The following is a 114292-nucleotide window of genomic DNA, read 5'->3' as shown; positions in this document are numbered from 1 at the left end:
ACACGAAGTTCATTGAATAAATGAATGCATTCGTGAACAAACGAGTAACATTTCTTGCACACTCACAACTTCAAATATCGCAGCGTCGTCCCACCATGAGTATTGGTGTTGGTCCTTCAGCACGGATTCCCTTGGCTCCTCCCATTCTCCCCTGCTGAGTTAGACCGCGGGGCCTCATGCAGGAGGAGGATTTGTACACAGCACAGCAGGAGGCTGATGAGGGAGTCCGGAGACCCTAGCAGTCGTGGGCGTGAGCTGCTGGCCCATCCGTGTGTACAACATTCCAGACTGGAGTAAGGGAAGCCGCAGGCGCAGCCCCGCGAGTGCCCCTGCTGAGGCTGGCCCTGGGTGGCCCAGATGCACCGGGTGGGCCCACTGGGGGCCGACCTGGCAGGCCCTGTGGGGGTTGGAGGCGGGAGTGGGGGTACTTCCTGCAGTGGTGTTTGGTCTTGATAACAGCAGAGAGCACCACTGGCATGAGGGACAGTTGACTCCGATGATGACGCTGCTAGGCCAGGAGCCAGGGGTGTGCCTAGCCCCTGGCTCCACCACAGCTGCACATCCCGAACTCGGAGCTTCAGCAACTCCGAAGCCTGAAGCCGACTCACGTGTTGTTGGATGGATGAATGGATAAACGAAACGCCGTCCATCCATACAATGGAATAGTACTCAGCCTTAGAAAGGAAATGCCGTCCATCTATACAGTGGAATCATACTCAGCCTTAGAAAGGAAGGGAATCTTGACACACGTCACAACACGGATGACCTTGAAGACGTTATGCTGAGTGAGATAAGCCAGTCACAAAAAGACAAATACAGTACTGTGTGATTCCAATTATTTGAGGTCCCTGGAGCAGTGAAATCGTGGAGTGGAATGGGGGTTGCCAAGGGCTGGGGGGGTGGGGAATGAGGAGTTAGTTTTTAATGGGGACAGAGCTTCAGTTGAGGAAGATGAAAAAGTTTTGGAGACTGGTCGCATAACAATGAATTGTGCATTAACAGTACTGAACTGTGCATTTAAAGAAGATTAAGTTTTATGTTCTATATATTTTACCACAATTGTTTTAAAGAATTTTTTTAAAGAGGTTCCGGTGCAGTCAGTCAGGGGTGCAGGTTGAGTGTTGGGTGGTTCAGAGCACCCAGGTGATTCTGAAGTGCAGCCTGGTGAGAGCCAGGTCTCTGTGGGCCTCCGCTGCTCTGCCTGCCTGGTCCTAGTGGGCCCACAGTGAGCGTTCTGCGTGTCAGCAGCCTTTGCATCAAGGTATTGAGTCCCTGAGCAGAGTGGCCCTCCTGCGCCTGCACCTCCACCTTCCCTGCCACGTGTTGCCCTTGGGATCCTGCCTCTTTGAAGAACCTGAGGCCGCACGTGGTCCGTAGTGGGGAGGTAGCCTCACATCCCCACCTCCGTGCCTCCTAAATGCCCATATGGTACAGGGCAGTGTCCACAGAGCCAGCAGTGCTGGAGGCGGAAGGATACTCAATTGCTGGCCATTCTGCCAATACCATCACCCCCATTTCTCAGGACCCTGAGATCTGGGGGCCTGGTGCTATGCCCAAAACCACACAGCCCACAGGTGGCTGAGTTGGGATCACATCCAGACTGTCCAGCCCCACAGCCTGTCTCCCCCTCAGACCTCACCTCTCCAGAGTCTCTCTCTTCTTCCAGGTCCTCTGAGCCCAAAAGACCCACCAACACAGGGACACTCAGTGACCACTGGAGATGAATCAACTTGAGTCCCATCACCTACAAGCAACAGGGATTTACCAGTGCCATCCCAGCCCAGCACAGCAGCAAAAGGACCAGTGCAGTGGGCTGTCTTGCCCCTCCAGGTCCCAGTGGCTCCCTCCCGTTTTCCCACCCCTAAAATAACCCGTCGCTTCCTGTTGCCCCCTGGAGGCTCAGGCTTCCCCCAAAGTGTCCCCAGTGACCCCTCTGTGGAACCTAGCCCAGTCTTTCTGGTGGGAAATTTGGCAGTCTAGCTAAAGCATAAGAATGAATAATCCTCGATCAGAAATGCCTCTTCCAGGCATTCATTCTAGGGAAATAATCAGATGTGGGGGAGATTCAGCTATAGTAGTGCTCATTACCATCATTTTATAACAAAAATGTCCAACAATGGGCTTTCTGGTTCAGGAGGTCTGAGAAGGGGCCCCCATCCCTCATCCTTCCTGTTGCAGGGAAATGGGGGCCCCTCTGGAAGCACGGCAGGTATATGGGGGGCTGGAAACATGAGCTCCACAGCTGCAGGCTGGTGAGGATCCTGCTGGGCCTGGATGTGCTGGTGCTGCTGTCGCTCAACCCCCACAGCTGTCTCCGGGAATTGGGCAGCAGGTGTCACCCAGGCAGGGACCAGAAATGGGAATCTCTCCTGATCCTAGGCCCTGTGGGCCTGTGTTTGGGGCGTCTCCTCCCAGGAGGCCCAGCCCTCTCTTCCCCTTTGAAGGATCTCCTGCTTTGAAGGAAGCAGGGCATCTGAAGGTTTACCAGGTGAGGCCACGAGATGAGGGCAGCTCGCTGACCCTCCAGGCTTTGCCCTGGAAACATCTTTACCAGCCCCTGCCCCACAGACCCTGTCTCAGGCCTTGGAGCCCACCTGCAGAGAGTCAGGGTGTCTGACCCAAGCTAGGGAGGCAGATCCACTTCCTTCCAGCTGAGTCACTGGGACAGGGTGACTCCTCTGAGCACCAGCTGCCTCCCTGTAAAATGGGGCTGATAATACCCACCTTGCAGGCTTTGTAAAGACACAAAATCCCATAGAATGTGCCACAGGCTTCCTGGGGCAGAGAGAGCCTCAGGACACAGTGGACATCGGTGCCATGGCTGCTAACGCTATGGCATGGCTTTGCTGAGTGGAGCCAGGCCCGCCTCCAGCCTCCCACCCCACCCCACCCCACCCTGTCCTAAATTGAGCCCACCTTCTCTGCCCAGCTAGGAACACAGCAGGGCTCAGGGATAGAGGCAGTGTCCCAGCAGGCCCTCAGCTTGGGGCTGGTGGGGCTGGGCAGGGCCCAGGCGGTGATGTTCCTTGCAGCCCTCAAAGCCTCCCTCTTCCAGCCAGGTCGGCCTCTGCCTGGATGTGGTTTAGCCTGGCAGTGGAGGTCCCAGGGAGGACCGGGAAGCCCAGCTGTGGGGACTGCAGAGGACAGTGTGGGCCCTGGGAGTCCTGCCAAGGGGGTGCCCTCTTTCAGCCCCCCTCACAGGTGCTGTGCTGCCTCCCTTGGTGTGACCGAGAACTCCACTAGTGTCAGGAGGCCACGGCATTCAGTGAGCCCCTGCATCCTCTACCAGGGCCTGCGTCTCTCCAGGCAGCACCCGTGGAAGGCACCTACCATGTGCTGGTCACTGCCGCAGGAGGAGGAATCAGAGGTGAGGAAATCTCAGTCCCAGAGCAGGGACTGGCAGCAGAGACAGGAGGTTCTTAGAGACTCTTCGGCCACACGGGGACCAACAGCCCAGCTTGCCCAGCACTGAGTGGGCCCCAGAACACAGGGCTGCCAGTTTTCAAAGCAGGGTGAGTGGAGACCCTATCCCAGCCCTCAGCTCCGCTCCCTGCCTGTCCTGCTGCAGTGCTGGAGTCTTTGAGCCCCACCATGCCCTCATTACCGCCAGGTGAACTTTTCCTGCCATACCAGTTGGTCTCTGTCACTCGGGCTCACAGACTCCTTCACGGTCCCCTGAATGCCCATCTATAGGCTCTTGGAGGAGCCTGGGCCTCTGAGGCCCTTCCCGAGAAGAGCCCCAACCTCCCTCCCCTCCTCCAGCTCCCAAGCTCCCTGCCTAGAACCTGACCCTCCAGGGCCAGCACTTTCTCCCTGGGGTCTGCGCACGAGGCTCCCTCCCTCCCATACCCCTGTCCTGGGGACCTCTCCCTCTCACCAGATGCCTCCCCCACCCCACCCCTGCTTTCCGCCCCACAGCTGGGGCCTTGGCTCCAGGTCCTCCCAGCAGCATTTATCTCTCCTCACCTGACTGCAGCTGCAGGAGGAGCTGGCCTATCTCTCCTGGCAGACACTTAGGTTCCGCGAAAGTGGCTTCTGGTGGGACGGGTATTTTGATTCTGTCACAGGAGCTGGCCCAGGCCTTGTTCCTGAACCAATGGATAAAGTCATTCATGCTCTGAAATTGACAAACTGCCACACCAGGGCAGCGGGGTTCTAGGGTTCAGGGGCGAGCAAAGCTGGACACCATCCCAAGGAACCTATAGACCAGCATGGGGGGATTGAATGGCAGCCCCCAAAACAGAGATGTCCATGGTCTAAGCTCTGGAAACTGTGAATGGGACCTTATTTGGAAAAAGGGTCTTTGCAGATGCGATTAAGGATCTCAAGATGAGATCGTCCTGGACTTAGGGCAGGCCCTGATCCAATGGCGGCTGCCTTTACAAGAGAAAGGCAAAGGCGGATTGGAGAGAAAGAAGACGGTGTGAAGACGGGGGTGGAGAGTGCAGCGATGTAACCACAAGCCAAGGAACACCTGGGGCCCCCAGAAGCTGGCAGAGGCAAGAAGGACCCTCCCCTAGAACGTGGGGGTGGGGGGAGCGCAGCCCTGCCCACACCTGGGCTTCAGATGGGTCTGTGGTGAACTGTTTCCGAAGCTTCAGGGCTCATACATCCAGTAAGGAAACTAGAATTACAGTCGTTCCCTGAGGCGAGGACCCAGCAGGAGAGCCCGGGGCTGAGAGCGGGGAGGCCTCTCCAGGAGCTACACCGAGGATGAGAAGACCTAACCCCCCTTAGCCCTGTTACTCAAAAGCATTGCTTTGCTAACAGTTTCTTTTTCAGGAACTTTTCCATGTTTAGAATGTATTTTCCCCTAGGTTATCAGCAGAAAACCCACGCCCGAATGGGCGCGTCGGTGGAGCTGAGCCTGTCGCCTCATCCAGTGCAACCGAGGAGCCCTCGCGGTGTCTCCCTGCAGAGGTCACACGAGGGTCAGAACCGAGGCTGCCTTGGGCAAGGGCCAACCGCAAGGCTGTTTCTGAAACCATAAAGTACCAAGAGAATGCCCTGTGTTACAATTAATAAATAGCATTGTTAATTGACGTGAACAAAGCAAGCCTTCATTGCTTTATTTGGTGGCCCATTTGGTGAAGCACTTAAGAAGAGTCCTGGCCAACATACACACATCATGGTTTTAATTACATCCTGTGAATTTATTTTTCCAGAGAGAAATATTTCTCAGGGAAATGTCCATAAAAGCAACTTTAGCAGAGTGTGATGGTGTGTGTGTGTTTCCTCTAGGAAATCTGTTTAGTTTAAGTCCCAGCTTTGAGCAGCACTTTTTACAAAGACAGGGGACCTGAAGAAGGCTGCCGACAGCCGGAGCAGGCAGTGTCCCGGCGGAGAGGAAGTCTCCGGGCTGCTCTGCCCTTCGTCTCTCTGGGAACTTGCCCCTCTCCCCTTTGCCACATAGGAATTCTGAATTGCTCTTGGAAGCCCAAAGGGGGCTGGGCTTTTCTCTAAACCCTACACACTTCTGCCCCCTCCCCCAGCTGAGATCCCCTCTGTGGCTGGCATTTCTTAGGGGTGTGAAAATGACATTTTTGAAAATGGAATCCTGTTTTCACCGCTCTAAGGAAAGTCACAACTTCAAACTCTTTTCCAGTGGTTCCTGTTGTCCCTCGAAAACGTGTTTGAGAACTAGGCGTTCTCTCCCAAACTGCTGGGATTTTTTCTTAGGTTGCCCTTCCAATGTTAAAGTGTTTAACCCAAATACCATTACTGCATCACCTAACTTCGTTTGCAGGCCACCGCTCACTGTGTACATAACCAGCATCACAAGCACAGGGACTCAGGACCGGGTGCTTTCTAATCTCTTCAGTCTCTTGGTCTCCTGCTTCCAGGACAGGGCTGGAGCCAAGGACTCACTCTCGACTGACTGACTGCGTGGCTGATGAAGGGAGGAGTGCATTTTTAAAAGGAGAGTAAGTTGTCCCCATTACACCAATCTAAGAAATGACCTCTTTTCCTTTCTCTACGTAAATTTCATGTCCTTATTCACAGGCATATAAAATTACAAAATCATGGTGTAGACACACATTTACTCCCCGCTTTCCTTTCTGTCATGAACCTAATGATGCATTTACCTATACAGAATTCCTCAGGCTCTCTCAGACACAGCAAATACTTCTGATGGCAAAGAGAAAAGTCAAGACGTGGTAAGAAAATCAGTGTCCAGGAGCTACGGTTTCTATCGTGTGGGCGATTAGATGCCTGACGGCCCTCCTGATGCAAACAGCTAAAATGCTGAAGAAAATGTAAAACGCATCTTGTCAGAGGCATCCTCAGGCTGCCATAGCGGCCAGAAGCAAAGAGAAGGCAGAAACCTTGACAGCTTAGTGGGGCCTGAGCCAGCACTCATCTCAAACTCTGTGCTGAGAGCTTGAACTTCTACCTGGATGACTGCATAGGGTGCAGAAACCAATTTAGAGCAGGAGTCTCATACGAAATGCTTGCATAGAACTGGAACCCATAGAGTCCCGCCCTCAGTGTAAAAAGTAATGAGAATAAGAACAACAACAACAAAACCACAAATAACCTCATTTAAAAAACAGGCAAAATGGCTGGACACAGTGGCTCCTGCCTGTAATCCCAGTGTTTTGGGAGGCAAAGGGGAGAGAACTGCTTGAGCTCAGGAGTTTGCAACCATCCTGGGCATCCCAGCAAGACCCTGACCCTACCAAAAGAGAAAAAAATAGGCAAAAGGCTCGAAAAAGACGTTTGTCCAAAGAAGATATACCAATACCAATAAGCATTTGGAAAGATACTCAACATCTTTAATGTTTATGGACATATAAATCAAAACCATAATGCAATAGCATTTTGCATCCATTAGGATGGCTACTATTTAAGAAAAAAATAGAAAATAACAAGTGTTGGCAAAGATATGGAGAAATTGGAACCCTTGTGCACTATTGGTGGGAACTTAAAATGGTACAGGCACTATGGAAAATGGTATGGTGGTTCCTCAAAAAATTAAACAGAGTTACCACGTGATCTAGCAATTCCACTTCTGAGTATATCCAAAAGAACTGAAGGCAGGGACTTAGACATTTGTATACCCATATCTATTTATAGCAGCATTATTCACAACAGCCAAAAGGTGGAAGCAACCCAAGCATCCGTGAGTGGATGAATGGATCAACAAAATGTGGTATGTCCATATAATAGAATATTCTTCAGCCTTCCAAAGGAAGGAAATCCTGTTACATGCTACAGTGTGAATGAATCCTGAAGACATCTATGCCATGCAAAATAATCCAGACACAAAAGGGCAGACACTATATGATTTCACTCATGAGGTATCTATAGTAGTCAAATTCATAAAGAGAAAGAATGGCAATTCAGCCAGGGGTTGGGGGAGGGGAAATGGGGAGCTAGTGTTTAATGAGTATAGAGTTTCCATTTTTAAGATGAAAACATTCTAGAGATCAGTTGCCCAACAATGTGAACATACTTGACACAACTGAAATATACACTTCAACATGGTTAAGATGGTAAATTATATATTACATGTATTTTATCACAATTTAAAAAAATTTTTAAAGATAACATTGAGGAGGAGGTGGAGGTAGAAGTAACCAGAACTAAAATACTGGCTCAGCAAAAAAGCCTGCTCATCTCAACCTTAGCCCAGGCTGGGCCTCACATGAAGCTTAGGTCAAAAATCCCACCGAAATTCACACTTTGGTATTCTGAAAACTCTCAAGCAAAGAAGCTAAGTGACAGCAGTTCTAGGTTGATAGTGCCCCAAGCAACTGGCAGAAGCAAATATAGTTCCTTTCTAGAGACCACTTCAACCTGGGCCTCAAAGAATTCCCACAGTTCAAGTTCCAAGAAAAATAACCTCTCATTGGGGCAAAAATAGCAAAGTGCACACGGAGGGAGAGTCAGCAAAAGGGTCCTTCACAGGCTTCAGACCCTGACGAGACACCGAATATGAAGCTACTGTCTATCCAACCAGTGCTGGCTTACTGAGCCCTGTTCAAGGAAGTGGACACAAAAGTGAGATAAACAGACAAAAGTCCCGGCTGCCATGGAGTTGAGACACCTGTGCCCTGGAGACACACACAGGAGAAAGGCACAGGGAGTGCCAGGTTGGGGAGATGGCACAGGGAGTGCCAGGTTGGGGAGATGGCACAGGGAGTGCCATGTTGGGGAGATGGCACAGGGAGTGCCAGGCTGGGGAGACAACACAGGAGAAGGGTGCAGGGAGTGCCAGGCTGGGGAGACAACACAGGAGAAGGGTGCAGGGAGTGCCAGGTTGGGGAAGGTGTCAATTTCAACTTTAATGTTTAAGTAGTAAAGAGAAGCCTGAAAATGTGAACAAAGTTGTTATGCAACAAGATCATAAAAAAAAAAAAAAAAAGAAAATGTGAACAAGGGCCAAGAGACTTCATAGAAAGAACCAGTATATTTGAAAAAAAAAATTAAACAGAACTTATAAAATGAAATTAAAAACACAGTGGTCGAAAAAAACATACTAAATGGTTGCAGTGAAAAGTATATTAGATATGTCTAAAGAGGCAATTGGTTGTGAACTTAAAGACGGTGCTCAAGAAATCATCCTAGCCAGGCAAGGTGGCTCACACCTGTAATCCCAGAGACTCAAGAGGCTGAGGTGGGAGGACTGCTTGAGGCCAGGAGTTCAAGACCAGCCTGGGAAGCAGAATGAGACCCCCCCATCTCTACAAAAAGAGAAAAAAAAACAACTAGCCAGGCATAGTGGCATGTGCCTGTAGTCCTAGCTACTCAGGAGATTGAGGAGGGAGGATCACTTGAGCCCAGGAGGTTGAGGCTGCAGTGAGCTATGGTACCACTATTGTACTCTGTCTGGCCTGGGTGACAGAGTGAGACCCCATCTCTAAAAAATAAATGAAATCTAAAAAATTTAAAAAATCATCCCAACTATAGGACTCAGAGATAGAAAAATATAGACAAGAAGTGAAGGACGTGGTGGCTGGGGTAGGAGGGTCTAAGGAGCATCTACTCTGGAGTTCAAGAAGGGTGTCAACAGAGAAGAGAGGAAGCAATATTAAAGGAGATAGGAATGAAATTTTTCCAGAGTTAGAAATCCAGGTATCTCAGTAAATCCCTAGCAAGATTTAAATAGAAGCACACTTCAATGCATGTTGAAGTCCTGAGGCTGCAGGACACCAAGGAAAAAGATTTAAAAAGCAGCCAGAGAAAGAACAGAGATCACACAGAAAACAAATGTAACTGAAAGCCGACTTCTCAACAGCAGCAGTGGATGCCAGAATGCACTAGAATGACATCTTCGATGTGCTTTAAGAGATCAATTGTCATCCTAGAATTCTACACCCAGTGAAACTACCTTTCAGGTATGATGACAAAATAGACAAAGTTTATCACTAAAATGCGCTGTCAAAAAGGTGGGTCTCTTGATGGTCACCACCTGCCAGGAAGCAGATCTTAGATGATTTCCCAACAAAACACAGGATAGATTAAGGAATAAGCTTTATCAGGGAAGTGATAGCAGAAGGAGGAAGACAAATTCTTAAGTAGACTGGGGGCAGGTCCCTAGTGAAACCCCACCTTCAAACCAAAGACAGTTTAAAGCCCGAAAGCCAAGCTACAAGTCTTGGATAAGTCCACGGACCGGATTGAGAACCTCTCTTCCCATTTGGCACACTTTCCTCTGATTGATCCCCACCCTTCACCTATTTTACATATACCTACCCTTCCCTAATTGGTTTTTTACACCGTCATGCCCACCTTTGAATTGTGCCTTTGTTTTAGCCTTTTTTGGATACTCACAAACCAATCAATAACACACCCCGATTCTGAGCCCATAAAAGCCCCAAACCCAGCCACACTGACAGAGAGACCACATGACTTCTGGTGGGAGACCATCCTTGAATCCCATCTCTGCTGAGAGCTGTTTCATCACTGAGTAAAACTGTTCTCCGCCCTTCTCACCCTTCACTTGTCAGTGTAATCTCATTCTTCTTGGATGTGGGACAAGCACTCGGGACCTCGCTGAACTCGGGTACAAAGATGGTAGTAACACTGTAGCCCTCTACCCTCTCCACCCCATGATCAATGCCTAGCAGCCATACCACACCAACAAGAAGCAGCAGCAGGGCTGGGTGAGCCCCAGAACCATGGGCCAGAGCAGGGCAACAGGACTGACAGAGATGTTAATACACCCCTGTTTGTCGGGCTGTGGCAGGCCTAAAAGACCTGTTAGCCCATGTAGCATGGCCTCTGGGGCTTCAAAGTTGCAGCCCTCCCTGTTTCGATGCCACCGCATTCTCCTCATCTGGACACTAGAGTTCACTGCAGGAGCTTGCAACATGCCTGGTCCAGCCACAAGCCCCACACAGAGCCCACTCCTGTGCCAGTGCTGGACCCCACACTCACTCGCCCACACACACCCTCCAGCCGGGGGCTGAGCACTCAGTGATGGTGGCCACGGAGTCTGCACTGGTGTGCAAGCCAGATGCGGCCCAGTGGACTGAGTGGGTAGGGTGCCTCCTGTGGCAAACCTGGGGCCGAGCAAGGCCCGGGCAGAGGTGTGGCTGACCAGAGGTCTCCAGCTGGCAAAGCAGCCAAGAAAAATCCTGCATCAGAAGCTTACATGGGCAAGTGGCAGCAAGAGACACAAAAGCAGGGAGCCTGCAACCCCAACCTCACCTCGTTCTGCTCACACAGAGACAGCTCACCTTTCAGGGAGAAGCACCAGCCCCTGTTGCTACCCTTCTGAGGCAAACAGGAAGTGATCTATTAGGAGGTGGATGACTTGCTGAGGCAGCAGCAGTTGGGACTTGGGTGCCAGCTGTTTTCATTGCTGTCTGAGAAAGCCAGCTGCCCTACACCTGAGCCCCACGGGATGTCGAGCTTGCATCATTCCCCCACCCACTGAAAGAAGTAAGGCTGAGTGGGGGCCGTGGTGGTTTTAACTGACTCTTTAACCAGGCCACCCTGAGTGAGCTTCTAGGGCTAGTTACAGACAATTCTGCTTGTTGTATCCTGTATCCCTTAAAGGAAATTCTAAGGGATCAACTTTAGAAAGATGGAAAAGGATCCCAGATGGAGAGTATTTGATGCAAGAAGGAATGATGAATGTACCCTATAAATATATGCACCTATTATATACCCATAAAAATTAAAAGAAATGATGAGCAGATGTTGGTAAGTAGGTAGATAAATTCTGACAAACCTTGGCTGCCTAAACAATAGAATGTTTAATTTGTGAATTTAAAAACAGGATAAAATGGAAACACTGGACAATATAGCATATAAATTGGGATTGTCCTTGTATTATTTGAAGAAAGCTAAAGAAATTAAGCTTAGACTTTGTAAACTACCAGTGTTAAAGTAGCTACTGTAACTATTAAAATAACAGTCATATAATGTACAAACTCCAAACTAGACAGATCTAGGAAAAATAAGAGGATTTTGTCTCCCAAAGAAGTCCAGAAAAAATGAGGTTGTGGAAAAACAAAAAGTGGGAAAAATAGCACTTCATAAGATAGTATAATAAATCCAAATGTGATAAACTCTCCAGGTAAAAACAAAGACTACTGAATCAATGTTTTTTGTTTTGTTTTGTTTTGTTTTTTTGAGACAAGGTCTCTCTCTGTCACCCATGCTGGAGTGCAGTGGCACGATCTCAGCTCATTGCAACCTCTGCACCCCTGGCCCCCTCCCATACCCACTCCCCCCTTGGGCTCAAGCAATCCTCCCACCTCAGCCTCCAGAGTAGCTGGGACAGCACAGGCATGTACCACCACCCCAGCTATTGTGGTGTGTGTGTGTGTGTGTGTGTGTGTGTGTGTGTGTTGTGTGTGTATATTTTTAGTAGCAATGGGGTGTTGCCATGTTGCCCAAGCTCGTCTCAAACTCCTGAGATCAAGCAATCTGCCTGCCTCAGCCTCCCAAAGTGCTGAGATTACAGGCGTGAGTCACCATACCTGGCCCTGACTCAATGTTTATAAAAGACACAGTTAAAATATAAGAATTCTGAAAGATTTAAAGTAAAGGATGGAAAAATATATGAGCCAGAAAAAACTACGAGGAGAAATAAATTGTTCATCATAGTACTCGGGAAACTTTAAAACACCTCTCTCATTAAATGGTGAATCCAATAGAAAAAACATCTATTAGCATATCGATTTGAACGAAACAGTTACAAGCTTGACAGAATGGGCATATATAGATATAACACTGTGCCCAACCATGTGAAGGTACAGGTCCTTTTCAGAATTATAGGGACCATGAAAATAGCACACGTTAGTGAGGATATGGAGAAACTGCAACTTTTGTACATTGCTAGTGGGAATGCAAAGTACTGGAGCCGCTATGGAAAACAGTATACCAGTTCCTGAAAAGATTAAATCTAAAATTACCACGCAATCCAGCAATTCTACTTCTGAGCATACACCCAGAAGAATTGAAAACAGGATCTCAAAGGATATTTGCATATCCATATTCATAGCAGCATTATTCAAATAGCTGAAAGGTAGAAACAACCCAAGCATTTACTGATGAATGAATGGATACATAAAATGTGGTATATACATACAATGGAATATTATTCTCTTCCTTAAAACGGAAGGAAATGCTGACCCGTGCTATAACATGATGAACCTTGAGGACATTATGCTTAGTGGAACAAGCCGGTCACAAAAAAGATAAATACTGTATGATTCTATTCATAAAAGGTTCCTAGAGCAGTTAGATTCATAAACACAGAAAGTAGAATGGTGGATGCCAGCGGCTGCAGGTACGGGAAATGGGAAGTTACTGTTTAGTGGATACAGAGCTTTAGTTCTGGAAGGTGAAAAAGTTCTGGGGATCAGCTGCACAACAGTATGAATGTACTTAATGCCATTGACCTATACACTTAAAAAATGGTTAAGATGGTAGTCCAGGCAGGGTGGCTCACACCTGTAATCTCAGCACTTTGGGAGGCCGAGGTGGGTGGATCACCTGAGGTCAGGAGTTCGAGACCAACCTGGCCAACATGACAAAACCCTGTCTCTACTAAAAATACAAAAAAATTAACAAGGTGTGGTGGTGCATGCCTGTAGTCCCAGCTACTTGGGAGGCTGAGGCATGAGAATTGCTTGAACCTGGGAGGTGGAGGTTACAGTGAGCCAAGATCATGCCACTGCACTCCAGCCTGGGCAACAGAGTGAGACTCTGTCTCAAAAAAAAGGTTATTTTTGTTATATGTATTTTATAGTAAAAAATATAATGATATGTCAAAATGTTGTTTTTTTAATTATATGGAATGCTTCAAAAATTTTGTGTTATCCTTGCCCAGGGGCCATGCTAACCTTCTCCGTATCATTCCAATTTTAGTACAGCGAGCAGGAAATGCTATTTGTTAAGCCCAATAAAGTAATTAAGTTGTGAAAAAAATATATGAAGCTTTTATGAAAGTGACCACGTGCTGGGCCATCAGGGCAGCCTCCACACCGTTCAAAGCATCGGTATTGGACAGGCCACACTCTCTCACCAAGATGCAATCACATCAGAAATCAATAATAAAAAGATAACCCAGGAGAAAAAAACAGAAGCAAGTATTTCATAATGCACTAAAGAAGAAATCATTATGGAAATGAGAAAATACACGCAACTGAACTAAAATAAGGTGCCTATCCAATGAAACTTAAAATCATGGTTAAGAGAACATCAGTTAGTGACAGGGAAGAAATGTAGTAAAATTGTTTACAGAAAATAAAAAGAAGTCAACATTATGTAACACCGTAAGCAGCATGGTCCCAATGGTATAAACGGATGCTTCTGTGTATGTTATACGGACAACAGATTGTAACAGACAAGATTGTAAAACACACAGACACACACACACACGATGAGAAAATGAATACATACCAGCAACTAGCATTATAAATTGTGGTCAATTTTGGAAGGTAGGATTTACAAGTGATGTCTATTTACTTCTTCGTGTGGTTTTCTAGATGAATTAATATGAGTTCGGTTATCAGAAAGGAAAACAATAAAGGTAACTAAGATAACAGCAGCAGAGGCTTGGGAAACACAAGCCCCCAGGGCCCACCTCTTGTCCTCCCAGTGCTGCTGCAGGACTGACGTCCATCACACGAACACAATAAACCACAGGACACTGGGTGCCCAGGGAAAGACAACAGAGACCCTCCAATCCTGCCTTCCCGGGTGAGGGATGCCACCCGGCAGGACCCTGGGTAGGAGCAGCCTGGGTTCTTTCCCTAGATTCGCCAAGACCAGTTCTGATCTGTCTGCAACGCCTCTCACTCTCGTTCCCCTATCCCCCGCCCCCGTTCTCAGGCTCTTCGCTGGTTCTGGAGCCCCCAGCTGAAGGTGTTGGACCCCTGAGAACACCTCAATACCCAGTTTCCTGGAACCCGCTGAACCGAGGGGAGGAAGGCCACATCCAAAGCACCTAAATGTGCCTGTTCACAAAAACAAAGCCTGAAGGAGCTATAAACTCAGAGCCTGTTTGATGGGGAAGCAGGACAGGTATAGTCATTTGGAAAGCAACCAACATACCTTCCATCCACACCCCCAGCCCAGCCTTCCCAGATCCAGGGAACCGGCTCTTTACACGGGCTTGGGGGCTCAGGGAGAAATGTAACTTGAAGAACCTGTTGTTAGGAGATGATCTTGGAAAGGAGGGCAAATCCCCAGTGACCCAGCGGATTTTTCAGGGGCTGCTCTGGAGCAGAAGGTTTCACTTTTCCAGGGACCTGAATTCCTTGACACCCCCACCCGCCCCACAGGGGTGAGAGCTAGAGCTTTCAATGGCACCTGTCCCAGCTCTCCAGTAGGAGAGGACCGAAACCAGAGACAGTGTCTTCCCCTCCTAGGAGGAGGAGAATTATAATTTTTTTTTTTTAGACAGAGTCTTGCTCTGTCGCCCAGGCTGGAGTGCAGAGACGCGATTTCGGCTCACTGCAACCTCCACCTCCCAGCTTCCAGCGATTCTCCTGCCTCAGCATCCCAAGTAGCTGGGACTACAGGCATGCACCACCATGCCCGGCTAATTTTTGTATTTTTTTAGTAGAGATGGGGTTTCATCATACTGGCCAGGCTGGTCTTGAACTCCTGACCTCATGATCTGCCCACCTTGGCCTCCCAAAGTGCTGAGATTACAGGTGTGAGCCACCACGCCCAGCCTAGAAATATTAATAAATATGAAATTTCACCAGCGCATACTTACAGAAACCTAGATGGTACATATATTCTTATTTGTGTATATATTTTTTCATATGGAAAACCAAATGTCCCAGCACCATTACTGAATATCAACCATTTCCCCTACTTGAACTGCAATGCCCATGTCAACTGCAATATATCAGGTTTCTATATTTGCTCCTTTATGGCCTTAAGGGGACCACTGTCCTATATGCTGTCCCTTGTTCACTGAATTGTGTGCCACATGATTGTGACAAAATATACAATACTCTTTATTACAAATTCCATATAGCTAATTGATTCTCACAGAATGCTTTTGATTTTTGCTGAACTCTTGTATTCATAGCCAACCTATGGTTCCAATTGACAAGTTTAGTTCGGACACGAATGCTGGTTATTTTCATTTCTTTTAACAAGTAAGAGTAAAGTGAAACAATAAAGACTTTCATAGGAACTGCACTTGTTTGGCAATGACCCGAGGGACTTCTTTGTTGAATTGGATAAGTTTCTGAATATTGGAAGAATTTTCCTCCATTTGCTTTGTGCTCATCACAATGGAATGGCTGTGAACACGGCTGTGACATTTGGTTTTTTTTTTTTTGAGATGGAGTCTTGCTCTGTCACCAGGCTGGAGTGCAGTGGCGTGATTTTGGCTTACTGCACCCTCTGCCTCCCGGGTTCAAGCGATTCTCCTGCCTCAGCCTCCTGAATAGCTGGGATTGCCCACCACTACGCCCAGCTAATTTTTTGGTATTTTTAGTAGAGACAGGGTTTCACCATGTTAGCCAGGCTGGTCTTGAACTCCTGACCTCAGGTGATCTGCCCGCCTTGGCCTCCCAAAGTGCTGGGATTATAGGTGTGAGCCACCGCGCCCGGCTGGCTGTGACATTTACTTCATGTTTACCGGGCATTCCTCCCACTCACTTTCATGCTCACTTTCTTAAAATTAGATAAACAACAAAACAAGTCCTGACCTGTAGCATCTGTCAATTTCCGTGGTGTAAATACTCTCGCCTTCAGCGAATGTGATTTCACCCAACTTGGAGTTAGAAGAGATGCACAATCGCACATACACCCCAGGATTTCCCCCAAGGTCCAAGATATAAATCACCTCAGGGCACGGACACAAGGAAAATGTAAAAAAATTAGTTTTCCGTATTCCTTACCTTTGTATTTTAATGTAATGGCTCGTAACATTCCTGAATGTCTAATTCTCACTGTACTGCCAGCCCCAGCCCACGAGTGCCCTTTGTGCCCTGTTCCTGGTGCCCAGGCCCTCACCATGCCAGCCAGTAGCAGAAGGCTTTGGGGGTTGGAGAGGAGAGTGGGTAAGCATGGCCTGGAGGCCACCATGCAGCCGTGGATGTGCCCCACTAGCTGTGTCCTGCCAGGCTCATCTTGGAGGTTATGGGCACCTTTACTCAGCCCAACTCACCCCAGAGTCCACTCTGCTCTTTATATAAATCGCAATATTTTTCATTTCACTGCTAGGGAGTCCAAGTATTTTACCACCACAAATGGATGTTTTGGCAGGTGTAAAAATAGGGAAAATATAGAAATAAATGGGTGTGCAGTTTTACAGGCAATGGGAGAGAGCCCTCGTGGAGGAATAAAGGCCTGGCTCACAAGCTCACAAGCCTCACCCACGTGACTATGCTCTGAACTGGGGCTGAGAAGCAACCGCAGCTCAAGAGGCGTCTGAGAGGAGAGCTTCCCTGCACAGCACCACGGGCCGCAAGATCCAGGTCGACGTGCTGATGGAAGGTTTTGATTTTGCAACTATCGAACGAGATTAATGCTTAAAATCCATGGTTTAAGAGATTTTATTTGAAAGTTCTATTTTTAAAAGCATCCTGGTGTTTGTATTGAAACTGTCCCAAAGATGCTTTTCTTTAGCGCCATAATCCCTGGAAATGGAAAACCCACCAGAAGAATGACAGCTTGCTCCTCTCCCTGGGCGCATGCTGGGCTGGAGAGTAGAATGAGGTCAGCTTCGCGGTGGGTCCAAGCCACACAGGGGACGGCTGCGAGTCCAAGCGACCGGCCAAGGCTCGGGGCTGCATTAGGACTTTCAGGAGCCCTTCCTCCATAAAAAATATGAAAAGTTCTATTTTACGATGGCATTGATGTAAAGATGAATATATTAATATTGTATATTAAAACATTTACTTTGACCTAAAAGTTCATTTTTTTCTTCTGATTATGAAAGAAATGAAAACACTTTCGAGGGCTGTGGAAAGCGCCGTGGGTGCTGGCGCCACACCTGCTGGGCTTAATGGGTCTGGCCGCCCTGCGGACACTCCCACACTGAGCGGCTGCAGCCTCGGGGCAGGATGGGCCAAGTAGCAAGGTCTTGGTTCAGGTGCACGGTTTGGGGCGGGCGGTGGCCATGCAGCCCAGTGGAATTGTTTAAAGCAGGAACGCCTGTCTGATTCTGCCCTCTCAAGAGTCCTCACTCACTCACACATCAGCCAAAAAAGTGGTCACGCTAATCTCAACTCAGCAACCTGCCCTTTCTCAGCTGTGTGCTCATGCAGATGACAGAACACTCAAGCAGAAAAATCCCAGGGACGGGCAGGGCATGCTCTCCTGAACTGCTCCCTGGGGCCCTGGGCCAGCCACACACTCAGCCAATACAGCCAGGCCCCTAAATCCCAAAGGACATCGTGCCAGGGACCGAGAGCTGGCAGGATCTGTACCTTGCTCTCTGAGCTTCGGTTTCCTCATCTGTGGGTTGGCTATGGCCCGACTCCCAGCCCCGGGGAGGCTCACTTGAGAAAGCAGGTGCCAAAGGTCTTCCTCAACAACCGCACGCCAGGAGCCTTTGCTTTCTTCCCTGTGGCTCCAACAAAACAGCAGAGGGACTTCCCCGATAGAGGGAATTTCAAGTCCTGAGGTGCCAAGCCCTGGAACACTGCAGGGCAGCTGCGGCCAACACAGGCGGCCAGTGTCAGGCACACAGTCACAGAGGGTAACTCTGCCCAGGGTTTGAATAAAATTTTTAGAAGACCCCCAATTCTGAAGGGGTCTTACATAGGCTCCTTGAAAGTGAAGTGAGAAAACTGGCAAATGCAGTCTGTTCTCAAAGAGGGGCAGGCCACTGAAGGCTGCCTGCAAAGTGGTCTCGTGTCCTTGCACCATGGGGAACCTTCCCAAAGGGTGGTTTCTATTCAAAAGGGAATGATGATATTCATTCCCCAGCTTGAAGAAGGACAAGTTGGGGGCCGGACAGGACTCCCTGGGCAAACGTTGAGCAGTGAATTGGGGCTGGAGACTTCAGAGGCCTTCCACGGGTTAGGGGACAGGGGCAGGCAGGAACTGCAGCCCAGGCTCCATCTGCCTGGGGGCTCCTGAAGGTCATGTCTGCCAAGGCCTGAAGCCTACGTGGGTGCTGACGTGTTGATGCAGTTGGTAGAAAGTGCAATTGGGGTGTGGAGATCTGGCCTGCTTGCACACCTCCTGTGACGAGGAGCTCACCATCTACCTGATGAGGGGCTATCCCGTCATCTTTGAAACCTGTTGGAACGGAGGCTCCCTCCTTACACAGAGCCAAAATCAGTCTCCCTTTGTCTCCCACCCATAGGTTCCAGCGCCACAGAGAACAGGCCCAACCCTCCCTCCACCCCAGACCTGTTATTGCAAGATAGGGGGCCATGTCCCTACTCCAGCCTTTTCCTTGTGCCAGCAAAATATTTCTAAATTTGAGAAGTACTTCCAAAATGTCCTCCAGAAGTCTCACACAATTTACACCCCCACATCTTCAACCACTCCAAATACTATCAATTTTTAAATTTTTGGCAATCAAAAGATGTGTGCAACTGTGATATTAACCTACATTACACAGATCACAAACCAGAGCCAGGGTCCTCCTGGAACGCACCGTGTGCCGTGTGCTGAGGGCTGCCCTTCGCACTTTCCACCTGGTGCTGCACGTGTGCTCTGACAACAAGGTGAGGCCAGCACTCTTGAATCCAACCAAGCAGGTGGGAGAGGGAGGCTGGAGTCAGGCCACCTGCCTAAGCCAACAGCCAAGGCCAAGGGTGTGGCAGTGCCTGTCCGGCTGGGAAGCCCAGGTAACTCCTCTTCCAGTCTAGATTCCCAAATCTCTGCCACCTTCTCTAGCAACAGCAAAGTTAAACACTGGTTTCTCACGCTTTGTGATCATTTGATTGCCTATTTATTCCTTTCTTCTATCGTTCAATTGGGCTGTTTTTCTTCTTAAAAAGTCTGTCTTTAAACAGAGTTTAAAAAACATTGCAAGTTTATCCCAATGTGTTGTTTTTTACTTTTGCTTGGAATACAGAAGTTTCACTTTTTAATGGAGCAAAGTGTCCATTTTTTTTTTATCTGTGGCTTCTGGAAATTGTGTCTTTTTAAGGAAGTTCTTCAGCCCAAAAGTATTTAGCACTAGCATCCTAGGCTGGGCTGCAGGAGGGCAGGGTCCCTCTCACCCCAGGTCCCCTGGACAGGGAGACAGAAGGGCCTGGGAGATTTCACTACTGCGCGTCCCCACATCAGACTGGACACAGACCCCACCCAGTCCTCTTGGGAGTCGTCCTGTTGAGGGTCCCTCACTGCCTCACCTGAAGCCTCTTCCTCCTCCTCCTCCTCCTCGGGCTGACCCTCGGCCCAAGGTGCAGGGGAAGCTGGCCCTAGGCACCCTCTCCCCACAGCCATCGGCCTCGCCTGTCCTCACCGGTTGGTCTGGCAGACGGTGGGCGGCCTGGGGAAGCATGTGCAGCAGCACCGCCAGTTTCTTGCTGCTCAAGTCAGAAGGATTTTATGCACTTTATGAAAACAAAACAAATGCTTCCCAGAACTGTCAGGGCCCATTAGCTCTAAAGGGTCACATGCCCGGCTTGGAAACCACAAATTTCTAGCAGGCGCTTCTCTCATCCCAAGGCCACTACCTAGGAGGCCCAACCCCCTCCCAAGAGGCCAAGCCCCCGACCCACAGGCCTGAGCCCCCCGCCCCACCAGAGGCCGAGGCCGAGGCAAACTTGCCCATCCCTGAGGTTTGTCCATCCTCAGGGGTGGGGCCTGGGCTCTCCTTTCCTCGTGAGTCCTCAGCTTAGGCTGCTGTTTCCATCCCTCACAGGAACATGCTAACAGCAAGCTATCCAAACGTGGTGAGGGCATTTCTCAATGTCACTGTGTCTTTATGGCACATTTCAGCCATCAGCTTCTCTGCCTAGGAGATGTGAGACCATCCACTGAGACGGGGCCACAGGCAGCTGGTCCTGAAGGGTCGTAGCTGAGCAGGAGCCCCCAGGCCCCGCCAGCCAACTGCTGAGGTGAGGGACAGCACAGCACACACTGCCAGCGCACCGCACACCTACAATCACCAGGCACCCATGAGCCACGTGTGCTCCCCGTGGCTAAGATGACCTGTCAGTAGACAACTGAGACTCAAAGGAGAGACAGAAAGGCGCAGGCCAAATCACACATCCATACCTGACAGGAAGGTGTCCTGACCCCACACTCCGTGTTCTTCCACACCACCTCAAGGGGCAAAATTTACCCTGCAGGGGTGCGGTTTGGCAGGGGAGAGGAATGAAAGAAGGCCTGAAGCTACGCCCACCACCCACAAAACTGGGCAGGGGAGGAGGGGTCTAGCCACAACCCCCAGAAGGCCGGTGGTGGGAGGGAGGCCTGGCGGTCAGGGCCTAAGCTGTGGGCTCCACGGGGCACACACACTGTGGTTCTTGCCTCAGCTACTTCCTGTTCAAGCTTGAACCCCACGCAGATCTGCCACATACTGTTAATAATAAACCTTGTTTGTGCTTCAGAACAATGCGGCACGATCCATGAACAAGATACAGAGGCCAGGGGTGAAAAGCGAGGCACTGCTTTGGGCCAGACTTTCGAAGTCAATCTGTGTCAAGGCCCTCTCAAACCAGTTTGGGTGAAGACCTAGGAAACACCTTCAGAAGTAGTAAGCAGCAACTTCAGAATTTAAAGTCTAGATTTTTTTTTTTTTGAGACAGAGTCTCACTCTCTCACCCAGGCTGGAGTGCAGTGTCGTGATCTCGGCTCACTGCAACCTCCGCCTCCTGGGTTCAAGCGATTCTCCTTCCTCAGCCTCCCAAGCAGCTGGGATTACAGGTGCGTGCCACCATACCTGGCTAATTTTTGTATTTTTAGCAGAGACGGGGTTATACCATGTTGGCCAGGCTGGTCTCCAACTCCTGATCTCAGGTGATCCGCCCACCTCAGCCTCCCAAAGTGCTGGGATTACAGGTGTGAGCCACTGTGCCTGGCTAGAATTTCTTCAGATGAAAAACAGCTGGACAAACCTAAGGACAGACAGCCAGCTGCCGGCGTGGGGAGGGGAGTGCAGGCCAACCTGGGGAGCAAAGCTCACTGGGGTGGCTGCAGGACAAGTGTGCTCCAGAAGAGAGAACGCAAAGCCCCCGGGGCCTCAACAGGGATCAGCTGCCTCCCCAAGGCTGTTTCCACAAAACCTCTCAGGAAAAACTGGAGAAAGTTTGAAGTGTCCCTTGCTGTGCACATCTGAGAAAGACCCTTCTTCCCTATGGGCCCTGTCTCCTACTCCCTTCCCAGCTCCAGCGCGTTTCCCCATTCCCTAAGACTGTCAGGCTTCTCACCTGCCCCTGAACGGTGTCTTCTGTCCCATAGGGGAGAAGGTTCCAACAGCAGTCATTGCTGGAGGGCACAGAACTCCTGCTGGAATCTTCTCCCCTTTGGGACAGAAAATACGGTGCAGGGGCAGGTAAGAAACCTGTCAGCCTTGGGGCACTGGGGGAACCCCTGTAGCAGGGAAGGAATAGGAGACCCTGACTCCTGGGGGAGGGGCAGGAATGCAAGCTGGTTCCAGAACTACAGCCAAGACCCAGGGACACGGTGTCCACCTAAGATGGGTTTATCGAGCAACAGAGTACGAGCAACAGAGTATGCCCCCAACCCAGCTAGAGCCAAGACCCAGGGACACGGTGTCTACCTAAGACTGGGGTTAATCAAACAACAGAGTAATGCCCTCAACCCCCCTGCCGGCTGACAAGCACCGGGCAGCAAGAAACAGTGGACTCACGCATGTGCAGCAGAACTACTCAGCACGACGGAGGAACAGCCCGCCTGAGCACGCAGGACTTCATCTATGAACGCAGGATATTTTTATGTTGGGTAATCAAGGATAGTGCATTACTAAGCCAAAGGAGAGAAAATGCGATCACCTTAACAGACAAGAACAATTCAATATCCATTCCTGCTAGAGGTTCTCTGTAACCAGGATCAGAAGAGTCTGTTTTTAACACAAGAAAACAGCCGTCGCCATCGTTGCTGGAAGCATCGGACCAATTATAAATCACAAGGACTGTCCTTCGTATTTATCCAGCATCGCACTAGGGGAAGGAAGCTATAGCACAGTCAAAAGGCAATCTGGGAATAATATGAACTCAAAACACGAAGTGCTTCTAGAAATCCAGGAGGGAAAATCAAGAGTCCAACAGAATAAAGGGCAAATGAGCTAACAGTCAGCTCACAGAACAGAAAAGCAAACAAGCAAATGACCCTTAAACACATCAAGAGAGGCTACAACTCAGTCAAAATGCAAAAGTGCAAATGAAAACACGCTGAGATCCTCTTTCTTGCCTGAGTAGTGGAAATCTCTACGTGTGGCCATCTGCTGCTGGAAGGCTGCAGGGAAAAGGCACTTCTGTATATTTTCTGGTGCAGGAACATGGAACCATCCCACAAACAGCACCTGGCAACACCCACCAATATGGCGACACACTGTGCTTTCACCCTGCAGTCTCACTTCTGGGTATCTCTCCACACATAAGAAATGATGGGAGAACAAAGCTATTCGCGGCGGCATTGCTTTTAATGGCGGAAGACTAGAAACCACGCGACTCAGCACCAGGGAGCCGGCAGGAGAAGCCAGGCAGCCGCAGAGGGAGATCCATGCAGCCTGGAGAGAAGTGAGGATGGTGTCTAGGGTGGACACTCTGAGGTCCCCAGACTGCATAAACCCAAAAAGCCAAGGTTCAGAACAGGGTATAGACTATGACCTTTCGTGAAACTGTCTGTTGCGGGGGTATAAAAGTAAATATTCTTATTTGCTTGTACAAGAGTCTAATGCAAATGGCTGCCTACAGGGGCAAGGAGAAGCAAGGCAGACAGGGACCACGGGAGGGAACCTCTCACTGAGGACCCTTTCAGCTAACCGTGATTGTGGATCCATGCTAATATATTACCTCTTCCATTAAAAGTCCTTTAAATAAGAAGAAATGAATACTTTAGGAATATGAACTAGTTATGCCAACATGAATACCTGGCACGACAAAGGGTGATATTGATACATGATTGACAGTAAGGATAATTTTCTTTAAAAACTTACACATAGCACTATTCACAGAGTGTCATGCCTGGCTGCTGGAGAACATAAATCAGACCTTACCATCCATGTGCCCAGTGGGGCAGGGCCAGCCCAGCTTCGTTCCACAAGAGCCCTGGGTGCCCGGCTTCATCAAAAGACACCCAGAGGTTTCTATGGTGCTTTCGCCAACACCACACGCCCGCTGATCTGGACACACACATTTGACTGCATTCATTTACAAGGATGTGGTTCTGCCCTGGCTGACCAGAGCACAACCTTCTTGTAATATGTGTACTTTAACTTTCTTTTGAACTCCATTTTCTTACCAGAAAGACCAATTTGCTTGGTTTAAGAAACTGATAACCAATTTGGAATTCAGCTCTATATATGGATTTAAAAACAAGTTTTATGTATTATTATTATTATTATTATTATTATTATTATTTTAGAGTGGGTCTTCCTCTGTCACCCAGCCTGGCATGCAGTGGCATGACTATGACTCACTGCAGCCTCAACCTCCTAGGCTCAAGTGATCCTCCCATCTCAGCCTCCTGAGTAGCCAGGACTATAGGCACACACCACTATGCCTGGCTTTTTTGTTTGTTTTGATGGGGTCTCACTCACTATGTTGCCAGGGCTGGTCGCGAACTCCTGGGCTCAAGTGAGTCTCACATCTTGGCCTCCCAAAATACTGGGATTACAGGCATGAGCCACCACAGCTGGCCAAAACAAGTTTTATACTTTTTTTTTGTTGTTGTTGTTTTTTTTTTTTTTGAGACAGAGTCTCACTCTTTCACACAGGCTGGAGTACAGTGGCACAATCTCGGCTCACTGCAACCTCTGCCTCCCTGGTTCAAGCAATTCTTCTGCCTCAGCCTCCCAAGTAGCTGGGATTACAGGCACCCGCCACCATGCCCGGCTAATTTTTTTTTATTTTTAGTAGAGACAGGGTTTCACCATGTTGGCCCGGCTGGTCTCGAACTCCTGACCTCAGGTGATCTGCCCGCCTTGGCCTCCCAAAGTGCTGGGATTACAGGCGTGAGCCACCACACCCGGTCAAGTTCTATAGCTTTAAAAGACATTTAAATTTCTCTTGCTGAATTTAAAAGAAACCAAAGTCCCTCCCAATCTCCCTTTATGAAAACACACATAATCAAAAAGGGGTTCTGACTAGGGGGCTTCACTAATGCCCCAATGTAAAGCTTGCATAAACCATACTTATTGAAACACCTTTTAGAAAAATATAAAACATTTTTATTAATAAAGTGTATCCTAGGATAGAGTTAAACTCAGAGCCGAAATGTAGCAAGTAGTTACATTTGAGAATCGCTGAAAACAGCTATTCCTTCCCCTCCAACTTAGGCTGGCTCATGCTTGACTTAGAATTTTTCTTACTTCTGCTTTGCTACGTTAGTCTTTGCTGGAGAGCCCCTCAGAGGAACACACAGTGGTCTACGTAGAGGTGCCATGAACAAGGTTATTTACTCTCTGCACTTTTGGGTGTGGAAAGAAGACTCCAGAGTGGGGAGCCAAGTCCAGGTCTGGGTGTTTAGTGTCTTCCCTGATGGTGACATGCTGAGCCTTGATCCTGCTTGGGCATGGCCTCTTTCTGAAGCAGGTTCCTGCGGAAGCTCAAACAGGCTCTCATCCTGCTTGCTGCTGGCTCACACTGGCTACTGATCCCAAAGCTACTCAAAGGCCCTGGCCATCTTTTCTCTTATTCGCGTGCCATTACACTGTGCACATCGACCAACAGAAGATAAACCCGTCAGTCCAGGGCAGCTCAGAAGAGTAGCACCGGAATAGTTCAGGGGCACTCGTTAATACACTGACTAGAATTCCATATCACCCAAATCCTAAGTAGCACTTCATGTCACCAAGTGACATCATTTTTCTTCACAGATTTCAGTTTTTAAAAGTTGATTATTAAAAAGAAAAATAAGGATGAATATCAAAGTAGAAAGCTGCATTTTAGTCTTGAACTATTTCTTCCAAAGCTTTATTATGCATTTCCTTTGAATATAAATTATCATCAGCTCAACTTTTAAATTCAAATTCCTGAAGTATGACTCCAGTACTCCCTGAAAACTTATAAACCAAAGTATAGAAAAATACTTAATAATCCCATTTGTGTCTTGTCTCAAAATAAGAGAAAAATTAAATTTCTCAAATTAAATAAGATCAGGATCTAGTGTGTAGGATAAGATACAGTAACAATCACGTGTAGAGACCTTCTAAAACTTCACAAATGATCTTACAATTTTTGATAAATGCTTACCTAGCTTATAAAACTTCAATTCATACTGAAAAGAGGGAAGTGTCACAATATGAATGAAAAGATGTATTTCCCTGAACTTTCCTCACGAGAAAAACAAAACACACACATTTGAAAATAAAAAATCCAAATGCTTATGATTTTTCCATGTGTGAATTGAACTGCACAATCCATACACTGATGGAAAAAATATGTGATTATTTTTAATGATTTACGTATAAAAGAAAAATAAACTTTATGATACAATTTGACAGACTACTTCATAAAAAATTTTACTTACATACAATGTATGCAATTTTTTGCAACCCCCAAATTCTATTCACATATACAAATTCATAAAAGGCAGACATCTTAACTTGAAGTAAAACAAGGTCCATTCAGGGTCATGGCTAAGTCATTTGATTCAGTAGAAAAGAGATTATAAGTACATGAAGGGCTACTTAACTCATGTCCCTGCACTCCCCCAAAATGTATTTAATATAATCGATTAAACAGAATTTTATGGTGCACTATAGGAAGGAGAAAAAGACCAACATTTCAGAATGGCAGATCTTAATAATCTGCTCCTGAACTTATTCAACTCAGAAAATCATATAACAACCTTAGTACAGAATTTATTTTGGAAATCGTATGAAGAAAAACCCAACGGTGCCATTTGTGCTAATCCTTAAAGAAACAAAACCCGGCCAGGTGCGGTGGCTCATGCCTGTAATCCCAGCACTTTGGGAGGCCGAGGCAGGTGGATCACGAGGTCAGGAGGTGGAGACCATCCTGGTCAACATGGTGAAACCCCATCTCTACTAAAAATACAAAAATTAGCCGGGCGTGGTGGCATGCGCCTCTAGTCCCAGTTACTCAGGAGGCTGAGGCAGGAGAATCACTTGAACTTGGGAGGGGGTGGTTGCAGTGAGCCAAGATTGCGCCACTGCACTCCAGCCTGGGCGACAGAGTAAGACTCCATCTCAAAAAAAAAAAAAGAAACAAAACCTTTTCAGGCAATCCTCACACTTTAAATGGCACTCCTTAGTTTACATAATAAATACACTATTTAAAAGTATTAGGACCCAGACCTTAAGACCCATAAGTATGTCTTCAAACACAATGAAATGTTTTATACAGTAACTTAAGACTGCTAAGTATTTACAATAGTATATGTAAGTGAAAAACTATAAACCATGTTTTTAAAAAAACTTTTGCTTTAAAAAACAATTTCCAAAAAAATGGCTAACATCAAAAAACGTCGTAAATCAGTGCATCCTTTTAAGTCTTCCTTATGTTGTTTTTCCTAAGCTACCTGTCTCTCAGGTGTGCACGCCCACGCAAAGGAAAAGGCATGACGCCAACGCCTTGCAGAGCGAGACCCTCTTAAGGAGAACAAGGACTCCGGGCGGCTGCGCTAGCCTCTGTCTCAGGAAAACCGGGGTAAAATGCTGAAGAAAGTGAGGATGTATGTCCAGACAATGTCCATAAAGGCCATCCTGAAATCCCCTTTTTAAATTTATGAACTTTAAGGACTAGAAACATAAGCAAAAGATAGTAGAGACCAAGAAGAAAATTACATAGAGAAGTACATGCAATTACAAAAAGGTCAAAAAACAAAAATGAAACAATCCAGTTGATAGGTACCTTATATGGAGACAGGCTGAGATTAGCCCTTTCAAATGGAAATTAACTAAAAATATAATGTATTCATTTTCAGGCCTCATTCTACTTATCAAGTGCGTATCAAAAAGTACACAGTCATTCTTCATCCGGCACTGACCTCTGAAAGTCTTTCCACTAAACCAAAATAAAGGACTACTATTCCCTTGGTATGCCCACACCACTTACCTGCTAGAGAGTTCTAGTACAGAACTAAACAGGTTACAGCAGAAACACAAAGAACAGGCTTTCAAAAAAACTTTTCACAGAGGTGTTTGGAAGCGCTATTTATAACTAGCCAGTATTCCATCTGGAAGGAGGTAAGAAAACATGTTTTTTTTAATACACTTAACATGCTTACAGTTTTAAAGCTCTGAAAATTAGCTGGATAATAACATTGTAAACTGTTCATTTTCTTAGCAAACTGGAACTTAAAAGAGTAATGATTTTCTATCTTCCTTTTTGCTTTTAAACTGAGGTGACTTTTCATCTCTGAAACTTTTGAGTGTTCACCTTCTCGAAGTCAAATTGATACTATATACCATTTTCTGGATTTTTTCTTCATTCTTGAGGATGTTGGCCTTTACAGCGCAGATCTTGTCTTGCTGGTCTTTGATCAGCTGCTCCAGCTCCGCGAGCTCAGCCTTTAAGGGCTCCACGGCACAGTCTGTGATACTGAGGGAGAACAAAACCAGCGGCTCATCACTCTCTCATCTCATTGTGTGTTGGCCTCTTAATTAAGACATTGAAAGACAACAGAAGTAAATTATTCATTTCATCCAAAGAAAAGGATAATATTTATTTCTTATTTTCACAACCCCTGCCACAACCAAAAGTGAAGTCAAACATGAGATTTATAAAAGCAGCAGTTAACATTTCTTCAATGATAATCCTGAAGTCCTTAAATTATACACACAACAGCCTCTGGGACAAGGAGGTATGCAGCAAAGTCCCCATTGACTTTGGGGACCCCCCTCCACTACCCCCCACCTGTGTTCCTGCTGCAGGGCCTCCTCCCCATTACTCCCCCACTCCGCTACCCCCCACCTCTGCTCCTGCTGCAGGGCCCCCTCCCCATTATCCTCCTGCTACCCGCCAACCTGTTCCTGCTGCAGGGCCTCCTCCCTCATTACTCCCCGCACTCTGCTATCCCCTACCTGTGCTCCTGCTGCAGGGCCCCCTCCCCATTACTCCCTGCCTCTGCTACCCCCAACCTCTGCTCCTGCTGCAGGGCCCCCCTCCCCATTACCCTCCTGCTACCCCCTACCTCTGTTCCTGCTGCAGGGCACCCCCCCATTACTACCCCCCACCTCTCCTCCTGCTGCAGGGCCCCCTCCCCATTACTATGCCCCCTGCTACCCCCCACCTCTGCTCCTGCTGCAGGGCCTCGGCGTGCTGCCTGTTCTCGCTGTGCCACAGCTGCAGCTCATTCTGCATGGCATCCACGTCTTCCTGGATGTAGTCCATGATCTTCCCCAGAGGAAGTGCACTCTTGCACAGGGTCTGGATGGACGTGCGGAGCTTCTCTATCTCCTTGGAAACGATGTCCTTCTCCTTCTTCCATGCCGACTCAAAGAGAGATCGCTCCTACAGTCAGGGAGACATAGGAAGAGGAACACGCCTCCTCAGTCCAAAGGCAGAACAGGGCTGGTGCACTCAGCACATGGCCATGGGGCTGGGAGGAAAGGCGCAGGCAGGGACAGTGCTGGCTGTGGGACACTCACTCCCATGCAAAGGGAGAGCCATGCTGCCTAACAGAGTAACTCTGAAGTGCTGCACGCCATCAGAGGACATAGCACTGCCAGGAAGGGGCCGCTCCTTCCCTGCTCAATGGGGACAGGGGTCTGTCTTTACCTGGAAATCCATCTGAGAGCAAATCTCTATACAGGCAGATTTCAGTTCCCAACTAACAAGCAACTTTTGTAGCTATTGTTACAAGAGCTTAGTGACATGGAAGATTTTTCCCAAATGGACTGACAGAGAGGGGGCCTGACCCTACAGCTCCTCAAATGGCCTACCTTCCATCCCAAATGACTCCAAAACCCAGCTTGCCAGGGGGCAAGGGGAAAGAAACCCAAAGGATAGGCAGAGACTGGTGCCATGGAAAGGAGGGCATGGAGAATGTGCAGGGGAGCCAGCGCCAGCAGCACCCAGCAGCACCCAGCAGGCAGAAGGTCAGGTCGACTTAGACGTGACTGTGCTGGCCGCTCAGGGAGGCCACAGAGTCCAGGGGTCAGGGGTCAGATGGAAGGGGTCAGGTTGAGACAGCAGCAGGTGAAGGAGGTGAGGAGGACGCAGAGACAAGCGGGGAGCTGCATGCGGTTTGGGCCAGGGGTTCTTGGGTTCTTTGGCATGCAACATTTAGAATTCTCTTCATACGAGCTTTGATCACAGACATCTCTGAATGTCAGAAACTGATGTGAGTTGGTAAGAATCAATAAGCTTGGGAAAATTCACATGAGTTCTTTCTCCTTCTTTCCTTTCTTTCTTCTCTCTCTCTTTCTTTACAGCCAGGGTCTCACTATGTTGCCCAGGCTGCTCTCAAACTCCTGGGCTCAAGTGATCCTCCTGCCTTGGCCTCCCAAAGCGCTGGGATTACAGGTGTGAGCCATCATGCCCTGCAACATTGTTTCTTTAGGAAGCCCTCCCTGGACACTCCCACCCCACTCCAGACCGGTAAGGTGCCCTTCCTTGCCTCACCCACTTACAGAATGAGCTAGTAAATGTACTCAGTTGTAACAAATCAACTTATTTAATTTGAACGTATCACAGCTACATAATCACTTGCATTACTTCTGCTAGTTGCAGACTGTGGGCTCAGGAGGGCAGGACCTTGTGTCTAGATTCATTGTGGTTCACATAAGCTCTGCTTAAGAATTTGTGAAATGACCTAATGAAGCGGATAAATGATTTATGTATCAAGATCCCAGTTCCACCATTTACTGGCTTGGACAAGTACATGAAAGCTTTAGCACAATGCCTGGCACATAGAAAGTATTAAATAATTGGGACTTTAAGTAAAACGTAAAACTCATACAACTAATAAGTGAGTTCAGCAAGGTTGTAGTGCACAAGATGAGCATATGAAAATCAACTATATTTCTATGTACAAGCAATGAAAACATGGACACTGCAATTAAAAATACAATGCCACTGACAATTGTTCAATAGAAGACTATGCTTAGTTGTAAATCTAACAAAACATGTATAGGACTTGGAAATGGAAAACGAAACAATGCAGACGAAAGAAATCAAAGGAAACCTAAATAAATGAGAAGACACACTGTGTCCATGGATAGGAAGACTCGACACAGTAAAGACATGAATTTTCCCCAAACCGATATGCATGTTTAATGCAAATCCTACCAAACTTGCGGCCAATTATTTTGTATAGACAAGATTACCCTAAAATGTACATGGAAAGGCAAAGGAACTACAATAGCTAACACATTTTCAGAAAAAGAATAAAGACAGAAATAACCAGTCTACCCAATTTCAAGACTTTTTATTGAAATGGAGTCTCACTCTGTTGCCCAGGCTGGAGTGCAGTTGTGTGATCTTGGCTCACTGCAACCTCTGCCTCCCAGATTCAAGCGATTCTCCTGCCTCAGCCTCCCGAGTAGCTGGGATTACAGGCGCCTACCAGCACGCCCAGCTAATTTTTGTATTTTTTAGTAGACATGGGATTTCACCATGTTGGCCAGGCTGGTATTGAACTCCTGACCTCAGGTGATCCTCCCATCTTGGCCTCCCAAAGCGCTGGGATTACAGGCATGAGCCACTGCGTAGGCTTCAAGTCCTTTTATACAATTACAGTAATCGAGACAGTGCAGTACTGACAGAGGGACACAGATCAAATGAACAGACCAGAGAATCCAAAAGTAGATCCATACGAATATGTCCATATGCCCAAGCAATCTTTGACAAAGGTACAAAAGCAATTTAGTGGCGGAGAGAGCTTTGCACCATTTGGCTCTGGGGTAAGTGGACATCCATAAGTCAAAAAACAAACAAACAAACGAAACGTTGACTTAATCTCATATCTTAAACAAAAATTAACTCGAAATGGACTATGGATTTAAATATAATCTATAAAACTTTAAGATAAAAAACACAGGAGGAAAAAGTCTTTGGGATCTGGGACTAGGCAAAGAGTTCGAAGACTTGACACTAAAAGCATGACAAAAATTTCAAATGTTTGCTCTGCGAAAGACCCTGGGAAGAAGCCACAAAGGTAAGTCACAGAATGAGCAAAAACAACTGCAAATCACAATCCAATAAAGGACTGACAGCTAGAATATGCAAAGAACTCTTAAAACACAACAGCAAGAAAGTAAATAATTCAATTAGAAAATGGGCAAAAGACACAGACATTTCACTGAAGAAGATAATAAGGATGGCCAACACACACATGAAAATATGTTTGAAATCATTAGGTATTAGGGAAATGCGAATTCAAACCACAATGAACCATCACCACACAACAATCAGAATGGCTAAAATAAAACATAGTGACAACACCAAATGCTGGTTAGGGAAAACTGGATCACTCGTTGCTGACGAGAACGTGAAAAGATATGGCCACTCTGGAAAACAGTTTGGCAGTTTCCTATAAAACTAAACATGCAACTACAGTATCAACCAACAGTTGTACTCCTGGGCACTTATCCAAACAAATGAAAATTCATGTTCATAGAAAAACCTGTACACAAATGCATATGGATGCTTTAATCAAAGTAGCCACAAACTGGAAACAACCCCTGTGTCCTTCAACAGGTAATTGGAACTAAACTGTGGTGCATCCACACCAGGGAAAACTATCTACCAATAAAAAGGAACAGACTGGTCAGGCATGGTGGCTCACACCTGTAATCCCAGCACTTTGGGAGGCTGAGGCAGGCGGATCACCTGAGGTCAGGAGTTCAAGACCAGCCTGACCTACATGGCAAAACCCCATCTATAGTAAAAATACAAAGTTAGCCAAGCGTGGTGGTACATGCCTGTAATCCCAGCCTGACCAACATGGCAAAACCTCATCTGTGCTAAAAATACAAAGTTAGCTGTGCGTGGTGACACAAGCCTGTAATCCCAGCTGAGGCAGGAGAATCCCTTGAACCCGGGCGGGGGGGTGCGGAGGTTGCAGTGAGCCGAGATCACGCCATTGCACTCCAGCCTGAGCAATAAGAGCAAAACTTCGTCTCAAGAAAAAAAAAAAAAAGGAACAGACTGCTAATCCACGGGACAAACTGGATGGCCCTCAGAGGATTATGAATGAGAAAAGTGAATCCCAAGAGGTTACATGCTGTAGGATTCCTTTTACACAAGATTCTTGAAAGACAAAGTTACAGAAATGGAGAACTCATGGTGGTAAGCTGGGGGTGAAGGAAGAGTTTGAGGTGGGGGAAGAGGGTGTGGCTATAAAAAGGCAACAAGAGGGATCTTTGAGGTGATAAAAATGTTCTGGATCCTGTTTCATTGTCAATATCCTGGTTGACAATGTACTATAGTTCTGTAAGATGTTATCACTGGGGGAAAGTGGGCAAAAGGCATACAGTATATCTCTATTATTTCTTTTTCTACTATTTTTTCTTTATAGGGTTTCACTGCGTTGCCCAGGCTGAACGCAAACTCCTGGGCTCAAGCGATTCTCCTGCCTCAGCCTCCCAAAATAGCTGGGGCTATAGGCACGTGCCACCACACCTGGGCGTCTATTATTTCTTATAACTGCATATGAATCTATGGTTATACCAAAAGGTTTAATTTTTAAAAGGCTGTATAAAATGCCTTTAAATTAAGATACTAAATGACTGAAATGAATTCAATAAAACAATAAACTACTTCCCAAGAGAAAAATATATTGTCTTTATTATACACAAATTAGTAAATGTCTCACTGACTTAGTTAAGAAATGTAAACTTCTATTAAAACCCATTCGTAATGACTATGAAGTAATTCCTGTGCAGTTGGCATCGTGTTAACTCTAATATAAAAATGTCTAGGGCATAGACCTTAGGGTAGGAGACTAATGTGAACAAATATCTTACAAAATTGGAGAGTTACAATGTAGAAAAAGACACTAAGAGGTAATCCGGCCAAACTCCTCATATTTCTATTGCACAGGACCAACCAGAATTTGGAACCCTAATCTTAAAGCTTATAATTTTATTTTTAAGCGATTAAGACTTTAAAATAAATACACTTGGGCTGGGATTGTGATAGTCAGGACAGATTTTATTATTATCATAAAGGCACTGGAATACATTGCTGCAAAACACCAAAACCCTGGCAATTTTCAAGCTTTCATTTAACACAGCAGGGGCAGGGTGAATGCATCAAGCAGTGATTATTTACTTTAAAAAGCACACCTCTCTGATGACAGACCTCGAGTTCTATGTTGCTCATGTAGATACATCAACAATTTTCCAGATAAAAACAACCTTGTTTTTAAAGACTTTTAATCCAGTAGTAGTTTGAGGATCTACTACCCCCACACAGGAATTAGTCATACACAATATGATTAATTTTTGGAAACAGAGAGAAAAAATTATTGAAAATCTGTCACGGCTGGGTTTGTTGGCTCATGCTGGTAATCCCAGCACTTTGGGAGGCTGAGGTGGGCAGATCACTTGAGGCCAGAAATTTGAGACCAGCCTGGCCAACATGGTGAAACCCTGCCTCTACAAAAAAAAAAAATACAAAAATTACCCAGGCATGGTGGCACACACCCAGCTCCTCAGGAGGCTAAGCAGGGAGGATTGCCTGAGCCCAGGAGAAGGAGGTTGCAGTGAGCCACGACTGTGCCACTGTACTCCAGCCTGGGCAACAGAGCAAAACCCTTTTTTCTCAAAAAAGGAAAAAGAAAAGAGAAGGAAAGGAAATCTGTCATTACACAAAATATGACCTAAAACCACCCAGACCATAGGAGGACTCAGGGGCAACAGGACCCGCAGTCAGTGCCTTGTGGTTCCAGGGCCTGGTGCCAACCCAGCCTCACCACCTCCTAACTTTATGACCTTGGAATGACCTCTCTGTACCTCAGCTTCCTCACAATAAAATGGAAATAATAATATTTATCCTTCAGGTAAGATTAAATGGGATAATATAAAGTAAGCAGTTCAGTGCCTCACACATAGTAAACCCTCAAATAGATGTTAACCATTATCGTAAATTTATTCCCCAGAAAGAAGCAAGTTGCAAGTGCCCCCAGGACGAAGCATGGGTGCTTTTTCCTGTGCACTGATACAGTTATTTTACTTCCTGTCAACTTGTTGGCTATGAAAGATTCTTAGCCAGGCATGTTTGGAATACTTTAGTGCACCATGAAAAAAGCATTTATAGATATTATCAGCACCACCTAACAAGCTGTCATGTCCAGGCAAGTTCTTTCATTAAAATGTAATTTACCTTCCTCATCGACACACTTCCTTCTCCATCTCCATTTTAAGAATATAAATAACCCACAGCTATGAAATTCAGCTCAAAGCTCTTTTCTCCGGTGAAAGATTGGTGATCCTGAGCTCAGAGGAAGTCTGCTGTGAACACCGCAGAACCACCCACGGCACCTTTTTGTGGCACCCTCACCATGGATCCAGTGTCTAAAGGCAGTTTCTCCAAGTTAGGCAAACAGAGAGATGGCAGCCCACGTGTGTTTCAAGGGGACACAAAGTCACCCCTCTTGTCCCCTCCTGCCTACCTGGCCGGCCTCCCTTTTCCTGTGGGCTGAAGACTGTTTACTCAGCTGCCTTCTGGCAGGAAGGCCTCTGGCAAGGCATCTCAGCGTTGGGCCACTTCATGTGCTCACGTGCGCACACACTTTTCAGAAAATGCTTCCAAGATTTCTCAGGCGAACAGTTACTTCTGGGACTATTTTATTTACATTTTACCACACACACACTTGTCCCCAGAAACATGGGCATTTGCACTTCTAGTGATTTTTAAATTTATAGTTATTGATTATAAGTCATATAAATACAAATTATTGACCTTAGAGATTTATTTGAATTTCAACTGCAATCCTTCAAGAGAATTATTACTATTATTATTATTATTATTATTATTATTATTTGAGATGCAGTCTCACTCTGTCACCCAGGCTGGAGTACAGTGGCACAATCTCAGCTCATTGCAACCTCCACCTCCCAGGTTCAAGAGATTCTTCTGCCTCAGCCTCCCAAGTAGTTGAGATTACAGGTGCCTGCTACCATATCTGGCTAATTTCTGTATTTCTAGTAGAGATGGGGTTTCACCATGTTGGTCAGGCTGGTCTTGAACTCCTGACCTCAAGTGATCTACCCATCTTGGCCTCCCAAAGTGCTGGGATTACAGACATGAGCCATTGCACCTGGCCAAAAGTATTATTTTTAAAATATCTTAAAATAAAATTTAAAAAATGAAGATGGAAATAATAGACACTGAGTACTCCAAAATGCGGGAGGGTTGGGAGGGGGAGGGTTGAAAAATTACCCACTGGGTGCAACATTCACTACTGGGTGATGGGTACACCAGAAGCCAAATCCCTACCCATTAACAAGCATGCCCATGTACCCCCAAATTTAAAATAAAATAAAATGTAAAAAAAAAAATGTCTTAGAAGTCTGGTCTTTAATGCTGCCAGAAGTCCCTCTCGGAAACAGGATCCAGGGCACATGGGGGTGGAGGCCTCCAACCCCTGCCCTGCCCCGCTGCTGGATGTGACTGCTCAGCCACACTCCTAAGCAGAGCTCTACCCGACATTAAGCAAACCCAATAAACAAAAGCCTGATTAATTGTAGGGTGGGGAGGCGGGCAATAAATCAAAAGAGTATGTATTTTTGCTTCAAATAACATACTCTCTCATGTCCTCAGGAATTGATTTATATGCAACCTGTCAAAAGTTTGTTTTCTAGGCTGGGCGCAGTGGCTCACGCTGTAATGCCAGCACTTTGGAAGGCCAAGGCGGGCAGATGGCTTGAGCCCAGGAGTTTGAAACCAGCCTGGGCAACGTGGTGAAACTCCGTCTCTACAAAAAATTATCCAGGCATAGTGGTGCATGTTTGTGGTCCCGGCTACCTAGGAGGCTGAGGTGGGAAGATTGCTTGAGCCCGGGATGCAGAGGTTACAGTGAGCCAAGATGATGCCCTTGAGCCCAGGAGGTCGAGGATGTAGTGAGCTGAGATCACGCCACTGCACTCCAGCCTGGGCAACAGAGCAGGACTCTGTCTCAAAAAAAAAAAAAAAAAAAAAGAAGGTTGTGTTCTTCATAAACGGAGGAATACCTGCATTCAATTTACAAAAGAAAAGCACAGAATGACTGAATAATTATTCTAAGTGTCCTGTTCATCCAGAAATATTCCATCACCAAACTTCTTCATAAACCATATGTTCATCTCGAATGCAGGTCAAGTTGGATCCCTTGAACACACAAGCAAAACAGCCTGCAAACACATATTTTTTTTTTTTTTTTTTTTGAGACAGGGTGTCCCTCTGTCCCTCAGGCTGGAGTGCCCAGGCTGGAGTGCAGTGGCACGATCTCAGCTCACTGCAACTGCCGCCTCCCCAGTTCAAGTGATTCTCTTGCCTCAGCCTCCCGAGTAGCTGGGATTATAGGCATGCGTCATCACGCCAGGCTGATTTTTGTATTTTTTGTAGAGATGTGGTTTCACCATGTTGGCCAGGCTAGTCTTGAACTCCTGACCTCAAGTGATCCACCCACCTTGGCCCCCACAAAGTGTTGGGATCAGGCATGAGCCACCGGACCTGACCAATTTTTTGAGACAAAGTCTTGTTCTGTCACCCAGGCTGGAATGCAGTGGTGTAATCACAGCTCACTGCAGCCTTGGACTTCTAAGCTTAATAATCCTTCCAGCTCAGCCTCCCAAGTAGCTGGGATACAGGTGTGCACCACCACGCCTGGCTAATTTTTTTAATTTTTTACTTTTGCAGAAACAAGGTCTTGCTATGTTGCCCAGGCTGGTCGTGAACTCCTGGCCTCAAGTGATCCTCCTCTTTAGATCTCAAAGCATTGGGATTAAAGGCATGAGCCATCATGCCCAGCCTCAAAATTATGTTTAAGAATCAACCATGTTACATGTATTTTGTTCATTTGCGTTTCTGAATAGTGTTTTATTATATGAATGAAATACCACTATTCATCCATTCTGCCACTGATGGACAACATTTGGGTTTTTTTTTTTGTCTAGGGCTATTACAAAAAAATACAACTCTGAAAAATCTTATATATGTCCCAATAGAGATGAGCACATGACTGTCTCGGGTATGCAACAAGAAGTGGCATTACTGGGTCAAAGGGTATGTGTGTTCTCAACTTTATGATATAATGCCAAACCGTTTTCATACAGTTTTAGAAATTTACATCAACTATTTTTCATTAACCACTATCTTATTTCTAGGCTATAAAGGAAGCTTTAGCTCTACTCCCGTGCCATTTCTACAATCTGACAACTGAAGGTAATAACTACTGAACTGTTATCTGGCAGCAGCTACAAAACTGCTACTCCAAGTCAGGAATAGGCTGTTAAAAGGAGCCTTCCAAATGACAGACAGTTGCTCATTAGACGAATTACTTAAAACTACTTACACATGGGTGGTAAGCTTTTAGCATGGATGTATGAGAAGCTGGACAGGATGAGGGCTAACTGCCCAGACTGGGGCCCAACAGATCTGGGGTAGCTCCTACCTCTGGGACTTACTGTCTATATCATCTTGGACTAGGTAACTTTTGTGCCTCATTTTCCTAACCTAGGAAATGGGTATAACGCCTATCTCATCTGTAGGTGACCATACTAAATAAAACATGCAATTCCTTAGTCATGGTAAGTGCTCTATAAATGTTAGCTGTCCGAATCATTATATTGTCTATAATGAATAATTATTAATGGTAAATGTCTATAGGAGAAAAAATGCATACAGAGCAAAATATCATTAAATGTTAGCTACTTTTACAGATAAACATGAATGTCCTTGGAAGATGAATGAGAAACTGTCTTAGAATTATGTGTTAAGCCAGGGTGAGTGAGCTTGGCATGAGCCCCAATGGGTCACTGTGGTCAAGGCAAAAGATCAGAGCACAAAACAGAGAAATCTTCAGACTGGCCTTTCTGATGGACCTTAAAATGGTCTGAAAATTGATTTTATGAGTTGGGTTATTCTTGTCATACCCAACTAAACCAGAGATAGGGTTGAGGGGAAAAAGGCACTCAGGGCACCTGCTTCAAGAGTTAAATTTTGGCCGGGCTCGGTGGCTCACGCCTGTAATCCCAGCACTTTAGGAGGCCCAGGTGGGCAGATCACCTGAGGTCAGGAGTTCAAGACCAGCCTGGCCAACATGGTGAAACCCCGTCTCTACTAAAAATACAAAAATTAGCCAGGCGTGGTGGCGCACACCTGTAGTCCCAGCTACTTGGGAGGCTGAGGAAGGAGAATCATTTGAACCTGGGAGGCAGAGGTTGCAGTGAGCCAAAATCGCACCACTGCACGCTAGCCTGGGCGACAGAGTGAGACTCTGTCTCACACAAAAAAAATAAAAAAATGTTTAAGAGTTGAATTTTTCAAAAGCCCAGTTGCTGAAACAGCCTGCTATAACCCTAAGACCAGTTTTACCCAGAAGCCACTGAAACAACCCTCTGTGACTCTAAGACCAGCTTTACCTACCACTGTCACTCACCAATCCCAGCTTGCCAGCTCCCCAAAACTTTTCTAGTGCCAATGAATTTTCTTCCAAGACAATACATAACCTTTCCCTTTCTGATAAAACTCCCAACCTGCTCTGTTCTTCAGACATACCAAAGACCATCTGGTCTGCATGTATACCCCAAATTGTAATTCTTGCTTTCCGAATAAAATGTTTTAAATTTCAAGATTTGTCTCTATATTTTATTTGACTTTGACAAGGGAAATATTTATTAAAATCACCTGTTCACTGAAGGGTGGCAGACTATCCCACCCAAGAATATGCTACTTTGGCAGGAGCATTATTTTGAGCCAAAGGCACTTAAAAAAGAGCGGTGCAAGAAGGCCAGTCTGACTTCCCCCTTTCTTCTTTAAAGCAGGCGATGAAACTCCCATGTAGCAGATACCCTCCTTGCACCAAAAGGAAAGAAACATTCTCATCACCAGAAGTGGGTTTGAGGCCAAAAGAATTCTGTACAGACTTAGCAGTCCATGGAAAAACTGGCTTTCACGAAACCGGTCCCTGGTAGCAAAAAGGTTGGGGACCACTGTTGTAGAATATCTAAATAGGGTCATGGTACTCACCCTTGTTCCCGACTGTAGTAGAAATATCTCCAGCCACTCACTATTACATACGACGTTGACTGTTGACACAGGTGTTTTCTCTCTCTCATGAAAAAGAAGTATTTTTCTATTCCTAGTTCATTACAGGTTTTCAGTATAAAGGATATTGAATTTTGCATGAGTCATTTATTTTTAAGAGAAAGTACACTGACTAGTGATTTCATCCGGTTCAGGAATAATTTCTTGGTTAAATGTAAGGTAAGTAGTCAACACTTAAAAGATGCTACAAGCCAGGCGCGGCGGCTCACGCCTGTAATCCCAGCACTTTGGGAGGCCGAGGCAGGCAGATCACAAGGTCAGGAGATCGAGACCATCCTGGCTAACACGGTGAAACCCCCGTCTCTACTAACAACACAAAAAATTAGCCGGGCGTGGTGGCAGGCACCTGTAGTCCCAAGCTACTCGGGAGGCTGAGGCAGGAGAATGGCATGAACCTGGGAGGCAGAGATTGCAGTGAGCCGAGATAGCACCATTGCATTCCAGCCTGGGTGACAGAGTGAGAGTCCATCTCAAAAAAAAAAATAAAGAAAGAAAGAAAAATAAAAAGCTACAACTGATTTGAATTTCTTAACTGAAATGACTGACTCTTCCCTGGCCATGGCTACATGAAGAAGGAAAAAATACTGGAGAAACTACTAAGGGAACTAGTCACAAATATATTTATCTAATAGGAAACAGAGTTTCAATCCTAGAATATATTCTATCTCACTTTTGATTATATAACAAAATACATGCTTTAGGAAAAAATTACTAGTAATTCTTAACTTTAACTTTTGTTCAAATTTCTTCATCTTTGCCGAAATGAAATCTCTAAAGTCCATTCTAGCCATAGAGTTTTAGGATTCTGTAATCCTTTTTAAAGGATATCAGGCCAGGCGTGATGGCTCACGCCTGTAATCCCAGCACTTTGGGAGGCTGAGGCGGGCAGATCACAAGGTCAGGAGTTCAAGACCAGCCTGGCCAACATGGTAAAATGTATTTTAAAAAAAAAATACACACACACACAAAAAATTAGCCAGGCGGGGTGGCACGCATCTGTAATCCCAGCTACTCTAGAGGCTGAGGCAGAAGAATTACTTAAACCCAGGAGGCAGAGGTTGCAGTAAGCCAAGATCACGCCACTGCACCCCAGCCTGGCCTACAGAGCAAGACTCCGTATGTATATATATACACATACATACATACATACATACATACATTATCAGGTTGATTCTGGACAGATTAGAAAAGGAGAAACCAGACTAGCAAACAAGTGTAAAACAGAACAAAAGATCAGAGGCAACTGTTGTCAGCCGTGGGCGGAGGCAGCATACAAGTGAGAGCCCCGAGACAAGGGACACTCAGGAGGCCAGCCCACCAGTGCCCCAGATCTTGTTTGGGGATGACAGCCTGACCAGGGCACAGAGCTGAGTCTACATGGAGGAGCGGAGGATGCCATTAAGCCAAGGAGGATGCATCCAGATGGGGGGCCCTGCAAGACCACAGCGGAATCAGAGAACAAGCCAGTGGACAAAATGTAGTAGAAAACTAACAAACAGTCAACCCCAAAGATGGCAGGAAATAAGCAAAAGAGGAACAAAAACCATAAGGGGAGATATGTGAAACAAAGAGCAAGATGACAGATTTAAGCCTCCCTATATCAACAACTGCACTAAATGTAAACAGACTAAACTAGAACACCATGCAAAGAATAACAACAGGAATTCACAAAAAGAGAGATGCAACTAGCACAAACAAAAAGTTATTCACCTCAATTTGCAACATGAAAAGTAATAAAACGGGTTTAGCTCCTAGCAAGGAATCCAAAATCAATTAAGATGTCCAGTGTTTGCTAGAATGAGGAAATGAACACATTCAGGTATGGGACAGAAAGATGTTGACAATCTAGACGACCCAAGATTCTACTTCTGAGATTTACCCTTAGGAAATGTTAGAGAGGTGCCAAAAAATACGTGGGCAAGATTTTTCATCTCAGCATTTCTAATTATAGCAAAAGCCTGTACCCACACCAGCACCAAAGTCAGCAGGGGCCTAGGGAAACGCCACGGTGTATCTGTGCAGTGGGACAGTGAGCATTCACCTGTTGGATGGTGACTGACAGACTCAATGCAGATTGTTCATTAATAGGTAGTTTCCAAAGGCCTATGCTGGACAGCACCATTATGTGCAGCCACACAGTCACAGCACTTACTGAGCACCTACTGTGTGCCGGGGCCCGGGCCCACTGCCCTTGGGACTCTCACAATCTAGTCAGAAAAGAGACCTGCAAGTTTGATTCAAGTTGCCAACGAGACACCAAGGAGATGGGGGAATGGAAGAGGAGCCCCACACAGTCTGGGTGGTAGGAGACTGCGTGGAGGGCAGCCTACAGCAGGTGGGCCTATAGTGGGTGAGTATTCCAGACAAAGGGCAGAGCTGGGTGCAGACTTCCTCAGAGGTGAAAACCACCAGCAGGTTCCGGAAGCCAAGGGAAGGCTGCAGTCTGGAGGACAGTGTGCAGAGACAGGCAGGGAGGTGGCTGGAGCCCGAGAGTGGTGAGGATTTCGGACTTGATCCTATGGGCAATAAAAAGCCAGCAAAGGGATTTCAGGAGCACAGAAACCTAATGAGATCAAAGTTTTAATAAAAACACTTGGCTTCCAACTTGGGGGAGAGAGAGAGGAGGCAAGGAGGCTCTTGTGACCAACTGTCCAGGGAACCGATGGAGGTAGGAGAGGGTGGCGGCAGGACTAGAGAGAAGCATGCAGGCTTCTTGCTTTATGAGAAGTGGAGGGGCAGGGAGGGGTGGGACTCTCCTGAGCAACTTGGCGGAAAGTGATACCCTATGCTGAGCCAGCAAAGGAGGTCTGTCTGGGAGGAAGCCGGTGACACTCGACTGTGAGCTGCTGAGCCTCAGACTCTATGGGGTGCCAAGGGAAGACGTGCAGCTCCCAGGAAAAGGCCTGCCTGGAGGCAGACATCCACATGTCCTCCATCCCCCCTCATCCTCCCCGACCTGCTGATCTGAACACACCATTTCACTGCCTCCAGATGCAAATGACAACTTCAGCAGCTAAATAAAGTTCTTGTGTTGCAATGTTTCGTTTACAATCATGAAATTTTTCTGGATTCTTTCAACATTTAATGTTGCAAAAGTTTGCGGTCAATCTGATTTTTGTTCTTTCATCAGCTTTTTTGGCTGGGTCCTTTGCAGTGCTCTTTTCTTATCCTTGACAGTCAACGATTCCACCAGGATGTGTCTCAGTATCATATTGGTACTTTTTAGCTGACACTCAGGGAGTGCCTTCCTGTCTGCATACTCAGGTCTTCCATGCAGGAGAACCACCGTGGCATCTGTTTCGCCTGTTTTCGTATCCTCCTTATGAATGCCAACCATCACACCCAGGCTCTCTGTCCCCTTTCTGTCATCTCCTCTCTCACATGTCCCCATGGCGTTGGTGTTTCCTCCTTCATATTCTGGGAAGGCTTCTCAAGTTTGCCCCAAACATCACTGGTTGCTTATTCTGTTGTGTCGATTCTGCTTCTTTTCGGCTTCAGGTAAATACTTTGTTCCTATGATCACATCCGTGTGCCTCCGTAACAGTCCCTCCTTGACTCGGCGCGCTCCTCTTCCCCATCTGTGGCTTCCTACCCGCCAGCCCCTTTCCTTCTCAGCCTGTCTTCATGTCATTTTTTTGTTTTTCACTTAATCATTGGCATTTTTTAAATTCGTAGAGCATGATGAACGTATTTACAGAAGTATCCCACCCCACGCCCACGAGGAGCTTTCCTCAAAGGTCCCCGTCAGTTCTGCTCATGTGGGGTGCTTCATGAACCCTCTCTCTGCTCACTACCTGGAACAGTGGTGCAAATGAATGTTGATATCCATTTTCGAGGATCCCATCAGGGACAAGTGCAGGGCAGTGGCCCATCAGGGTGGTGTCTACAAGGGAACTTCAGTCCATCTCTCTTCAGTGACTGGAGGAGCCCCTGGCCAGCATCCTTCCACACAGTGCTGCTTGCAGGCACAGGACTGGCCCCCACCTTCCCGGCTTCCAGCGTGGTAGCAAGCCTGCCTGAACCTGGGAGCTCCTCAGGGCCCACTTCCAAATGCCACTGAGCCACAGCAGGGAACAAGAATCAAAGAGCACCCCACCCGCCACCCATGCCTATGGCCCCTTCCAAGGGTGTCAGTGGGGTTCAGTGGGCCCTACAGGCCCTTCTCAAATCCGGCCCCATCTGCAAGTCCCAAAGAAACTTTTTTAAAGTTTCTGGAATGCAGGTGCAACCCTCACTGGTTTTGCCCCATTTTTATGTTCCATTCATTTCACTGGGATTATGAGAGGGGGAAGATAAACTTGGGTTCAAGCTACCCTAGCTGACCCAGGAGTTCCATGGAAACAGAATTCTGAAAATAAATAAATAAATAATAAATAATTTAAAAAAAAAAAAAACAAAACCCAAGCATCCTACCCAAATCCCGTCATTGTGGCAAGAAAAATAGTTGTTATTCTGTAAATAGGACAGATGAAGCCTTTTGAGAGTATCCTCAGGAAACCAAAACAAATGAGTCAGACTCAATAGAGATTTGGAAAAACTGGTTTCAAGCACTCAAAAGAACTTAAGTCTCTATGGAATATATTCCCAGGAAGGATCCTTGCTCTCCATCCTTGTTTTATGGCTACAGCACTCACATCTAAACATTGACTCACACACCTTCATGAAAATGAAGGTTGCTAACATGCTTTTACCTCATTTTCTTGCATTCTTCTAATCACTTTACAACAGTGCTACTGTTATTTTGATTTTTCAGGAGTTCAAAGACAAAAAGGTGTGATGCAGGCATTTCCTTTAAAATATTGTTGGGATCATCTCACCTTGGGGCTGGGGGGTGGGGTGAATCACAGGTAACTGAGGCTGCTCAGGGTGAGGCTGAGCTCAGGAAGAGCAGGATCTGCTTCTTCCACAACAGCCTGGAAACAAGCCTCCAAGTCCATCCACATGCTCAAGAAGAAGATGCTGTATGTGGCCGGGGTGGGCCACTGGGCCGGGGAGCAGTGCGTGTTTCCTATCGGTTAGGGGGATACTGCAAGATCTGCCTCAACTGCAGAGCTTCCTGTTCAAATTAGCCAAATCCAAGAGGACACTCCCTCCACTCAGGGACCCGGGGGAGAGGCCCTTCCCTTCCTGTGCATGAAGACACCATATTTTCTGGGTTTAACAGGATCAGTCGTTGTGCACAGGAACCAAAGGACCCAGGTAAGCAGCTTCTCCACCTGGTTCCTGCAGGGCTCGGAGAGGCCCTCTGAGAAGCTGGAAGGCACCGCAGGGATCCAGCTGCACACGAAGTCACCTGGGGAGCAATTTTACACCCAGTGTCAGCACCTGCCCAGAGACTGACCCTAATTGAGAGGGGAGGGGCCTGGGCACCAGCATTTCAGAAACACTCTCTGGATGGTTCTAATATGTAGACGTCTCTGAGCAGATGAACCTCTAAGCAAATTTCAAAGGACATAAGGTTGTAAAGTTCACTTTCTCTACATTTTAGAATCCCTTTCCATGTCATAGGCAGCAGCAGCAAAAGAATCTAAGTTTTAAAATGGACTTTAAAATTGTCTTTCTCCATCAATGCTGGAAATGGCCAGTGAGGGGATTATTCAATTATTTTGTTTTTTATTTCCATCTCTGTACTAACTAACTGGATTTGCTATTTTAAATGTCTTACTAAAATATTAATCATTTTCTATTGAGCCTATTGCTACAGTATTTCCTTATCATTCTGGCTCCAGTGTTATTATTACATATTTTGCCTTCTAAATTCTTAACATATTTAATCACTCCAAAAACACCAGCTATAAAAGGCAGTTACTGGGCAACACGAGACCCACTGAACTGAAGGGCTGGCATGTGAGCCGGGGAGGAAACCACCATCTAAACCTGCAGCAGGAAGTGGCCACGAGGTCGGAGGTCCTCGGCAGAAAACACGTGTCACAGAATTAATTATGAATAGAAGAAGTGAGTCTGAGGACTGGATGAGCAAAGGAAAATTCACATACAGGACGGTCAAGTTCCAAATACCCAAGCGATGACACCACGCTGCCACCTTCACGGGAGCAGGTGTCTGTGGCCGCCAAGGCAGACAGAATGAGGAGTTCTGCTGAAGGTGGCACTCCTCACTCTTCCCTCCACCAGCATCCTGACAGCCAGCTGCATGGTCTCAGTCAGTGACCAACGCTGTGAGGATAGCAGAGCCGGGGTCAGAGACGGTGAGTGTGCGGCTGAGGCCCCACGCAGCTAGGTGGACAGGAAAGGCCTCTCTCAAGAGGAGACTCGTGGGCAGGGACTTAAATGGGGTGGGGCTGTCTGGCCAGAGAGACCAGAAGCCTCCAGGTAACCTTGGACTGCAAGAAAACAAGCCCCCAGTGACACACAGACGACCAAAGAGTGAGTCGACAGGAAACAAGGAGAACAAGTCTGGGGTTCTGCTGAGCACGTGACACAGGGCGGCTGCATCAGCATCAGCGCCAGGCTGCCTGAGGTGGGGACCGAACGCTGAGTCACACGGAGAGCACCAAAGAAGGACCGGACCCTCCGGGGCCTTTCTACTCCTGACCCGCCTGCCCTGAAGGCAAGAGCAGAAGCAACCTGGTACTAGCCAGCAAAGACTGGCCGCAAAACCGCTCGAGTGCCTCGTGGTATTGGGTTTGCAAGTTGATGGTGAGTAAGAGGCTTCTGACCCAGCAGCCTGGGGCCTGGGGGGTCCCGGCTTCGGACCAAACTGGGAAGAAAGTGCCCAGCCTCAAAGTTCCCTTAACCCAGATCGCCCATCAGACTTAAACTGTTCTAGAGCCTAGGAAAAAACACAGGGTCCCAAATTAATTTTATAAAATGGACATAACCTTGATTCTAAAACCTAAACACACTCTCTCTCTCTCTCTCTCTAAAACTCCAGGCCAATTCCACTTTAATATAGAGATGAAGTTCTATTTTTAAATGTCAGCTAATTAAATATAGTTTTATATTGGGTAAATAATAGATGATGGCCAGGCAAAGGTTATTTGAGGAGTGTAAGAACTGTTCAACATTAGGAAGTCTATTACTATAGGAACATCTCAACAGCTGCCATAAAGACAGTTGTTAACCTTGTCATTCGTTTCTGACTGAATGCCAAGAACAGTGCCTAGCACATGTCAGGTGCCAGATGGCTGGTGAATGAATGAATGCTAACTTTTAAAACATGATAATTTATAGTCATAAAACAAGTTTCCATTAGATTCTTAAAAGGCTAAATAAAAACTAGTAACTTAGGTGTCCAACTTAATAAATTTAAAAAGAAAAATAGTAGAGAAGGAAGAAAATTTAAATAAAACTGGAGATATCAATGAAAAGAAAAATAAAGATTAAAAAGACAACAACAAAGCCAAAAGCCAGTGGTTTAGACAGACAGACAAATTTCTGGAAAAATATATTTAAAAAAAGAAAAATGCCTAAGTAATATTGGTTAAAAAAACAAACAAACAAAAAAAACTAAATTAAACTAAACTACATCCAGAGCAAATATTAAAGAGTTCTAGCAAGAGCTTTTTTCCAATAAGCTTGAAAATTTTCAAAAAACTGATAGTCAAAATGGACTCGAAAACACATTTTAAAAAGCCTGAATACTCTCATAATTAATACAAAAATGAAAACAATGGTTTAAGTATTTCCCACAAAGAAACACCAAGCTCAGGTGGTTTTACATGTGAAGCTGTCAAATTGTCAAGAAATATATTCCAATCATATACAATCTCTTCCAGAACAGATAAAAACAAAGAATATCCTCAATTCATTCTTGACCTTGGTACTAAAAAAAATAAGGATCATACAAGGAAAACAAAATTATGGGTCCATTTCATTCATGAATATAAATGGAAAAATACTAATTAGTAACCAGACTCTTAACAGTGGATTAAAAATAATAATAATATACCATAATTGATTTGATCCCAGGAATGAAAGGACTGTTTCATATTAGAAAAGCTACAAGTGTCATATAGCGAATTAAGGAATATAATAGAATCATCTCAATCGACCCAGAAAAAGCATTTAGTAAAATTTAACACGCATTAATAACCAAGCCCCACAGTTGGGGGGGGAAAACCTACAAAAACTTAGCCAGGCAGAGTGGCACTCGCCTGCAGTCCCAGCTACTTGGGAGGTGGAAGGATCACCTGAACCTAGGAAGGCAAGGCTGCAGTGAGCCATGATTGTACCACTGCACTCCAGCCTGGGTGACAGGGAGGCCCTGTCTCAAAAAAAAAAAAAGAAAATTAGGAAGGAAGGAAACGAGGTTACCCACAATCACCATTACTATTCCTACTCTAGCAGAGGGCCTAGACACAGAAATGCAACAGTAAGAGGGAATTAAATGCCTAAGACTGGAAAGAAGGAAATGAAGCCATCAGGACTTTCAGATGACACAGACAATGGTGCGGAGCTTGGGCTAAAGGCATGGACTCTGGGTGCGATTGCCTGGGCTTGAATCCCTCCTCTGCCACTCACCACTCATACAGCCCCAGACACGTTCCTTAACCTCCGGATGCCCCAGTTTCAAAATGGGTAACAACAGTGCCCGAATCTCACTATGACCTATGTTATTAGCTGTCTTAGAACAGAGCCTGCACACCGTGCACTATTAGGTGTTTGCTGCTATTACAGCGAAGAAAACACAAAAGACTCAACAGACACATGTTTAAAGCAAACAGTTTTAAATGAAGCTGGTTATAAGTCAACAGCATTACTATCTACCAGCAACCAACAACTAGAAAACAATTTTAAATAAATATACAGTATTTATAATAGCAGATAAACTATAAATACACACATATAAATCTAACAAAAGATATGAACAACCTTAACAAATAAAATTATAAACATTCACTAAAAGACTTTAAAGCAAGTCTAAATAAATGGAGAGATAGTTTTGTTCATAAATACTCCAACTGAAATCCCAAGAGGGTTTTTCACGGCACTCAATAAGCAGGTTATAATATGTAGATGGAAGTGGACAGGACCAATAATTGCCAAAACATAGCTGAAGAAGAGGAATAAGGCATCAGGGGCTTTGCTACCAGACACAAGGCCTTGTTATGAAGCTACAGTCATTAGAGCAGGGTGGTATCAGTGCGGGCCAGTGGAGCAGTATAAACTACAGCCTGTGGGCCAGCCCACCACCTGGATTTCTCTATAGCCCATGAGCTAAGAAAGATTTTTGTATTTATAAATAGTTGAAAAACCCAGTTAAAGGATAATATTTTGCAGCACATGAAAGTTATACAAAATTCACATTTCAGTGTCCATAAATAAATAAAGCCCTATTGGAAATCAGCCACGCTCATTCATTTATATATTGTCTGTGGTTGCTTTTACACTACAATAACAAAGTTGAGTAGTGGCAACAGAGATTACGTGGTTCTCATGGCTGAAAATATTTACTACCTGACCTTTTACAGAAAAAGTTTGCTAACCTCTGGGGCAGAGAACACAGAAAAAGTTCCACGCATATGGAACTTTCATATTCAGCAGAGACAGCATTGCAGATCAATGGGGAAAGGAGGAAAAACTGGTTATCCATATGAGGAGAGAAAAAAACTACACTTCTGTCCCACAGAATACAGGAAAATCAATTCTAGGTGGATTAAGCATGTACGTGTCAAAACAAAGCTTTACTTTTTTAAGAAGAGTAAATATCTTTCTGACCTTGGAATACAGAAGGATTTCTTAACCGACTCGCAAAAAGCATTAACCATAAGAGAAAATATTGAAAAGTTTGATTAAAATTAAAAATGTCTTTAAAATGTCATTGAAAGACACCATAAAGAAAGTGAAGATGAACTCAGCTCTGGACCAAGCGGAACTAATAGACATCTACAGAATTCTACACCACAAATCAACAGATATACATTCTTCTCAGCACCACATCGCACTTATTCTAAAATTGACCACATAACTGGAAGTAAAGCACTCCTCAGCAAATGTAAAAGAACAGAAATCACAACAAGCTGTCTCTCAGACCATAGTGCAATCAAATTAGAACTCAGGATTAAGAAACTTACTCAAAACCGAACAACTACATGGAAACTGAACAACCTGCTCCTGAATGACCACTGGGTACATAACGAAATAAAGGCAGAAATAAAGATGTTCTTTGAGACCAATAAGAACAAAGACACAACATACCAGAATCTCTGGGACACATTTAAAGCAGTGTGTAGAGGGAAATTTATAGCACTAAATGCCCATAAGAGAATGCAGGAAAGATTTAAAATCGACACCCTAACATCACAATTAAAAGAACGAGAGAAGCAAGAGCAAACAAATTCAAAAGTTAGAAGAAGGCAAGAAATAACTAAGACCAGGGCAGAACTGAAGGAGCTAGAGACACAAAAAAACCTTCAAAAAAATCAATGAATCCAGGAGCTGGTTTTTTGAAAAGATCAACAGAACTGATAGACCACTAGCAAGACTAATAAAGAAGAAAAGAGAGAAGAATCAAATAGATGCAATAAAAAATGATAAAGGAGATACCACCACCAATCCCACAGAAATACAAACTACCATCAGAGAATACTATAAACACCTCTACACAAATAAACTAGAAAATCTAGAAAAAAACAGATAAATTCCTGGACACATACACCCTCTCAAGACTAAACCAGAAAGAAGCTGAATATATGAATAGACCAGTAACAGGCTCTGAAATTAAGGCAATAATTAATAGCCTACCAACCAAAAAAAGTCCAGGACTAGACGGATTCACAGCTAAACTCTACCAGAGGTACAAAGAGGAGCTGGTACCATTCCTTCTGAAACTATTCCAATCAATAGAAAAAGAGGGAATCCTCCCTAACTCATTTTATGAGGCCAACATCATCCTGATACCAAAGTCTGGTAGAGACACAACAAAAAAAGAGAGTTTTAGACCAATATCCATGATGAACATTGATGTGAAAATCCTCAATAAAATACTGGCAAACCAAATCCAGCAGCACATCAAAAAGCTTATCCACCACGGTCAAGTCGGCTTCATCCCTGGGATGCAAGGCTGGTTCAACACACACAAATCAATAAATGTAATCCATCACATAAACAGAACCAATGACAAAAACCACACGATTATCTCAATAAATGCAGAAAAGGCCTTCGACCAAATTCGACAGCCCTTCATGCTAAAAACTCTCAATAAACTAGGTATTGATGGAACGTATCTCAAAATAATTAGAGCTATTTATGACAAACTCACAGCCAATATCATACTGAACGGGCAAAAACTGGAAGCATTCCCTTTGAAAACCAGCACAAGGATGCCCTATCTCACCACTCCTATTCAACATAGTGTTGGAAGTTCCGGCCAGGGCAATCAGGCAAGAGAAATAAATAAAGGATATTCAATTAGGAAATGAGGAAGTCAAATTGTCCCTGTTTGCAGATGACATGATGGTATATTTAGAAAACCCCATTGTCTCAGCCCAAAATATCCTTAAGCTGATAAGCAATTTCAGCAAAGTCTCAGGATACAAAATCAATGTGCAAAAATCAGAAGAATTCATATACACCATTAACAGACAAACAGAGAGCCAAATCATGAGTGAACTCCCATTCACAATTGCTTCAAAGAGAATAAAATACCTAGGAATCCAACTTACAAAGGATGCGAAGGACCTCTTCAAGGAGAACTACAAACCACTGCTCAACTAAATAAAAGAAGACACAAACAAATGGAAGAATATTCCATGCTCATGGATAGGAAGAATCAGTATGGTGAAAATGGCCATACTGCCCAAAGTAATTTATAGATTCAATGCCATCCCCATCAAGCTACCAATGACTTTCTTCACAGAACTGGAAAAAACTACTCTAAAGTTCATATGGAACCAAAAAAGAGCCCGCATTGCCAAGACAATCCTAAGCAAAAAGAACAAAGCTGGAGGCATCACGCTACCTGACTTCAAACTATACTACAAGGCTACAGTAACCAAAACAGCATGGTACTGGTACCAAAAGAGAGATGTAGACCAATGGAACAGAACAGAGGCCTCAGAAATAACACCACACATCTACAACCATCTGATCTTTGACAAACCTGACAAAAACAAGAAATGGGGAAAGGAATCACTATTTAATAAATGGTGCTGGGAAAACTGAGAAAACTGGGAAAAGACAGGTGAAAAAATGCTCATCATCACTGGTCATCAGAGAAATGCAAATCAAAACCACAATGAGATACCATCTCACACCAGTTAGAATGGCAATCATTTAAAAAGTCAGGAAACAACAGATGCTGGAGAGAACGTGGAGAAACAGGAATGCTTTTACACTGTTGGTGAGAATGTAAATTAGTTCAGCCATTGTGGAAGACAGTGTGGTGATTCCTCAAGGATCTAGAACTAGAATTACCATTTGACCCAGCAATCCCATTACTGGGTATATACCCAAAGAATTATAAATCATTTCTGCTATAAAGACACAAGGACACGTACGTTTATTATGGCACTACTCACAATAGCAAAGACTTGGAGCCAACCCAAATGTCCATCAATGATAGACTGGATAAAGAAAATGTGGCACATATACACCATGGAATACTATGCAGCTATAAAAAAGGGATGACTTCATGTCCTTTGCAGGGACATGGATGAAGCTGGAAACCATCATTCTAAGCAAACTATCACAAGGACAGAAAACCAAACACCACATGTTCTCACTCATAAGTGGGAGTTGAACAATGAGAACACACGGACACAGGGCGGGGATCATCACACACCGGGGCCTGTTGAGGGGTAGGGGGCTGGGGGAGGGATAGCATTAGGAGAAATACCTAATGTAAATGACAAGTTGATGGGTGCAGCAAACCAACATGGCACATGTATACCTATGTAACAAACCTGCACGTTGTGCACATGTACCCTAGAACTTAGAGTATAATAAAAATGAAAAAGAAAGTAGAGAAAAAAACTTTTAAATGAATGTTATTTTAATGTGATTTTACTTCCCTTGACTCCCTCAACCCTACCATCTATTATTATTATGTTATTCTTCCACAAAACTATTTTTTCAAGAATTAGTTTAGGGATTTTGCATTCAATTCTGTAGTTATACTCAATTCTATATGCTTAATCAGTTTCAATAATCAATTTTAATTCATTTCACCTATACCAATGCTGACCAATAGAAATATGCAAGCCATATATGTAATTTAATATTTTCTACTAGCTTCACTTTAAAAGTAAAAAGAAACAGATGAAATTAGTTTCAATAAATTTTATTTAATGTGATATATACAAAATCATTTCAACATGTAATCAATATAATAATTTCTAATGAGATAGTTTATATTCTTCTTTTCCAACATCATATTTGAAATCTGGTGTGTGTTTTATACTTAGAATATATTTCAGTTGGGATTCGTCAGTTTTCCAGTACCCCCACCACATGGGCGAGTGGCCACTGTGCTGGTCACCCCAGGCCCACACTCAGGATTTCCTTAGGCTTAGGTGTGGGGCTTCATTTTGATGTTTGCTTGTCAATTTCTTAGTTATCTAGATATCTCTATTTTCTAAGCAATTTTTTCCCCAAGAAGAACACAAGAACAATCTTTTTTTGAGCTCTTGCATTATCTGGATGTGTCTTCCACTGTTTTTATGTATGAAATGACAATCTAGCTAAATAGTAAGAATCTTGGGTCAGTTTCTTTCTCTCCAAATGTTGAAGCAACTGTTCCTTTTTCTTCTGGCATTTAGGGCTGCAGAGAAGTCTACAGCAAATCTGACTTTGGTTCTTTTCAAAAGAACCTATTTTTTCTTGATGTACAATATACTTGTAGGACTGTTTTCGGTTGTTCCCCCCCCGCCTCAAAAAAAAAAAAAAAAAAAAAAACACCTGATCTCGACAATACTGCCAATATTGTGAGTTCCGTTTTTACCTGGCACATGAAAGCCCTTTTCAAGTGCAGACTCATAGAAGGTCAAGCTTCATGCTCTTTATGAAAAGTACAAAGCACCCCTAAAAAACATACTTTCAATGTCGCATTAACTGAGATCAGAAAGCTAGTAAACTTCGTTCTTATCACATTTTACTTAGAAATCTATATTACTGTCCAAACGACAAATGTCCAAATTGTGGCAGAAAACTACATTACAAGAGAACCATGCCTGCTCCCTAGCACTCAGAGGCCTCGTGATGGGCTTAAAGCACCCCCTGGTGTTAGCATGGGGCTCACCAGAGGCTACAGCATGAAAAATGTCCATAATTCCCCTAAATGCACATAGCTTCGTTTTTCACCTCTGGCAAGTGCTTCCCCACATTTTATCATTCATTCCCTTCCACCTCCCCCTTTCTCTTCTAACTGCTGTTCAACTGGCGATGAAATTCATCTCTTCAACAGTTGATGACATGCACTTAACGTCCACTGCTATGCTAGCCACGAGAGCGAGATGAGAGGCACTGGTCTTCACCTTATGAGATGCCCATTCCAGTGGAAAGTCAGTAACTGATCTTCCCTCCTGAGCCATTTGGTCCTGAAGCCGTGAAGTGGGCAATGCCAGGGAAGCATGTACACTAGGCTGGGGGTAGGGAGAATGGAGGCAGCAGCCCAGCACAGGAGGAAGAGGGCACCCACATGGCCAGGGAGACCAGGCTGGGAGGGCATAGACATTTGCACATACACATGACATGCACATACACATATATCACAGACATAGCCATGCATATATGCACATGTAGACATGCACACGTATACATGTATACACTCAGACACGCACACATACGCATACGCACAGACATGCACAACAGACATAAACATACACACATGCACACACATACACAGACATTCACATATATAGACATGCACACATACACATGTATACACATGCACACTTACACAGACACACATACACATTCACATATGTACATACAGACAGACAGACATGCACACACGCATATATACACAAACACAGACATGAACATTTTCCCCCTCTAGCTCTGTTCACTGAACCTCCAAAAGCGGCAAACACTCCATTCTCCAATCAAAGGACCCAGGTCTCCTGGGGAAATGGCTGATTCTGGGGCTGGAGCAGGGAAAGAACACGATGAGCCAGAGAGCAAGGAACAGCTCAAAGAATGCTGGGCACAGGCTGAAAGGACACAAAGCCAGCTTGAAGGAGCTCTCCAGAGCCAAATCTGAGGCCATCTGCGCATGAAAATCATGGCAGTAGAGATTACAGCCCACAGCGTCCAACTGGAAGGCACAAGCCCATAATGATACAAACGAATGATTAAACTTAGTGAAGCACAGGGTACTTCCACCGTACAAAGTACTTCCTCCAAAATGCTAGTAATTACAAAGAGAAAAGGAGCGGCTTGACTGCAGAGAAGCTGGCAGACAGCATCCTCATCGAGAGGCCACAGAGAGTGCAGTCAGGAAAAATCTGAAACCTTGAACCACTCAGCAGGACGCGGCAAAGGTAGCACAGCCTCGTTTCTGGAAGGTTTCGGCCCAGGATGCAAAGTCTGACTCTAATCACAAGGAAACACCACACAAACCCAAACCGAGGGCCAGTCAGGAAAATAGCTGTACTGTTCAAAATTGTCAAGGCCAAATCAAGGGAAGAGCACAGACTGTTTGAGACTGAAAGAAACTTACAAAACACCTAACTCATTCTGGACCGGATGCTTCTGCAACAAAAAGCAGCAGAGCCAGAAAGTTCCCACATGGAAGACAGTGGAACACGCTCCACTTTTAATATCACTATCATTAATCTCTGAAGGATCTGAAGTTCCCAAAAGTGTCTTTCACAAGAGAATGTTTTGCCTGCTTCTAAACCCGCTTTTCTTAGAAAGCTAATTTTAAAATTGTTAAAAATATATATTTACTTTAATTGCTTGGTTTGGTTATTACTATTAAAATAACAGCATTATTTTCTATCATTTATTACTGTAAATGAACTCTACTTGTAGTACAATAAAAGCTTTGTTAAGCTACCTAGAAACCTAGTCAGAACCCAAAATACTAATATACAGAAATTACTCCCAAGTTTTAAAAACTAACATGATGCATCATGTAAGAGTATAGATAAGTCTATTTTATTTACAAAGTATTTATTAATGGCCAGGCGCAGTGGCTCACACCTGTAATCCCAGCACTCTGGGAGGCCGAGGCAGGTGGATCACCTGAGGTAAGGAGTTCAAGACCAACCTGGCCAACATGGTGAAACTCTGTCTCTACTAAAAATAAAAAAAAATTAACTGGACATGGTGGCAGGCGCCTGTAATCTCAGCTACTAGGGAGGCTGAGGCAGGAAAATTGCTTGACCCTGGGAGGCGGAGGGTGCAGCGAGCCAAGATCACCCCATTGCACTCCAGCCTGGGCAACAAAAGTGAAACTCCGTCTCAAAAAAAAAAAAAATTATTAATAACAATATCTAAAATAAATGTATTTCTACTTTATTTTCATTTTTTTCTTTAAGGGATTTAAGAATATTCCTGAAAATATAAAACTTACATAGAGCAAAGCCTGGTATAACACAAGCCCTTCACTAAGTGAATGTCAGTCCTGCCCTCTGTGACAAGCATTGTAAGTACTATCAACAGGCTTTATTAGTCTAAAAGGGGTCACATCTGGGGATGGAGGAAATCTACTGGCCAGAAGAAACTGTACGGAGATTTCAATCAGAAAAACCTTAATAATATTCCAATATGAAAAATTATATATGCATCACTGCTATAAATAGGAAATCGAAGCATTTTAATGCCAAAAATTTTAGTTTTTCTTTACTCTAAAATATCCCCTATAATCCATACCCTGGAGAAAAGTAATAAAGTTGTGCCATTGTTTCGTCCATTTCAGCCCTCCTGAGCCTGCTTTACCCACATTAAATTAAAAACTCAATAAAACCTAATTCATTCAGCCAAGTCCTGTTCCTCTAGTGATAGCTCTTCACTGGAAGCTGCTTTTCAGGTCAGAAACAGACAGCAAGGAATAATAGATGGGAACTAAAAAATACATGTGTCTCACAACAGTAAGCACAAGTGAATATGTTTTGGAAAGGACAAAAATAGTAACGAAGACTTTTTAAAAACACAAATTTCCCTTTTTTTTCAAAGGGAAGCTGAAGAAATATGCAATTTAAGGATTAAAATCATCCTCGAAATAAGTTGCTCCAAAAAAAGAAGCTCAACGCGCCCACCCGACACTGAGACAGGGAAGCACATGCTCTGGGCCCGGGGCATGCTAGAGCTGCGCGTGCTGCTCCCTCCTGTGGTCAGAACCTGTGCTTTGGGGCTAGATAAGAGTTTGGATCCAAGCTCTGGAGTGCAAGGCCTTGGGCGAGGGACTCAGACTCTCCTAAGCCTCAATTTCCTCAGCAGTGAGTTGTGGTGCAGGTGCAGGAGGCCATGCGTGGGAAGCCCTGCACAGAGAGGGCTCGGTGGCGCAGGCTGTCGGTCCCACTGCGGTCTCTCCCGCGTCCCACAGTCTCTCTGAGACAGCTCAGTCCCATGAGGAGCAAGAGCTGTCACAGCCACCGCCACCGCCACATGCTAAGGGGACCCCAGCCCATGCCAAGCGCGCACCAAAGGCCCAAGCCCACTCACTCAGCTAGGTCGTTTCTAAACCATTCCTTTCAAGGCCTAATGACTAACAGATTTTAACAATTTCATGATGTCTCACTGGGTAGCTTCTAAAGTCTTCACACCTCTTCAAACTAGTGAGATCCACATCTTCAGTCTTCTGTTGCAGGGTGCTGAGGCTTCCAGAACTTGTGCCACATCCCCTTCGATTTCTCTACTTACTGCTCTTCAGATACCTCCTACACTTCTCTCCACTGAGCTGGGGTATTGTTTAGTAGTCAATTTGACTAAATTCTATTTAATTCTAATCCTTATCTACTAATTTTCTTTTCTTTTCTTTTCTTTTTTTTTTTTTTTTTTGAGACAGAGTCTTGCTTTGTTGCCCAGGCTGGAGTGCAGTGGTGTGATCTCAGCTCACTGCAACTTCTGCCTCCCGGGTTCAGGCGATTCTCCTGCCTCAGCCTCCTGAGTAGCTGGGATTACAGGCACGTGCCACCACGCCCGGCTAATTTTTGTGTATATTTAGTAGAGATGGGGTTTCACCTTGTTAGCCAGGATGGTCTCGATCTCTTGACCTAGTGATCTGCCCACCTCGGCCTCCCAAAGTGCTGGGATTACAGGTGTGAGCCACCACGCCCAGCCTCCACTAATTTTCATCCTGGGGCTAACATAACATCATTCCCTCATATATCCATTAACGTGTCACAGTGAGTGTATTTAAACACCATGGTCTACACTACTTAGAAACTGAATGGACATCCAAGGCAGGCTGTCAAAACCAATCAAACTAAAGATTTTTTTTTACGCAAAGCACAGAAAAGGGTACTGGCGAAATTAAGACCAGAAATAACCTATCAGGCCACAATTGACTAAAATCTAAAAAACCGAGGACATAATATGAATTTCAGTGACATTTTCGTAAAAATAAAATCTTTATTGATTATATTATCATTCGCTGAGTAATCATGAACCAGAAGATAATGGGCATATCAATTTGGAAATGTTTGTGACAATACAGCTAAACACATTTTTATAATACAATTTTCTTAGGTCATTTATATGTGTATCTAATTTTTTTTCAGGAAAAGAACTCATATTTTATCCTTATCATGAACTTTGTCTATAGAGAAAAGGCCTATCTCCTCCTACTTATCTTTATAAAGTTCATCTACATGTAATATTTTAATGGCTTCCAAACCATTTTTGTGGTCTATAATACATCCATCGCATATGTTTATAAATATTTTAAATGACATAGCTGGTGCCTGATTTTTCTTTTTTTGAGACGGAGTCTTGCTTTGTCGCCCAGGCTGGAGTGCAGTGGCGCGATCTCTGCTCACTGCAAGCTCCGCTTCCCAGGTTCACGCCATTCTCCTGCCTCAGCCTCCCAGGTAGCTGGGACTACAGGCGCCCGCCACCACTTTGTATTTCTGGTAGAGATGGGAGTTCACCGTATTAGCCAGGATGGTCTCGATCTCCTGACCTTGTGATCTGCCCGCCTCAGCCTCCCAAAGTGCTAGGATTACAGGTGTGAGCCACCGCGCCCAGCCAGTGTCTGATTTTTTATAAGATAATGGGGTGGTAACAAATTTTATATCCAAAACTTAAAATCTCCAGCCTGCATATTGTAAGATACTGCATTCAGAGATTTTACTGGGGAACATAAAACTATCACCTTATTTCTTTAAAAACAAAAACTAAACCTCTAAGAAACAAATAAAAAATCCCACCATATAACCCTTCACGATTAGAATCAATTTCAGTAATTCCCAATTTAACTATTAAAGTCTTACCAACAGAGTATGTCTCTTTTTATTTTTATTTATTTATTTATTTTTATTTTTATTTTTATTTTTTGAGACAGGTCTCACACTATCACCCAGTCTGGAGTGCAGTGGCGCAAGCTTGGCTCACTGCGGCCTCAAACTTGTGGGCTCAAGCCATCCTTCTGCCTCAGCCTCCCGAGTGGCTGGAAACACAGGTATGCACCACCACATCTGATTGTTTTTAATTTTTGTAGAGATGGTGTCTCGCTATGTTGCCCAGGCTGGTCTCTAACTCCTAGGCTCAAGTGATCTGCCTGACTTGGCCTCCCAAGTGCTAGGATTACAGATGTGGGCCACCGCACCTGGCCCATTTTTATTTCTTTAACAACAATTTCAATGGAAACAATATTCCTAGCAAAGGAAAAATCCAATAATACTAGGACCAAAAATATCCAAACTAAAAATACTGTTGTCAGGTGTAGAATTTCAGGTAAGGAGAGATTCTGAATAGCATTTTTCTGAAAGAGTTATAGTATTTGTGATGAAACTGCACCATCTACCTACCAAAAAAAGAAATTTGAGGATCTATTCCCATCACCAAAGTGAAATAATTTAAGACTCAAATCCCTGACTTTCATCAACAATTTAGCTAAATACTATTTGTTACATGCCACTGACTTTAATTAAAACATAACTTGTTCACGGTAAGGTCACTGTATCCATCAAGAGGCATTTCAAGATACAAGAAGTTCTTATATTCCCAAATAAATGCCTCTTTAAGACAGTCATCCATGCTAGTCATTCTAGCAATATTTGCTTGCTTATTACAACTTTCTTTCAGAATGGCAACAAAAAACATATATGCAGGTCAAATTCAATACATGCCCACGTGCTCTCACCAGGACAAGATATGGGTGTGACCTCTAGCAGTCCCAGAACAAGCCATGGTTTACACGATCAAGAAAGTAGAGAAGAGAGCAGTCACAAAACCTTAAAATGAAGAGAGAAGGAAATCTACAAAAAGAAGTACTCCAATAGCTATTTCAAAATAAAAAATTTAAATGAAAAGAAAAAGCATCTAAAAATCATATTTATTAATAATTAGATATAAAATGAAAAAGAGAAAGGGAAGATCATGTAAAAGGAGACTGAAAAATTAGGAGTGAGAAGTATTTAAATACTTTAAAGTGAGTGAACAGTCTTTGAAACTGTTGGCCATTAGCCTAAAGTATCTTCATATATAAACCTTTAGAAAGCGTAAGAAACACCGTAATAAAATGGTTCTTTTGATGGTTTTTCAAAAACTTCTTCATAAACCTGAAGAAAGAAAAAAAAATGCTGGCAGGAGCTACTATCTTACCATTAACAAAGTTTATATTTCCTCTTGAAAAGAGAGCAAAAAAGTCAGGATTATGAAGAAAACGCTTAAAGCAATCTGATTCACATATTTATTCTATAACGTATTATTCAAGTCCATTAGTACAATAAGAAATGGCTTTACTTCCAATGCAACTTCAAAGACAGGCTGGAGAGAGGCCCAGATTACAAATATGCATTTCTTTAGCATTGAAAAAATCCTCCAAAAAAATAAAAAGTATCAAGACTAAGGAAGGGCATACCACAATTTATGTGAAAAGCAGAGAAAACACCTGTTTTGTATTTTTTAATGAGACAGACAGAAAATAAGCAATTACTATGATAATATGTATAAATCGATAATGATGACAAATTCAGCATACATGCTTTGAGGATATATTTTTATTTTTATTTATTTATTTATTTATTTTTTGAGACAGAGTCTCGCTCTGTTGCCCAGGCTGGAATGCAGTGGTGCGGTCTCGGCTCACTGCAACTTCCACCTCCTGGGTTCAAGCAATTATCTTGCCTCAGCCTCCTGAGTAGCTGAAACTACAGGCACACACCACCATGTCCGGCTAATTCCTGTATTTTTAGTAGAGACAGGGTTTTACTATGTTGGCCAGGCTAGTCTTGAACTCCTGACCTCGTGATCTGCCCACCTCAGCCTCCCAAAGTGCTGGGATTACAAGTGTGAGCCACCATACCTGGCCTGAGGATATATTCTTACATTTGCCTCTCTGTGAAATCAACAAGGGTATGTGGAAGCCTGTGCCTGAAGTATGTCTAGAAGTAAGCAGCTTTGCAAGCACTTTGAAACACTTACAAAACTGACCACCAAAAAGGCCACATTAAAAGTCTCATCAATTCCAAATAATCAATTTCATTACATTAGATATTATCATTAAAAAGACTTTAAAAAATCTTTATGTGTAAAAAACTAAAAAAAGAATCCCAACTGCCCATATGTTAAAATTGTAACAAAGTACTTCATATTAAAATTCAAGGAATTTTTAATATTCAATATCAAATTCAATATTCAAGGAATTTAGAAGTCAAGCTTAAAAGGGGCTGTGCAATCTTAAATATATGTAGGTTTAAAATGATAAAGACTCAAAATAAAGGAGCTGTGTGTTTTATTCAAGAGACTAGGAAAAGTCAATGCCCAAAGAAATTAAAAGGAAAAACAGAGTAGAAATTAATCAAATAAAACAAAAGTGAATATCTATAAAACCGAAAGTTGATTCTTTGCTAGAGAGTGTTTATTTTAATAGTTTTTTCAAAGTCTCACCAAGAAATAAAAAGACACAAAATTTTGGGAAGAAAAACTAAGTATAGATAAGATATTTTAAAATCATAAAGCTACTTCAAACATCTTTATGCCATGACTGTAAGACATGAATGAAATAAACAATTTCCTAGAGAAACACTGTGGAAGAGACAGCTGGTCGACCCTGTTTCTGATCTCTGCTTTGGCAAAGCTTCCCGCCACTGTGTGCAGCCCACATGTGAGACGTGTGCTGGGTCCAGGAACCCTCGGCCTCTAGCCAGGGAGGCAGCCTCTTCCACTTACCCATGTGCCTTGCAAGCACTACCATTTTCTGAGCACGGCAGGCACCGAGAAAATCTGACACGTTCTAGTTTGTGATAATGGAATTCCTGATTTCTGGCTATGCAAATGGATGCCTAAAATGGAGATTTCACTTCCTGGTCTCCTTTGTGACTAAGTTCTAGCCAACATAATCTAAGTGGAAGTGCTGTACAGCTTCCCGTAAATATCCTGAAGGAGGAGCGCAGGCCTTCTCCTTCCTCCCTTTTCTCCCTCCTGCTGGCTGGAAGCTGAAGCTATGCTGGCCCGTGAGGCACCCTGAGGAAGGGAGGGCACATCATGCCGTGGAGGAATGAGGCAGAAGGTGTCCGGGTCACTGCCACCTGGATGGCTACCTCTAGACTGACCCATGAGATAAAACACTTCATACCTCATTTAAGCCACTCATGTTTTAGCTTTCTTTTGCTTGCAGGTAAATCTAAACCTAATGGACTCAAACATTAATTACCAAAATAAGTAAGAAAAAGCAGAAAAATGGAATATAACCACTAAGGAAGCTGACTTAGTAAAAAAAAAAAAAAAAATTTTGAAAGGACAGCTAATAACATTAAGATGGTGATACTAAGAAAAGAATGAAAAGAGGAGGAACTAGCAAAGGACAGAGAGAAGGGGGACTGGCCTGGCAGGAGGGGTACCAGAGGAGAGTACTGTCCTGGAGGCCACGCCAAGGAGGGAGGGAGTGGCCAACAGCATCAAAGTGCTGTCGCAGGACACAGACGTAACCAGCAGATATAACAACTGAGAGGTCAGGTGACCCTGCCGAGGGCAACTCAGGCAACTTGGACGAAGGTGGAGAGCCAGCAGCCTCCCTGGAATGGGGTTAGGAGACAGTGGGAAGAGGTAGATTGTAGACAGCAAAAGGTAAGCGATTATTCTAAGGCGTTCTGCTACAAAGACAGGCAAGGCAATGGAGTGGAAGTTAGTGGTAAAAGTCAAGTCAAGAGAAGATCAATACGATTCCAATCAAAATCACAACAGGGTTTTTCATGGAACCACACAAACTGATCCCACAATTATATAAAGCCATAAAGACTTACGCACAATCAAGACCACCCGGAGAGTGGGGGAGGAGTGGAGGAACATTTAGAAAGGCTTTCCCAGAGGTAAAACCATAGTGCTGAAACAAGGAGAGACACAGCAGAGCCCGGAAACACGTGGCACCTGGGCTCCCTAGAGAGGTGGGGGTACAAAGGCAGGGTAAGGAAGCCTAGGCTGGCTACCACACAGCAGAAAATCACACTTCCAGACCACGCAGAGACCTAGAGACGAAAAAGAAAACTAAACTAGAGACTACCTTTACAACCAGGATAGGACAGCTTTTTCAGACAAATCAAAAATAAAGCATAACTGCACCTTAAACTCTTGGCCAAAACAAAAAGAAAAAAAAATAAATAATGTATAAAGAAAAAGGCTGTTTAAATTTTACATCAAAATAGAAAAGTTTGGCCAGGTGCAGTGGCTCACTTTGGGAGGCCAAGGCAGAAGGATGGCTTGAGCCTAGGAGATCAAGACCAGCCTGGCTAACAGGGCAAAACCCCCTACAAAAAATACAAAAATTAGCCAGGTGTGGTAGCGTGTGCCTATAGTCCCAGCTACTTGGGAGACTGAGGTGGGAGGATCACTTGAGCCTGGGAGGGAGAGGTTGCAGTGAGCTGAGATTCAGACCACTGCACTCCAGCCTAGACAACAGAGCCAGACTCTTGTCTCAAAAAAAAAAAAAAAAAAAAAGTTTTTTAAATAAAAAGGCAAAGTCAGACAAGTGATAGACTGGAAAAATATTTACAACATATGAGACACAAGGGTGTCATTATATATTATATATACAACCATAGGATAGATATTCAACATCATTAGCCATTAAGGAAATGCAAATTACAACTATGAAAAAAAAATTTTTTTGAGACGGAATCTCACTCTGTCCCCCAGGCTGGAGGGCAGTGGCGCGATCTCGGCTCACTGCAACCTCTACCTCCTGGGTTCAAGCGATTCTCCTGCCTCAGCCTCCTGAGTGCTGGGACTACAGCCGTGTGCCACCATGCCCAGCTAATTTTTTTGTATTTTTAATAGAGACAAAGTTTCATCATATTAGCCAGAATGGTCTCAATCTCCTGACCTCGTGATCTGCCCGCCTCGGCCTCCCAAAGTGCTGGGATTACAGGTGTGAGTCACCACACCCGGCTGAAAAATTTTAAAGTTTGACCGTACCTAGTGCTGACAAGGATGTGAAGGAACTGAAACTCTCATACACTGCTGGTAGGAATGCAAAATGATACAACCACTTTGCAACACAGTTTGGCAACCCTTGTTTTTGTTTTTTTGTAGAGATAGGGTCTCCCTATGTTGCACAGGCTGGTCTTAAAATCCTGGCTTCAAGTGCCTCACACTTTCGCCTCCCAGAGGGCTGGGATTACAGGTGTGAGCCACAGCACCCAGCCCTATGGTCTGGCAGTTTCGGAAAAAGTTAAGCACACACTTACCGTATGCCTCAGCAGTCCCACTTCTAGGTACAACAGTCCTATCCCCACCCATAGTTTCACTTTCTGCAGTTTCAGTTACCTGCAGTCTGAAAATATTAAATGGAAAATTCCAGAAATAAACAATTCATTCATAAGTTTTCAATTGCATACCATTCTGAGTAGGGTGATCAAATCTTGCACAGTTCTGCCGAGGGCATAAATAATCCCTCTGTCCAGTATATATACACACTGTACACACCATCCACCTGTTAGTCACTTAGTAGCCCTCTCAGTTATCAGATAGTCTAGACTGTGGCAGTATCCCAGTGCTTGTGTTAAAGTAACCCTTATTTTATTTAACAATGGCCCCTAAGTACAAGGGAGTGGTGCTGACATATTGTTAAAATTGTTCTGTTTAATATCAGTTATTGTCCATCTCTTACTGAACCTAATTCATAAAGTAAACTTTATCATCAGAACGTATCATGAAAAAACATGGTATATACAGGGTTTGGTACTATCCACAGTCTCAGGCATCCGCTAGGGGTCATGCAACATACTGCCTGCAAATAAGAGGGGTTCTACTGTATTGACAAAACATAATGAAAGTATCTGTCAAAACAAAGACTTGAACATGAATGTTCACAGCAGCTTTAGTTATAATAGTCCAAACTAGAAGCAACTCAAATGTTCATCAACTGATACATGGATGAACACACTGTGGTATATCCATACAATGGAATACTACTTAGCAATAAAAATGAATAAACTATGGATACATGCTGCAACAACATGGATAAATCTCGGAATAATTATGCTGAGTAAAAACGGCCATACTGAAAAAAAAAACCTCAAAAGAGTGCACATCACATGATTCCATTTAAACACAATTCTAGGAAATGCAAACTAAAGCACAGTAAACCAGAGCAGAGGGGTGGCTGCTGGGGGTGGGGCGTGGGGAATGGGGAACACGGAGATGGGCTGGAGGATGGGTTCACCAAGGGCACATGACACTGTGGAGGATGATGCGTGTGTTCACTATCTTGATTGTCATTGGCACCGATGTTTGGAAACAGACGTTCATTCTACTGGGAGAATAAATTGGTGCAGCCACTTTGAGGAGGAAAGTGGCCTATCTGGTGAAACTAAAGATTTGTGTACTTCCTGGCACAGCACTTCTAAGCCTGGGCATAGCCCCCAAAGCCAAAATCAGTCAACTATAGCCCACAGCCTGGACCTTGTTTTTGTAAAGTACGTTTTATTGAACACAGCCACACATGCTCATTTACATGGTCTAATGCTGTGGCTGCATTCATGCGACATCGGCAGAATTCAATAGTTGCAAGAGACCATCTGGCTCAAAAAGCCTGAAGTATTTGTATCCGACCCTTTCCAGAGAGTGGCCTGGTTCCTGCTGGAAGAGACACTGGCTCTTGAACGCTAGGAGGCATGCAGAGGACCCATGGAAGCATTGTTTATGAAAGGAAATGGCTGAGAAACCTAAATGTCCATCAATAGAGTAATTAATAAGCAAATAATGGACTATAAGGCTTCAATTAAAATGAATAAACTACATCTATATGTATCAAAACATGAGAGAGAGAAACATGCTGCATGAAGAAAGCAACCTGCATAACAGATCAACACTAAGGTGACATTAGAAACTCACAAAACAACAAGAGGCACATCCAAAGTAGAGATACACACCAAGTTCATCCTGGGGACTGCCCTCGGGGGAACAGGACTGGGGCAGGGGGAAAAACAACTTTGGCTCTTCCTACATGTTTTTTTTTGAGACAGTCTTGCTCTGTCATCCAGGCTGGAGTGCAGCGGTGCAATCACAGCTCACTGCAACCTCTACTTCCTGGGCTCAAGCGATTCTCGTGCTTCAGCCTCTTGAGTAGCTGGGACTACAAGTGTGCGCCACCATGCCCAGCTAATTTTTGTATTCTTAGTAGAGAGGGGATTGGCCATGTTGGCCAGGCTGATCTCAAACTCATGGCCTCAAGCAATCCGGCCACCTCGGCTTCCTAAAGTGCTGGGATTACAGGTGTAAGTCACTGTGCCTGGCCACATTTTTATTTATTAAAAAAAAAAAAAATGTAGCAGGAGAATGGCGTGAACCCGGGAGGCGGAGCTTGCAGTGAGCCGAGATCGCGCCACTGCACTCCAGCCTGGGCGACAGAGCGAGATTCCGACTCAAAAAAAAAAAAAAAGTAACAAAAATGTTTTAAGAAGACCAAGTTAAATTTAAGTCTGATGTTTATCAATATCCTAAAGAAAATCACACAGACACTTGCTGATTTTCCCCTAACTGTAACATACATCACCCTTGACTTTGAAGTTCTCACTAACCACTCTTTTTCAAAGCAGCAGATGTTCACCAAAAAAGGACACTTTTCCTTTTATCTTCTAAAGCCAAAAGATTTACCAATCTGAAATAATTTACTCTTCCGAGGATACTTTGAAACACAATCCTAATATGCTTTGCGTAAAAATCATAGCTATAAAATTTAAACCAATGGATGCTTCAAAGGTGACCTCCACTAGGAGCCTGGAGGGACACATTCAGGGTTTTCGACTGGGTCTCAGAAATACCACCAGGGACACCAGGACAACCCCTCACGCATACAGAAAGGACTATAATGTATTAACATTCCATCAGTGAAAAAACAAACTGCAGAAGGCATTTCTCCTTTCAGCAAGACAAACAGTGGTGCTGTCAGCAAAGCCTCCACCAACAACATTCTCCAGTTATTATTGTTAAAAGGGCTCCCTCTACTGTTAGTCTCAATTGTACAGTTCTCATTGGCTATTTCAGGCCCTAGCTTCGTGACAAACTAGGACATGTTAAGCAGAATTATCTAAAACAACCGTTAATTCAGCTGGGGAAAAATACATATATGTGTGCATGTGTGTGTATGTGTGTGTGCACACATCCCTATACATAAAGCTTTTTCAAATTGTTGAGTTATTAGGCTAACTATCCAAGAAACTTCTGTTTAAAAGAAAAAAAAAATTCTTCTTCCTCTTTAAAGTGACTGTAAGAGAAACCTGGCTGTGGCATTTGAGACACACCCTGTTGGCCCACAGGTGCCCGCCCCAGTGGTCATGTGCCCAAGGAAAGGGTAGTGGCTGGCAAGAGGCCATAGGTCCCAACAGAAGCACATCACACATGTGTGAGGGGGACTGCAGGGAACCAGGTACAATAGAACACATATTTTTTAAAAAAAACTAAAAACATTCCCGGCCGGGCGCGGTGGCTCACGCCTGTAATCCCAGCACTTTGGGAGGCCAAGGTGGTTGGATCACGAGGGAGATCGAGACCATCCTGGCTAACACGGTGAAACCCCGTATCTACTAAAAATACAAAAAAAAATTAGTCGGGTGTGGTGGCGGGCACCTGTAGTCCCAGCTACGCGGGAGGCTGAGGCAGGAGAATGGCGTGAACCCGGGAGGCGGAGCTTGCAGTGAGCCGAGATCACGCCACTGCTCTCCAGACTGGGTGACAGAGCGAGACTCCATCTCAAAAAAAAGAAAAAAAAAAAACATTCCCAGCCTCTTACTTTGCAATCAGCCAGGATCAGGCAGCCAGCCTCTCAGTCTGCAAACAGGACCTGGGAGAAGGGACGGGCAAGGCCAGAAGAGGAGAGTCAGGGAGTCAGAGCCCAACAGGCCTTTGACTCTTGGCTCCTGAGCTCCCCAAGTAAGCCGCTACCCCCTCCCAAGACGGGGCTGGATACCAGGCCAGGGAAGCAGCCCCACAGAGAAAGTCTCACACTTTATATCCTCCCAACTGGCAGGAGGGAGGAATGGCTTTTTTTTTTTTTTTTTTTTTTTTCTTTCTGAGGCAGGGTCTCACTCCGTCACCCAGGCTGGAGTGCTGTGTGGCACAATCTCAATCCACCACAACCTCCACCTCCCGGGTTCAAGCGATTCTCCTGCCTTAGCCCCCCAAGTAGCTGGGACTACAGGCATGTGCCACCACACTCGGCTAATTTTTGTATTGTTCGTAAAGACAGGGTTTCACCATGTTGCCCAGGCTGGTCTCGAGCTCCTGGACTCAGGTAATCTGTCTGCGCTGGCCTCCCAAAGTGCTGGGATTGCAGGCGTGAGCCACCATGCCTGGCCAGGAATGGCATTTAAATATGCAAACAGACATCACTGATAATGGTAATATTTGAAAGATGCTCTAATTTGTAAAAGTCTGTAAATGCATGAAACAGACTGCTAAAATGCCAGTGTTTATGGAAATCATTCCATTACCTTCTCCCCAGGTTTGGGTGACTGCTGCAATTTCTCATAATCTTTCTTCGTCTCCAAAATTTTTTTCACAAGTCCACCTGTTGAAAAATCAGTGATTTTATGTTAAAAGTTTATTCTCTACCCCAAAAACCTATTCTAAATGGGTGGGATGGTGGGAAAAACACTAAGTTTTTATCCTATCTCTTTTTATGCTGAAACAGTTTCAAATCTTTATTTGTTAAGGAGATAGTACACAAGAGTGATAGACAGCTGGTAGTGGAAATTATCACATTTCAAAGTGTTTCAGGGAAATCAGCTCCTTGAAAAGTAAAAAGCTTTAGAAATGAAATAGATTTTCTATTTTCAAAGATTAAGAAGGAATATAGATTGACATCCAAAAATATAGCCATCTATTACAAACAGAAATAACAAGAAATGCTTCTAAGTACGGATACTTCTTTTACACTGGGGCAAGACTATTCCATTTCTTTCAGAATTTACTCATGGGATAAATATCATGTGAAGTTTTTTGGAATAGTGTTTCACCCAAGCATACATCAGCCCGAGGCTGACTGAATAAACGAGGGTACGTCCACACGGTGGAGGACGATGTGGCTGTGAAGAGAAATGAGGATGGTTTCTCTGCATTGCTGCAGAATGAAAGCCTGCATCTACTGTCAAATTAAAAAGAAGAGCGAGATGGAAATAAGTGTAGGTATCAGTAAATACACATGCACATGCCTATGCATTTATTTATTTGTTTGTTTTTCAAATGTAAGTATAAGCCCTATTTTACTGTTACCTACAGGCAGAGGGAGAGTAGAGGGTAGAGGAGACAGGGCGAGTAGAGGGTAGAGGAGACGGGTCAAAGCCCCACATTTCTGATTATACCTGGTTTTGTACATCTGACCTTAAAATCATGTGAGTTATCTTACATTAAAAAGGTAAACACTAATGCCTAAAGGTTGAATGCAAAATGAAATAAACTTAGTGATATCCAATTGGCAAGCACACGCCACCAGAGAAGAATTGTTTCACAACTTTAAAACAGGGTAACTGACTGTACATCCCTAATAGGATATACCCAACAAACAGGCAGACACACCTACCAAAAAAAAAAAAAAAAATCCTTGGGCTGGGCTTGGTGGCTCACACCTGTAATCCCAGCACTTTGGGAGGCCAAGGCAGTGGATCACAAGGTCAGGAGTTTGAGACCAGCCTGGCCAACATGGTGAAACCCCATCTCTACTAAAAATACAAAAAAATAACTGGGTGTGGTGGCGGGCACCTGTAATCCCAGTTACTTGGGAGGCTGAGGCCGGAGAATCCTTTGACCCTGGGAGGCAGAAGTTGCAGTGAGCCAAGATCACGCCACTGCACTTCAGCCTGGGCGACAGGGCGAGACTCCATCTCAAAAATAAATAAATAAATAAATAAAAATAAATAAAATAAAATAAAATCCTTCAGTGTTTCCAGTAATCCTACTGTTGTTAAAAACCAGTGGTGGTGTTGTAAAATTGCTGTGTGAGCATATGAAGGCTCACAAAGCATGGGGACAGCCGCTGTTGCTGGGAGCCAGGCTTTTTGGCATGAGATGGAAAAGATGCATATATAAAACCAAAGAATGCCGGCAAAACCCTACAATCCTAAATCGGAATTGGAAATATCATCACGAAGTCAGAATACACTTTCTTATTTTAAAAAAGTATATCCCTGCTTTTGCAGTGAAAATGCCTGGAAACAAGAAGCAACCCAGAGCAGTAAGCAGCCAGGTGCCTTGGAGAAATGAGGCAATTATGGGGCAGGAAGTACACAAAATAAGCCAGAAACACCTTGTTGTATCAAAAAACAAGGAAGCTAAAGAGTGTACTGGGATGTGTCTAAAGGCCCCCAGAAAATAACTCCAATAGGCTCCCCTGGTCAAATACTGGGCAATCTGAACATTAATAAGAAAAACTGAGATGGGCTGAAATGAAACACATCCACTATGTTAAAAATCCGTGACTAGGCTGGGCACAGTGGCCCATGCCTGTAATTCCAGCACTTTGGGAGGCCAAGGCGGGTGGATCACTTGAGGTCAGAAATTGGAGACCAGCCTGGCCAATGTAGCAAAAACCTGTCTCTACTAAAAATACAAAAATTGGCCAGGCATAGTGGTGCACGCCTGTAGTCCCAGCTACTTGTGAGGCTGAGGCATGAGAATCGCTTCAACCCGGGAGGCAGAGGTTGCAGTAAGTTGAGATCGTACCACTGAACTCCAGCCTGGGTGACAGAGCAAGACTCCACCTCAAATAAAAAACAGTGGCTTCATATAGATACCAAAAAAAAAACCCCAAACCCCCAAAACCAATAAGCCCTCGTTACTCACCTGTGATAGGTGCCAGGAAACAAAGTCATATTGTGAGAACAGATCTATAAAGGAAAGTACTCAGCCTGCCTCTTCTGCAGAAACTGTGCTCCAGGATACTCAAACCCTGGTGCGGGGAATGGGGTTTGCACTACTGAGTTGTCCAGCTAGAAAACCAACAATAACATTCCAGAACTAGACTTGTAAAGGACCTCAGAGATCATCTACTTCCACAATCTAATCGTACGGATGAGACAAGACATCATCTGCAGGACAGTTGCCAGTGAGTTTCTAGCTCCCAACAGTGCCCTCCCCCTCCTCTAAGGATGAGAGTAGCAGCCATCGCCTTAAGAGTAATCCATGCCCGCAGGGTCTTATGTACCACCAGTGTGATCCTGCCAGTGTGACCCAGACCAGAACCTGGCACACAACAGTCCCTTGCACTGGATCCTTCCAGGCACACGTGGAGAAGGTGCGTGAGCACACACACATGGACACGCATGCACACTCATGCCCAGGACTCACCATGCTTCTCCTCTTCTAGTTCCACTGCTGTTACCTGAGCAGGAAAGGAAGGGGGAAAAAGAAGATTCAGGCTTGTTGAATTCTAAAGATCATGCTTCTGTGGATCTCAAAAAAAGAACAACAAAATTAACGAAGGTAGAAAACTAACTGAAAAATTACATGACGTTTTTGTCTACATAAATCTAAAAGCTAGAATATTAATCTCAATGTAGGTAAAACATTATTATTAAAAAACACCATATTTCGGTTAACTAACCATTTCAATTTCTGACATTTCAGAGAGCTGAGGGGCAGCTTCCACCACAAATTGATCATCCTCTTCATTGTCAGAATTGTGTGACTCTATAATCACATTTGAGACGGTTTTACCACTCCCTGACCTAAATAAAAAGAAATTAGATTAAATTAGAAATGCTCTATCAGTTACACGTTTTCATCAATCCCAAGCATCTGAAACTGTGTCAGAGGTCGGCAGAGAGGAATCTAATCACCAACAATCTCTAGAACAGCATCTCAAGCTACCCGCTGAAGCTAAGATGGACTGTCTGCAAACAGTGTCCTCTGCAAGCCCTCCAGGCCTGAGTCCCTGTGAGCCTCGCCCTCCACCCCCACCCAGCTTCCCCACGTCCCTGTGCCGCCCAGGCCTCCTGGTCCACACCTGGCCTCCCGTCCCCACAGCCTCACCATGCCCTCTACTGGACAAAGAGCCTCAGGGCCTCCGCCTCTCCCCTGACTGCACTCTCAGTGACACCAGCCCTTCACCTGCTGCTTTCTACCTGGAGGCGCTTATTGCCCCGGGTCACAAACCTCAGGGCAGGGGCCACACTGGGGTCCCACTGGCCAGGGCTGACCCCAGACCTCTCTTCACACAGCCAGCTAGAGGCCCCTCATTCAACTCCTAGTCACGGTGGCTGCCCTATGTCCCGCTCAGCACCACGTACACACTGCGCTCCACCCAGGTCCCACATCATTCTGGGCAAGTCAGCATCCAACAGCCTGGCCCTCCAGCCCCAGACCTTGTCCTCCTTGGTGACAGCCTTCACCCAAGGGCTCTCTCATGCTCTCCACGGCCAGCCACTAGAACTGCCCCACCTACAGCTCCTCCTCACTCAGGCCACCGTCAGCTCACTCTGTACAAATGTGAGCCCCAGACCCAAACACTCTACGGGCTCCTTGATGGCCCCTCCTGCCTTTGTTTCTTCCCTACACACTCATGCTTTAAGCAATCACCTAACTCCCCTGCCCCATTATCACAGTGCTGCATGCGTGCACATGCACACACACACACACGCATACACACAAGCACACGCATGCACACACACACACACACACACCAAAACCCTCCCTTGCTTCAGTGCCATGCACAAGGTCCAGAGGGAATCTAGACACTTGGGAACGAGATCTTAAAATAACACCCATTGCCCCAAACATCCTTGACTTCCTCAACTGCGTCCTTGAGACACTCAACAACTACCTGTGTGGCTCCACCAGGATCAACCTCACTTCGTACCCGCTGCTCTGTCAGTACCAGGAAGTCCAGGCTCCCGTCCCTCGTCTCTCGTGCTCCCAGCACACCCTCACTGTGGTCCACGTCCCACCTCCCCAACACCTGCGCCCCTGTGCCTGCCCTGATGGGCAGTCCCTCTCTGTCCCACCTTGCTCTCCAGGACACAGCTTCCCCACAGCCCTCAGCTGCAGCTGCTGCTCCTCCCACCGGCCTCTTGTCACAGGCCCAGAGGGAAGGTCAGTAATTTCCTTATGCTTGCTTCGGCTTCCAGATCATTCTCCCTAAAAACTGCCAACTTTAAATCTTGTCACCCTCGACCCCATCATTGCTGCCATCAGCTGCCAACCCGTGGTCCCACCCGGTCCTCCTGGACCTGCCACTCTCGCCAACAGTGCTCCTGTCTTAACTTGTGATTTCAAGTCTTGAGAAATGATCCTTCCCAAATCCTGGCCTTGGGTCCCTGAACCCTGCTGGGATGATCCCACCTCCCACACTTGACACCCACTCCCAGGGGCACCCCTGTCACTACCACTAACAGCAAGCCCCAATCTCAAATCTGAGCGCCCCACTCCTTTACCACCACTATCTATCTTCCCAGCTCACGGCCCTAGGACCTGACTCCGACAATCCTTCTACCCGTGCAGCACCTTCAGCCTCTCAATCCTAACGCCTCCTCCTGACCTTCACCGAGGGCTCCTCCTTCACTCACTGGCAGAAATCCCACACTGGTCATGACCGTGGCGCTTCCACATACTCCTATTCCTTCCCTTCTCTCTCGGTGCACTTGCTTGGCACAGCCGAGCCCTGTTTAATACAGCCTGTGCCCCCGTGCCTGTAGGTGTGACCAACTGCGGCTGCAGAACAGGCCCCGCCATACCATCTCCTGTCTCTTTACGCCCAAGTCCGCCAGATGCTGCCCCGAAGTCAGCTGTCAGCCACGGCCTCCGCCCAGGCACTATGGACAGGCAGCCCATCCTCCTTTGTGGTGGAGACTGTCCTGTGCATTGCAGGAGGTTCAGCAACTGCCCTGCCCTAACCCCTCCCCTTCATCAGAACACCAGAAAATGTCTCCAGATCATGGCGCAGTGTCCCCAAAGGAGGGTCACCCCTAGAGGAACACCTCTGCTCCAGTCTCTTCACTAGCCCACTCTCGTGCACAGCAACTTCACCCAGCCCCTCTCTCCTCTGACACTCCTCTTCCCTCAGACCCTCTTACGGCTCATGAGAAAAACAAGTACCAGAAAATCACCTTAAGAATCTGCATCACACCATGTGCCGACTACACCTCGGCGCCCGTTCCCACACCCACACGGGAACTCTGCTCCACCAAACCCCTATCCCACGTCGCCTATGTCATCAATTTCCCCTCTCCACTGGATCATTCCCATCATCAGAAAAATAATAACTCCCCTTGACACCACCTTTCCCACTTTCTAGTCTTATTCCTTTGCTTCTCTTTGTGGCAAAACTCCTAGAAAAACACATCTACTCCTGCCTCCTATTCCTGCCTCTTATTTGATCTGAAACCCACTCTGATCCATCCTATCTGTTGTTTGTCTTTATATTGCTTATGACTTTTTTTTTTTTTTAATATAGTCTCGCTCTGTCGCCCAGGTTGGAGTACAGCAGTGCAATCTCAGCTCATTATAACCTCCACCTCCCAGGTTCAAGTGATTCTCCTGCCTCAGCCTCCTGAGTAGCTGAGACTACAAGCACATGCCACCACGCCCGGCTAACTTTTGTATTTTTAGTAGAGACGGGGGTTTCACCACATTGGCCAGGCTGGTCTCAAACTCCTGACCTCAAGCGATCCGCCCGCCTCAGCCTCCCAAAATGTTGGGATTACAGGCTTGAGCGACCAGGCCCAGCCTGCTTATAACATTTTGATCACCTTCTATTTTTAATTTTTCTGCAATTAAGCCCCTAATTTTTCCCCCTATTTTTTCCTAATTCCCCTATTGTTTTCACGCTTAGAAAGTCTTCAATCTAGGGGTCAGAGAAATGCAGTCCAACATTTTCCCACAGATGTGAAGATGTAATTTTACATGTATGCATGGTTTTTCTCTTTCATCCATCTGACATGTCTGTTGGCCTATGGTGTGAGGCGAGGGTCTACCCTCACTTTTTGTTCCTCAATAGCACGTTTCCAGCACCATGTGCTGCTTCCCTCCCCTTTCTCTTAGCGGAGGCACCATGCCCACTGGAGAACACACTGTGTGGCTGGAACTGCCCTGCTGAGCCAGCCTTACCTATCCATTGGTAGCGCCTCCGCGCTGTCTTGCCGTTTGACCCGGGGAGGGGCTGGTCTTGCACTCCCAGGCCGAGGAATTCTTCTAAACCCAAATATTGGAAAACCAAAAAAGGAGATGAAAGGCTTATACATTTCAAACTGGAAAAGAAAGCCCAGGTGAATGTTAACTCTCATCTCCAGGCCATAATCAATGTGCTAGTTAGGACGTGCTACTCTGCAGAAGAGGAGGAATGTCCCAGTAACCCGACCAACCAGAAAGTGTCCATCTTTCCACTTGTATTTTCAGTAATTTCAAAATACCAACAACCATCACTAATCAAAACATCACATAATTCAGCTATAATTTTGAATTCCCCTAAATCTCCAAAATATTATATCACTATATAGTGATATAACTCCGGTACAGAAAACTGATATACTTCTTGTATTCTTTGTATAAGTAATTCCTCATAAGTTAGCTCAGGCACTAAATAAATAGCAACAAGCAGAAAGAGAAGCACAGCAGTGTCCTAGGTGTGATCACTCTGCTGAGGGAAAGGGATTCAAAGCACACAGACCTGATGTTGGATGAAAGCTCATTAGGAATTTCTGGAGTCTCTGGCACCTCAGACTTATCTTGGCCAGCAGGTCCAACATCTCCTTCTAAACAAATGACAATCAATTAGCAATTCACAAAGGAAAAAACACACCGATAACTATTTGAAAATACTATTTGCATCTGTATTTGCAGTTATTTGCAATCAAATACATTTGTAATTGCAAATACAAATGAGCAATTTTTCCATCAATCATGTTGATGAAGAGAAAACCGATGTCTGATATCTAAACTCGGTGAAGATTTGGGAAAATGGGCACACTCAAACCCAGGGAATACAAACTGGTTCAATTACTTCAGAAATAAAATTAAAAAGGCAGGCCGATCAACTCAGTACTTAAAGGAAATACAACCCAAGAGGAGAAATGGACACACGTCAAGATGTTCACCCATCGTCATTGATAATACTGACAATCAATCAGTAACTAAGTAAATTATGGTACAGTCACATGCCAGCCCCCTTTTGTGTGAAACAATCCAGTACAGTAATATATCTAACAATTATATACATATGCATATTATATATATATATATACACACACACATATATACAGGGTTCTAGAAGAATATTCATTTAAGTTATAAGCAGTAGAATTACCAGTGCTTTTAATTTTTGTTCTTTTTTTTTTTGCATTTTTAAATTTTTCTACATCGGTATGTACCATATTATGTTTATAATCTGAACAAAGTTTTATTCATTTTGATAAAAAGAATTAATCAGTAAATAACAAGGCCTAAACTATTACGACAAGTTTATTCCACTATTTAAAGTAAAAGGAATTAACACTTCAGAAAATAGTCAGAATTTGAATATTAGAAATATATTTTATATTCTGGAAAAAAATCCTGAAATGTATTCTTTTCAAACTTAAAACATATAAATTAAATTAGGGTAGTTGGCCAGGCACAGTGGCTCACTCCTGTAATCCCAGCACTTTGGGAGGCTGAGGCAGGTGGATCACCCGAGGTTGGGAGTTCGAGACCAGCTTGACCAACACAGAGAAACCCCGTCTCTACTAAAAATACAAAATTAGCCGGGCGTGGTGGCACATGCCTGTAATCCCAGCTACTCGGGAGGCTAAGGCAGGAGAATTGCTTGAACCCAGGAGGCAGAGGTTGTGGTGAACCGAGATTGTGCCATTGCACTCCAGCCTGGGCAACAAGAGTGAAACTCCGTCTCAAAAAATAAATAAATAAATAAATAAATAAATTAGAGTAGTTACGATCTTTTTCCATAAAATAAGTTACTTTCACTAATGCACTTTATAAAGCATGAATCTGAGAGTCCACATTTACATTCACACACATGCATAGAATTGATATGACACACAGGTATCGTATCTAAGGCCATTCCTCACCTGCATCACTGGTGGAGTCACCTAAAAAAAAAGCACATCAGAAAAATTAGCTTTTGTGTAAGTCAACCTCAATATATTAAATGATGAGAACAGAATTAGAGGAAAAACACATTGTACATAATTTTGGATGTCTGCTAAGAAAAAAAGGTCATTTCCTCATAGCCGCTTTTCTAATGTCCCTATTGCCATTTTGTTTTATTTTCAAAGATAGAAAAACAAAGAGCAAACAAACTGTGCATCATAAAACAGTACTAAATAGAAACAGGACACAGGGATGTGGAGAAAGCACATCGGAGAGAGGAAGTAAACAAGTTCAGGAGACAAGAATCGACAGAGCCAGAGCCACAGAAAAAGCGCACCCAAATGTGAGGAACGACGCAACAGTCTGAACCTGGCCAACTAAATCCTGGGCCGTTCCAAAGACCGGGAGACAGCCAACAACAGCCCATCTTATAGACATGATTGCTAAGCATTTTTCCATCAGCTCCTGAAAGCAGAAGAAAATCTTCCAGCTCAACACAGGCCCACCTCTGCACCTTCACCCAGGATCCTTTTTCCTCAAGTGCTGTCTTGGGGACAAATGTGACCTAAACAGTCAAAGTAAATGAGCAGCGGCACCACAGGGGTGGGGTGGATTCAAAAACCACAGGTGGGAAATCTCTGTTTCACACTCTTTAAGATGCACGAACGCATTTGCAGAAGAGCGGAAAGCACATGGATTCACATGACAGCCCAGGACACTATACGGGCAGAGAGGAGGCAGCAGGGCCTGATGCAGCCCCTCGTTTAACACGGCCCCGCCTCAGACAGGAACAGTTCATGCAGCCTCGAGAAATCAGCCTGGGTTATTGTGAGGGTCCACACCGAGCAGAGTGAGGAGCACTCCACAGACACCTCTAGCTCGTTTATTCACAGGAGTGCTTTCCGTGAGCATAACAGCCACGAGCTCATTAATGCTGCCCTAAGAGGGTGGCTCTGACAGGGAGAGAAGGGGCCAAGCTTGTGGATCAAGGGGAACCGGGAGGCTCTAGAGGACCCTATTAGTATAGACCTGGGAGCCTCCAGAGGTCACACCCTACCAAGTGCCACAGCACAGGGGGCAGCCTGGCACCCGCCAGGGCCTAGGGGACTGGAGGGCACAGTGGTTAGCAGGGACCTGGAGAATGTAGTTCCAGATAGTGCCACTAGAAGGGCAGTTTCAGAGACCCCAGCATTTTGGGCCAATGGGGGTGGAGGACTCAGCTCAACCCTGGGATGGGACGGCTGGGAACCAAGAGCAGGTGGCAGAAGATCTTTTCCTCATGGCTGTGTGGCCTGGAGCATGTGCTTAGCAGAAACCAGCACTGAGAGTCCTCGTGCGACCTGGGGGCAGGCAGCAGACACAGTTTCAAATCCCCGGGTCTTTCTTCAAAACACCAGGGTGTTGGGAACAGACCCTGGATTAACACAGCACTCAGAAAGGTGCCTGAGAGGTGCAGTTATTCAACCACAAGGCCAATACCCAGAAGGAAAGTCAGCACAGTAAACTCTCTGCCTTTCAATGGATACTTCCAGTCCCCGTTACCCAGAACCCAAGGCACCTGCCACATGGCCCACACCATCCTCCCCGATGCCTGTGCTTCCACGGCGCCAGCGCTCTGCCAGCTCCTGCACTCACAATCTCGTCCCAGGTGACCTAGTCCCCACCCAGGCTCCTGCCATCACCCGGTGCCAGCAACTCTCACAGCTCCTCTCTAGCCTGGGCCTTTCCTCTACGCTCCAGGCCAGCTCCCCCAGCACGTGCCAGCAGCCCTGGAATCCCACCACTTCTCCCTTCCCAGGGCGTCTCCACAGTCCAGGCCTCTCTCTCTTCTCTGGACAATCTTTAACCCTCCCTAATTAACATGGCCACTCTTTAAAATCTAAATATCATTATACTGCTCCTCCTAAAGATATAATTAACCTCCCGCTGCTCTTCCAATAAAGGCTAAACTCCATAAGTTGGCACAGGAACCTGGCTCTGGCCCTTCCTCTGGGCTGAGCCAGCCCTGCTGTAGTCGCATCCCAGCTGGGATCTTGGTTTATACAGTCCCTTCTGCCCTGCAGGCTTTCTGGGCCACCCTCACCAACCAAGGCCCCTCCCGTCCCAGACTGCCACCCCATCAAACAGTTTCGGTTGATCTTCAAGCCTCATCTGCACCAGGAAGGCAGGAGGCCAGCCTGACTTCGCTGGCTCATGCACTCCCAGCCTCAGGGTTGACATGCAGTAGGCCTTCAACAGAAAATTTTCTGTTTGAATGAATCAACAAACATCAGCCCTCCCCTGGCCACACCCCACCCTGCCACTGCCGCCTGCACAAGCCTTGGTTACCTGGGCACTGGCACCCTTGCAGGCCTGTTAGGAGCTCCAAGGCCTCAAAACATAAACATTGAATGGCTATTTTACCAAAGTTTTTTTTAAGGCTGAGAAAATTTATGGTGAAAGTAAAATCTCATTGAGGTTTTAATTCAACACTCAAAGAAAATGACAGACAAAAAAATCATGGTGGCCACAGCACTGTGACCATGAAGTCTGGGGGGTACACCTCTTGACTGGTGGGGCTGTCCAAGTAGCGACCCCGAAACTTTTCAGGGACCACTCATGACACTCCCCAAGTGATGAAACATGCCACCTCCTCTCACTCACAAAGCACGGGGGAGCACACGAGTGGGCCCCATGCTATCAACAAACCACCATGTTCGATTCTAGTTTCTGCAAAAAGGCAGAAGTGAATCACTTGCCACGTTCAGACCCAAGGGGAAAACCTCGGGCTCTGGGCTGCGGCCCTTTGGGAAGAAGGTTCTGGAGGGCTCACTGCTCTCGCCAGGAAAGGGCGAAACGGGACCATTCTTACCTTTCTGCTTCTCTGCGGGGTTGGGCTCAATATTCTCACACCGCAGACTAGCTGAATTATCATCTGAAATACTAGTTGAGTTAATATTAGCTTCTTTTGTTCCTGACATAAAACAGTTTAAAATTAGTCATTAAGACTGCACACCAAAGGGTTGGTGATCAGCGGCTTCATTAATATAGAGCACACTTACTTATCTGTTTTCCCACACTGCAAGTTTGGACTGACAAAGGACTGACCAAAGGCAGCTTTTAGAAAACATGCTTCTAGAATGTTCCTCCCCCATGGGCGGCTCTGGGGTGAAAGGGAAAGGACACCCCAGACTGTGAGTGGATCCTGGGTCTACTCAGGCCAGGAGGAGCAGACTGCCCCTGCCCCCATTTCTGGAGCTACCTGACACTGCCAGTCTCCACTCACCTCCCCACTAGAGGCAGACCCAGCAGCTGAGAGGCTGCAAGTAGGCGGCTGTTTCAGGAATGCAGGAAGAAAAGAAAAATATTTTGGACACAGTGCACAGTCCTGGCCATATTGAAAACTTTCACATATTGTCTACTAATTACTGACTGATGTTCCAAAGTTTATGAAGATAGAAAAAGTGTCAAATACCTGAGAAAATATTTTTGCTGTGAAGAAAAAAAAAAAAAAAAAAAAAAAACCAGGCTGGGCACAGTGGCTCACACCTATAATCCCCGCAATTTGGGAGGCCTAGGTGGGAGCATCACTTGAGCCCAGGAGTAAAGACAACCTAGGTAACATAGAGAGAACTCGTCTACACAAAAAATATAAAATTTAAAAAACTAGCCAGGCATGGTTACACACACCTGTAGTCCCAGCTACTCAGGAGGCTGAGATGGGAGGATCACTTGAGTCCAGGAGTTCGAGGCTACAATAAGCTATGATCATGCCACTGCACTCCAGCCCAGGGAAAAGAGTAAGACCCTATCTCGAAAAAAAAAAAAAAAAAAGGCCAAGCGCAGTGGCTCATGCCTGTAGTCTCAACACTCTGGGAGGCCAAGGCAGGCACCAGCCTGGGCAACCTGGTGAAACCTCATATCTACAAAAATTAGTTAGGCATGGTGGCAGGTGCCTGTAGTCCCAGCTACCCAGGAGGCTGAGGCAGGAGAATCATGTGAGCCCAGGAGGTGGAGGCTGCAGTGAGCCATGATCATGCCACTGCTCTCCAGCCTGCATGTAAGAGCAAGATCCTGTCTGAAAAAAAAAGGGTAGGAGCCGGGTGTGGTGGCTCATGCCTGTAATCCCAGCACTTTGGGAGGCTGAGGCCAGCGGATCACGAGCTCAAGAGAGTGAGACCATCCTGGCCAACATGGTGAAACCCCATCTCTACTAAAAATACAAAAATTAGCCAGGTATGGTGGCACACGCCTGTAGTCCCAGCTACTCAGGAGGCTAAGGCAGGAGAATCTCTTGGACCCAGGAAGTGGAGGGTGCAGTGAGCCGAGATCGTGCCACTGCACTCCAGCCTGGTGACAGAGCCAGAATCTGTCCCAAAAAACAAAAAAAAAGATAGGGGGCCGATGAGGGGCTAGAGGAATAGGTTCTACATTACAGCAGGACCCAGAGCTGGAAAACTAGCCTCAGTCAAAGGACCTACCACTCTAAAAAGAAACTGAGAGACAAAAATAAAATTGGAAAAATGTTCCCTTTCCTGAAATACAATCTTATAATTCTTAAAACTATTCAAAACAGCTTACATCAGAATCAACCTGACATTAACTATCATATAACTGTTTTATTTATAATGTAATAGAACTACATAAAATAGATGACATATAATTTTGCAAAGACATTTTTATCAATCTGTGAAAATGATGCTGACTTAAATAGTCTGATTCAAATAGTTATTTATATTTTATACAGGGTAACCAGAGAATAAACATGAAATATTAAGTTCTTAACCAAAAAAATATAAAAATAAACATAAGCTTGGCAGTTGTAGATGCTCAACTTTAGAAGAAAACATTCTAATCATTTTAAGTTGTGTACTTGATTTCAAAGTGTCAAATATTTTCCATACTCTACCATATTCACCATCACAATGAGCAAATTATAAATGCATTATCTTCATTCTGTAGTTCAGAGACCAATGACACTTTCACAATTTTACCTTTTCAAAGTTCTAGTGGTATTCTTATGTAAGCTTTACTAAACACCAAGTTCACACCGAGAGAAAGAACATGAAAACAGACTATACGCTCACTAATTACACCACACTGTAGAATCAATTCATAATCACGGAGAGGGGACTAAACAATTTGTCAAATAATTGCTTTAAACAAATAAATAATGCACTTATAAAATGAAAATGACGGCCGGGAGCAGTGGTTCACACCTGTAATCCCAGCATTTTGAGAGGCCCAGACAGGTGGATCACCTGAGCTCAGGAGTTTGAGACCAGCCTGGCCAACATGGTGAAACCCCATCTCTACTGAAAACACAAAAATTAGCTGGACCTAGTGGCGCACACCTGTAATCCCAGCTACTCAGGAGGCTGAGACATGAGAATCCCTTGAACCTAGGAGGTGGAGGTTGCAGTGAGCCAAGATCGTTCTACTGCACTCCAACCTGGCTACAGAGTGAGAATCCATCTCAAAAAAGAAATAAAATAAAATAAAAATGACTATGAATTGGCAAAATAAAAAAAAAAAAAAAGAGTCACAGCATAAGCACAATCTGTTGTCTGGAGCTACCTGGTAACCAATGAACCTTGTAGGTGAGAATGTGAGCCCTGGCTCAAGACGCCCTAGGGTGGAACAGTGGCACTTCCTCTCTCCATGGGCTACGCTTTGGTCAGGTCCCTCAGCCTTCTTGAGCCGCAGTTTGCCCAGTTTGCCCCACCTCACAGAGCCATCCTGAGTCAAATGAGATCTTGTGCATAGAGCAAGGACCACTGTGCCCGGCTGGGAGGGGCCGGTCCCTATCAGTCACTGTTACTGAAACTAATCAGACGTACGGCCCATAAATACAATTGAAAGAGGTCCATCATTCTGCCAGTGTTCTGCGCAAATTTTAGCTACACTAAGTTAAATGTCATCAAATAGCCAGTGTTTTTTTAAAAAAAAAAAAAAAAAGAATAGAAAAACATTTCTGGGACAATTAGAATATAGCTTGGGTTTTAGATGCTATCAGGAAGCAATAACTGAGTTCAGTTAGACAATACTTTTCTGGCTATGTAGGAAAATGTACTTTTTTAAAGCTGCATGTCAAAGTATTTAAAGTGTTAGGATGTTTTTTAACATACCTTGAAACAGTTCATTAAAATATGTAACTATATGCTGGGTCTGCTGGCTTATGCCTGTAATCCCAGCACTTTGGGAGTTTGAGGTGAAAGGATCACTTGAGCCCAGGAGTTCAAACCAGCCTAGGCAACAAAGTGAGATGCTCCCTCTACAAAAAAAAAAAAACAAACAATTAGCTGGGCATGGTGACACATGCCTGTAGTCCTAGCTAGTCAAGAGGCTGAGGCAGGAGGATCACTTGAGCCAAGGAGTTCAAGACTGCAGTGAGTTATGATCATACCACTGCACTCCAGGCTGAGTGACAGAGCAAAGCCCTGTCTCAAAAATATACATGAGAAGCCGGGTATCGTAGCACACACCTGTAGTCCCAGCTACTCAGGAGGCTGAGGCAGAAGAATCGCTTGAACCCAGGAGGTGGAGGTTGCAGTGAGCTGAGATCACGCCACTGTACCCTAGCCTGGGCAACAGAGTGAGACTCCGTCTCAAAAAAATATATATATACACACACACATGCATAACTGTACATTAAGCAAAATGGCAAACGTAAAACTAGTGAATCTGGGTGAGAGGTATATGGGCATTAGTTGTACTATTCTTTCTACTTTTCCGTATTTTTCACAATAGAAACAGTTAGAGAAGTAAGCAAAGATGAAATGAGGGAAACTAAGCAAAATAAAGACCTGACTTAATGTTCCAGAAAAACCTGGAACTGTCACACAATTGTAAAGCGAACAAAGCATGCCTTACAGCTTGCATAACAACTGGAGTACAGGAAGAAATTGTTCATGTTTTGAAAAAGAAATGGATAAATTCCTTGTTGAACTCTTTAATCCACCCAAAAAATCAAAATGATAACAATAAGACCCACAAATTCTCTGATGATGACCCAGGCTATGGGCACAGGGCTCATGAGGGCCAGGTCAGTCAGTGCAACAAAGGCCAGCTTTGACAACATGGACTTTTCTTTGAAGCACTAAGAAGGAAAGGTACTGTGAGGACCGGCTCATTAACCAGACCCAATGGCAGTGCACCCTCAATGAAGAAATTAAGGAACTGTAACAACCGCCAGCAAACTCTGAATTCCAATGTTAAACCATGACCAGTGCAAGGTAACACCTGCAACCGCGAAGACAGAGACCCCAGGCCCGTGCTGTGGCAGGACCCCAGGGAAGCAGGGGCAGGGTGGGGGGGGAGGAGAAAGACGAGGGACCGGGAGTCTCTCCAGAGCCCAGGCTCTGCTCCTGGCCACTGTTCCCAACCCCCCGTACTGCCCCCCACCCCACACTGCCACCCAAGGACAGCGGGAGACTCTGCTCCCCAGCAGGTGGCATCAGGCTCCATCCCAATCTCTGCAAAAAGCTCAACCCAGAAACCACGTTTGCAGTTTGTGCTTCTTACTGCCTGCACTTGTGTTATTTTCACACTTGCTGATATTACCTATACGGTCCTCATTACATGTCTGGAGAATGATTTCAATTTGTTCTAAATCCATTGCCCACCTCAGGATGAGCGCTGTCTCGCCCTGATCCGGGGCTGGCAGTTCAGCAGAGGTGATCCGTGATAAAGCGGGTTAGACTGCAGCATGCCTGGGGCAAGCCACCACTTTATGGACACCTGGTTCACCCTCAAGGCAGGTATCTTTACGCCCATTTATGACGAGGAAACTGGCTCAGAGAACCCACTCACGTGGCTGGCTCAAGGCCATGAAGCAGGTAAGCAGGAGGTGGGGAGTCATCCCTGTGGCCGCAGAGATGAGGTCCTAGCTAGCCGGGTGGGGGCTACCAGGAAGCCACCCCTCAGGCTTTCGCCACTGCCTGCTGCCCTCTCCTGCAGTGCAGGATTGCAGTGTGCCTGGGTGTTTCCCCCCAGGCACCTGAGGATGAGGAAAGCTCCCACAAAAAGAAAACATACATCACCAAGATGTGGTTGAACGGTAACATGCATGCCCGTATGACAGGGTCTCTCTTCAGTGGAAACACCCTGCTCCAGCTCAGTCACCTTTTACTCTGCCATCCCATGCTACTGAAGACCCAGACAACTCCCATATAGTCGCCCTACTTGGAATAAAATAACCACAGATCATCTTTCACACTGCGGCTGCTGTACCAAGCACACCCACTCCTGGAAATGCCAGCTCTGAGGGGAACGCACAGAGAGAGAGAAGGACGCGCTCATCGGTATTCCAGCTACACTTCAGAATGTGTAAAAGTCAGACAGATACAAGGCAAGTTGGGCCCAGCAAAAATTTCCTCTTCCTCTAAAGTCTAATTTTACACTATTTTTACCTTAAGGGCAACTGAAGAATTCTAATATTTTGAAGAATTCCGTCTGAAGTCACAGATGACAGTAGTTACTGATACTGAACCAAGGACCACCCCCTCTGAGGCAGCAGGACGAGGGCTGGGCGCACCCGCCACACGGCTGGCCTGAATGTGATTGGCTGTGACAGGCCAACTTCCCCAACATGCCTAACTAGTACTTTAAATATTCTACTGCGAGCACTTTCTGAGTAGAATAAAGCAGAGCAGGATGAAGACATAAAAACCGTTTCTCTATGTCATCAGCCACACCACTGTGAGATCCCAACAGCAAGGTTAAGAAAGCATTTTGACTGAAATGTAAAAATAATCTATGTATAAAAAGGTATATAATTAACTTAAAGCTGAGTTAATAAAGTTACATAACTTAGCATATTAAAGCAAATAAAACCTCAAGTTATGTCCAGTCTTCAATACATCATGAAAAAGTCTCATGAACATTAAAGTAGTTAGAATAATTTTTTAACAATGTATACCTACATTGAGATATAACCATTCACATTAAAGTGGTGAGGAATTTAAACTAAAGAATATATTTTTCTTACCTATTTTTGAAGTTGTCGTTTCCTGATTCGGCTCATTATTTATTCCAGACACTATGGAGTCTAAAATTTTAGCTGAAATATTATCCTCCTTCCTTCCTGACATAAAATAGTTAACAACAGATTAAAATATTATAAAAGATTTTGTGTTTGGTTGTTTTAGCTGGGATTTATAAGGGTTACACCAAGGTCATCAGCAAACTGTCTTGTCAACTAAATGGTCAACTCTCAGCCTCCACATGACTCCCCTCGTTAGAACTTGACAAGAAGCCCCCTCTCCTTCCCTAACACCTTCTTCCTCTCCAAGTTTTCCTCCAACTTGTTGGCCTTCTGTTTCCTTTGCAAGGATGATCCTCCCTCCTCCTTTTCCTCCTCCTCCCCCCTCCTTTTCCTCCTCCTCCTCTTCCTCTTCTGACCTGGGGGACCACAGCAAGCTCTGGAGTTCACCACGCCCTTTCCTACCTACACACGCCCCTGGAATAACTACTGCACAAAGGTCCACGTCCGTAAACATCACTTGTATGCTAGAACTCTCCATTTTTTGTTTTTCCCTTCGGTTTCTCCAGCTCTCTACTGATCTCCAAGTCAATATATCCAGCTGTCGACTAGATGTTTCTACTTGGTTGGTCCACAGCCATCTCAAATTTGTTGTCCAACACAGAATTCCTAACACTGCCACCCATTCCACCAACCAGTGTCTCCCAGAACCGTCTGTGTCAATAAAGGCCACCCCCTAGGAGCCCAGACCCCTCCCAGAATGAATCTCATCTTTGATTCCTTTCCATTCAAACAAGTGGCATCCAACCCAACAGCACAGTAAACCCAGCCTGCTCTCACCACTGGCACTCTGGTCCGAACCATCACCTCCTCTCATCCAGATGCCACGGCCCCCTCCTCACTGCTCTGCAGCCTTTACTCCTGCCACTCCACAGTTTTAAAAGGAGGCCTTCTAAAACCTAAGTCAAATCTTGCCTCTGTGCTGCTTAAAACTCTTCAAGGACTTCTGTGTGCACTCACTGTAAACCACACAGCTGCTGTGGACCGGGAACAGCAGCTCCGGGACCAGCAGCTCCAGGCCCTGTTTCCTGGCGCAGCCCTTTCCCCTATCGCTGTTCCTCTCTCCACCCGCCTCACCACTCACACACCTGCATGTCCTCCTTCACCCAAGTCAGCTCTCTGTCCAGATGTCCTCCCTCGGAGAGGCCCTCCCTGCTCATGCTCCTCATCCTTGCTCCTCTTGGCTTCATTTTCCTTGAAGATTCATCACAAACTAACACGCACATATGCACCCCTGTGTTCTCTTTATTATCATAAATGTCTGCAGAATCACTGAAGGAAGGCTCAAATGGACAATTTAAGCCTGTGATTGACTCAGGGTAGGAAATCCTCACCTGGCCAGGGGCAGCCCTGCATGAGGCCAACATGTCCCTCTGCCCCATCTCCACTCTGGCCAGAAGGCAGTGTTCTAGAGCTCAGGCTCCAGGTCAAGCAGGGCCACACCTATGCCAACCACCCCCACAGACTTCCACATGTTCAATGACCAAGCAGAAGCACAGGACCAGGCAGTAAAGCTTTCAACTCTCAACACTCACTCACAGCCTCCACCATAGTTCACTTAGCTTACCGAGCTGTTTCATGCTATGTTCCTTCTTAGCTTTACAGTAGGAAGAGTTATGTTCTTTTTCAGGGGAAAGACTATTTTCACTGGTTTTAGGGTCCCTTCTTCCTGACATAAAATTGCACAATGAAAATATATATTAAACTTAATCTGTAATGTAAAGCAGTTAACAAACAAAATTAAAATGTACTCATTAAGTCAAAGTGATCAGCTCTGTATGCATTACTTAGAAATAAGCAAAAATTATAATATTCTCAGGCAGAATGCTTTCTGGATTCTGCAGGGATTCCAGAATGACTTTAAGAGTCTAAATATGTTTAACAATGTGATACCCTCACACCCTGTAGTAAAGGCTCATTCATCCCCTTGAGCAGGACACAGAGGTCCAGTGTCTCACACACCTCTGGGTACTGGGCATTTGCCCAAATGAGAACCTACTTAAGTGAGGCAGAATGTTCAGGCAGAGTGCCAGCTTTGCTGGGGAACCCACAGGGAGGTCAGTGCCCGGCTAGCAGGAGGGGAAGACAAGAGTCCACTGAGCTGTTGATAGCTCAGGGAAGCTCCGTGTCAAAAAGCCCATAAATGTCTGGTAATGAAATCTCTTAAGACCATACAAAAGAACCCTAGAGCACAAGCTCACCAGTAAACACTGATGCACATATCGGAAGCAATTAGAAAAGAAGAGCAGATGATACAACTGTCTGCTTAGGAAAGCCAAAAGAATCAACAGAAGAACTACTGGATTAAGAGGCAACAACAGGCGAGGCGCGGTGGCTCACGCCTGTAATTCCAGCACTTTGGGAGGCTGAGGCGGGCGGATCACTTGAGGTCAGGAGTTCGAGACCAGCCTGGCCAACATGGTGAAACCCTGTCTCTACTAAAAATACAAAAAATTAGCTGGGCGTGGTGGCGCACACATGTAATCCCAGCTACTCAGGAGGCTGAGGCAGGAGAATCACTTGAACCTGGGAGGCAGAGGCTGCAGTGAGCCAAGATTGCGCCACTGCACTCCAGTCTGGCGACAGAGTGAGACTCCATCTCAAAATAAATTAATTAATTAATTAAATAAAACAAACCAGTGAGCAACCACTGCAACCAACAGACACACCCAAGTACACGCAACGTGTTCTCGGAAGAGGGGGACACCTTCACTAAGCTGAAGTTAGAGGTGCCTAATCTTCCTAAACTAATGAAAGCATATATTTAACAGAAGTCCAATTAAATTCTGAGATGTTAGTTTGTTTATTTTGCAAGAGTGGAATTCTTGAGTCATGAAGTGCTTTTAAAATTCATCCAGAAGAATAAGCAAATAAGATGGCTTAAAACTTTTCTGAAAAGAATAATGATAGGAAACTAATAGTAAAAATAAAAAAGTGGAAGTAAAAAACACCACACACAAAAAAGCCCGTAACCCAGACTACAAAAGGCATCACAGAGCAGGAGAGAAGCATTCAATGAATAAGTGATCCTGGAACCACGGATGAATTATTCTGACAAAATAGATTCAGAGCCTCACCTTATACCATGAATTAAAGTAAGAGATAACATAAGAAATTAAGTAAAAAAAAAAGTATGATAAAACGCAAATCTTCACCTCTCAAATCTCTGGAAAGATTACCAAAAAAAAGATTAGAGGCCTCAAGCACATAACAATTTAACACTTAGGCAAATCAGAAACTAAACCAAATATAACTAGTAGAAACAAACAGAAAAAGAAACACTTATGCAAAAATTGACAAATTGGCAGATGTCCTTCACATACAGCACGCGCAAGCAAATCAGTAAGAATGCAGACTCCAGAAGCAAGAAGAACCCAGGGAAACCAAAGAACAGGCAGGTCAGAGACGCCCAAAACACTCACACACGACGACAAGGACGATTTCACTGGTCATCAACGTTTTTGTTTTTCATCCATCAAAATCAGCATGCCTTTACAACACTGGAGAAGGTGTGGGGTGAAGGGCCATTAAGGGCATGCAGTAGCCATAATGCCACACCCTTTGTGCCAGCCACTGCGCTTCTGGAAACCCACCCCACAGCGGTCAACCAAAAGACAGCAAAGGCTTCTGGCACTAAGCTAGTCACAAACGCATTACTAATTATTGTGCACACGTGGAACCTACCATCTAAGCCTCCTTTCTAAGGGGAAAATTCCCACTACTACATCTTGCCACCCTTCTTTAACTTACACAGTTTAGGAAAAGGATGATTTTTCAGAAACTAGCACTGCTCATTCAAAGTAACTTCATACTTCAATGAAAAATAAGCCTCCAACGCCAGTGGCCTCCAATAGGGCTTCCCTGCATTTGCCTGACACTCTTATGTTAGGCAAGATGATGAGGTACTATCCTTCAGCAGACCGCAGGCCAGGCCTGTACGTTCAGCTTTTAGCATGACTTCCCATCATAATTTCTGCAGTTTTTAAACACATAAACATTATCTGCCTACATGCTCTATGTCCAACCTGCATGAGGATTAAATGCAGACTGCCAATGCAAAGGACGGAACTACTGAAACGAAGATGGCTGATAAGTATTTCTGGAAAATGAAAATTTGATCACAACTTTTAGATTTCAACACAGATCTCCAGCAAAGAGGGGCTACTCTGCCCTGATGTCATCAGCTCACACACTTGTGCACGCATGCATGTGTATGTAACAGCCACAAATCTTCATTCTTTCCACACGCTGTTCATTCCCAGACACAGCAAGTCTGTTTTCCAGCCATAGGAGTTCTTTCCTACTAGACATTGGGATTAAGACAAAAAAAAAAACCAAAAAACTAATATCCATATTTTCAGCTACATATATAAGTTTTGCAGTACCTTCCACTGAATTTTTGGATCGCCGTTTTGATGTTTTTGTTGTCAATGACTTGGATGCTCTAGTGGAAATCTCAGTCTTAAAGAAAAAAGAATGAAAAGAAATTAATTTATGTATTACACAGCAATATCATAAGCAGGTTTACTTTTCAAGCCCTTCTTGAGGAAGAACAAGTATGAAATCCAGCAATAGTGCCCATATGCTTTAAAAACTCGATACCACTAAGGACTCCAGACCTGAGACTGTGAATTACACAGAGGCCAAAACCCTTTTCACACTATATTTAGAATTCCATCGTTCTGTACAGCCCTAAAAAGGTCAACAATCTGCTCACCACACTTTGAGAAACACTGTCTTATCGGATGTGCTTATGAGGACTCCACTTCTGTTGCTATATACTTAATTACTTAAATGCACTTGTAAGCAACTCAGAAGGTAAAAATTTACATGTATTTAAACAGAACACAAATCAAAGGAAACAGCACATCCTATTCCTCCCTCCACTGGCACAGTTCCAGTCTCACCAACTCTCTCCCCTAACTGGCCTCCCAGCCTCTACTCTATGCCTAACCCATCTCCCCTGCAACCTCCTGAATACCTCCTGAAATGCGAATTGGATTACGAAAGTTGGCTTCAGCCTCTCAGTGGCCCCTACTGCTTGGGATGAGTGTAACCTCCACAAGATGGCCCACGTGGAGACGATGAGCTTCTACCATACCCAGCCCCAGGAAATGCGTCGCGGAGTCCTGAACAGGCCAACCAGAGGTTGGAGGGGTCCCTCCCACTGGCCCCATCTTCCTGGTGACTTACGCCTGCCTCTTCCAGACTCATCCTGAGTGCCACCTCCCACTTCTCCCCAAAACGATAACCCTATCACACCACACATCACACTTGTCATATAAAGGCAGAAGTAAACCCAGGAGTGCCCCCCAGAAAATTAGAGAATACACACACCCATCTATTTTACCAGGAGGTAAAGCATTTAACTCATTACTTTTACAACCAAATAAAATGGACCTATTACAGATAGGCCCAGACCATGTGCTCCTTCCATGCCTCAGTGGACCCGGGGAGCACACAGCATTCACTATTTCAACACAGCTACAAGTTGACATCTCTTAAAGTTATTTTTTAAAGTTTACCTCTGTTTCAGCCTTGGAGTCTTTAGAAGTTCCATCTGACAACTTTTTAGACATCTCCCCTGAGCTTGCTGACTATTAAAAAAAAAAAAAATTCAAACTTTAGAATTATTCCAATCCGTAACATCTAAAAATATGCCAAGATATTTTCTATAACACTGACCAACAGTGAAATCATTCTTCCCATGAGAACACCACATCACCAGTCCAGCTCTGATTGCCACGATTGTTACTGCTGCCTGCGTTCCCCAAGAGTCTTCCAAGCCAATAGCAGGGAGATCTCTTCCCATAAGGGCAGAGTAGGTGGGCAAGGACTTCAAATACTCCTGCCTCTCAGGAAGCTACACGGAACACAAATCCCTATGCCACATCGAACTTCCTGGAAACATAACGCAGTGAAACCCGGGGATCTGGAAGCGAGGGAGGGAATGAACAATATAAACCTCCAACACCCACGGAGAAACTGCTCCTAGCCACCTCTGCTGATCACGGGCTAACTTTATTAATAGAATGGGGCAATGCTTTTTACGCAAAGGCTTCAGACTTTAAGTGAGGAAAGCATTCTCATAACATAAACTACATGAAAACCGTAAACACCATCTCATCTCACGCCTTAAATCACTTCTCCAGAAGACATATCTCAGAGTAGAAGGAGTAGAACGATTATATTCATTGAGATTTTCCTCTAGGAAGACTGAAAAGCAAAGAATGCCTGTTCAATATTTCAACAATTCAATGTCCTCATAAGTTAATTATGAAGGTATCAGATTGTATCAGCAGTAATTACCCATGACTGCAAGCTGGGCACTGCGCATGTGCTATCCATAAAAGAGGCAGTTAAGGGGGGGCCCGGGACCCCCACATGGCCAGTCTAAACTAGCACCTGGCCTCTCAACTGCACTCTTAATGTTCCAAGTGTTTTCATATCTACTGTTTCACCTCTTCTTCGCAAAAGCCCATGAGGTAGCCTAGGATCTCATCAGCCTCTCTACTAGACAGAAATAAAATGGGGAAGAGGATAAAGAATGACTGAGGCAGAACTGGGGTTAGAACTTGAGTCTCTTGCCTCCCCAGCGTAGACGTCACTAAGGTCCCTGGGAACAGGGGCTCCTTGGGAGGCGCCTCACAGCAGCTCACACCTGCCTGGCGCTTTTTACCAGAGGAAAGGATGCAGCTGCCTCCCAGACCTATGCGGCTCAATGAAGAAGCCCCCAGATTGTCCACAGAAGAGCCTGGCAAGCAAAACTACCAGGCGAGATCCAAGCAAATCTCACGGCAGCCAAGTAAGCACCAGCCTCGAGTAGGAAAAAATCACTTCGCCATGGTCTCAGATGTTTTTAAACAAAACCACTGTTATACTTGGCTCTGATATGTTCCCAAATATCAGCCTCTAAGAATTTCTTTTTGTTGTTGTTGTTGTTTGAGACGGAGTCTCGCTCTGTCACCCAGGCTGGAGTGCAGTGGCGTGATGTCGGCTCACCGCAACCTCCGCCTCCCGAGTTCAAACAATTCTCCTGCCTCAGCCTCCTGAGTAGCTGGGACTACAGGCACGTGCCACCACACCCAGCTAATTTTTGTATTTTTTTTTTTTTTTTAGTGGAGATGGGGTTTCATCACCGTGTTGGCCAGGATGGTCTCAATCTCTTGACCTCATGATCCACCTGCCTCGGCCTCCCAAAGTGCTGGGATTACAAGCGTGAGCCACCATGCCCGGCCAAGCCTCTAAGAATTTCTTTGGAATGGTTTCTCTCTACTTAAAAAGCCAGTCACCTCATTAGCAGTTTTAGGGAACATAACGTGGGGACCCTCAATCCGAAGACCTTGCGAGCTGAGGAAGGTTGGCCCCATCCTAGGCTGCCTTATGCACAGCAAAATACACCCGAATATACTGGTGCCTCAGAAAAATCAGGTCCATGAAAAATACTTTTTCTTACACCTCTAAAAAGGAGCAAAAGATGGGGAATGTCTTTGTAATTTCTAAGACTCATAAGGAAAGCCAGGTTATGACACATATCATAGGGTACATTACTCCAGGATGTGCAATGGAAGGGGAAAGAGTGACATTTTAAATAGTAAAACTCCGAAGTGCCTTGTAGAACACTATGTTCAATTACTAACAAAACCACAATCTTGCCCGATAGGCACCCCACATCCCACTGTGACCCACAGATCGCAAAACGGGCTTGTACTGACCCCCACAGGAAAGCCTGGTTTACAGGATTCCCTCAGGGTCAGTCCTGTGGTGTCCACCCCCCTCTCCTGGGCAGGCACACCCTGAGACGCAGTGCCACAAGACAAGATGGCTGTCCCGGGAGGAAGAGGCCATGGCACCAGCTCAGGCCCTGCCCCTCACTGCCCAGCCGGATCAACTGGGCAGATCTGGATCCCTTCCCAACTTCAGTGTCCTCCTTCCTAGCAGCTGGAGACAAGATGATTTCCAACATCTTCACAGGATGCTTTACAATTTGACATCCCCCAAAGAATGGGTGTCTGGGAAAATGTCCCCAACACACATGGTGGGTCCAGAAAGAATTCACACATTTAGAAAACAGTTTGAAACCAACAGGATTTTCTGGCAAACCCTAAATTTACCTGAAAATTTAATTAAACAATAATTACAGTAAACTCAGGTCTTATTGTACTTATCTGCTAATGCCTAAAAGCCCTTGAAAGCAGCCCTAATCCTTAATAACTGAGCAACGTCCATGCTCCTAAAGACACCACATGCACAACTCAGACTGCGCATAAACACTGCTTGCAATGCTAAGGTGGAGGCTGCTCCAAAGCCTTCAGAGCAATACTGAGAGTGACACAAACGACACAAACGACACGCACGGGAGAAGCAACACATCTTAAAACACCTGCGAGACAAGGACAAGAGCAACTTGGCAAATCAGCTCAAACTCTGAAAAACGTTGATTTCTCTACATGCCTGGTGGGGAATCATTAAACCCTAAAAAGAGCAAGCATTTAATATTTTCCTGACTTCCCCCTTCAAATTATCTTCTACCACTCCCAGATCAAAATTCCATAAAGGGAGACCTCAGAAACCACTATCAATTGATCAATTCCATCCAGTGTTTCATGATCTGAAAAGCCCATCACCCCTTGCCTGGATGCTCAATCCATTCCACCACCAAATATTTACTGCAAAGCTGCCATGTGTCAGACACTCTATCAGACTGGGCATCCAACAGTGAATATGAGTGAAATCTCTGGCTTTTGCCTTTAGGGAGCTTATAATCCAGCAGAATTCTCCCTGGACTGAAGTAGGAAATGGTTAAAAAGTCACTGAATAATGCCTTAATAAATGATTGGCTGAACAATAAACTTCTATTAGGGGATGAACAAAAAACCCAAAACACAACTGACAAGAAATAAGTATCTCTTTGGGTTTCTATTGAGAATCCAAGATTGTCATCATTTTAAATAGGTATAAAAGAAAACCGTCTTCTAGTCATATTGTAAGAAAGATAAAAATCATGTTTGAGACCACCACAAACTCTTGCTAAGCGAAAGGCGAGGTTTTCAGCAAGACTTTACCTTTTTCTCAGGTTTGTCGTGCTCTCTGTTCTTCTCCCTGTCCGGGTCCCGGGAGTGCTCCCCGTTTTTCACTCTCCGTCTGTCCCTGTCCTTCCCTTTGTCCCGGTCACGCTCTCGGTCCCTGTCTCTCAGTCTCTCCTTCTCTTTCCCCCCCTCACTCTTTCTCTCTGTCTCCTTCTCGCGCTCGGAGTCTCTGTCCCGCTCCCTGTTGCCTCTGTCTTTCTGTCGCTCGCTGTCTGGCCTGGCCCGGGCTTTGGCTCTTTCTCTCTCCCCTTCTCTGTGTCTGTTTCCGCCATTCTCCTTGGCCTTCTCCTTGTCCTTGTCCTTTTCTTTTGGCTTGCGGTCTTCTTTCAATACTTCCTTCTGTTTTCGATCTCTGCTTGTACTTCTCTCTTTTATTTCAGAGTCTCCTCTATCCTACGAAATAAAAATAAAATCATTTATGAATGTTTTTACCTAAACTACAAAAAGACTCACTATTTCATTTTCAAAGATGTGCGACTTGGAATTCACCTCTGTATTTTTATGAACTCTGGACTCTTCTTCTCGCACATCCTTATTGTCCAATTCCTGAGATCTTGAGGTCAGTGAGGCCCGGCCTTTCACTTCTCCCTTCTCTCCAGCTAAAACCCTCCGCACCGCATCATCACTAGAGAGCTTGTTGTCCAAATGGAAGGAAATGAGGTGTTAGGTGAAATGAGATCCGCACACATAACAAATAGAACATTGCCATTCAAAGATGGCGCATGAGACAGATTCTCTGTCTACAATGAAACTCAAAGGATAAAATATTTTTTGAACATGTTATTATCACATACAAAGCACAGCATATCTTGATAACTATTACTTTCAGCACTTTGGTCACTAACAGTAGCATCCACCCAAGCCAAATGAATCCTGGTTCAAGTCTACCCAAGCTGTCAAATGTGAATGTGTGTGTTCAAGGTCAATAAAGCTGACCCATGCAACTCTACTACAAATACCTTAAACTTCTAACGGGATCGTAGAATCCCAGCCATAAGTGCCTTAAGATTTTATCTAACCACCTCACACCCATTAGGATGGCTGCTCCTAAAAAAAAAAAAACAACACAAAACAACAAGCATTGGCAAGGATAAGGAGAAATTAAAACTCTCATGCACTGTTGATGGAAATGTAAAATGATGCAGCCATTATGGAAAATAGTATAACAGTTCCTCAAAAAATTAGGCACAGATTTACCATATGACCCAATAATTCCCCTTCTGGGTATTTATCCAAAAAAATGGAAAACAGGGTCTTGAAGAGATATTTGTATACCATGTTCATAGCAGTATTATTCATAATAGCTAAAATGTGGGAGCAAACTGTACCATTGACAGGTGAGCGGATAGACAAAATATGGTATATCCATTACAATGGAATATTATTCAGCCCTAAAAAGGGATGAAATTGTGATACATGCCACAACATGGATAAACCTTGAGAACATTATATTAAGTGAAATAAGCCAGTCAAAAAAAGGACAAACACTCTATGACCCCACTTATCCGAGGTTCCTAGAATAGTCAGATTCATAGAGACAGAAAGTAGAATGGAGGATGCCAGGGGCCGGGGTACGGGAGAAGAGGAAGTTAGTGTTTCATGGGGACAGAGTCTGTTTTGCAAGAAGGGTCCTGGAGACGGAAGGTGGTGATGGCTGCACATGAATGAATTTACCAGCACTGAAGTGTACACTTCAACATGGTTAAGATGGCAAATTTTATGTTATATGGACTTTAACACAATAATAAAATTATGGGGAAAAAACCACTGATCTGATTCAAGCCCCATCAAATGCAAAAATTCCTTCTCCAGCATCCCTGACAGCCATCCAGAGTGTAGGACACCTCAGTCAGGAGTCCCACTCACTCACACACTCACTCCACAAGCACACGCTGAGTGACTGCCGTGGGCCAGGCTCCATTTAGGCCAAAGACACACCGTGTACTGGGGACACAGATAAACACAACAATTAAACAACAGCCTATAGGAAGCCTACAGGCGCACATAAGTCAGCCTGGGAGGGAGGAGAGGCCCAGGCTCAAGGAAGCACTCACAGACGCCACATTGCTGCTGGGTGAGGCTGGAGGAGGAAGGCAGCTCAGGCACCAAGAAGCCAGCAGGCACCAGGGCAAGAGGCCGACGGGAGACAGCAGGCCAGGGCCGAATGCAGGGGTGCGTGGCGACTGGAATGGAGGGCTCAGGTATGGGAAACGAGAGAAGGATCTGAAGGGAGAGAAGTAGCAGCAGGTCTCTAGCAGCCTCACAAGCTGTGCCATGGAGCTGGCCCAGCCCCGAGGCTACTGGAAGCCGGAGAAGATTCAGCAGAGGAGATAGGCGCCAGATGTGCTTTTTAGAAAGATGAAAAACATAAAGGACCCGGGAAGAGGAGCTGGGGAGCCTAGGGACAGAGGCCAGTGTACTGGCAAGATCTGCTTCCAAGTCTCTAAGTTTGCATGCTGGACCTGCACTGGGGGGGGGCTCCTAGGAGTCAGCCTGATACCACTATGCACCTCCACAACCCACTGCTGTTGAGGGGGCTGAAACCTACCTGTTCCCATTTGGGTCACATTTAAGGTTAGCCCCCAGCCAACCACCCACTAGGTATGTGAAAAACTGTATTAATTATACTCTCAATACAAGTCCAACCTGCTCCTCCATGGGGCACTACTCGGCCTTCAAAAGAAGGAAGACCCTGGGGAAAGACCTTCTCTAACATTTGGGCAAACACGGCCCAGGCTGGACCTAACCAGAGAAGCCTAAGGCCTGACACCCAAGTTTCTAGCCCACAGTGAAAAGCTCAAGAAGGAAAAAATCTACTCCCCATACAACTGAAACAGCAACCGAGAGAGAGAGAGAAAGGGTGGAAGAGAGAGAGGAAGGGCGACAGGCAAGCAGACACCAGAGGCTGGAAGAGAACAGAGACTCCCATAAGACCCAGGGAAGAAGAAAAGCAGCTCCTACAGCCACTGCAGCCCTGGCTGGAAGCAGCCACCTGTCTTCAAGGGAGCCTCCGAAAGGAGAAAGGCAGAGGGCATGGAAGCCTGGGCCTGCAGCCTCCAGCCGGGCACTGTGTGCCTTCAGGGTTCCCCATTTTCTATTGAAAGCTTGCAGAACTTGCGTATTACATACCCTTATTTGTTTTATCGTTCAGTATTAAATTACTCCTCCTGTATCTCTGGGGCTCCAGAAGGGGTGGGATCAGATTCAAAGCACAGTGTTTGACAGACACCACTGAAACTCCTTCCCTAAACCGCCCACACATGTGAGTCCCTCACCCCTGACTATTTTTTACTCAAGTACTAAGTTCAAAATGCCAGGACAGCAGTAGTACCTTGTTGAGACAGCATTTTCCAATTATCTGGAGCAGCTCATTTGTTCTTTCAGGCTCATGCCCCGCCACGATTCGGGCTGGTTTGGCCAACAGTGGCTCTCCCGACACCATTACAACCACGTCTATGGCCTTTTGTAGGAAGCTAATTTTTGCATCTTTATCCTGAAACATTTCCATTGAAAATACAAATATTACAATACTTTGAAGAGTGTGCATTATCTTCAGTATGTTCAACAGGCATAGGATAGTTTCTGTTTACATACAAAGCTGTTTTTAGATATATAACAAATCTAGAAATACTGACTTTTACTGACAAAACAAAAACAATTCATTAAAGCCTTTAATTAATTGATGGGCTAGCACTAACCTTTGAAATATTAATCCCATTTTTCAGTGAATAAAACTAGCATGACATCCAGTTGCCACAATGAGAAAATGAAATGAGAAAGGGTATATATATCAATTTATGAATTCACTGACCTTGTATTCCAACCACACGCAGCAGAGAAATGACACACGCCACACTACCAGGCCTACAAAAAATCCCATCCGTTAAGATGAGGAGTCAACAGGAGAAGCCCGACTCAAACCCACCTTCACATTATCAGACTTCATCTCGGCGTCCGTGTAGAGGCCCTTCATGAAACCAGTCATTCTAATCACCTTCAAGAGAGAAAGAAAGGCCACCATGTCACCTCACAGACAGCCTCCTCATCAGCGTCATCCACTCAACTCCACACTTGGGAGATGTCAGAATTGACTAGCAGCCCAGATTTGAATCATCCACTTAAGAAATATTTGATGTCTACTACACGTGCTGTGCAGGGCAGAAGCCAGCCAGATCCTCTCAGGACTTAGTCTGGCTGTGTGGACAGACGGGTAAAGATGACACCACGCAGGTACTAAGGAAGCACTCCAGCTTGGTACCTAATCCACAACCCGGGAGGGGCAGGAGTAGCAGGGAGCCCTTCCTGGAGGAACCACACCTAGATGGAGACCAGGTTTACAGAAGACTTGGGCAAGCGGACATTTCGGATGCACGTGCCAGACATAAGAAAGTCCCCACGGCTGGGCGCGGTGGCTCACACCTGTAATCCCAGCACTTTGGGAGGCTGCGGTGGACAGATCGCGAGGTCAGGAGATCGAGACCATCCTGGCCAACATGGTGAAACCCCGTCTCCACTAAAAATACAAAAATTAGCTGGGTGTGGTGGTGCACGCCTATAGTCCCAACTACTCTGGAGGCTGAGGCAGGAGAATCACTTGAAGCAGGAAGCTGAGATTGCAGTGAGCCGAGATCATACCACTGCACTCCAGCCTGGCGACAGAGCCAGACTCCATCTCAAAAAACAGAAAAAAAAAAAAAAAAAAAAGTCCACACAAGGTCCAGGACCCACAGAGTCCTGTGCAAGGGATCAAAAGAAATGTAGGACGACAGGAGCCTGAGGCCAGAGAGACACTCGGGGCCTGGTGCAGAGGCCCTGTGAAGCCACTCAGGGACATGAACTGAGCCGAAGGACCACAAGGAGGACCTGGAACGGCATTTTACAAGAGTCCTTCAGGTGCAATGGAGGGAACAGATTCCAAAAAGAAAAGGAACTTTTTCTTTTTGTAAGCTGGGCACAGTGGCTTACACCTGTAATCCCAGCACTTTGGGGAGGCCGAGGAGGGTGGATCACTTGAGGTCAGGAGTTCAAGACCAGCCTGGCCAACAAGGTGAAACCCCGTCTCTACTAAAAATACAAAAATTAGCCAGGCATGGTGGTGGGCACCTGTAATCCCAGCTACTCAGGAGGCTGAGGCAACAGAATTGCTTGAACCCGGGAGGTGGAGGTTGGAGTGAGTCGGAATCACACCACAGGACTCCAGCCTGGGCAACAGAGTGAGACTCTGTCTCAGAAAAAAAAAAAAAAAAAAAAGAAAGGAAGAAAGAAAAGAAAAGGAATTTCTCAGCCTAGTTTTCTAAGACTAGAAGTTCTGCAAGGGTCTTTCTCCTCACCACATGTCACTACTCACTTCTTAAGATGGTGGCAGGCTCCACACCTCATTGCTTTGGTTCTCTCCCCAATCATCCCTTCCCTCAGGTAACCTATACCTCCTAATTAGCCCTAAAACCAGCTTTTAGGGCAATTATTTTTTCTGTTCCTCTCAACCCCCACACCCAGCCAGGGTCCTGGGTTGTCTCAGACTGCAGTTTTTTGAAATGTGGTAGGTTACTGTAAAATCAATACAATTTGTAGCAACAAGCATTTTGAATAGCCAGGACCCTTACCAGCAGCCTGCATGGTACATGGTAAAGACAGGTATGCCCACAGCCACATATCCTAGGTCAGCTAATAAAGCATATTTATTAGGGGGAGACGTGTTTTAAAAACAAGACAGTCCCACCCTAATGAGAGCCCTCTCTGGAATCAAGCCACAACTCCTTAATTTGCATCAAGTTAGGTATTAATGAATCTAGGAGTTTTCATTCCACACCACACTATGTAAGAGCTATGCTACTGTTTTTCTTGAGATGACAGGTAGAATATTAAGAGCATCCTGCATTTAACATTCCTGGAACATTTTCATTTTGTCCCTGTTGAGGTTTTCCCAGGATGCTGGCAGTTAAAATTGTGAGCAATAGGCTGGGTGCAGTAGCTCACACCTGTAATCCCGGCACTTTAGGATCCGAGGCAGGCAGATCACCTGAGGTCAGAAATTCGAGATCAGCCTGGCCAACATGGCGAAACCCCATCTCTACTAAAAATACAAAAATTAGTTGGGCATGGTGACATGTGCCTGTAGTCCCAGCTACTCAGGAGGCTGAAACAGGAGAATTGCTTGAACCTGGGAGGCGTAAGTTGCAGTGAGTGGAGATTGTGTTACTGCACTCCAGCCTGGGCAACAGAGTAAGACTCCCTCTTAAAAAAAAAAAAGAAAAAATTGTGAGCAATAACTGTAAGTGACAAGAGACATTAATGTCACAGGATCCACACTTAGCTTAATGAAACGGGGTGGTTAGTTTAGCTATAGCTAAAATACTAAATAGTAATGTGTGTATAATATTCAGGACAGTGAAGCATTTTCATAAGAGGCTCTCCACCTATTATCTGAAAATCCTTTCCAATATGTCAGTCATTCTAACATCTTTATCAAGTAGGTGATAATTTATTTATCTTTACACAGGGAGAGAAATCAACTTTGGCATTAGATGAGGAAATCTATGGGAGAAGAGCAGACCAGTCGTTCCTAATTGGGAACATGCAGCTCGTTCCACACACCCTATCTACCTGGCCAAAAAGGCAATCCTTTTTTTTTTTTTTTTTGAGACAGGGTCTTACTCTGTCACCCAGGCTGGAGTGCAGTGGTACAATCACGGCTCACTGCATTCTCAACCTTCCCGGCTCAAGCAATCTTCCCTACTCAGCCTCCTGAGTAGCTGGGATTACAGGTGCACCACCACACTCAGCTAATTTTTGTATTTTCAGTAGAGATGGAGTTTTACCATGTTGGCCAGGCTGGTCTTGAACACCTGGGCTCAAGTGATCTGCCCGCCTTGACCTCCCAGAGTGCTGGGATTACAGGCGTGAGCCACAGCACCCAGCCCATGTTCCTCCTCCTCTCCCATTAGGATTCCTCTGACCAACTATGCGGTAGTGACTGTTCAGCCACCGTGAGCTGAGCGCTATCACTGCCCCACAAGGATAAGGCACACTCCCTGCGCCTCCCTCCTAGGGCTCTGCATTTCAGTGGGGCAGACAGGACTGGGAGAATAAAGGTTTTGGCAGCCACAGCTATAGTGGGCTGGACTCACACTGGCTCTTGTTCCCTCTGGGTCAGAGGACGGGTACCTGCCTACTTCACGGGACGGTGGTGATGCAGCACACTGTCCCGCTCTCACCGGGCTATCCACACAGCAGGTCCCCTCCCCACAGATTGTCCAGGACAGGCTGTAAGTGCTGCACCAGCTGGGAGGACATGACCAGGGCTGGTGGTGCCTTGGGATGTGGGTGGATTCGAGAGCACTTTTAGGCACTGTTTTAACACAGAGGCACACGCTCCAGGAGACCACACGTTATAAGCTAAGGTAGGAGGGCAGAACCAGTAAAGCAAAGTCTGTGCAAGAATAAGGCACCCAACCTGTTGAAAAGAGTGAGAAACAGAGCTTGAGGACCATCACCAGGCGAGGTCATGAGGCCCCGGAAGTCTGCAAGTCCAACCTGAATCCTAAATCCCAAAACACACCTCTGAGTTCCCACATGCCCTTGGGTCCACCATGGAAATGGGTGCTGCGCCCGCTGCAGTGACGCTCCTGAGAGTTACCAGGGAGTTACCACGAGCCTTGACAGGTCCCACTCAACAGGGGATGTTTGTTGTGCAATTTCTATGTACCTTACCCAGTGCAGATCACCAGAGCCGTGCTAATAAGCAAGCCAGGGTCTCCGGCACTGAGGAGCACACCATCCGCAAGTGGGGAAAAGCTACAGAGACCACCAATCTCAATTTAGGGCAGGGTGTGCAGCTCTGTTACAGTTTTTCCTGCCAAGTCTCCCTACAACCACCTCCACTAAATTCACCCGCAGGCATTTATTAAGCACCCAAAATGTGGTATGGAGGGAAACTTTGGGGCAGAAGGGTTGTATAAAATATATTATTTCCATTCTCCCAGGATTTAGGGAGTGCCTTCCACGTGCTACATACTTCAGGGCAAGCGAGAGGGGTTCTGCAAGGTTAGACGAGGCAGGAGTCACAGAAGCAGCTTTGCCAGGAATAATGGAAGATGCACTCTAAGGAGATACACGGGCAGGCAGGGAAGAAATAACAATGCTCCCCGAGGACCCGGAGCGTCCTTGTAAGCGGCGGCCCGACTTCCTCACGGAGGGCGCCGCGGAATTGGGCCTACAGGCCGGGCTCCCGGGCAGGGGCCGCACAGAACTCTCGCCCCGACCCCGGAACTGACCCCGGCCCCCGACCCGCACCCTGCGCCCGGCCCTGAACCGGTCCCCGACCTGCACCCCAAGCCCGGCCCACACCCGGTCCACACTCGGCCCTAACCCGGCCCCCGACCTGCACCCCACGCCCGGCCCACACCCAGTTCACACCGGGCCCGGGCCCCGACTCCGGCCCAGCCCCGGCCCCCGACCCGCACCTGAGCCCGAGCCCGAGCCCGGCTCGCACCCGGCGCCACCTGGCCCGGGCCCTGACCTCGGCGCCCACCGGAATCCCGACCCGCACCTGGCCGGGCCCGGCCCCCGGCGCCCACCTCCGTGATGATGTCGTGCAGGTAGCGGAACGGGGGCTTGCTCAGCAGCTTCTCTGTCAGCGGCGGCCTCCGAATCACCTTCCCCAGCGCCTCCTGCGTCCGCCTCACCACCGCCGCGTTCATGACGGCGTCAGCCGGCCCGGCCGAGCCTAGGCCCGGGTCCCTGGCCGCCGCCGGCCCCGCCGCCGCCGCCCGGTCCCGCCAGGACGCGCCGCTCCGGTTTCCATCCCACAGTGCACCGGAGCCCACCACAGCGCCTGCGCGGCCGCCGCAGGGCGTTCGGTCACTAGGGCTGCGCGGCCTTAGCAACGGACGCGCCGCGGCGCCCCGCCCCCTGCCCGCCTTCCTGCGGCCGCGCAGGCAGGACTGGGGGTTCCGCGGGAGAGGTTTGCGGGAGGGCGGCTGTGCCCGTGCAGGCGGAGCGCGGCGGGGCGGGGGAGCGGGATCTGGGATCGGGGGCCTGGCCCCTCCTCTGCCGAGCGACGGCCTCGGGAAGCGGGTGTTCGCTCGCGTTAGAGGCGACTGCCTGAGGACTGATTTAGAACAGAGTAACTCCTCCAAGATCTGTGCCGCCTGTTTCCCAAATCTCAAGGGCTTTCGCAGGCACTGGTTCATCGGAGGGGAAGGCACTAAGTTATCCCAAAACACACGGAATAGAAAATACGCTGTCCTGGCTGGTACTTAATAAGGCTTCTTGGGCAAGTCACTTGTTTTCTCTGAGACTCCACTTCTGTTCCTACAAAGCAGGGCTAGTGTGCCCCCTGCCTAACCCACCTCCCAGAAAGGTAAATGGTGACTAAATGCTGTGTCGGTGCTCTGAAACCGGGACAAAGCCATGCCCCGTTGTCCTACTAGGTGTCTGTGGTTCTTTCCCACCTGTCCTCTGTCCATCATGCACAGGCCCACCGCAGAAATCCTTCCAGCGATTTGAGAGCTCTGGAGTCTGTAGTTCTTCTAGTGAACACACCGTTATAACTTTTTTTTTTTTTTTTTTTGAGACGAAGTCTGACTCTGTCTCCCAGGCTGGAGTGCAGTGGCGTGATCTTGGCTCACAGCAACCTCCAACTCCCAGGTTCAAGTGATTCTCCTGCCTCAGCCTCATGAATAGCTGGGACTTCAGGCCCCCGACACCACACCAGCCTCGCTTTTGTATTATTAGTAGAGACGGGGTTTCACCATGTTGGCCAGGCTGGTCTGGAACTCCTGACCTCTCAGGCAATCCGCCCGCATCGGCCTCCCAAAGTGCTGGTATTATTACAGGCGTGCGCGCCCGCCCCCATTATAACTTTTAAATTGACCTTCATTTTTACCATTTTCAGGCCTCCTCATTTTTTGTGGAGATCTAAATCGCCATCTGGTGTCATACCCCTCTTGTCTGAAGAACTTCCTTTAATATTTCTTCTAGCACAGTTCAGTTGGTAATGGAGAAGTTATACAGACAACCAATTTCAATGCCAGCCAGGCTATATGGTTTATCAACAAATACTAAATTGCATTTTTATAGTTTTCCTTCCATGTCTCCCCTATAAACACCTCCAATACATTCAGCCACAAATATTTATTAAGCATAGAAGTATAGGATTCTAGGGTTGGGAGGCCGAGGCGGGTAGATACCTGAGGTCAGGAGTTCGAGACCAGCCTGACCAACATGGTGAAACCCGGTCTCTATTTAAAATACAAAATATTAGCCGGGTGTGGAGGTGGGCACCTGTAATCCCAGCTACTAGGGAGGCTAAGGCAGGAGAATCACTTGAACCCAGGAGACAGAGCTTGCAGTGAGCCGAGATCATGCCACTGCAATCCAGCCTGGGTGACAGTGAGACTCTGTCTCAAAAAAAAAAAAAAAAAAAGAATTCTAGGGGTGCAGTGGCTTACGCCTATAATCCCAGTACTTTGGGAGGTTGAGGCAGGCAGATCACTTAAGATCAGGAGTTTGAGACCAGCCTGGCTAACATGGTGAAACCCTGTCTCTACTAAAAATATAAAAATTAGCTGAGCATAGTGTTGTGTGCCTGTAACCCCAGCTACTTGGAAGGCTGAGGCACAAGAATCACTTGAACCCAGGGGGCGGAGGTTGCAGTGAGCCCACATGGCACCACTGCACTCCTGCCTGGGCAACAGAGCAAGACTCTGTCTTTAAAAAACAAAAACAAACAAAAAGAAAAGTGTAGCATTCTAGATTGACTGTTTTTGTTTTTGTTTTTCAGTACTTTAAGGATGTTACTCCATTGACTTCTGGCTTGCGTAGTTTCTGAATAAAAGTCTTCTGTAATTCTTTGTTCTTCTGTCTATTGTTTCTGGCTGCCTTCAAGATTTTATTTTTATTATTGGTTTGCCAGAAGTTTGCACATGGTATATCTAGATGTGGGGGTCTCTTTTGCCTAAAATTTATATTTTATTATTTACCTACAATAAAATTCACACATTTTAAGTGTGCAGGTTGATACATTTTGGTAATTATATACAATTATGTTACCACCACAATCAAAATATAGAATAGTCCCTGCACCCTAAAACATTTCTTGCTGCTTATTTGCAGCCCATCTCCTTCCCCACCCTGGCCCCAGGCAGCCACTAATCTGGTTTCTGTCATTATAATTTTGCCTCTTCTAGAATTTCATATAAATGGAATCATACAGTACATAGTCTTGTATTTCATTATTTCTCTTATAATATTTTTGAGAGTCATTCATGTTGTTACACGTATATTAATATGCCATTCCTTTTTATGGCTGAATGGTATTCCATAGTATAATTTGTTTATTCATCAGTTGATGGACATTTGGGTTGCTTTCAGTTTTTTATTTTTTATGAATAATGCTGCTGGCCCGGCATGGTGGCTCACACCTGTAATCCCAGCACTTCAGGAGGCCAAGGTGGGCAGATCACTTGAGGTCAGGGATTCAGGACCAGGCTGGCCAACATGGTGAAACCCCGTCTCTACTAAAAATACAAAAATTAGCCAGTTGTGGTGGTGTGCATCTGTAATTCCAGCTACTCAGGAGGCTGAGGCACAAGAAATGTTTGAATCTGGGAGGCAGAGGTTGCAGTGAGCTGAGATCGTGTTACTGAACTCCAGCTTGGGTGACAGAGTGAGACTGTCTCAAAAAAAAAAAAAATTGCTACTATGACCATTCACTTACAAGTCATTGTGAAAGTTTTCATTTCTCTTGTACTGGAATTGTTGGGTTGTATGGTAAGAATATGTTTAACTCTACAAATACTACCATGCTGTTTTTAAAGTGGCTGCATCATCATTCATTCCCACCAGCAATATATTGAATCCCAAGTTACTCCATCTCCCTGCCAACATCTAGTATTGTCAATCTTTTTGTTTTTCTTCTTCTTCTTCTTTTTTTTTTTTTTGAGATGGAGTGTTGCTCTGTTGCCCAGGCTGGAGTGTAGTGGCATGATCTCAGCTTACTGCAACCTCCGTTTCCTGGGTTCAAATGATTCTCCTGCTTCAGCCTCCTGAGTAACTGGGATTACAGGCACCCACCACCACACCCAGCTAATTTTTGTATTGTCAGTAGAGACGGGGTTTCACCATGTTGGCCAGGTTGGTCTCAAACTCCTGACCTCAGGTGATCTGCCCGCCTTGGCCTCCCAAAGTGCTGGGATTACAGGTGTGAGCCATTGCGCCCAGCCTGTCAGTCTTCCCACCTGCACCCCCCAGCCACCCTGCAGACAGAGTCTTGCTCTGTCGCCCACGCTGGAGTGCAGTGGCACCATCTCGGCTCACTGCAAGCTCTGCCTCCTGTGTTCATGCCATTCTCCTGCCTCAGCTTCCTGAGTAGCTGGGACTACAGGTACCTGCCACCACACCCAGATAATTTTTTGTATTTTTTAGTAGAGACAGGGTTTCACCATGTTGGCCAGGATGGTCTCAATCTCCTGACCTCGTGATCTGCCCACCTCAGCCTCCCAAAGTGCTGGGATTACAGGCGTGAGCCACTGCGCCCGGCCCCTGTCCGTCTTTTTTAACGTTCATCTTTCTACGGGTGTGGAATGGTGTCTTGTTATGGTTCCTATTTACATTTCTGTAGTGATTAGTGATTTTGAGCAATTTCCCTGCCCTTGCTAAATATTCATATATCTCTAGTGAAGATACCACATCAAGTATCATTCAAGCATTTACTGAATCACTGCTATGTATGGATTACTGTCTGAGTGCTGGGGATTTAATGGGGAGTTAAGACCTTCTAGAAGGCAGCATCCATGCTGTCCACTGGTGCTAGGAACATCACTCCTCATGCTGCTAACTATATCCAGGACCAAGTGAGCTTTGGTCACCTAGGCAGAGGCCAGATGAAAGGGGCCAGGGCTCATCTCCTTCTAACTGTTGGCCTTGCTTCCTCCCGTACTGTACCTTGCAGGTGGGCTGGCTGTGTGAGACTCGGCCGAGAGGCTGGGAGACACCTAAGAGAGAGACAGCCCATGATAGAGGGAATTTAACGACACTCACCATATAGAACCATCTCATGCTCTGTGGGGAAAACAAGCTCCCAAAGAGTTGCACCCTCAGAGGGATTCCATCTTGGCTGCTCTCCATTTATAACCCTGCTCCTTGGCCAGAGCACCACCAGCCTCTGACTCCTGCCTCATGAAATCTTCCTGACTCTGGAAACTCCACTCCCAACCCACAGAAGTTTTTGTGATCTTCCATCCATCCCCTTTCTCTCAGCACTACACTTCCCAGAGTATATGGTCTCCAGTCCAGACTCACACCATCCCAAGGACCTCAGCAGGACAGTCCACTGTGACATTTGGCACTGCAGTCCCTCGGAACAGTCCAGGATGATGGTGGACATTGAATCACTGAATCACGCTCCTTCTAGGGCTCCCAAATTCCTGTTCTTCTCCTGATTGTCCACACGTGTCCTTATCACACACATACCTCCTTCCCAAGAACAAGCATTAATTAAACGGTTCATCAAACCCCATAAAGAAAAACAAAACAGTTTCCATACTGCCCTGTCATTTGCCAACATCCCCCACCCAGTGAAACTAACACTTCCCATGAACATGGAGAATGCTGTTAGCTCCCTTCATTCCTTCATTCCACCTTTCCTGCCACCACCCAACCCCTCCTCAGGCCTCCCTGAAAGTTTTTATAGGGGAGGAGCATGGTGAGACTGTGTACTTCTTCGTGGCTGGGCCCTCATTTCGCAGAGGCTGGCCTAAAGCTCTGAAATGATGAAGGCCTTAGACAAGGCTGCAGCAGCCTCCTGCTCCCAGGTGTTAGAGACAGGGCGGTCATCTCCACAGGACGACAGGGAGGCCCTCAGGGGTGCTGCACCAGATGCAGGTGATACTGTGGTGGCTGAAAGCGGGAGTGTCTTCCCAAACTGGAGGAAGCCCGGCTAGGCCGCTTTCCCTGATCTGCCCACCATGGCCAAGCTGGGAGCCAAGAGGCTCCTGCAAGGGCCCATCCGTCTCTGAGCTCTGAGCTGGCTAGGGTCAGCCTGAGCAGTGGTGGAAGGAGCACTCAGACCACAAGCACCCTGCCTTCTGGACAATGTTACCAAGAGCAGAGCTCCCCAGCTCCCACCCCAGAAAGTCCCATCAGGGCAGTATCCTCCTCTGGGCCTGATGGCCAGAAACCTGCTTGTCTGACAGTGGCCAGCCTGAGTGGTGGGAGAGGTAGGTGTGGCCTGGAGAACCCTTGGGCCTCTGAGGTTCTGCCAAGGACCCTGAGCCAGTGCTGCCCAAAGGGGAAGCTGGTTCCTATCTCTCCCCCAGCCTACGGAGAGCAGGAGCCATGTGGGCCAAGGTCTTGTGGAGGCTTTGAGGGCACAGGGCCTGGCTGTTTGGAACTGTGAGCCATTGGAGACCCTCCTGCCCACCTGGGCATCAGGAGCTCTGAGAAGATCTGGGACAAGGGAGCAGAGTCACCTAGTCCCACCGAGATCCTTACAGAGGGGTGAGAGGTGGCCAGGGAGTGGACACACGTCCCTGGACTGTGCAGTGCTTGAGAAGCATGGACTGTCTTCCATGCCACCCACTGTGTCTCCCGAGGCCCCAACACTGCCTCAAGGTGAGTCCTCACCCTCTGCAGAGTGGGAGGGTGGATGGGCATCCGGAGTGCTTGGAAAGCAGGCCTAAGAAAAGGCAGCTAAGGATTCCTGACTCCAAGAAAGAGACCTGCAACCAGGGCCTCCCAGGGCAGGAGGGTACAGAGGGCAGCCTGAAGCCTCCAGTTCTGAAGGCTCCAGGCCAGGTACCAGGTAGGAGGGACGATATACCCTAAATTACCCCTAAGCTTCTCAGAGTCCTAAAAGCATCAGAGGGAAAGGCAGAGAACATAAAAAAGAGTCATTCATAAAAAAAAAAAAAAAAAAAAAAAAGATAATTGATTAAACAACTATAGAAAATCACAGCAAAGAAAGTGTTGGAAACATAAAAGGCTGGCAGGAGATGCTTTTGAAATAAACAGTTTCTGAATGAATGATAACCATGGCCCTGACTCGCTCCAGGAGAGAGAAGCCACACAGCTTCCAATGTGTCTTCCAGGCCCTGCCTCCCCTCACCGAGAGGCAGGCATTCCCAGAGACAAAGGCCTGGGAGGCTGACTTGGCCCCACCCCGAACTCCATTTCTACCAAGAGCCCAAGATGTGGGTCAGGCTTTGGGAAGGGCTGGGGAGCAGATACCAGGTCAGAGAAGTGCAGAGCTGCGGATGGGCTCAGCAGCCCTGGATCCACAAGGGAGTGGGGTGGGGGGGTCACGATGGAGCAAATGCATGTCCACTGGGCAGAGAGAGGGGAACTAGGCCCAAGAGGCCCAGCAGAAACAGATTTCCATCACAAGCAGGAAGTCTTTGCTGTGACTGCCGCCCGCATCTGCTTCCCCAGCTTGGGGAACAAAAGAAGGTCCCCCACCTTTCTGAAATCCAGCTCAGATATTCTCACCCCCCATCACTGAATCTTTATGTCTGCCTTGTGCAAGCTGGACGGCCCTCTGGGTCCCACAAAGAGTATGGGGGTGCAATACATAGCGAGCAGACCATAATACTTGGAGCTCTCCCCCATGGGCAGTCCGAGGGAAAGATTCACTACCCTCCCTGTCACAGGCCCTCAGGCCCTTCCAGGAGGGTCCCATGAGTTTGAAGGGGCAGGGGCCTGGGTCCCATCATCCACCAAAAGCCTCTGAGCCACCCATGCCAATTTCCCAACAATCTTAAGCTCTGCTGGTAAGTAGCCACTCTTGGGTGAGGGATGTAAGATTCTGCCTCCCCAGGCAGCCCAGGACACCCTTCCTTTGCCCCAGTCAATGCAAAGATGACACCAGGAGGGTGGAGCTGGGGGATCCTGCATGCCACAGGCCCCAACCACATCTGAGAAGAGAGACCACCATGAGTAAGAAGTTTTCAGGTGTCTCAAGGGAGCCCCTACTTATACTCCTGGCAGATACTCTCCATTCTGATTAAGTTACACAGAGCACATTTTATTATTTTTGTAATTTAGTTTTATATTTTTGCCATGTTATTTATTTTTTCTTCCCCTTCCCTGCAGCTTTACAAAGGTATAATTGGCAAATAAAAATTGTATATATTTACAGTGTACAAAATGATGTTTTGATTTATGTACATATTGTGAAATGATTAAAATAGGCAAATTAATATATCCATTTCCTCTCATCTTTTTTTGCAGTGAGACCATGTAAGATCTCCCTCAGGAATTTTCAAGTATATAATTAATACATTATTACTAACTACAGTTACCATGCTATACATTAATCTCCAGGATTTACTCAGCCTGTCCAACTGAAACGTTGTACCCTTTAACCAACATATCCGCATTTCATACACACAAACACTCCCCAGTCCCTGACAACCACCATTCTACTCTCTGCTTCTATGAGTTCAACTTTGGATTCCACATATGAGTTGAGATCATGCAATATTTGTCTTTCTGTTTCTGGCTTCTTTTTTTTTCGACATGGAGTCTCACTCTGTCGCCCAGGCTGGAGTGCAGTGGTGTGATCTCAGCTCACTGCAACTTCTGCCTCCTGGGTTTAAGTGATTCTCCTGCCTCAGCCTCCAAGGTAGCTTGGATTACAGGTGCCCGCCACCACGCCTGGCTAATTTTTGTATTTTTAGTAGAGACGGGATTTCACCACGTTGGCCAGGCTGGTCTTGAACTCCTGACCTCAAGTGATCCGCCTGCCTCAGCCTCCCAAAGTGCTGGGATTACAGGCTTGAGCCACTGCGCCTGGCCGGCTTATTTCATTTAACATAATGTCCTCTATGTTCATCCATCCAAGAAAATGACAGAATTTTCCTCTTTAAGACTGACTCGTATTCCATGGTGTGTAAATCCCACATTTTCTGTATTCTATTTATTTGCTAATGGACACTTAGGTTCATACCATGTCTTGGCCATTGTGAATAATGCTGGGATGACCGTGGGAGTACAATTACCTCTTTGACATACTGATTTCATATCCTTCAGGCATCTACCCAGAAGTAGGACTGCTGGATCATAAGGTAGTTCTATTTTTTGGCCGGGCACAGTGGCTCATGCCTATAATCCCACACTTTGGGAGGCCAAGGCAGGCAGATCACTTGAGGTCAGGAGTTCGAGACCTGCCTGGCCAATGTAGTGAAGCCCCGTCTCTACTAAAAATACAAAAATTAGCCAGCCATGGTGGCATGTGCCTATAGTCCCAGCTACTCAGAAGACTGAGGCATGAGAATCACTCCAACTCAGGAGGTGGAGGTTGCAGTGATCTGAGATCATGCCACTGCATTCTAGCCTGGGCAACAGAGTGAGACTCGGTCTCAAAAATAAATAAATACATAAATAAAATAAGGTAGTTCTCTTGATAGTTATTTGAGGAAACTTTTTATTGTTTTCAGTAATGGCTGCACTAATTCCCATCCCCACCAACAGTGTTTGGGGTTCCCTTTCTCCATATCCTCACTGACACTATTATCCTTTGTCTCTTTGATCATAACTTTCTCACACATGTGAGATGATAATGCCTTGCGGTTTTAATTTGCCTTTTCCTGATGATTGGTAATATAGAGCATTTTTCCATATGCCAGTTGGCCATTTATTTGTGTGCCTTCTTTTGAGAAATGCCTATTCAGGTCCTTTGCCCATTTTTGAATTGGGTTATTTGTTCTCCTCACCATGGACTTGTTTGAGTTCTTTATATATTTTGGATATTAACCCTTTATCAGATGTATAGTTTGCAAATATTTTCTCCCATTCTGCTCATTGTCGCTTCACTCTGCTGATTGTATCCTTTGCTGTACAGAAGCATTTTAGTTTGTTATTATCCCATTTGTCTATTTCTGCTTTCACTGCCTGTACTTTTGGGTTCCTATTCAAAGAGCCATTGCCTAGACCACTGTCAAGAAGGTTTTTCCCAATGTTTTCTTCTATGGTTTTATAGTTTGGGGTCTGACATTTAAGTCTTTAATCCATTTTGAGCTGGTTTTTGTATATGGTGCAAGATGAGGGTCTGGTTTCATTCTTTTGCATATGGATCTAGCTCTCCCAACACCATTTATTGAAGAAATCATCATTTCCCCATTGTGTGTTCTTGGCATTTTTTTTTTTTTTTTTTTTCTGAGGCAGAGTGTCACTTGCCCTGCGTCCAAGGCTGGAGTGCAATGACGCGATCATAGCTCACTGTAACCCCAAGTTCCTGGGCTCAGGCAATCCTCCTACCTCAGCCTCTGGAGTAGCTGGGATTACAGGCGTGTGCCACCATGCTCAGCTAATTTTTTGTCTGTTAGTTTTTGAGACAAAGTCTCGCTCTGTTGCTCACGCTGGAGTGCAGTAGTGCGATCTCGGCTCACTGCAACCTCCACTTCCTGGGTTCAAGCGATTCTCCTGCCTCAGCCTCCCGAGTAGCTGGGACTACAGGCATGCGCCACCACGCTCGGCTAATTTTTTGGTATTTTTCTTAGAGACACGGTTTCCCCAAGTTGGTCAAGCTGGTCTCAAACTCCTGACCTCAAATGATCCACCCGCCTCAGCCTCCCAAAATGCTGGGATTACAAGTGTGAGCCACTGCGCCCGGCCATCAGCTAATTTTTAGTTTTTTTTGTAGAGATAGGATGTTGCTATATTGTCTAAGCTGCTCTTGAACTCCTGGGGTCAAGCTATCCTCCCACCTCAGCCTCCTAAACTACCAGAATTACAGGTATGAGCCACCACGTCTGGTCTCTTGGCACTTTTGTTGAAGGTTAATTGACTGAGCCCTCCAACCTGAAATATCCCACCTGCCACTCCCTGAAAGCCTGCAGTTGACTCTCATTGACCCC

The 114292-nt window shown here is 45.7% G+C and overlaps 1 protein-coding gene and 1 non-coding gene across 13 annotated transcripts; both read right to left on the bottom strand.

Moving 5' to 3' along the window:
• Nucleotides 1-13247: 13247 nt before the first annotated feature.
• On the bottom strand, nucleotides 13248-13350 carry LOC129032206 (U6 spliceosomal RNA). The gene has a single exon (XR_008501231.1). It is a non-coding gene; the product is annotated as a U6 spliceosomal RNA (small nuclear RNA).
• A 12603-nt stretch (nucleotides 13351-25953) lies between these two features.
• TRAF3IP1 (TRAF3 interacting protein 1) lies at nucleotides 25954-104260 on the bottom strand. Of its 12 annotated transcripts, none has more exons than XM_054478168.2 (18): nucleotides 104015-104260; nucleotides 99364-99432; nucleotides 98770-98931; nucleotides 95928-96071; nucleotides 95415-95831; nucleotides 91875-91946; nucleotides 90735-90810; nucleotides 87917-88018; nucleotides 86296-86391; nucleotides 80179-80280; nucleotides 77306-77326; nucleotides 75910-75994; nucleotides 75351-75434; nucleotides 71851-71974; nucleotides 71595-71628; nucleotides 68744-68820; nucleotides 28783-29003; nucleotides 25954-28091 (listed from the first exon to the last, which is right to left on the bottom strand). In XM_054478168.2, exons 1-18 carry the CDS (start codon nucleotides 104135-104137, stop codon nucleotides 27926-27928), a joined length of 2175 nt encoding a protein of 724 aa, XP_054334143.1. In that variant the 5' UTR covers nucleotides 104138-104260; the 3' UTR covers nucleotides 25954-27925. The 12 variants fall into 12 exon arrangements, with proteins under 12 accessions (XP_054334143.1, XP_054334150.1, XP_054334155.1 ...); XM_054478175.2 differs by having other exon boundaries at nucleotides 25954-28148; nucleotides 104015-104256; XM_054478180.2 differs by lacking the exon at nucleotides 75351-75434 and having other exon boundaries at nucleotides 25954-28148; nucleotides 104015-104256.
• Between the last annotated feature and the right edge of the window lie 10032 nt (nucleotides 104261-114292).

This window comes from Pongo pygmaeus, chromosome 11 (genome assembly GCF_028885625.2).
Source record: "Pongo pygmaeus isolate AG05252 chromosome 11, NHGRI_mPonPyg2-v2.0_pri, whole genome shotgun sequence".
Lineage (NCBI taxonomy): Eukaryota > Metazoa > Chordata > Mammalia > Primates > Hominidae > Pongo > Pongo pygmaeus.
The sequence above is the reverse complement of the archived record's forward strand: the minus strand, read 5'-3'. Positions and strand labels throughout refer to the sequence as shown.

Excerpts from the sequence above, each read along its gene's own strand:
- TRAF3IP1 (XM_054478168.2), bottom strand. The coding sequence starts at position 104,137 with ATGAACGCGGCGGTGGTGAGGCGGACGCAGGAGGCGCTGGGGAAGGTG. Across the intron at positions 99,433-104,014 it reads TGCACGACATCATCACGGAG|GTGATTAGAATGACTGGTTT; the intron begins GTGGGCGCCGGG and ends TCTCTCTTGAAG. Across the intron at positions 68,821-71,594 it reads ACTAGAAGAGGAGAAGCATG|GTGGACTTGTGAAAAAAATT; the intron begins GTGAGTCCTGGG and ends ATTTTTCAACAG.